Source organism: Triticum aestivum, chromosome 6D (genome assembly GCF_018294505.1).
Source record: "Triticum aestivum cultivar Chinese Spring chromosome 6D, IWGSC CS RefSeq v2.1, whole genome shotgun sequence".
Classification (NCBI taxonomy): domain Eukaryota; kingdom Viridiplantae; phylum Streptophyta; class Magnoliopsida; order Poales; family Poaceae; genus Triticum; species Triticum aestivum.
Genome location: NC_057811.1, coordinates 409,725,035 through 409,869,213, shown reverse-complemented (window position 1 = coordinate 409,869,213; position 144,179 = coordinate 409,725,035). Strand labels below are relative to the sequence as shown.

Below are 144,179 nucleotides of genomic sequence, written 5' to 3'. Positions count from 1 at the left end.
TGGTCTAAGAAATTAGATGATGCACTTTGGGCTTTTATAATAGCATATAAAAATCCTATGGGTATGTCTCCTTATAAAATGGTTTATGGAAAAGCTTGTCACTTGCCTCTTGAATTAGATCATAAAGCATATTGGGCAATCAAAGAACTCAACTATGATTTCAAACTTGCCGGTGAAAAGAGGTTATTTGATATTAGTTCTTTAGATGAATGGAGAACCCAAGCTTATGAAAATGCAAAATTATTCAAAGAAAAAGTTAAAAGATGGCATGACAAAAGAATCCAAAAGCGTGAGTTTAAAATCAGAGAATATGTTCTTTTGTACAACTCTCGTTTCAGATTCTTTGCAGGAAAACTCCTCCCAAAATGGGAAGGCCCATATGTTATCGCGGAGGTTTGTCGGTCTGGAGCCATCAAAATAAATAATGCCGAAGGTACTAACCCGAAGGTTGTCAATGGGCAACGAATAAAACATTATATCTCAGTCACGCCCATTAATGTTGAAAGCAATCTTATCCAAACTTTGACACCGGAAGAACACATAAAAGAGTCCTTCCGGAACACTCCAGAATCGTGAACATAAGGAGGTCCGTGATACGGTAAGTAAACGGACTCCAAAAGATCCGCAAAAATATTTTCTGTTAGTTTTGGAATATTTAGAAAAGTAGGAAAATAAGAAACTTCCAGGAAGCATACCTGGTAGGCACAAGACACCAGGGCGCGCCAGGCTTGACTGGCGCGCCCAGGTGGGTTGTGCCCACGTGGGACACCTTTCAGACTCCGTTTTTCTTCCGTATGCTTGTCCTCCAAGATAAAAAAATCTATATATACTTCCCGAACCTGTTAACCACCGTATCACAGAGAAATTCTCTATTCTCTTTCCTTGTTGTTTTCTGACAGATTCAGCTAGACCAACATTGTGACGCCCCCGATTTGACCGTACATAATCATGCACGCAAATGTGTACGATCAAGATCAAGGTCTCACGAGAAGATATCACAACACAATTCTATAACATAAATAAGTCATACAAGCATCATAATTACAAGCCAGGGGCCTCGAGGGCTCAAATACAAGTGCTCGATCATAGACGAGTCAGCGGAAGCAACAATATCTGAGTACAGACATAAGTTAAACAAGTTTGCCTTAAGAAGGCTAGCACAAAAGTAGCAACGATCGAAAAGGCAAGGCCTCCTGCCTGGGACCTCCTAACTACTCCTCGAAGCCGAACTCCATGTAGAATCATCCTCGGGATCTCTAGCTCCTGGACTCCAGCATCTGGTTGCGACAACCAGGTAGAAGGGAAAGGCGGAAAAGAGGGGGGAAAGCAACCGCGAGTACTCATCCAAAGTACTCGCAACCAAGGAGCTGCACTACATATGCATGGGTATATGTGTAAAGGGCCATATCAGTGGACTGAACTGCAGAATGCCAGAATAAGAGGGGGATAACTAATCCTGTCGAAGACTACGCTTCTGGCCACCTCCATCTTGCAGCATGTAGAAGAGAGTAGATGGTAAGTTCACCAAGTAGCATCGCATAGCATAATCCTACCCGGCGATCCCCTCCTCGTCGCCCTGTTAGAGAGCGATCACCGGGTTGTATCTGGCACTTGGAAGGGTGTAGTTTATTAAGTATCCGGTTCTAATTGTCATAAGGTCAAGGTACAACTCCGGGTCGTCCTTTTACCGAGGGACACGGCTATTCGAATAGATAAACTTCCCTGCAGGGGTGCACCACATAACCCAACACGCTCGATCCCATTTGGCCGGACACACTTTTCTGGGTCATGCCCGGCCGCGGAAGATCAACACGTCGCAGTCCCACCTAGGCTCAACAGAGAGGTCAACACGCCGGTCTAAATCCTATGCGCGCAGGGGTCTGGGCCCATCGCCCATTGCACACCTGCATGTTGCGTACGCGGTCGGAAGCAGACCTAGCCTAGCAGGCGTTCCAGTCCAATCCGGCGCGCGCCGCTCCGTTGGTGACGTCAAGAAGAGCTTCGGCTGGTACCACGATGTCGAGTGCCCATAACTGTTCCCGCGTAGTTGGTTAGTGCGTATAGACCAAATGGCCAGACTTAGATCAAATACCAAGATCTCGTTAAGCGTGTTAAGTATCCGCGAACGCCGACCAGGGCCAGGCCCACCTCTCTCCTAGGTGGTCTCAACCTGCCCTGTCGCTCCGCCATAAAGTAACAATCGGGGGCCGTCAGGAACCCAGGCCCACCTCTACCGGGATGGAGCCACCTGTCCTTTCAGCCCCCTCATCAGAATCACTTGCGGGTACTCAACGAGCCGACCCGACTTTAGTCACCACATGTGTCATGTATATAAAGTATATAGTATATACCCGTGATCACCTCCCGAAGTGATCACGGCCCAGTAGTATAGCATGGCAGACGGACAGGAGTGTAGGGCCACTGATGGAACACTAGCATCCTATACTAAGCAGTAGGATAGCAGGTAAGGGTAACAACTGTAGAAACAATGACAGGCTATGCAGCAGAATAGGATTAACCAAAAGCAGTAACATGCTACACTACTCTAATGCAAGCAGTATAGAGAAGAATAGGCGATATCTGGTGATCAGGGGGGGCTTGCCTGGAAGCTCAGCCGAGAAGGAGGGGTCGTCAACAACGTAGTCGATCGGGCACCAGCAGCGGCGTCAGTCTCGTAGTCTACCGGAGAGAAGAGGGGGAAGAAACAATAAATACGGAGCAAACAAAGCATCACAGAACATAACAAGGTAATACGCGGTGCCAGGGGTGATCTAACGCGGGGATAGGTGATACCGGCGAAGGGGGGAAACATCCGGGAAAGTATTCCCGGTGTTTCACGTTTTCGGACAGATGAACCGGAGGTGAAATGTTGCATGTTCTCTATGCTAGGGACGTGTGGCTGACAAACGGACCGCGTATTCGGGTTCGTCTCGTCATTCTGCGCAACTTTCATATAGAAAACATTTTCATCCGAGTTACGGTTATTTTTCTATTAATTTTCACAGTTTATTAGATTTTCTGGATTATTTTAGTTCGAATTTAAATATCTAAATACTTCTGTCACATGGGGCTGTGCCAGCCAGTTTGTATTACAGGTGGGGCCATGGGGTAGGTTGACCCAGTCAATTTGACTGGTCAAATAGGATGTGTGTGGCCCACATGTCATTGCCACATATGCTAAAAATACACCTAACTAATTTACTCATTTGGGAGGGTCCCACATGCCATAGATTACTAGCTAACCTACCACGAATTACCCCTAACTAACCTTTAATTAGGCGCTAATTAACTTGGCCTGGGCCATGTGCAGTGGCACAAGCCGGCATGATGTGGTTGTGCATCACGCACAAGCACACAGGCACATGCCCATGGCCGTGGCGTGGCCAAGATGCGGCGAGCGCGGCGCGGGGGGACGCGGCCAGCAGGCACGGCCGGCAAGTGGGGAGACAGCAGCAGGCAGTAGCAGTAGCGGCGCAGCAGCAAGTAGGAGCAGCAGCAGTGCGCAGCGCCAGCGGCAAGAGCAGGAGTACAAGCAAAGCGGCAGCACGCAGAGCAGCAGAAGCAGTGCAAGCAGCGGGCAGGGGAGCAGCAAGCAGCTGCGGCTGCGGGCGTGCGCGAGACAAGGCGCCGGGGCACGAGGCCAGGGCGCAGCCCGGAGCGGCCGTGGGCGTGAGGGTACGCGGAGCGCGGGACCTCCGGCCATGGCGGCCGAAGCGCGGAACGTGGACAAACGGCGCGGATTCGAGGCGGGAAAAGGGCGAACAGGTGCGGCTCACTGAGAGGAAGGCGGTGGCGAGCTCGAGGTGGCCGAGGCGGTGCCGGAGCAGCGGTTCGAGGCGGCGGCCGAAACGTAGGGAGGAGCTCGATGGCAACGATGTACTACCAATCCTGTCCGATCCGTTGAAGTAGTCGATGTAGAAGGACGCAGCGCAGCTCCTGGACCTCCATGGGCGACGCGGGGTGGCTCTGGAGCACGGCATCGACGGTGGCGCGACGACGATATTCTCGGGCGACGGCTATAGCGAGTGAAGCGGCGCGGGGGGGGGGAAAGATTGGCGATGCTAGGGTTTGATGGGGCGTGTGGACGGCCATTTAGGTCGCCGGGGCATCGCCCGATGGCCGGCACGTGGCCATCGGTGCCATGGACGTGCCCCCTCTGTCCACGAGGCTACTGTGAACGGGAAGAAGGAGCTAGGGAGGTGGGCTGGGCCGCGTGCCCACTTTAGGCCGAGCCGCAAAGTAGTTTTAGGTCCTTTTTTTCCTTTTCTATGATTTGCAATTAAATTTAATAGCAAATGTCTTTTGTTAATTATGTTATTTGGCCCAAAATTACAATGCAAATTTAGACACTGACGTAAAATGGTTTGGGGGGCATCTGAAAAAGTTTGAATTTTAAATAATTAGAAAGGCATTTTAAATCACCGTTTTGTCCCTGTTTTATAGGTTAAGGTATTTAAATACTTTACAAAATGTTGGTTTCACTATGTGATATTAGTTCTTTAGATGAATGGAGAACCCAAGCTTATGAAAATGCAAAATTATTCAAAGAAAAAGTTAAAAGATGGCATGACAAAAGAATCCAAAAGCGTGAGTTTAAAATCAGAGAATATGTTCTTTTGTACAACTCTCGTTTCAGATTCTTTGCAGGAAAACTCCTCCCAAAATGGGAAGGCCCATATGTTATCGCGGAGGTTTGTCGGTCTGGAGCCATCAAAATAAATAATGCCGAAGGTACTAACCCGAAGGTTGTCAATGGGCAACGAATAAAACATTATATCTCAGGTACGCCCATTAATGTTGAAAGCAATCTTATCCAAACTTTGACACCGGAAGAACACATAAAAGAGTCCTTCCGGAACACTCCAGAATCGTGAACATAAGGAGGTCCGTGATACGGTAAGTAAACGGACTCCAAAAGATCCGCAAAAATATTTTCTGTTAGTTTTGGAATATTTAGAAAAGTAGGAAAATAAGAAACTTCCAGGAAGCATACCTGGTAGGCACAAGACACCAGGGCGCGCCAGGCTTGACTGGCGCGCCCAGGTGGGTTGTGCCCACGTGGGACACCTTTCAGACTCCGTTTTTCTTCCGTATGCTTGTCCTCCAAGATAAAAAAAATCTATATATACTTCCCGAACCTGTTAACCACCGTATCAAAGAGAAATTCTCTATTCTCTTTCCTTGTTGTTTTCTGACAGATTCAGCTAGACCAACATTGTGACGCCCCCGATTTGACCGTACATAATCATGCACGCAAATGTGTACGATCAAGATCAAGGCCTCACGGGAAGATATCACAACACAACTCTACAACATAAATAAGTCATACAAGCATCATAATTACAAGCCAGGGGCCTCGAGGGCTCGAATACAAGTGCTCGATCATAGACGAGTCAACGGAAGCAACAATATCTGAGTACAGACATAAGTTAAACAAGTTTGCCTTAAGAAGGCTAGCACAAAAGTAGCAACGATCGAAAAGGCAAGGCCTCCTGCCTAGGACCTCCTAACTAGTCCTCGAAGCCGAACTCCATGTAGAATCATCCTCGGGATCTCTAGCTCCTGGACTCCAGCATCTGGTTGCGACAACCAGGTAGAAGGGAAAGGCGGAAAAGAGGGGGAAAAGCAACCGCGAGTACTCATCCAAAGTACTCGCAAGCAAGGAGCTGCACTACATATGCATGGGTATATGTGTAAAGGGCCATATCAGTGGACTGAACTGCAGAATGCCAGAATAAGAGGGGGATAACTAATCCTGTCGAAGACTACGCTTCTGGCCACCTCCATCTTGCAGCATGTAGAAGAGAGTAGATGGTAAGTTCACCAAGTAGCATCGCATAGCATAATCCTACCCGGCGATCCCCTCCTCGTCGCCCTGTTAGAGAGCGATCACCGGGTTGTATCTGGCACTTGGAAGGGTGTATTTTATTAAGTATCCGGTTCTAATTGTCATAAGGTCAAGGTACAACTCCGGGTCGTCCTTTTACCGAGGGACACGGCTATTCGAATAGATAAACTTCCCTGCAGGGGTGCACCACATAACCCAACACGCTCGATCCCATTTGGCCGGACACACTTTTCTGGGTCATGCCCGGCCGCGGAAGATCAACACGTCGCAGTCCCACCTAGGCTCAACAGAGAGGTCAACACGCCGGTCTAAATCCTATGCGAGCAGGGGTCTGGGCCCATCGCCCATTGCACACCTGCATGTTGCGTACGCGGTCGGAAGCAGACCAAGCCTAGCAGGCGTTCCAGTCCAATCCGGCGCGCGCCGCTCCGTCACTGACGTCAAGAAGAGCTTCGGCTGGTACCACGATGTCGAGTGCCCATAACTGTTCCCGCGTAGTTGGTTAGTGCGTATAGACCAAATGGCCAGACTTAGATCAAATACCAAGATCTCGTTAAGCGTGTTAAGTATCCGCGAACGCCGACCAGGGCCAGGCCCACCTCTCTCCTAGGTGGTCTCACCCTGCCCTGTCGCTCCGCCATAAAGTAACAGTCGGGGGCCGTCAGGAACCCAGGCCCACCTCTACCGGGATGGAGCCACCTGTCCTTTCAGCCCCCTCATCAGAATCACTTGCGGGTACTCAACGAGCCGACCCGACTTCAGTCACCACATGTGTCATGTATATAAAGTATATAGTATATACCCGTGATCACCTCCCGAAGTGACCACGGCCCAGTAGTATAGCATGGCAGACGGACAGGAGTGTAGGGCCACTGATGGAACACTAGCATCCTATACTAAGCAGTAGGATAGCAGGTAAGGGTAACAACTGTAGCAACAATGACAGGCTATGCAGCAGAATAGGATTAACCGAAAGCAGTAACATGCTACACTACTCTAATGCAAGCAGTATAGAGAAGAATAGGCGATATCTGGTGATCAAGGGGGGGAGGGCTTGCCTGGAAGCTCAGCCGAGAAGGAGGGGTCGTCAACAACGTAGTCGATCGGGCACCAGCAGCGGCGTCAGTCTCGTAGTCTACCGGAGAGAAGAGGGGGAAGAAACAATAAATACGAAGCAAACAAAGCATCACAGAACATAACAAGGTAATACGCGGTGCCAGGGGTGATCTAACGCAGGGATAGGTGATACCGGCGGAGGGGGGAAACATCCGGGAAAGTATTCCCGGTGTTTCACCTTTTTGGACAGATGAACCGGAGGTGAAATGTTGCATGTTCTCTATGCTAGGGACGTGTGGCTGACAAACGGACCGCGTTTTCGGGTTCGTCTCGTCATTCTGCGCAACTTTCATATAGAAAACATTTTCATCCGAGTTACGGTTATTTTTCTATTAATTTTCACAGTTTATTAGATTTTCTGGATTATTTTAGTTCGAAATTAAATATCTAAATACTTCTGTCACATGGGGCTGTGCCAGCCAGTTTGTATTACTGGTGGGGCCATGGGGTAGGTTGACCCAGTCAATTTGACTGGTCAAATAGGATGTGTGTGGCCCACATGTCATTGCCACATGTGCTAAAAATACACCTAACTAATTTACTCATTTGGGAGGGTCCCACATGCCATAGATTACTAGCTAACCTACCACGAATTACCCCTAACTAAGCTTTAATTAGGCGCTAATTAACTTGGCCTGGGCCATGTGCAGTGGCACAAGCCGGCCATGATGTGGTTGTGCATCACGCACAAGCACACAGACACATGCCCATGGCCGTGGCGTGGCCAAGATGCGGCGAGCGCGGCGCGGGGGGCGCGGCCGGCAGGCACGGCCGGCAAGCGGGGAGGCAGCAGCAGGCAGTAGCAGTAGCGGCGCAGCGTAGAGCAGCAGCAAGTAGGAGCAGTAGCAGTGCGCAGCGCCAGCGGCAAGAGCAGCAGTACAAGCAAAGCGGCAGCACGCAGAGCAGCAGAAGCAGTGCAAGCAGCGGGCAGGGGAGCAGCAAGTAGCTGCGGCTGCGGGCGTGCGCGAGACAAGGTGCCGGGGCACGAGGCCAGGGCGCAGCCCGGAGCGGCCGTGGGCGTGAGGGTACGCGGAGCGCGGGACCTCCGACCATGGCGGCCGAAGTGCGGAACATGGACAAACGGTGCGGATTCGAGGCGGGAAAAGGGCGAACAGGTGCGGCTCACTGAGAGGAAGGCGGTGGCGAGCTCGAGGTGGCCGAGGTGGTGCCGGAGCAGCGGTTTGAGGCGGCGGCCGAAACGTGGGGAGGAGCTCGATGGCGACGATGTACTACCAATCCCGTCCGATCCGTTGAAGCAGTCGATGTAGAAGGACGCAGCGCGGCTCCTGGACCTCCATGGGCGACGCGGGGTGGCTCCGGAGCATGGCATCGACGGTGGCGCGACGACGATATTCTCGGGCGACGACTATAGCGAGTGAAGCGGCGCGAGGGGGGAAAGATTGGTGATGCTAGGGTTTGATGGGGCGTGTGGACGGCCATTTAGGTCGCCGGGGCGTCGCCTGATGGCCGGCACGTGGCCATCGGTGCCATGGACGTGCCCCCTCTGTCCACGAGGCTACTGTGAACAGGAAGAAGGAGCTGGGGAGGTGGGCTGGGCCGCGTGGCCACTTTAGGCCCAGCCGCAAAGTAGTTTTAGGTCCCTTTTTTCCTTTTCTATGATTTGCAATTAAAGTAAATAGCAAATGTCTTTTGTTAATTATGTTATTTGGCCCAAAATTACAATGCAAATTTAGACACTGACGTAAAATGGTTTGGGGGGCATTTGAAAAAGTTTGAATTTTAAATAATTAGAAAGGCATTTTAAATCACCGTTTTGTCCCTGTTTTATAGGTTAAGGTATTTAAATACTTTACAAAATGTTGCTTTCACTATGACAAATTGTTAGTGAATTTTTGCAACCCAGCGTACATTTTTGTTTTACCGTTTGGAGAAATAATAATTTGACTTTATTTTATAATGAATTTAAATTCGGTTTGGAATAAAGTGAAGTTTAGAAAATAATTGTGATGACATGGCACCATCAGTGAGTGGTTACTGTAGCTTAACTACCGGGGTGTTACAAATCTCCTTCACTACAAGAAATCTCGTCCCGAGATTTAAGAGGTGGAGTAAGGAGGAAAGTTCTGGGTACGAAATTCTAACGGATCTTTTAGTTCTGGGTTGCTCTTCTCGAAGAGGTTGATCCATTACGTTGATGTCTTCATTTCTCTGCTTCAGGTCATGATGATGAAGTCAGCATCCTTTCTTCGGGAACTCCGTCGTACTTACGAAAGAGAGAAAAAAGGGGGGTATTCTGGGAGAACGGACCTCTGCATCGTTGACTATCTGGTCGATAACAACGGGTAAGGTGGCGGAAAGTAACCCTCGGATTGAAAACCTTAGAAAATATCGAGAGCAAAGTAAGGAGGTATCATGAGAAGTTCGAGCGGGCAGGCAATCGTTCGATGCCTGAAAGAGGGCGTGAAAGGGGTCCACAACAACGGGAATAAGTATTGCGCCTGATACCATAATTGATGATCTCATCGGAAGGTGGGTCGTGAATTACATACAAAGTCAAGCGCGAGGAATAACTTTGACAACAGGGTGTACAAGAGAGTCAGGTTTCGATCCTGTGGAACTATGGGTTATGGGCCCACCATGGGGGCTAAAAGTAGAAGGGCGTTGACATCTTGCACGATCATGTAAGCAAGGCATGTCAGAGGATAGTCTGTCGGTTATGTCGGCAACAACATCGGTACCAAGGGCGAGGGATGTAGAGAACCATTTTCCTGCTCGTTGAACGAGGCGGACCAATAGGTAGAGTTCTCGTCCATCGGCGGTTACCGGAAAGTTTTCAACAATAGTAACAGGGTCTTACTGACAGAGTTGCACACCGAGGTGTTTACATAAGCAGGAAATATTACGCTTAGACCATATAGATCACAAGAAAAGTTAAACAAAACAATGCAAAGGAAAATGAGAATATCATTTTAAACAGAACAATGGAAAGGAAAATGTGTTTAAATACATATATCAGGAGTATAACCTTCCCAAGGACAAGCAGAGCATGATATCCATGACAGGATATAATGTAGAAAACTCTTTAGGTAAGGGGAGAGAAATTTCATGACATTACCCATACAACGGTGTTTGGATAATTGAGCTAGAAAACATTTAGCATTGGGCTTCAAATGTTCTTGTTGAAAATTGGAGTACCACAGACATGCTTCGAGATAGCATTGACATGGTCTTCAAGCAAAAAAAACAGACTTGGAATACACAAGGATTCATCAGGAACAACATATAGAATAAGTCTTACAATTTCCTCATGGAAGAATAGTTAACCTTGCTAAAAAGGAAATTATAACAAAAGGTCCTCTGGCTAGGGGTGCTAAGCAAAGACACCACCTTACCGGGTTATGTAGAGACCAATGTTATAACTCTTGGAAATATGTTCCAACCATCATATCTGACCGAGATTCAAATCTAATTGGTGTCACGATACCTCAGACTTAGGATGCCTGAGAAGAAAAAGGTGCGACACAAATTGACGATAAGACATCGTAAGATTTCTCGGGAAATGAACCATGGAAGCTAGTTCTGAAACAAAAGTTCATCATTAATTCAAGGGGAGGGTTAGGAGGTGGCTGATGGACTCAGCGACAATTCATCGAGATTTCCAGAAGATGGATTTCCACAATTATGTGAACAAGGAGATAGCTTTTGTTAGTTCAAATGATGTAATGAGGTATGCTCGAGGAAACATACACGATTAAACATTGGTTGACGGTGCACCCGAAATACGGACTTAGGTAGCACAAACAATGTTAGAATGGCGATTCGATAACCAATGGTCTAAGATTGAAATGTTGGCCATTAACTTCAAAGCAATAAGGTTGCTAGCAGTTTTAAAATTACTAGTCCATCTGTCGGTATTCCTGTTAGGAACAACACGGGGACCAAGAAAAGAATGGTGATGGTGAAGTATCACTTATATCGAGAATTCTCAAGAGGTGGTGAAATTCTCACGACATTCTTGATATAAAAGAGGGTAATACTCCAAAGTAAAGAGGAACAAATGCTGGATAGCAAGGATCTCAAGGTATAACACAAATCATGAACAAGTTTGTGTGGGGGGGGGGGGCAAGAATGTTGTCGATGATAACACAATTCATCGAGGGGCAAGGATGGTATTTCTCAACATGGATTTGATCGATATCCTTCAAGAGCTCGGAATGTTGATGATGATCATGACACATTTTTCGAGAGGTTTCATAAAGATATAATCGCTCATCGACAACATCAAGCAAAAGAAAGGATGGAGCGAAAAGTTATTTAAAAACCACGGATATGACACAAACTCGGAATCAAGCTAGTTGTTCAAGGAGAAATGATATCATGAGGAAAATCAACATAAGCTTAGCTCATCGTCGAAAATTGTGCTCCGAGAAGGACCATGTAGCACAGTAAAAAGTTTGCACGATAAGGATATAGCTGATCAGGCTAGGAATGGCTTGAAGGATTATTAAATTCATAAGCAACGAAAATTACTTAGAGTTATTGAATCGAAGTGTGGAATCGATTCACTTATCGGTGTTCTCGAGTGAAATAACTCAGAACCCAGGGGAATTCTGAAATCGGTGAGAAGCATTACTAGATGAAGACTCATAGGAAGCAACACAATTCTTTGATATTCTCGAGGTACTGGAGGGTATTACTCGAAGGAAGATCGACGTAGAGGTTGCGAAGATGTATTGATCTGGAGAAGACAAGTGTTTTCACTTGCTTGAGAAATGGAATTCAAGGAGAAAATATGGTCGGAAGCACGATTGCAAACGATCAATTCATAGATACGAGATGATATTATATCAACAAAATAGTTAATATTACAAGAAGCTTCTACGGTAGGATCTACATCGTGTCCATGGGCATGAACACAAAGTTCAAGGTCGACTCCCACTTCTTCAATGTATAACCTTCCATTCACTTCTCATTTTCGAAGAAGTTGTAGTGTTGAAATTTTATCTGGCAAAATAGCAGAAGAGTATGACTCGTGCAAACTTTCAAGTTCACACATATCAAGGAAGGCATAGGTTCAACCCATCGGGGTATTGTAGGGACATATAACACAACCTTCAGGAGTAATAAACACAGGCTCGAAAGTAGAGCATGGTTGAAAAAGCAGAGGATATAATTTACCAAAGGCATTATATATCCGTGGAAAGGCTCACAAGGATATTGAATATGAAGGACATTGTCGGATAAAATTCAACAAAGGATCTGGTAGTCCATAAAGGATCTGATGTGAGTATCGGCACAAAACCAGAGCAAGAAACAATGCAAAGACATTGAATTATAGAAACAACTGACTAACTCAGAGCTCAATTGCAAAGGAATTATGATTTCCAAATCAAGGGATCACAAGCAAACGCTCTGATTAAGGATGGATAAGTTGAATAGCCTTAGGGGTACAATCGACGGCAATTTGATTGGTCGAGAACCAACTCATGTTTAATATGACATCTGAGCCGGAAGGATGAATTCTAGGCTCTGATTGAGGATTGCGAGCATTCGCAACAAACTGAATCAACGGACTCAAAATGATAATGACAAGAGATGCCAATAAGATTACGAGACTTAAGACTAATCATAATGCAAGTAAGCAAGAATTTCAAGAGCAAAAAGGCTCCTGAGGATTTTCGGAAGATCGAATGGTATTTTGAACACTTTTGTGAAATACTTGAATCAACTGGGGATGAGCGGATACTCGGTAAGTGCGAGAATTATCCGTAGGGGTATTCAGGTGACAAAGAACAGCAAGGTAGTAAGCCCAAAGGATTCTCGGAACAACAGAGAGAATTTCGGGGTATCTTGTAATAACAAGATCAACTAGGAAACATTGTATGAATGGCGAGTATACGTGGTTATCCATAGGAGTTTATTGATGAAAGGGAATTGCAAAAGCGATGAACACAAGTTCTCGGGTTATCAGCGGAGAATATCTTCAGGGTCTTCACGTGCAGCAGATGATCATCAGTAATAAGGGGCTCCCCGGGTGAAAGTGATAACGAGATCCTAATGTTAGATTTAGCAAAATTCACTTAACCCGAATAGAAGAGAGATCAGAGTCCCGGAGTATAGACAAGGAGTAAAAGATCCTAATACCACCCAATGGCAACGTGGGCCCGTAAGACACACAGCCATGTTAGTAAAAGTTTTTGCAATGTCTAGACTCGACTTCGGCCAAGGAGTTGGAAAGGGGGATTCCTACAGGCAGTTGGCTCTGATACCAACTTGTGACGCCCCCGATTTGACCGTACACTAATCATGCACGCAAATATGTACGATCAAGATCAGGGTCTCACGGGAAGATATCACAACACAACTCTACAACATAAATAAGTCATACAAGCATCATAATTACAAGCCAGGGGCCTCGAGGGCTCGAATACAAGTGCTCGATCATAGACGAGTCAGCAGAAGCAACAATATCTGAGTACAGACATAAGTTAAACAAGTTTTCCTTAAGAAGGCTAGCACAAAAGTAGCAACGATCGAAAAGGCAAGGCCTCCTGCCTGGGACCTCCTAACTACTCCTCGAAGCCGAACTCCATGTAGAATCATCCTCGGGATCTCTAGCTCCTGGACTCCAGCATCTGGTTGCGACAACCAGGTAGAAGGGAAAGGCGGAAAAGAGGGGGAAAAGCAACCGCGAGTACTCATCCAAAGTACTCGCAACCAAGGAGCTGCACTACATATGCATGGGTATATGTGTAAAGGGCCATATCAGTGGACTGAACTGCAGAATGCCAGAATAAGAGGGGGATAACTAATCCTGTCGAAGACTACGCTTCTGGCCACCTCCATCTTGCAGCATGTAGAAGAGAGTAGATGGTAAGTTCACCAAGTAGCATCGCATAGCATAATCCTACCCGGCGATCCCCTCCTCGTCGCCCTGTTAGAGAGCGATCACCGGGTTGTATCTAGCACTTGGAAGGGTGTATTTTATTAAGTATCCGGTTCTAATTGTCATAAGGTCAAGGTACAACTCTGGGTCGTCCTTTTACCGAGGGACACGGCTATTCGAATAGATAAACTTCCCTGCAGGGGTGCACCACATAACCCAACACGCTCGATCCCATTTGGCCGGACACACTTTTCTGGGTCATGCCCGGCCGCGGAAGATCAACACGTCGCAGTCCCACCTAGGCTCAATAGAGAGGTCAACACGCCGGTCTAAATCCTATGCGCGCAGGGGTCTGGGCCCATCGCCCATTGCACACCTGCATGTTGCGTACGCGGTCGGAAGCAGACCTAGCCTAGCAGGCGTTCCAGTCCAATCCGGCGCGCGCCGCTCCGTCACTAATGTCAAGAAGAGCTTCGGCTGGTACCACGATGTCGAGTGCCCATAACTGTTCCCGCGTAGTTGGTTAGTGCGTATAGACCAAATGGCCAGACTTAGATCAAATACCAAGATCTCGTTAAGCGTGTTAAGTATCCGCGAACGCCGACCAGGGACAGGCCCACCTCTCTCCTAGGTGGTCTCAACCTGCCCTGTCGCTCCGCCATAAAGTAACAGTCGGGGGCCGTCAGGAACCCAGGCCCACCTCTACCGGGATGGAGCCACCTGTCCTTTCAGCCCCCTCATCAGAATCACTTGCGGGTACTCAACGAGCCGACCCGACTTTAGTCACCACATGTGTCATGTATATAAAGTATATAGTATATACCCGTGATCACCTCCCGAAGTGATCACGGCCCAGTAGTATAGCATGGCAGACGGACAGGAGTGTAGGGCCACTGATGGAACACTAGCATCCTATACTAAGCAGTAGGATAGCAGGTAAGGGTAACAACTGTAGCAACAATGACAGGCTATGCAGCAGAATAGGATTAACCAAAAGCAGTAACATGCTACACTACTCTAATGCAAGCAGTATAGAGAAGAATAGGCGATATCTGGTGATCAGGGGGGGCTTGCCTGGAAGCTCAGCCGAGAAGGAGGGGTCGTCAACAACGTAGTCGATCGGGCACCAGCAGCGGCGTCAGTCTCGTAGTCTACCGGAGAGAAGAGGGGGAAGAAACAATAAATACGGAGCAAACAAAGCATCACAGAACATAACAAGGTAATACGCGGTGCCAGGGGTGATCTAACGCAGGGATAGGTGATACCGGCGAAGGGGGGAAACATCCGGGAAAGTATTCCCGGTGTTTCACGTTTTCGGACAGATGAACCGGAGGTAAAATGTTGCATGTTCTCTATGCTAGGGACGTGTGGCTGACAAACGGACCGCGTATTCGGGTTCGTCTCCTCATTCTGCGCAACTTTCATATAGAAAACATTTTCATCCGAGTTACGGTTATTTTTCTATTAATTTTCACAGTTTATTAGATTTTCTGGATTATTTTAGTTCGAAATTAAATATCTAAATACTTCTGTCACATGGGGCTGTGCCAGCCAGTTTGTATTACAGGTGGGGCCATGGGGTAGGTTGACCCAGTCAATTTGACTGGTCAAATAGGATGTGTGTGGCCCACATGTCATTGCCACATATGCTAAAAATACACCTAACTAATTTACTCATTTGGGAGGGTCCCACATGCCATAGATTACTAGCTAACCTACCACTAATTACCCCTAACTAACCTTTAATTAGGCGCTAATTAACTTGGCCTGGGCCATGTGCAGTGGCACAAGCCGGCATGATGTGGTTGTGCATCACGCACAAGCACACAGGCACATGCCCATGGCCATGGCGTGGCCAAGATGCGGCGAGCGTGGCGCGGGGGGGCGCGGCCAGCAGGCACGGCCGGCAAGCGGGGAGACAGCAGCAGGCAGTAGCAGTAGCGGCGCAGCAGCAAGTAGGAGCAGCAGCAGTGCACAGCGCCAGCGGCAAGAGCAGGAGTACAAGCAAAGCGGCAGCATGCAGAGCAGCAGAAGCAGTGCAAGCAGCGGGCAGGGGAGCAGCAAGCAGCTGCGGCTGCGGGCGTGCGCGAGACAAGGCGCCGGGGCGCGAGGCCAGGGCGCAGCCCGGAGCGGCCGTGGGCGTGAGGGTACGCGGAGCGCGGGACCTCCGGCCATGGCGGCCGAAGCGCGGAACGTGGACAAACGGCGCGGATTCGAGGCGGGAAAAAGGCGAACAGGTGCGGCTCACTGAGAGGAAGGCGGTGGCGAGCTCGAGGTGGCCGAGGCGGTGCCGGAGCAGCGGTTCGAGGCGGCGGCCGAAACGTAGGGAGGAGCTCGATGGCGACGATGTACTACCAATCCCGTCCGATCCGTTGAAGTAGTCGATGTAGAAGGACGCAGCGCAGCTCCTAGACCTCCATGGGCGACGCGGGGTGGCTCTGGAGCACGGCATCGACGGTGGCGCGACGACGATATTCTCGGGCGACGGCTATAGCGAGTGAAGCGGCGCGAGGAGGGAAAGATTGGCGATGCTAGGGTTTGATGGGGCGTGTGGACGGCCATTTAGGTCGCCGGGGCATCGCCCGATGGCCACGTGCCATGGACGTGCCCCCTCTGTCCACGAGGCTACTGTGAACAGGAAGAAGGAGCTAGGGAGGTGGGCTGGGCCGCGTGCCCACTTTAGGCCCAGCCGCAAAGTAGTTTTAGGTCCCTTTTTTTCCTTTTCTATGATTTGCAATTAAATTTAATTGCAAATGTCTTTTGTTAATTATGTTATTTGGCCCAAAATTACAATGCAAATTTAGACACTGACGTAAAATGGTTTGGGGGCATCTGAAAAAGTTTGAATTTTAAATAATTAGAAAGGCATTTTAAATCACCGTTTTGTCCCTGTTTTATAGGTTAAGGTATTTAAATACTTTACAAAATGTTGGTTTCACTATGTGATATTAGTTCTTTAGATGAATGGAGAACCCAAGCTTATGAAAATGCAAAATTATTCAAAGAAAAAGTTAAAAGATGGCATGACAAAAGAATCCAAAAGCGTGAGTTTAAAATCAGAGAATATGTTCTTTTGTACAACTCTCGTTTCAGATTCTTTGCAGGAAAACTCCTCCCAAAATGGGAAGGCCCATATGTTATCGCGGAGGTTTGTCGGTCTGGAGCCATCAAAATAAATAATGCCGAAGGTACTAACCTGAAGGTTGTCAATGGGCAACGAATAAAACATTATATCTCAGGTACGCCCATTAATGTTGAAAGCAATCTTATCCAAACTTTGACACCGGAAGAACACATAAAAGAGTCCTTCCGGAACACTCCAGAATCGTGAAAATAAGGAGGTCCGTGATACGGTAAGTAAACGGACTCCAAAAGATCCGCAAAAATATTTTCTGTTAGTTTTGGAATATTTAGAAAAGTAGGAAAATAAGAAACTTCCAGGAAGCCTACCTGGTAGGCACAAGACACCAGGGCGCGCCAGGCTTGACTGGCGCGCCCAGGTGGGTTGTGCCCACGTGGGACACCTTTCCAACTCCGTTTTTCATCCGTATGCTTGTCCTCCAAGATAAAAAAAACTATATATACTTCCCGAACCTGTTAACCACCGTATCACAGAGAAATTCTCTATTCTCTTTCCTTGTTGTTTTCTGACAGATTCAGCTAGACCAACATTGTGACGCCCCCGATTTGACTGTACATAATCATGCACGCAAATGTGTACGATCAAGATCAAGGTCTCACGGGAAGATATCACAACACAACTCTATAACATAAATAAGTCATACAAGCATCATAATTACAAGCCAGGGGCCTCGAGGGCTCAAATACAAGTGCTCGATCATAGACGAGTCTGCGGAAGCAACAATATCTGAGTACAGACATAAGTTAAACAAGTTTGCCTTAAGAAGGCTAGCACAAAAGTAGCAACGATCGAAAAGGCAAGGCCTCCTGCCTGGGACCTCCTAACTACTCCTCGAAGCCGAACTCCATGTAGAATCATCCTCGGGATCTCTAGCTCCTGGACTCCAGCATCTGGTTGCGACAACCAGGTAGAAGGGAAAGGCGGAAAAGAGGGGGAAAAGCAACCGCGAGTACTCATCCAAAGTACTCGCAACCAAGGAGCTGCACTACATATGCATGGGTATATGTGTAAAGGGCCATATCAGTGGATTGAACTGCAGAATGCCAGAATAAGAGGGGGATAACTAATCCTGTCGAAGACTACGCTTCTGGCCACCTCCATCTTGCAGCATGTAGAAGAGAGTAGATGGTAAGTTCACCAAGTAGCATCGCATAGCATAATCCTACCCGGCGATCCCCTCCTCGTCGCCCTGTTAGAGAGCGATCACCGGGTTGTATCTGGCACTTGGAAGGGTGTATTTTATTAAGTATCCGGTTCTAATTGTCATAAGGTCAAGGTACAACTCCGGGTCGTCCTTTTACCGAGGGACACGGCTATTCGAATAGATAAACTTCCCTGCAGGGGTGCACCACATAACCCAACAAGCTCGATCCCATTTGGCCGGACACACTTTTCTGGGTCATGCCCGGCCGCGGAAGATCAACACGTTGCAGTCCCACCTAGGCTCAACAGAGAGGTCAACACGCCGGTCTAAATCCTATGCGCGCAGGGGTCTGGGCCCATCGCCCATTGCACACCTTCATGTTGCGTACGCGGTCGGAAGCAGACCTAGCCTAGCAGTCGTTCCAGTCCAATCCGGCGCGCGTCGCTCCGTCACTGACGTCAAGAAGAGCTTCGGCTGGTACCACGATGTCGAGTGCCCATAACTGTTCCCGCGTAGTTGGTTAGTGCGTATAGACCAAATGGCCAGACTTAGATCAAATACCAAGATCTCGTTAAGCGTGTTATGTATCCGCGAACGCCGACCAGGGCCAGGCCCACCTCTCTCCTAGGTGGTCTCAACCTGCCCTGTCGCTCCGCCATAAAGTAACAGTCGGGGGCCGTCAGGAACCCAGGCCCACCTCTACCGGGATGGAGCCACCTGTCCTTTCAGCCCCCTCATCAGAATCACTTGCGGGTACTCAACGAGCCGACCCGACTTTAGTCACCACATGTGTCATGTATATAAAGTATATAGTATATACCCGTGATCACCTCCCGAAGTGATCACGGCCCAGTAGTATAGCATGGCAGACGGACAGGAGTGTAGGGCCACTGATGGAACACTAGCATCCTATACTAAGCAGTAGGATAGCAGGTAAGGGTAACAACTGTAGCAACAATGACAGGCTATGCAGCAGAATAGGATTAACCAAAAGCAGTAACATGCTACACTACTCTAATGCAAGCAGTATAGAGAAGAATAGGTGATATCTGGTGATCAGGGGGGGCTTGCCTGGAAGCTCAGCCGAGAAGGAGGGGTCGTCAACAACGTAGTCGATCGAGCACCAGCAGCGGCGTCAGTCTCGTAGTCTACCGGAGAGAAGAGGGGGAAGAAACAATAAATACGGAGCAAACAAAGCATCACAGAACATAACAAGGTAATACGCGGTGCCAGGGGTGATCTAACGCAGGGATAGGTGATACCGGCGAAGGGGGGAAACATCCGGGAAAGTATTCCCGGTGTTTCACGTTTTCGGACAGATGAACCGGAGGTAAAATGTTGCATGTTCTCTATGCTAGGGACGTGTGGCTGACAAACGGACCGCGTATTCGGGTTCGTCTCCTCATTCTGCGCAACTTTCATATAGAAAACATTTTCATCCGAGTTACGGTTATTTTTCTATTAATTTTCACAGTTTATTAGATTTTCTGGATTATTTTAGTTCGAAATTAAATATCTAAATACTTCTGTCACATGGGGCTGTGCCAGCCAGTTTGTATTACAGGTGGGGCCATGGGGTAGGTTGACCCAGTCAATTTGACTGGTCAAATAGGATGTGTGTGGCCCACATGTCATTGCCACATATGCTAAAAATACACCTAACTAATTTACTCATTTGGGAGGGTCCCACATGCCATAGATTACTAGCTAACCTACCACTAATTACCCCTAACTAACCTTTAATTAGGCGCTAATTAACTTGGCCTGGGCCATGTGCAGTGGCACAAGCCGGCATGATGTGGTTGTGCATCACGCACAAGCACACAGGCACATGCCCATGGCCGTGGCGTGGCCAAGATGCGGCGAGCGTGGCGCGGGGGGGCGCGGCCAGCAGGCACGGCCGGCAAGCGGGGAGACAGCAGCAGGCAGTAGCGGTAGCGGCGCTGCAGCAAGTAGGAGCAGCAGTGCGCAGCGCCAGCGGCAAGAGCAGGAGTACAAGCAAAGCGGCAGCACGCAGAGCAGCAGAAGCAGTGCAAGCAGCGGGCAGGGGAGCAGCAAGCAGCTGCGGCTGCGGGCGTGCACGAGACAAGGCGCCGGGGCGCGAGGCTAGGGCGCAGCCCGGAGCGGCCGTGGGCGTGAGGGTACGCGGAGCGCGGGACCTCCGGCCATGGCGGCCGAAGCGCGGAACGTGGACAAACGGCGCGGATTCGAGGCGGGAAAAGGGCGAACAGGTGCGGCTCACTGAGAGGAAGGCGGTGGCGAGCTCGAGGTGGCCGAGGCGGTGCCGGAGCAGCGGTTCGAGGCGGCGACCGAAACGTAGGGAGGAGCTCGATGGCGACGATGTACTACCAATCCCGTCCGATCCGTTGAAGTAGTCGATGTAGAAGGACGCAGCGCAGCTCCTGGACCTCCATGGGCGACGCGGGGTGGCTCCGGAGCACGGCATCGACGGTGGCGCGACGACGATATTCTCGGGCGACGGCTATAGCGAGTGAAGCGGCGCGAGGGGGGAAAGATTGGCGATGCTAGGGTTTGATGGGGCGTGTGGACGGCCATTTAGGTCGCCGGGGCATCGCCCCATGGCCGGCACGTGGCCATCGGTACCATGGACGTGCCCCCTCTGTCCACGAGGCTACTGTGAACAGGAAGAAGGAGCTAGGGAGGTGGGCTGGGCCGCGTGCCCACTTTAGGCCCAGCCGCAAAGTTGTTTTAGGTCCCTTTTTTTCCTTTTCTATGATTTGCAATTAAATTTAATAGCAAATGTCTTTTGTTAATTATGTTATTTGGCCCAAAATTACAATGCAAATTTAGACACTGACGTAAAATGGTTTGGGGGGCATCTGAAAAAGTTTGAATTTTAAATAATTAGAAAGGCATTTTAAATCACCGTTTTGTCCCTGTTTTAGAGGTTAAGGTATTTAAATACTTTACAAAATGTTGGTTTCACTATGACAAATTGTTAGTGAATTTTTGCAACCCAGCGTACATTTTTGTTTTACCGTTTAGAGAAATAATAATTTGACTTTATTTTATAATGAATTTGAATTCGGTTTGGAATAAAGTGAAGTTTAGAAAATAATTGTGATGACATGGCACCGTCAGTGAGTGGTTACTATAGCTTAACTACCGGGGTGTTACATTCAGCTAGACCAACATCATGTCTTCCTCACCCTTCAAAAGTGGAGAAGGAGATACAAGGTTGGTTCAGGAGGATCAAAGGAGGGATGAAGCTGAAGAGGTTGTTATGGAGGAAGAAGAGGAAAATCCTTTTGGGGTTCACTCTCCGGCCTCCGAGAGAGGCACATTAGCTGGCATCTCTACTCTCCCTAATCCTCATCAAGTCATGGGATCATCGAACAATCAAGCAAGCCTAGAAGTGCAAGAAGAACTCCCACCGAGGAGGCCCTTACACAGGTTACATTGTAACAATTTCCACAGTTTGATTCACAATTATGGGTTCGAGATCACTCCTCGTAGGCACATACCATCCAACTGGGACATATCTCGGCCAAGAGAAAACAGTGCAGGAACAAAACCGTGGGGCCCGGAAAAACAGTGAATTAATTCATCAAGCCCTTCGGAAGATTCAAAGTTTGAAGGATCTGCTCATGGTTATATTGGAGAATACTACTTCATCACCACCACCATCTTCTTCACCACCAAAGGAGAACTGAGTATCGGGAGGTGCCCCGGTATCGTATCATCCCACTATCTTTTTACCTTTACTTATTTTAGTTCGATCGTTTGCTTTAGATGAATAAAAGTTTAGTTCAATCATTTCTTCTTTGAGAGTTTGCTTAGTGATCTATCCTTGTAATCATGTGCAAGATATATAATAAAGTTAGTTTGAGTTTTTGCTTTCTTTACTTTCATGTTGCAAATAAAAGAAAGGAAATAAGGAAGCAAAAGAGAAAGAAAATAAATAAAAGGAAAGGAAATAAATTAAGAGGATCATATACTAATCTTATGGTAGGTGATGGCACCACATAAGGAAAAGTATATGTAGAAAATTTTATTAGAGATTGACAAACATAGCATTAGTGAGTGATGCAACTAATGAAAGAATTAATAAGGGAAGAGAAAATTCACATATAAATATACTATCCTAGAAATCTTTTGTGATTGTGAGCCCTCATCAAAATATTATATGCCAAAATTGTTGACGTTGGACAAGGAAGACAACTTAATGGTTTATGTTTGTTTATATTCACATAGAAGTCATATTGTCATAGATCCTTCAACATGTGGTGCTTGCCCCTATCTTCGCTAGCCAAAAATTCCGCACTAAGTAGAGATGCTACTTGTGCATCCAAAATCCCTTAAACCCAAATCTTATTTTCAAGTGTCCACCACACCTACCTAGGGATTGAGCAAGACCCCTCAAGTAAGTTGTCATCGGTGCAAAAAGGCAAAAAAATTGCTTCTAAATGTGTGAGATCATTTAGTGTAAGAGAAAATTGAGCCTTGCATGAACTTGTGATGGTGAAGAATAAAAGCGACAGACTGCATAATAAAGGTTGCTATCACAAGAGGCAATGCAACGTGACATTCTTTTGCACTAAGGGGTTGAGCATACAAATAAATAAGCGCATGGAAACCTCTGCTTCCCTCTGCGAAGGGCCTATCTTTTACTTTTATGTATTTACTTTTATGCAAAGAGTCAAAGTTTTCCTTCTATCCATTTTTATTTTTCTCCTTTGGCAAGCATCATGTGGTGAGGAAAGATCTAGGTACATATGTCCAGTTGAATATAGATAGCATGAGTTATTATTGTTGACATCACCCTTGAGGTGAATACGTTTGGAGGCGAAACTATAAGCCCCTATCTTTCTATGTGTCCGGTTGAAATGTTTTGCTCATGTGTACGTGGTGAGTGTTAGCAATCAAAGAAGACTATATGATGGTTGAGTATGTGGACTTGCCTAAAGGCTCTGATACATGACCCTTCCTGAAAAGATGATGAATTGTAGTTGCAAAGTTGACTGAGAACATAGTTTGTTGGTTTTTAATAGAGTTTTTGCTTTATACTTCAATAGTGTGATGAATTGTCACTTATTCATGAGAAGTCTATGATAAGAGCTTTATGATAAGTGTCTTATGTTTAAATTTGTTGTTGTTATAATAAATATACATGATGCTTCTATGTCCGTATTTTTGTTTTTATCGACACCTCTCTCTCTCAAAGCATGTGGACATGTTTTTCGATTTCGGTTTTCGCTTGACGACAAGCGAGGTCTAAGCTTGGGGGAGTTGATATGTCCATTTTGCATCATGTTTTCTTACTGTTATTTATGATGTTTCTATCCATAATAATGCTTTTTGGAGTAATTATAATGTCTTTTCTCTCATAATATGCAAGGTATACACAAAGAGGGAGAATTCTGGCAGCTGGAAATCTGGACCTGGAAAAGCTACGTCAGCCCACCTATTCTGCACAACTCCAAACAAGCTGAAACTTCACGAGGATTTTTTATGCAATATTTAAGGAATATTGGAGCAAATAAGTACCATAGGGGGCCCACCAGGTGGGCATAACCCACCTGCGCGCGCCAGGGAGCCCAGGCGCGCCCTGGTGGGTTGTGCTCACCCAGGTCCACCTCCGCCCATCTTCTAGTAATATAGGTCATTTTGAACTATAAAAAATAAGGGGAGGACTTTCGGGATGGAGCGCCGCCGTCTTGAGGCGGAACTTGGGCAGGAGCACTTTTGCCCTCCGGCGGAGCGATTCCGCCGTGGGAACTTCCCTCCCGGAGGGGGAAATCATCGTCATCATCATCACCAACAACTCTCCCATCTTGGGGAGGGCAATCTCCATCAACATCTTCAACAGCACCATCTCATCTCAAACCCTAGTTCATCTCTTGTGTTCAATCTTCTTATCGGAACTATAGATTGGTGCTTGTGGATGACTAGTAGTGTTGATTACATCTTGTAGTTGATTACTATATGTTTGGTGGAAGATTATATGTTCAGATCCAATATGTTATTTAATACCCCTCTGATCTTGAGCATGATTATCATTTGTGAGTACTTATTTTGTTCTTGAGGTCACGGGAGAAATCATGTTGCAAGTAATCATGTGAACTTGATACGTGTTAGATATTTTGATAGTATGTATGTTGTGATTCCCTTAGTGGTGTCATGTGAACGTCGACTACATGACACTTCACCATATTTGTGCCTAAGGGAATGCATTGTAGAGTAGCAATTAGATGATGGGTTGCGAGAGTGACAGAAGCTTAAACCCCAGTTTATGCGCTATTCCATAAGGGACCGATTGGATCCAAAAGTTTAATGCTATGGTTAGAATTTATTCTTAATACTTTTCTCGTAGTTGCGGATGCTTGCGGGAGGGTTAATCATAAGTAGGAGGTTTGTTCAAGTAAGAACAACACCTAAGCACCGGTCCACCCACATATCAAATTATCAAAGTAGCGAACACAAATCGAACCAACATGGTGAAAGTGACTAGATGAAATTCCCGTGTACCCTCAAGAACACTTTGCTTATCATAAGAGGCCATTTTGGCTTGTCCTTCTCCTCAAAAGGATTGGGCTATCTTGCTGCAATTTTGTTACTCCTATTGTTACTTGCTCGTTACAAATTATCTTGCTATCAAACTACTCCGCTACTTACAATTTCAGCACTTGCAGACATTACCTTGGTGAAAACCACTTGTCATTTGCTTCTGCTCCTCGTTGGGTTCGACACTCTTACTTATCGAAAAGAGCTACAATTGATCCCCTATACTTGTGGGTCATCAGGCTCCACCCACGAAGGGTCCAAAAAGAAGCAACCTTGTCTACCCACCATGGCCATCGCGCATGAAGGCATGGTTCCGATAGGTGGTGCTATCGTACGTCCACGTTGATGGAGACTTCAACCCATGAAGGGTAACGGCTGCGCGAGTCCACGGAGGGCTCCACCCACGAAGGGTCCACGAAGAAGCAACCTTGTCTATCCCACCATGGCCATCACCCATGAAGGACTTGCCTCACTCGGGTAGATCTTCACGAAGTAGGCGATCTCCTTGCCCTTACAAACTTCTTGGTTCAACTCCACAATCTTGTCGGAGGCTCCCAAGCGACACCTAACCAATCCAGGAGACACCACTCTCCAAAAGGTAATAGATGTTGTGTTGATGATGAACTCCTTGCTCTTGTGCTTCAAATGATAGTCTCCCCAACACTCAACTCTCTCTCTCTCTCACACAGATTTGGATATGGTGGAAAGATGACTTGAGTGGAAAGCAACTTGTGGAAGGCTAGAAATCAGGATTCTTGTGGTAGGATTGGAATATCTTGATCTCAACACATGAGTAGGTGGTTCTCTCTTAGAAAAAGTATGTTGGAAGTGTAGGCACGTTCTGATGGCTCTCACATATGGAGAAGGGGGTGGAGGGGTATATATAGCCTCCACACAAAATCCAACCATTACACACATTTGACCCAAATCGGTCAGACCGAATAGAAGAACTCGGTGAGACCGATTTATTTCAAAATGTGAACGTCAGGAATCTTTGTGGGACCGACTGGAACAACTCGGTGGGACCAATGTGCTAGGGCTTAGGGCAAACATCAACTCGGCGGAGCCGATTGCATCAACTCGGTGAGACTGAAGTGAAGCAATAAGAAACAGAGCGAATGTCAAGCCAACAGGTGTGATCGATTGCATAAATCGGTGAGACCGAAATGAATGCAACAAGTCATAGAGCACTGGGAGGGCCATCTCGGTGAGACCGAGATCTGTATCGGTGTGACCAAACTGTTAGAATTTTTGGGAGTGGCTATTTCATATGAACTCAGTGGCTCCGGATAGGATGATTTGGTGGGGCCGAGTTTGACTTTGGATTTTGTACATATTTGGAATGAGAAAGTGGTTGAGCGTATTTGGAGCAATATCAGTAAGCACTTTGAGCAAGCAAGCCATTTAGCAACACCACATCCCCTTTTAATAGTATTGGCTTTCCTATGGACTCAATGTGATCTTGGATCACTAAAATTTAAAAAGAAGAGTCTTGAGCTTTTGCCAATTTGTGTCCTTAGCATTTTAAGGGGTCCACATTCCTAGTCCATGCCATGCCATTCATTGAACTTTCTGAAATAATAAACTTGAATGGATATTAGTTAAATGAGGTATATGTTGTTATGAATCACCAAAACCACCCGGGATTAGTTGCACTTTTAGTTATCACTGACAGGCCTGAGTCACACAATATTTCTGGTGGATATCTTGTTTCTACCAGAAAGTAGAAATTTGCAGATTGTAGGTTTGGCTGCAATCTGTTGGGCGATTTGGAAGCTTAGAAATAGGGCATGTTTTGAATTAAAACTTGTTAGACATCTTGTTTAGTTCATATATTATGTCTACTCCTTCATGAACTATTAGGCAAATGTACAAAATGATGTTGATCGTTCCATCTTGGAGCAAGGACGTGATGCTTTGCAAAGGACAGTGTTGGCGCAACATGGTGTGTCGCTTTAACAATCACTGATGGGGTTGTAGATGTTCGGGCGAATCCCGAAGATGCGATGGAGGAGGATTAAATATCTTAAGCTACCTTTAACATGCTACTGGTGTGAGATGTATGCAGGTGTCCTAGGGAAATGTTGTGATCCCGATGGTTTTCGCTTGAGCTGATTTGGGCTGGGAGGGGGGTTGTCTAAGGACCCCCCATGTAATATTTTAGATCCTGTTGCTTTGGAATTTCTCCTAGTTTTGCTAAATTGCCTTCGGAAGCGACTTCTTAGCTTGTTCTTTCACTCATTTGCACCAGGATGCTTTCTTTTTTACTTTTGTTCCATTATCAATATGATAGTGGAACTCGGTCTTGGTTGTGGAATCATATATATAAGATCATAGTTAAAAGGGATTCTAATTTGGACATCCAACATATATATATATATATACATAAACACTATTCTGATCACGGGATCAGAATAATATTCTGATCACAACCAGAACTTCCTGAGTTACACGCCTGAACTTCTCTCTGTATGAAACCGACCTTCGGGCTATCTTCGCAACCGTGTCTCCCCGCGCGAATTATTATGGTTAGTCGTGTTCTATGTGATGTAAGTGCAATATATAAACGGTTTTTAGCAACTAAATACCCGTTTTAAATAGAAATCTCGCTCGTTGGCGGATTTTGCACTCGGGTCATGATGAAATTACGTTTTTTGCAATTTTACTGCCTGAGTTGTTCGACCTGAACTTCCCCCTGTGCTAGGTTGAACTTTCGCCAACATTGCCCAAATGGGGCTTGCGATATACCATTGGAAAGCTATGGACACCAGTATCATGACCCAAGTGAAAGTTTTGGCAAAATGTAAGCGGTTTAAGAGCAGTTTTGAAAACTGTTTTCTCTTCATAAAAAAACATGAATCGTATTTTCGATCGCATTTCTAAACCATTTATCGGAATGAGGCAAATAATATGGCGTTGAAAAGATGCTACAAAACCGCTCCTCCATATGTAGAAAGTTTTCTCTAATTCCCTATCATTAAAGAGTAATTTGGAAAATTGTAAAATTTCGCAAACCGAACAGCCCCGTTTGCATTTTCTATGACATTTCTAAATGGCTAATCCAATTGAGGAAAATTATATGGCGTTGGAAAGCTTATGAAAATCCGCTACTTTTTCACGTTGATAGTTTTTTCTAATTTTGAACGGCTTAAAAGTAATTTAGAAAACGGTACAAATTCCACCGAGTTCGTATATTCGAGCTAATTTTTTAACCGTATGTACGAATGCAGCAAATGATATGGCGTTGGAAAGCTTGAGGAAATGCGAAACTTTTTTCTATATATTGTTTCTCTCAATTCCTTACTGTTTTAAGTCAATTTTGAAAATGGCTAAAAACGTATTTTTTTCATAATTTCTACAAACTTTATCGGAATGGGGCAATAATATACCATTGAAAAGCTACGGAAAATGCGAAACCTTTTCGTTGATGGGTTTCTCTTATTCCTAGCCGTTTTCAAGTAATTTCGAAAACGGTGAGATCATTCATTCTGCCTTTATCGCGAAACAAATTATTCGAAAATGCACCGCGTGAAGAACTTGAACTTCTCGGCATGCCTACTTGAACTTCGCTCTGTTTTTTCACGTGTTTTTTTCTCGTAGCTCTCCATCCACTCATCGGAATTGAGCAAGTGATATACCGATGGAAAGCTGCTGTAAACACACAACTTTCCCGTGCTGATCATTCTTTCATACTCGCGACTATTTTAAAAGTTTTTCATCTGAAATTCATTCAATGTAGTTGGTGAACTTCCTGCTGTTTTCATTTTGAACTTCTGTGACATTTTTTCGTTTGTAATTTTCTCATCCATTTCGTCAGTGTTACACAAATGATATTCTTTTTGTACAAATCTCTCCCACAATATTTTTTTAACTTTCTCCGACCAAGGACTTGAACTTACATAAATGATATTCCTGCGTTTTGAAATAAATTGGAAAATGACGAGATCATGATTTCTGCCTTCATCGCGAATGGAAATGCACTCGTGAAGTAGTTGAACTTCTTGGGCATGTCGTTTTGAACTTCACTCTGTTTTTTACATGCTATTTTTTGCACTGCATGAAGTAGTTGAACTTCTGGGGTATGTCTGTTTGAACTTCACCCTGTTTCACTTTTTTTGTATTTTTTCTTATATGAAATACACACCATATAGTACGTGAACTTCCGGTTGTTATCACTTTGAACTTCTATCTGGTTTGAGAGAATTATTTTAAAACACAAAAAACAACATATTTTTATGTATTTTGGACAACTAAATACACGGTGAACCTCTCTCACAAGAATTTTTTGAACTTTTCCTCGCCGGGCACTTGAACTTCTAGCAACCATTTTTTTCATTTATGAGTTGTTTTTAAAAGTGCAAAAAATGGCGTTGTGTTTTTATTTTTTGAACAGGTAAATCCTATATTTTTATGTTTTAATCCTATGTTATTTCAATTTTGATTAAAGAATTGTATTCGTTTTTTTACGAAAAAGTCGAACATGGAAATACAAGGTGAACCTCTGTCGCAAGAATTTTTGAACTTCCTCGGAAAGAGCACTTGAACTTCTTTCAACAAACCTTTTAAACTTTTATTTTTCTATACTTTTATTCTCACCTGAAATGCATTCCTTGCAGTACTTGAACTTCTCGTTGTTTTCACTATGAACTTCTTTCCATAGGTAAGAATTTTTTGAATACATCAAAACGTGTTTTAAATGGTATACATGAAAATATTAAACCGTTCATCGAAATGTGGCACATAATATACCCGGTGGAAAGCTTATGAATCGCAGCAAGTTTTTCATGTAGTCATGTGCTACAAATTCGCTGCCATTTGAGAGAAGTTTTTTAAATGGCAAAACAACATTATTTTTTGCTTTTTTAAAACAACATGTAAATGAACGACGGACGTCTCGTAAATATAATTTTTGAACCGTGCAGGGTGGAGCACATGAACTTCTTGCAACAAACCTTTTAAGCTTTTAGTTTTCTATTCTTATATTCTTATCTGAAACGCATTCTGTGTAGTAGTTGAACTTCTCGCTATTTTCACCTTGAACTTTTGTCACGTATTTTTGTTTAACCTCTTTCACAAGAATTTTTGAACTTTCTCGGGCCGAGCACTTGAACTTCTAGCAACAATTTTTTTTAGCATTTTGCTTTTTCATTATTTTTTAATACAGAATGCACACCGTGTAGTACGTGAACTTCTGGCAGTTATCAATCTGAACTTGCCTCAATTACGTGAAATATCCGAGTTTTATATAGACATTGAAGCGCTCTACTTTTTTTATTTGAACTTCATTGTGTATTTTTAGAAATGGAAAATTGGAGTTTTTTAAGAAACATCGAACTTCTTCGTTATTTCGAATTGAACTTATTGGTATTATTCTTTATTAACAGAAAAAATTGATTTTTCGAATAAATATCAAACTGCTCCGCTTTTTCCAATTGAACTTCTTGGTTTTATTCTCTAATATACGAGAAAACCTGAGTTTTTATATACACTGAACTACTCTATTTTTATATTGAACTTCTTGCTTTTAATCTTTAGTATTCGGGCAAATCTGATATTTCTATAAACATCTTCTTCTTTTTATTAGGACTTCTTGGTGTTATTCATTAGTGACTGGAAATGTCCTAGTTATGTAATAAATATCGAACCTCTCAATTATTTAAATTCGAAGTTCTATGCATTTCTTGAGAAGAGGGAAAACCCATTTTTATAAACTTTTTGAACTGTTCGGTTTTTAAAATATGACCTTCTTTTTTGAACATGTAAATCTTAGGTTTTTACAAATTTTGAACTTCTCGCTTATTTTAATTTGAACTTCTTTGTTTTAATTTGCAAAATTAATTTTTTTATTTTTAAAATAACATCACACTACTCCCCTTTTTTCAATTTGAACTTGTTAGATTTATTCTTTAATAACTTGGACAATCGGATTTTTTATAAACATCAAACTCCTCTATTTTTTAGAAGTTGGAATACACATTTTTACAAAAAGAAACACAATACATGGCCACTAAGAAGAAATATTGAACCACTTCGTTACTTAATTTTGAACTTCTCGGGGTCTTGCTAGAAATGGAGAAAGTCTGTTTTTATATTTAAAAAATTGAACTTCTCTATTATTTCAATTTGACCTTCTTGATTTTTATTTTTAGAGACTGGAAAATTCATTTTATAAACATTGAACCATTTTGTTTATTTTAACTTGAACTTCTTGTTTATTCTTTCTTTTTATAAACATTGAATTGAGTTGTCATATTAATTTCAATTATTATGTTTTCTGTAACATCTTTTTTATCGGTGCACTTCTTTTCTCACAATGATTTTTTTTGTCAACGGGCTTATACAAAGTGCATGTTTGTTTATAACTAGAGAGGAAAAAAATTCAACATGTACTTTCCTGAATGATACACTGTATATCCGAAGATTCCAAAAAATAAGTTGCTATGGCACGTGATAACCAACACATAATTTTTGTTTGATAGACAAAATGCATTCATTCACATGAATAAATAATCGAATCATAGCTCTCATTTGTGATCATAATACTGTTCTCTTACACTTTCTACAATTTTTGTTTATGTGCCGCTACTTCTCCCCATTGAATTAATATCATGTATCTCTCTAAACTACTTTCTACAATTTCATCTCTCTGCTCTCTGTTCGTCGTTACATTACAGCCAAGAAGCTTTCTTCAGTGTGACATTTCACTGCATTAATCCATCCAATAGTCATTTTGCATCGCAAACTCTATTGGAGATCACGGGATGTAAAGAACAGCAGGGAGTAAAATGTTCATATACACACAAATGCAGTGAAGCATTTGAGAACAAAAATGTCCCAATTTCGCCCCTGTTCTTGGTTGGCTGCGGGAGCACCTCCTGGCTGCTGGCGCGAACAGTCGAAACACGACGCTTGCAAACTTTGCATTAGAGAGGGACACGGAAGCTCAAATTGTATCCACACTGCAGTTCATATACAATTGCAGAGGAGGGATATATAGAGGATCTAATACATGCTGCAAAGTGGAGAGGAGCGAAAGGAGACGCACTTAACTTTTCTCAGTTTGATCTGCTATCGATGAATGGACTGTTCTCGCGGAAAGAACCTGGCCTCGCTCATCATGGTGACATTGTGATCCGCGCGCTACAGCGGCCAACGTCCTCGGGGCCGAAATACCGAGGCTTACGTCGACGACATAGTGGTGAAGTCTCGGGAGGCGAGAACCCTAATTCAAGACTTGGAGGAGACCTTCGAGAGCCTGCGCCAGGTGAACCTGCGGCTCAACCCGGAGAAGTGTGTGTTCGGTGTCCCTTCCGGCAAGCTGCTGGGATTCCTCGTGTCCCATAGAGGGATCGAGGCGAACCCGGAGAAGATCAAGGCCATCAAAGACATGAGCCCGCCACACACCCTCAAAGAAATGCAGAAGCTGGCGGGGCGGGTGGCTGCGTTGGGGCATTTCATCTCCAAGTTGGGGGAACGCGCCTTACCCTTCTTCAAGCTCATGAAGAAGAAGGGCCCGTTCGAGTGGACCCTGGAGGCCGACTGAGCCTTCCAAGACCTCAAGAAATACCTGACCATCCCTCCGGTGATGGTGGCACCACGACCTCTCGAGCCCCTAGTGCTCTACCTCGCTGCCACCCCGTACTCCGCCAGCGCAGCACTGGTGGCGGTTCGGGAGGAGCGCCAAGCCAAGGGCGTGCTGCGCCAAGCCATAGCTGAAGTAGTGCAGGGTCAGGAAGGCACCTCTAAAGCCTCAGCAGCAGAAGACCAAGCTCGGCAGGACAACGTCGCCGAAACTCCCGAAGGCAGTCAGGTCTCAGGAGCTCCTCCATCTCAGGAGGCGCCCCAACCTCTGCAAGACCCGAGCCTCAACAGTGTGCCAGCCCTCGTCAAACACCCGGTGTACTTCGTCAGCACCGTGTTGCGGGACGCGAGGGCACGATACCCTATGCCCCAAAAGCTCCTGCGCGCGTTCTTAGTAGCCTCACACAAGCCGCGGCACTACTTCCAGGGCCACCCCATCAAGGTCGTCTCGGCCTACCCATTGGAGAGGGTGCTCAGGAGCCCCAACTCAGCTGGAAGGGTCGCCGAGTGGAACATCGAGCTGCAAGCATTCCAGCTGGAGTTCAGCACTACCAGGGTCATCAAAGGGGCCGCGCTCGCTGATTTTTTGGCAGAATGGACAAATGCCCCGACACTTGAAGAAGGCGAAGACCGATCCACCTCGCCAGGAAGTGAGGCACCGGACGGTTGGGTCATGTACTTCGACGGCGCCTTCGCGCACCAGGGCGCGGGGGCTGGAGCAGTGCTCATCTCACCCACTCAGGACAAGCTCTACTATGTCGTGCAGCTCTGCTTTCAGCACAGTGAGAAAGTCTCCAACAACATCGCAGAATACGAAGGCCTCATAGTTGGCCTGAAGGCCGCGACAGCTCTGGGGGTGAAGCGCCTCACCGTTAGAGGCGACTCGCAGCTCCTCGTCAACTTCTCCAACAAAGTATACAAGCCAAAGGACGAGCATATGGAGGCGTACCTCACGGAGGTGCGTAAAAATGGAGAAGCAGTTCTTGGGCCTGGAGTCACAGCACGTGCCCCGGGGCACCAACAAGGAAGCTGACGACATCGCCAGGAGAGCCTCCAAGCGGCAGCCGCAAGAGCCCGGCGTCTTTGAGGAACGGCTCTTCAAGCCATCAGCGACACCACCACTTTCAAGCATGGCTCAGCCTCGGGAGGAGCTCCCACAGCCCCCTGCCACGGGAGCCCCAGCCTGTGGCCCGACCACAGGAGCTCGCCTGCACTTGGCGCTCGAGCCTCAGGAGGAATGCTGGACCAAGGAATTGAAGGAGTACCTGATCCAAGGGACGCTGCCGGAGAAAGAAGAGGACGCAGAGCGCGTGGCTCGGCAGGCCACGGCGTACTGTATTCAAGATAGTGAATTTTACAGGAAGCGACCGAACAACGTCACGCTGCGCTGCATCTCCAGTCACCAAGGGAAGGAGTTGCTGATGGACATACACGGTGGGGACTGCGGGCACCACTCGTCATCACAGACTCTCGTCGGCAAGGTGTTCCGTAGTGGATTCTACTGGCCCACGGCGCCCAACGATGCAGCCGAACCCGAGATCCGACACCGATAAAAAAAGATGTTACAGAAAACATAATAATTGAAATTAATATGACAACTCAATTCAATGTTTATAAAAAGAAATAAAAAAACAAGAAGTTCGAGTTAAAATAAACAAAATGGTTCAATGTTTATAAAATGAATTTTCCAGACTCTAAAAATAAAAATCAAGAAGGTCAAATTGAAATAATAGAGAAGTTCAATTTCTTTTAATATAAAAATAGACTTTCTCCATTTCTAGCAAGACCCCGAGAAGTTCAAAATTAAGTAACGAAGTGGTCCAATATTTCTTCTTAGTGGCCATGTATTGTGTTTCTTTTTGTAAAAATGTGTATTCCAACTTCTAAAAAATAGAGGAGTTTGATGTTTATAAAAAATCTGATTGTCCAAGTTATTAAAGAATAAATCTAACAAGTTCAAATTGAAAAAGGGGAGTAGTGTGATGTTATTTTAAAAATAACAAAAATTAATTTCACAAATTAAAACAAAGAAGTTCAAATTAAAATAAGCGAGAAGTTCAAAATTTGTAAAAACCTAACATTTACATGTTCAAAAAAGGTCATATTTTAAAAACTGAACAGTTCAAAAAGTTTATAAAAATGGATTTTTCCCTGTTCTCAAGAAATGCATAGAACTTCAAATTTAAATAATTGAGCAGTTCGATATTTATTACATAACTAGGACATTTCCAGTCACTAATGAATAACACCAAGAAGTCCTATTAAAAAGAAGAAGATGTTTATAGAAATATCAGATTTGCCCGAATACTAAATATTAAAAGCAAGAAGTTCAATATAAAAAAACAGAGTAGTTCAGTGTATATAAAAACTCAGGTATTCTCGTGTATTAGAGAATAAAACCAAGAAGTTCAATTGGAAAAAGCGGAGCAGTTTGATATTTATTCGAAAAATCAATTTTTTTTGTTAATAAAGAATAAAACCAATAAGTTCAATTCGAAATAACGAAGAAGTTCGATGTTTCTTAAAACACTCCAATTTTCCATTTCTAAAAATACACAATGAAGTTCAAATAAAAAAAGTAGAGCGCTTCAATGTCTATATAAAACTCGGATATTTCACGTAATCGAGGGAAGTTCAGATTGATAACTGCCAGAAGTTCACGTACTACACGGTGTGCATTCTGTATTAAAAAAATAATGAAACAGCAAAATGCTAAAAAAATGTTGCTAGAAGTTCAAGTGCTCGGCCCGAGAAAGTTCAAAAATTCTTGTGAAAGAGGTTGAACAAAAATACGTGACAGAAGTTCAAGGTGAAAATAGCGAGAAGTTCAACTACTACACAGAATGCATTTCAGATAAGAATATAAGAATAGAAAACTAAAAGATTAAAAGGTTTGTTGCAAGAAGTTCACGTGCTCCACCGTGCACGGTTCAAAAATTATATTTACGAGACGTCCGTCGTTCATTTACATGTTGTTTTAAAAAAGCAAAAAATAATGTTGTTGTGCCATTTTAAAAACTGCTCTCAAACGACAACGAATTTGTAACACATGACTAAATGAAAAGCTGCGATTCATAAGCTTTCCACCGGGTATATTATGTGCCACATTTCGATGAACGGTTTAAAATTTTCATGCATACCATTTAAAACACGTTTTGATGTATTCAAAAAATTCTTACCTATGGAAAGAAGTTCATAGTGAAAACAACGAGAAGTTCAAGTACTGCAAGGAATGCATTTCAGGTGAGAATAAAAGTATAGAAAAATAAAAGTTTAAAAGGTTTGTTGAAAGAAGTTCAAGTGCTCTTTCCGGGGAAGTTCAAAAATTCTTGCGACAGAGGTTCACCTTGTATTACCATGTTTGATTTTTTTTGTAAAAAAATCGAATACAATTCTTTAATCAAAATATAAAATGGTGAAGTTCAAATTGAAATAACAGAGAAGTTCGGAGTTTATTAAAACATAGGATTTACCTGTTCAAAAAATAAAAACACAACGACATTTTTTGCACTTTTAAAAACAACTCATAAATGAAAAAAATGGTTGCTAGAAGTTCAAGTGCTCGGCGAGGAAAAGTTCAAAAAGTTCTTGTGAGAGAGGTTCACCGTGTAATTAGATTTATGCCCCTAGTTGTGCCGCACTCGTCTGTTTTACCCCTAATTCCAAAAAGTCAACGGTTCTGTCCCAGTCACTTTGCTCCTCTTATGCTTTTGCCCTTTGACCGTTTGACCGTCAGTTTGAAAACTTCATAACTAATTCATACTAAATCAGAAAAATGCAAATAAGATACCAAAATGTTCGGAAAAACATCACCTATTTGTGAGTGCCATTTGCATTCATGAAAAAATGTTGGAAAGTGCACATCCAAGTTTTAGCTCTTATGCTACCACCATGAATAGTAAAATCTAAAAAAGTTCAAAAAATTAAAAAAATTGGTGGCAAAGAATGACAAATGTTTTAAGTGCCTGCCAAGTTTCATCAGGAAATAACATTCATGGGTGCCGCGGAAAAAAAACAATCAGCACTCCGAAATAGATTATTTTTTGCCACGACTTCCACGAATGTCGTTCCCTGATGAAACTTGGCAAGCACTTAGAACATTTGTCGTTCTTCGTCACCATATTTTTTTTGAATTTTTTTGAATTTTTTTAGATTTTACTATTCATGGTGGTATCAAAAGAGCTTAAACTCGCATGTGCACTTTCCAACACTATTTTCATGAATGCAAATGGCACTGACATATAGGTGATGTTTTTCTGAACATTTTGGTATCTTATTTGCATTTTTCTGATTTAGTGTGAATTAGTTATGAAGTTTTCAAACTGACGGTCAAACGGTCAAAGGGCAAAGGCATAAGAGGAGCAAAGTGACTTGGACAGAACCGGTGACTTTTTGGAATTAGGGGTAAAATAGACGAGTGGGACACAACTAGGGGCATAAATCTAATTATCCCTAAAAAATATGTTGTTTTTTGTGTTTTAAAATAATTCTCTCAAACCAGAGAGAAGTTCAAAGTGATAACAACCGGAAGTTCACGTATTATATGGTGTGTATTTCATATAAGAAAAAATACAAAAAAGTGAAACAGGGTGAAGTTCAAACAGACATGCCCTAGATGTTCAAGTACTTCACGCAGTGCAAAAAATAGCACGTAAAAAATAGAGTGAAGTTCAAACAGACATGCCCGAGAAGTTCAACTACTTCACGCAGTGCATTTCCATTCGCGATGAAGCCAGAAATCATGATCTCGTCATTTTCCAATTTATTTCAAAATGCAGGAATATCATTTATGTAAATTGAAGTCCTCGGTCAGAGAAAGTTAAAAAATATTGTGAGAGAGGTTTGTACAAAAAGAATTTCATTTGTGTAACACCGACGAAATGGATGAGAAAATTACAAACGAAAAAGTGTCATAGAAGTTCAACGAGAAAACAGCAGGAAGTTCACCAACTACATTGAATGAATTTCAGATGAAAAACTTTTCAAATTATCACGAGTATGAAAAAATGATCAACACGGGAAAGTTGTGTGTTTACAGCAGCTTTCCATCGGTATATCACTTGCTCAATTCTGGTGAGTGGATGGAGAGCTACGAGCAAGAAAAAACACGTGAAAAACAGAGTGAAGTCCAAGTAGGCATGCCGAGAAGTTCAAGTTCTTCACACGGTGCATTTTCGAATAATCTGTTTCACGATAAAGGCAGAATGAATGATCTCGCTGTTTTCAAAATTACTTGAAAACGGCTAGGAATTAGAGAAAACCATCAACATGAAATTTTTCGCATTTTCCGTAGCATTTCAACAGTATATTATTTGCCCCATTCCGCTAAAGTTTGTAGAAATTATGACGAAAATACATTTTTAGCCATTTTCAAAATTTACTTAAAACAGTAAGTAATTGGGAGAAATAATATATAGCAAAAGGTTTCGCATTTCCTCAAGCTTTCCAACGCCATATCATTTTCTGCATTCGGACGTACGGTTAAAAAATTAGCTCGAAAATACGAACTCGGTGGAACTTGTACTGTTTTCTAAATTACTTTTAAACCGTTCAAAATTAGAAAAAAACTATCAACATGAAAAAGTAGCGCATTTTCATAAGCTTTCCAACGCCATATCATTTGCCTCAATTGGATTAGCTGTTTAGAAATGTCATCGAAAATACAAACTCGGTTGTTCGGTTTGCGAAATTTTACAATTTTCCAAATTACTCTTTAATCATAGGGAATTAGAGAAAACTTTCTACATATGGAAGGAGCGGTTTTGCAGCATATTTTCAACGCCATATTATTTGCATCATTACGATAAACGATTTAGAAATGTGATCGAAAATACGATTCACGTTTTTTATGAAGAGAAAACGGTTTTCAAAACAGTTCTTAAACCGCTTACATTTTGCCAAAACTTTAACTTGGGTCATGATACTGGTGTCCATAGCTTTCCAACGGTATATCGCAAGCCCCATTGGGCTATGTTGGCGGAAGTTCAAGCTAGCACATGGGAAGTTCAGGTCGAACAACGCAGGCACTAAAATTGCAAAAAACGCAATTTCATCACGACCCGAGTGCAAAATCCGCCAACGAGCGAGATTTCTATTTAAAACGGGTATTTAGTTGCTAAAAACTGTTTATATATTACACTTACATCACATAGACCACGACTAACCAGAATAATTCGCGCGGGGAGACACGGTTGCGAAGATAGCCCGAAGGTCGGGTTCCTACAGAAAGAAGTTCACGCGTGTAACTCAGGAAGTTATGGTTGTGATCAGTATATTATTCTGATCCCGTGATCAGAATAGTGTTTATGTGTGTGTGTGTCTATATACATACATACATACATATATATATATATAATATATCAACACTATTCTAATCCTAGGATTAGAATAACTATTTGGATCACAACGCCCCCAATATAGGGCTTGCGAGGATGTTCCCGAACTCACCCCACCGCCCGTCCCACACATACCGCACCATATCCATAGGACCACCTCTCTGCCCCGATCCCCCTGACCACCCACCGTCGCCCTGGCTCCGGCAAGCCACCCGCCGCCGGCCCCTGGCTTTGGCGCCATCCACGGACGCCTCGACGCGCCACCGGGCACCGCCCTACCTCCGGCGCTCTACCCCGTGCTGCCCCCATGACCTCGACGCGCCAGCCTCCGCCGTCCCCGCGGCCTCGACGCGCCACCCTCTCCTGCCCCCATGGCCTCGACGCACCACCTGCCGCAGACCCCCTGGCTCCGGCTGCGCGCCACCCGTAGACGCCTCCAGTCCCCCACGGCCCGGACGCGTGCATCCCCCGCGGCTCCCCGGACCCGAAGCACCTCCTGCAGCGACCCCCCTTAGCCTCGCTGTCGCTCCCACCCGGACCCGGACGCATCTCCTGCAGCCGTCCCCTCCCCCTGGCCTCGACGAGCCTCCTGCCGCCACTCATCCCCGACGCGCCTCCCACGGTTGGACCTCCAGAAGCAGAGCAGATCCCATCCTCCTGCAGGTCAACTGCGACTCCCGCGGAAGGTCAATCTCCACTAGCGCCCTGGCATCGTCTCTTGCATCGCAAAAAATCCTTCTCCCCCCTTAAACTGCCAGCAATAGCAGTGGTGTCTGGGGCCAGTCCTGCTCGCCTCCTGACCAACCAACGCCTCCCCATCCCTCCGGCCAACCTGCAGCTGGGGGAGGTGTCGAACTGTAGTTGGAGGAGGTCTCGACCTACAGGTACGTATGGCTGAAAAGCTTGAACCTTACTGTGGATACTTGGTGTTCTACAAACAGTTGGGATTAGAAGAATACATGCAGTCACAAATTGGCATCAATGGTGGTGTCTTATTTCAGGGGACGATCTTACTAAAAGATCGATATGAGCTCAAGCACGTTAGCTAGCTAGGCTTTGAGTACCGTCTCCATGGATCGATCGCCCTGACTGAATGACCCAACCACGTTAATCAATAGGAAAAAGGTGAGAGAGAGAGAGAGTCTGGGTTACATACAGTGTGCATTAGCTCTGGCAGAGAAAATATATGTTCAAATTCTTGCATCGTTGTGCTAGCTAACACAGCTTATTATTCAGTGATTTGCACAAACACTTCACATGGAGGTATTAACTTGCAGCTTGTCGCGTCTGCCGCTGCCGCCGAGGTCCACCACATACAGCCGACGCTGTGGCAACCACCCCCACCATTGTCTATTGCCGATGCATGCAACCACGTCTAGCCGCCCACTGGACGTGGACACAGAGGCAGGGCCACGCCGACGGAGCTCGAGCTCCACCACCCGCAGCCGCTTCCCCTGCAGGTTGTACACCCCACCGACCACACCATCTTCTTCTCCTCCTCTATTCTCTTGCATCTTTGCTTCTGTAGTTCAAGATGTTTTAAAAAGGTTGGTATTTTTGCTCTCTGTAATGTTCAAAAGTTTGGTACTGTAATTTTTTCGGATATGCAATGATGTAATCTCAGCAAGGTTGGACTATGTTAAAGTAAGATATTACCAAACAAGAAAAAAGAGAAATTTGGGTCTATGATTTCCCACTATATTTGCCCCAACTTGTGTTCTGAATTCATTTGAAATATCTAGAAGTTCAATGATATAAAATATATAAGTTCTGACTCCACAAGATGTATGTTTGGACAATAAAAACAATAGTTAAATGAACCCACTAGCAGAGTAAAAAGGAACATATAAATTTGCATTATGGAGTTACAAAAATTCAGAGCCAAAAACATATAAAAGTTCATAGAAGGCAGTGCTAAAAACGTTCAAATTTTTCCCTTTGTTTTAGGTTGTAGCGGAAAAACAAAAAGCAGAAGTTCAAAGATGAAATTTGAAGAAGGAAATAGGCAACAATCAAAGAAGTGGCGGTCTCATTACAGAGAAGGAGAACGCCTTGCGATCCAACCGAGTTGACTCCTGCCAGCGACACTGCATAATTATCACTGGATGCCCATGGCCACCGGCGCTGGATAATTAGCACTGAACGACTTGCAATCCGGAAGAAAGTTGCGCCCATAACCCATGGAGATCTATCACGTTGTGCAGTTGGTCGTGATGTCTCCTGGAGCTTCAATTTTATGACCCTGATGCATTTTCTTCTTTTTTGATGTGCCGTTTGATGCATAAATTATCACTGGATGCCCATGGCATGTGCATAGTATGTGTTTCTGTTAGTTCCCATCATGTACTAAATGGTGATGGATAGAGAGATCCATTATTCATTTGTATAGAAGTTCAAATTTAAATAAAATAGAGGTTCATTGTTTGTGAAATCTACTTTAGTAATTCTTTATTAAAAGTGTACTGGCGTTGCAGGTGGCAGCCGTGGCATTTGTGTGTGTGTGTGTGAATAAAATGGAGAAGTTCAAGTTAAAACAATGGAAAACTTGTTCTCTATTCTTTACAGTAAAAAATGTATCATGTATTGGTTGGTTTCCCAAACTAGTTGCTCTTTGACGCACATTATGTTGCTGCTTTCCTTCTCCTTCATGAAACTGTTACAAAAAAATAGAGCATAGAAGTTGAATATTAAAAGCAAAAAACAAGCACGCATTTCTTGAAGACAAAAAAAGGTTGATGAGAAGTTCATATTCTCTTCTGCGGATAGTTTAATATGTTCGCTTGCGGCAAAACACACACATTGGGTATCCAAAAATAAAGAGGCGGACATACAAAAGAATCCGTGAAGTACAAATTTTGGAAAAAGAGAAGTCTGAAGTTTATTAAAATAAGAACAATATTTATTCGTTTCTAAAAAATAAAATAAAACGTTTAGGTTTAAATACTACAACAGTTGGATGTTTATTAAAATACTCCTAGCAAAATAAAAACTAGGAAGTTCAATTTTCAATAATATAATAGTTTGATGTATATTAAAACCTTAGATTTTTCTCGTTATTAAAAGAATAAAACCAAGAAGTTAAACTAAAATAATGGAGTAGTTTAATGTATATAAAAACTCAGATTTTTCTCATTACTAAAACAATAAACCCAAGAAGTTCTATTTATAATTGTAGAGTGGTTTGATGTTTTTTACAATACTCAGATTTCTCCCGTTACTAAAGAATAAACCAAGAAGTTCAATTTATAATAACAGAGTAGTTCAAAATTCAAATAACTCGGTTTTCCATACATAAGCTTTTCCAAGTGGTATTATCATACCCTGGACATCAGACCGTGCGCCACCGGTTGTGGCTCCCATCTCGGCTACACCGCGGCGCCACCTTGCAGCTCAGGGCACCAAATATGGTAAGGTTCCACTAAAAATTTGAAAACAAAAAGTAGAGATAAGTACAAAGTGAAAGCAACCAGCGGTTCAACTACTACATGGAGTGTGTTTCATATAAGAAAATAAAATAAAAAGACAAGGTCTAAAAAGACTTTAGCTAGAAGTTCCCAAGAAGTTCAAATATTCTTGTAAAGGAGGTTCACCGTCTATTTACTTGTGCAAAAACACACACAAAACAGTGTGCAACTCCGACAAATGGGTGAGGAATTACGAACAAAAAATACGTGACCAATGTTCAATGTGAAAACAGCTAGAAGTTCAACAATTATACAGAATGTGTTTTCAGTTGAGAATAAAAGGAATACAAAACTAAAATCCTAAAAAGTTTGTAGCGAGAAGTTCACGTGCTTCTCCCTGCGCAGTTCAAAAATTAAAGTGTGAGACGTCCGACCTTCAATAACATGTAAAAAAAGGAAAACCAATGTTGTTTTCGTCATGTTTAAAACTGCTCCCAAATGGCAAGGAATTTGTAACAAGTGTCTACATGAAAAGGTTGCTCAAGAATAAAACCAAGAAGTTCAATTTTTAAAAGCAGAACAATTTGATATTTATTTGAAAACTCAATTTTTTCGGTTACTAAAGAATATGACCAATAATTTCTATTCAAAATAACAAAGAAGTTCGATATTTCTAACAAAACTCCAATTTTCACATTTCGGAAAAACACACAAAGAAGTTCAAATAAAAAAAGTTAGAGCGGTTCGATGTCTATACAAAACTCAGATTTTTTCTGTTACTAAAGCAAAATAGAGAGAAATTCAAAGTAATAACAGCCAGAAGTTCACGTACTACATGGTGTGTGTTTTCATATGAGAAAATAGAATAAAAAAGTTAAAGTATAAAAAATTAGTTGCAAAGAAGTTCAGGTGCTCGGCACGGGAAAGTTTAGAGCTTCTTGCGAGAGAGGTAATCGACACGGTATATCATTTGTGCAACTCAGATGAACGGGTGAGAAATTACAAACAAAAATATGTGGTAGAAGTTCAAAGTGAAAACATCGAGAAGTTCAACTACTACACGGAATGTATTTCGAATGAGAATAAAATGAATAAAAAAACTAAAAACCTAAAAGGTTTGTTGCAAGAAGTTCACGTGCTCCTCCCGGTGCAGTTCGAGATCTCTAGTGTAAGACGTCCGACCTTCAATTACCTGTTAAAAACAAAAACGATGTTGTTTTGCCATTTTTAATACTGCTCTCAAAAGGCAACGAATTTCTAACGATTGTGTAGATGAAAAATTTGCTCATATTCATAAGTTTTCCAATGGTATATTATATGATACATTCTGATAAATGGTTTAAAAGTTTTATGTATACCATTAAAAACATATTTTTATGCATTCAAAAAATATTTTGAACCGTCGCAAGTATGAAAAAATGATCAACACGAAAAAGTTGTGTGTTTTCAACAGCTTTCCATCGGCATACCATTTGCTCAATTCCAGTAAGTGGTTGGGGAGTTACGGGCAAAAAACAACACATTAAAAACAGAGTGAAGTTCAAACAGACATGCCCCAGAAGTTCAACTACTTCATGCAGTGCATTTCCATTCGCAATGAAGGCACAAATGATGATCTCGTCATTTTCTAATTTACCTCAAAACGGCAGGAATATCATTTGTGTAAATTCAAGTCATCGGTCGAAGAAAGTTAAAAAAAATTATTGTGGGAGAGGCTTGTACAATAGGTATATCATTTGTCTAACACTGACGAATGGATGAGAAAATTACAAACAAAAATACGTCACAAAAGTTCAACGTGAAAATAGCAGGAAGTTCAACTACTATAGTGAATGAATTTCAAATTAAAAACTTTTAAAATCGTCGTGAGTATGAAAAACAATCAAAACGGGAAAGTTGCGTGTTTACAACAGCTTTCCATCGGTATATCACTTGCTCAATTTCGGTGAGTGGATGGAGAGCTACGAGCAGTGGATGGAGATCTACGAGCAAAAAAAGCACGTGAAAAACAGAGTGAAGTTCAAGTAGACATGCCGAGAAGTTCAGGTTCTTCACGTGGTGCATTTTCAAAAAATCTGTTTCGCGATAAAGGCAGAACGAATGATCTCTCCATTTTCTAAATTACTTAAAAACGGCTAGGAATCACAGAAAACCATCAACATGAAAAAGTTTCGCATTTTCCGTAGCTTTTCAGCGGTATATTATTTGCCCCATTCCGATAAAGTTTGTAGAAATTACGGCGAAAATACATTTTTAGCCATTTCTAAAATTGACTTAAGTAAGGAATTGGGGGAAACAATATATACCAAAAAGTTTCGCATTTCCTCAAGCTTTCCAACGCCGTATCATTTGCTGCATTCGGACGTACGGTTAAAAAAATAGATCGAAAATACGAACTCAGTGGAACTTGTACCGTTTTTATAAATTACTCTTAAACCGTTCAAAAATAGAAAAAAAAAGTCTACATGAAAAAGTAGCGCATTTTCATAAGGTTTCCAACGCCATATCATTTGCCTCAATTGGATTAGCCATTTAGAAATGACATCGAAAATACGAACTCAGATGTTCGGTTTGTGAAATTTTATGATTTTTCCAAATTACTCTTTAGCCGTAGGGAATTAGAGAAAACTTTCAACATGTGGAAGGAGCGGTTTTGTAGCAGCTTTACAAGGCCATATTATTTGCCTCATTCCGATAAACGGTTTAGAAATGCGATCGAAAATACAATTCATGTTTTTTGTGTGAAGAAAAAACGGTTTTCAAAACTGCTCTTAAACCGCTTACATTTTGCCAAAACTTTCACTTGGGTCATGATACTGGTGTCCATAGCTTTCCAACGGTATATCGCAAGCCCCATTTGGGCAGTGTTGGCGGAAGTTCAACCTAGCACTGAGAGAAGTTCAGGTCGAACAACTCAGGCAGTAAAATTGCAAAAAAACGCATTTTCATCACGACCCGAGAGCAAAATCTGCCAACGAGCGAGATTCCTATTTAAAACCGGTATTTAGTTGCTAAAAACGTTTCTAGATTACACTAACATCATATAAAACATGACTAACAAGAATAATTCGCGGGGGGAGCCACGGTTGCGAAGATAGCCCGAAGGTCGGGTTCGTATAGAGAGAAGTTCAGGCGCGTTACTCAGGCAGTTCAGGTTGTGATCAGAATATTATTTTGATCCCATATACATACCTGCTAAAGTGAGCCTACGCGTAGATGACCTAATTATGCGCTCCGGCCACCCTAAAACACTGCCGGACCACTTGGATGTGCGCGGCCCCGCCATCCCAATGTAATTACCCACGTCGCCCATCCATCCACCCAACGGAACGGGTAATCCTATTATCATAATTATGGCTTCTCTTTACTATTTGATCAGGAAAGATGGATAAATTTTACTACTCAATGAACATCTCATTACTAATATTACTACCATCCCAGTGTACAATCCCCACGTTGCTCATCCATCCACCCAGCAGAATGAGGGTAATTCTATTACCATAATTATGGCTTCTATGTACTATTTGATCAGAAACGATGGTAAAAATTGGATAAATTTTACTGCTCAATGAACATCGCATTACTAGTATTACTGTCATCCCAGTGTACAATCCCCACGTCGCCCATCGATCCACCAATAGAATGAGGGTAATCCCATTACCATGATTATGGTTTGTACTCCATATCTCATTAGATAAACTTTACTAATTGATTAGGAAAAATGGTAAACATTGGATAAATTTTAATAACCAATCCACATCTCATTACTACTACTACTACTTCTTAGTGTATGATGGATGAAACAAAAAATATACAATTAAATTTACCTAAAAAATAAGTGTCCGGGACATTTACTAGAAGCAGCTTTTTCTTGTTGGTTGATTACTACCTAAATTACTTTACTAGCACGCATACAATAAAGCAAAGAGGTGGCCTGATATAGTTAATCGATGGACCTTTCCATGCATATAAGCATATGGTAACAATGTTGATTATATTACTATGTCTAGCAAGAGTTTTACTAGCATCTGGAAGAAAAAAATGTTTGATTCAGCGAAGCGGGGCCCGTCCCATCCACCCGGTAAGCAATTTAATTATGTTACTATATTTATCAAAAGTTTTACTAGCGGGTGGAAAAAGGTGTGGCTTGATTTTGCAGCGCGGGGAGGTTGCGCTTGCATATGGTAACCAAATTAATTCGGTTATCATATTTATCAAGCGATCTTACTAGCAGGTGGAACAACAAGCGCTGGTTTGCCCACACAACCTGGCCGGAGCGCAGGATTAGCGTTTTACGCTCAAGCTGAGTTTAGCGCTGCCGCGCGCGCGTGTGTGTATATATATATAAGTTTGAAGTGTTTGATTTTATTTTTTGAAACTCGATGGAAATTAACATTCATTATGCTTTGTTTCGATGGAATTTCATCAGAGCCCGAGGAGCTCCCACATCGCATTAAGAAGTAGAGAGTTGTTCAAAATTATAAAGAAAAACATACCCGAAAACCATAGGTAGCAAGGTTTACTAATGTTAAACTAGCGAACACCCGAACTCCCCAGTCACACTACCTAGCTAGACTAAGGTGGTGTTTGGTTCTCTAGTCCTAGGACTTTTTCTAGTCCCAACTAAAAAGTCCCTAGTCCCTAAAAAGTCCCTCCCTGTTTGTTTTCAGAGACTAAAAAGTCCCTAGTCCCTTCCTAGAGGTTATTAAATGATCATGTTGCCCCTAGTATATAGAAAAATAACAATCAAACAACACCATGGGATGGCGGGCCAATAGGTGCATGGAGGGGCATTATTGGAAAAGTCCCAAAAAGTCCCAAAAAGACTCTCCTTGAGAGTCTTCTTCATTTAGTCCCAAATGCCTAGTTTAGTCCCTAAAAAGTCTCTTCCGTTTGGTAAAAAGTCTCTAAGAGGGACATTTTCTAGTCCCTACACAAAAAAGTCCCTGAAAACAAACACCCCCTAAGTTTTTTTGTTAATTTATTATACTTTCAAAAAAATTAACCGAAAATCATTTAGACCAACATTTTTCTACATGAAGTACTGATTAAATATCTGTGAAACACACTGAAAATTTAGACACCCCATTAGAACCAAATGAAACCTCTTTGAAACCATGAATAGTCCCATAAAAAATAGAGACTTCAATAAAAGTGGATCAGCAGGCCTTCATTTTGGAAATTTGAGGTGGAACCACTTGAAAAACTGTTCCCTCATCATCTGCGTGACACGAGTGGCCTGCTGATCCACTTTTCCAACGACCCTCTCCCCAAGTGTCCTCACTTGTCGTTGTTGGCTTGCCCGCGTGGCCGACATTGGGGCCAGGACTTTGTTCCTATTATTGTTCGAAGGCGTGTGGCGATGTATATGCGATGGCTTGATGTGGTATAGGTGGCACTGGTGCAGCAGTAGCATTTCGTGCCTGGTAACATGCGGCAGCACGCCTCCCAATCCTTGAAGCCGTCGGGCTGCAGCGCGTCCAAGAGGTAGAGGAAAGGGAAGGAAGCATCACCGCCATGTACCCCGATCTGGAGAGCCGGCCTTGCTCTAGAGGAAGCCAATGCTCGCACCTCCGGTTGGGATGTGTGGTGGCCATGCACCAGATGTGCGTTGCTGGTCGATGTCAATCGTGCTTGTTTTGCTGGCACTATCTTTGTGGATGTGTCATCGGCTCAACGGCAGGCGCCGGAAGGTCGGCGGGGCTTGGACCTTCCGATTCGGTGAGGTTCGTGATCATCATCGCTAATGACGATGCATGATGGCGGCCATGTCCTCCATGCGGGAGTAATCTGCTGCCACGTATGAGGATGGCGAAGTTAGTGGCGGCGTGTGGTGAACCGGTGATGTTGTCTCATGCAGGTTGGTCATCGATGTCACTTGTGAGGATGGTGCCGGAACATTGGAGTGCCCCAAACTCGGGATATTGGTGGTGCATGTGACCTTGTTCCCTCGTTCAAGTCTACGTCGTGCTGTGCTTCTGGGGTCGTTGAAGATGGAGGAGATAACATATGATGGCTTCTATTAGTTGGTGCTCCTCGAGTACCCGGTCTCGAGCTCCAAGATGAACCTTATGTCAGACACTACTTGGTTATTGTTGGGAATTAACAGACAAACACATTTGTGGTGAACTGAAAACTGCAGCCCAAACAAAGTAATCTGAACACCACATCATATACTAATTCAAGGATAGTTGCTTAGCATGGAATGAAACATTTGCAGTAGCATATATGTAGTAAGTAACTCTCACAACACGTCAAACGCTCCTCAGACAATGTCTGGTTACATGAGAAACTTTTTGGACAGCAACAAAACATCAACACCTAATTTTTTAAACATGTAAACCCCCCAAGTTGGGGTAAAAACCATGGGCCAAAGCCATGGAAATCTTCTTCTACCATAATCATATGTCGGATACAACAAGTTCTTCTCTAGGTAGCAGTAGAGGGTCTCATATATACATCAAGATTATTTCTATATCTTGGATAGTAACAAGATTTGGGTTGTAGGAGGTAGGGATTATAACTATCTCACCATAGGTGGTGGAACCTCAACTTGAAGGAGACAAGGTTGTGGATCTGGAATTCACAACCTTGGGATTGGATCCCTTTGCTTGAGGGCAAGCTTGTTCCTTCATCTTCCTCTCTTTCCACCTCTCTCTTGGTTTTCTCTCTTTTTCTCCAATAGAGGCTCAACTCAGATTTGTCACACTGTTTGTTGTGTGTTGGATGGGAGGGTAAGCATTCCCCTTATCGCACGTGCAAAGTCTAAAAATGACCCTGGGTCATAACCCTAATAGGTAATGGGATCTTGCACACCTTTGGGCTACCTAAAAGGCTTCAAATAGTCATGTCCTCACAACCCACATGCAGAGAATATTCCAACAGTTATACATGGCAATGCCAGCGTTTTTGCTTTGTTACCCTATTGAAGGCATTTCTCGGAGTTTGCTTGAACTTGATCTTCAATATGAAAACACGTGATTTGGCCATCGCTGGTTGGATCCATCGACGGCTACGCTTGTGCATCACTCCCTTTCTGAAGGTATTGCTTTTGAAGAACTCTTCACGTAGTCATTGTGTTGTCAAAAAATGGTATGTGTCGATGGTCGTTGTTGTATATCGTCGATCGTTGTTTTGATCTCTTTGTTTTTCTCTCTCTTTGTTTGGCGTAACTTTGGTCTTATATGACTTACCCCTCTCTCTCTCTCTCTAACGAAATAGGGTTTCCCCCGCTTTATATTATAAAGCAACGAACACCGATCACAAGGTAACTGCTAGGGCGAACAACACATCAAGCCCAAAAGGAAAAAGAAGAAGAAATAAATGCCAACAACGGCTGCTCGACAAGCACGGATGATCCGCCACCGCTGCACCCTCCATCTGCGTCCCACCACGTGTAATGGCACCGGACCGCCGTGTACCAAGCAACACCTCCAAGAAGGAATGTGACGCCAACGACGGTGTTGCCGGACATGTCCTGGGGTTTCCCCCGGCACGTGGAGGGGAGCGGGGGATGGGTAGCACCGACACCCTTCATGAGGGAATGGCGACACCCTCAGGCGTCACCGTGTCGGAGCCGAATGAACCGGCGGGGATTTCTCCCGCACCCCCAAGCACCACCACCCACTCGAACCGGAGCCATCCTACCATCTTGCCACCCGCAAGCATGCGCCACCACAGTCTTGGACTCATCCACGCCGCCCCGCTGCGAACACCACCAGAGGTCAAGAGAACAGAGGCAAGGAGCGCCCAGATGCAAGGGCAGAAGCAGGCTAAGGTACTCCCTCTGTTTTTTTACTCTGCATATAAGATTAGTCTGGAATCAAATTTCGTCAAGTTTGCCGAACTTCATAGAGAAAAATCAACATCCACAGTACGAAATTAATATTATAGGATGCATCATGAAACTATTCTTCATATTGTATAACTTTAGTGTTGTAGATGTTGATATTTTTAATATAAATTTGATCACACTTTATGAAGTTTGACTTGAGACAAAAATTTACATACCGAGTGAAAAATAACGGATGGAGTACAAACGCCCATGTAGCCATCCAAGCCATCCAACCAATTGTTGATTGCTTTGATTCTCGCTTGCTTAATTAGTTGATTGGATGTGCTAATGTTATTCTTCTATGTAATAGCTAGTAGGAGTACTAATTTATTATGCTAAGTGGTAATCATTGAGGTGCAAACTTGAACAAATAAAAATGATAACGCCATTTTCTACATACGCACGCGGACCATCACTGGAATTTACATAGCAGAAAGCCAGAAAGGGACAGGGCAATATTCACAACAAAGTTGCAGGAATCCATTGTCAAACTCAATCACCATATCATATAAATGAAACCGCCAAAAGTCCAATCGATCTGGTAGAGCAAGCAAAGAATGCTCTTATGCGGATTCTTCGCTTCTTCATGTGATTAATTTTATGAGTCTAGTTCTTGACCTGATCGATTAAAGAGTCTAGTTTTTTACCTGATTGACACTGGCGACCAGCTTTGCACAAACTAAATCCCTACTCCTTTTGAGTATCGAGTAAACAAACGATCGACCCATATGTGGCCTCTCCCTCCCTCCCGGGGTGGTTAAACCGTCGCTGCGCTGTGATCAGTCGGCGCTACCAGAGTGACGGTTGGCGCATCTTCGCTGCGCATATGATTATTCGTACTCCAGGTCCTTCAAATTCTGGCATCGACGGCGAGAGCGACTACACCCACGGAAATTATAGTAAACTCCTTATGGCCAAAGACACCTCTCGCAAATATATACTTATATCGCGCGCGGATTAAGAACAAGAAGAGAAATTTGGACGATGCGTCGGCCATTGTTGGATTTAAGAAAGTGCACTGCATCTGCTAGAGAAGATGAAAGTACAGGTGCGCGCGCGGCTATGTATGTGGTGAGATATGATAACGACGCCGCGCGCTAAAGAACGGGATTGTGGTGAGCAAACGAAATCGCAAGTAGCATCACCCATGGATCTGACTGTACTCGACATCAGCCCGTCTCCTTGCCTTTGTCTTTCTCGAGAAGTCGTGGGTCAACTTCGCGTCCGACCTGGCGCCGCATGTGATGTTGAAGCTAATATCTCTAGCGCCCAATCATCGCTCCTCCGAATCTCTTATCCGTCATAGGTTAGCAGCCGAAAATCACCGTGGAAAATGTGGGCCGTTGGTTACGGGTCTATATAGTACCGCTAAATGAAACCATATAAAACGAAGCGGGGTTAGTCAGAAAAAATTATAGAATGAAGCGCATGGAATGTACGGGCAAGGTGTGGTAAGCCGACGAAGAACGTGCATGTGTGTACGTTGGAAGTTGGAACGCTTTTTTCATTCACTTTGCGGTTGGTGCATTGCGACCGGTTTTATTTTAGCAGATTCGTATTTGCTGAAGATTGGATTCGTTGGATCGTATCTGTTGCATACGCACGACTGAGTAGTGATGGTAGTGGGTCTGCGATCAAAATAAAGTGGGTGACGGGCCTTAAGCGAAAGAAGGCTCAAAACTTGGTAGATTTTTTTTTAGGTGACTCAAAACTTGCTAGATGGGACCTCTCTCCGTGAGCGTTCAGAATTTTCTAATATTTTCTAATACGGTGATGGGCCTTATGAATACGCCCTCTCTCAATAGATATGAAATTTACAAATATAAACTTTTACCAATATTTTCAGAAATTTCTAACATTTTTAATTCATGAATACGTTTATAATTTGTTAGATAGATAAATTTGTGAACTTTTTGAAATCAAGATTTCTTTTGTATTCAGGAGCGTTTATAAAGTTTATTAATGTTTTATCTATGAACATTTTTTAATTTTTGAACACCTTTAAAATTCGCAAATATTTTTTGTAAATTTTCAAATAAAAACAATTTATATTCGTGATTTCTTTTACAAATTAGTGTACAATTTTTTTCCTAATTCATGACTTTTACAAATTACTTGATTGTTAAAATTCAATATATATTTTCAAAACTAACAGAAAAACTAATACCAACCAACATTTGGTCGTGTTAGCGAGCGAGCAGCTGAGCAAACAATTGGTGTGGAATTTTTATTGGACCGGCCTATCCGAGCTGCGCTCGAGCGCTCATGCGGCAATCGACACATAAGAACTCCCTTCAACGAACCGCGTGCTCCTAGTCAACCCCGCTGGCGAAAAATTGGATGTCCCAGTAAGAGCATGGTTGTCATGTCATCTATAGCCAAGCTTATAGCCTGCAAGAACAATAGTTAGATGTAATTAAGCACTACTTTATCGATACATGACCCACCTCTCTCTCACACAAAATCTCTAAGCATAGCGAAGGAACCACGGGACATGCTATTCTCTGCTTTCTTTATCAGTTTTTCTCCATAATTTTTTATTTTGGTAAATTTCCTATTAGAATTCTTTAGATCAAATTTAATAAATAGCCATAAATTCAAAAATATTGTGATTCCAAAATATATTCACGATTCAAAATGTGACCATGAATTTGAAAAATGTCTGTGATTTCCAAAAAATGTTCTCGAATTCACAAACTGTCCGCAAATTCATAAAGTGTTGGTGCCTTTAAAAAGTGTTCACGTATTGAAAAAAAGTTCATGTATTCAAACAATGTGGGAGAATTCAAAAAAATGCCGAATAAAATATATTCGTGAATTTAAAAATTGCTCGTAAATACAAAAAAATCATGATTTGAAAATGTTCATGAATTAAAAAATTAATCCATTTCAAAATATATTCATAAATTCATAAAATGCTCAAGAATTTAATATATTTTCATTAATTCGATAAATGTTCGTGATTCCTAAAAAAGTTCATGGCTTAGAAAAATCTTCGATGTTTCAAAGAATGTTTGTGAATAAAAAAAATGTTAGAGAATTCAAAAATGTGCACGATTTGGAAATTGTTCCTCTAATGAAAAGAGAAAAAGGAAAAATATGAAGAAAAAACCAAAAGAGAGAGTATCCGAAGAAGAAAAAAAATTCTAGGAAGGTTCTAGAACCTTCTTAAAATCTCCCCAAAACCGGAATAGGAAGTCTCCCAAAAATGTCTACATGGTCGGGCCTAATTTATGTGCGTAGCGAATCACAGGGCCATGTGTTAAGGGTACCTTGTGGAAAGGTCACTCCCATTTTCACTGGTGGTGAAAAGTGGCGCATTGAATGTGTCACTTATCGCAACCTGAGAGTTTTTCTTTTTTTTTGTAGATTCATTTTTTCAAAAAAATTTAACTCTTGAATACCGCACATCTAAATCACAAGCTACTTTTATCATTACATTTCTCGCGTCGAGATCATTGAAACTAACTTCCATGTTAATAGATTTTGATGAAAAAGAATCATGAGAACCACCCAAAAACAAAAAACAAAAATAGAAGAAAAATCAAAAAGAAGAATCTAGAAGCAAAGATATGTTTTTTTTTCACTTTTCTTGTGCAGCACAACTGTGATTTTCCCTTTTTTGGAGAAGTACATTCTGTGCTTTTCCATTTTCGAGGAAGCACTGGTTGTGCTTTTCCCTTTTCGAGAAACGCAGTTGTGCTTCTCGTAGAAGGACATGTTGTGGTTCTCGCGAAGCACTGCTTCATGGGGGGGAAACCTGCCATAACCTAGGAAAAACCTAGCAAAAGCCGAAAAAATGAAGAACAACAAAAAAAGCCATTACACATGCAAAAAAAGAAAAGAAAAATTGAGGGTGCTCCCAGCATGCAACACATGCTGTCGACTGTGCACACCACTTTGCACGCTTCCCGGCCAAAAAAATAAACCTCTGCAAGGGCCCTTCAAGGGGTACCCCTTGATTAGTTCCTCCATGTGTTTGCTAGCTACCCAGTGGCCCGCGCGACAAATAGAACATACCCTCATCCATGACAGAGCCGAATCCTATTAGGTGCTCAGTGCATCAGATTATTTTTTTAGGGTTGCTGACTGCATCAGATAGTCGGCTATTCGCACATATTGAGGGCGCATCATGGGCCGGCCCCTGTTGCCTATTTCTTAACTTTTTTTCTTCTTCTATGATTTTCACGGATCTCTGTGGCTTTTTTCTCTTGGCATCCCTTTGTTTTTCCTTGATTATCACACGTACTTTCCTTCTTTGCCTTTTAATTTCACTTTTATATTTATTTTCCTTTTTAATTTTCTAGTTCAATACAAACATATGATTGATAATCATTTTAAATATATGGTCAATATTTCTTTTGTTATGCAATGACTATTTTTAAATACACAATGAATATAATAGATACTTTCTAAATACATGTAAAAAAATAAAAGACAAATTGATAAAAAAATAATATACGGTGAACATTTATCAATGTATGCGATAACATTTTAAAATGTCAAGTAAACATTTGATTAATACACAACGATTTTTTTAATACATGTTGAACATTGTTTAAAAATAGAGGAAATCGGTATGTAATGGTACTACTAATTCAGAGAGGATTTAGTTGCAATGCTCTTGTTTTCTTTGGTTCATTCATTTTCTTATCTTGTCAGTCAGCTAAAAATAATAGTTACATTGTTTTAAATTGATACTGAGTATAGCACTACTAATTCAGTAACAAGTTCCCCAAGAAATCATGTAAAAAGAATTGATATGAAAACTCTAGTAATTGGTAGTCATGAAAAATTGAAGCGACGGGTGGGGACAGCACAACCATATAAAAAAGAAGCGGTCTAGTGTGAAAACCTGTAAAATGAAGCATTTGTAAAAGACAATTAACACAGTACAATCGAAGTCACTCATATACACGGACATACAATCACCTCTATGAATGCACGCACGCCCTACCCTATGAGCACCTCTGAGAGAATGAGCCGGCATAGCATCTTGAGATTGACGAAGTCACCACACGCGCCTCGTAGTCGATGGGGACGTCTACTCCCACTGAACGAATATCGCCGAAGAGTCTGAAATAAATCCAGGAAAATGCAAGCACATATGCTAAGTCTAGGATTTGAACTCTGGTGGGTTGGGAATACCATTGTCCTCATAACCATTCAACCATAGGTCGGTTCGCACGGCGGATTTTGTATTAGCGGATTGATATTCGTTGGAGATTGGTTCGTTGGATGATATCTGTTGCGAATGCATGACTTTAGGCAAGAAAAAAAAAGATTTTCGGCATGTGTTTAAAAAGAGTGGGATGGGCCTTAAGCAAAAGAAGGTACAAATATTTTTAGTTATGTTTTCTATTAATAAGCCCAAAACTTGTTTGTTGTAGACCTCTCAAAGCAGTCAATCTAGTTTCCATTATCGAAAGACAACATCTCGCCTTCGGTCTTGTATGAATTTACTATTCACCCACGAATTTATTTGTGTGCATAAGTGTTGGTTGTGTGCATCCTACCAATGTAGAGGTTGGGTGTATTCTCATTGTATTTATATCCACTTGATTCTTCATTTTAAACTAATAAAATCCACCATTTATCGAAGAAAAGACAATGAGCCACTCAGTAAGAATGGGAATCAGCCGTCCCGCTCTGACTCAGACCTGCATCTTGGGACCCTCTGTCCTATTTAGGGACATGAAATTGGCCCAATGATTTCATAGTAACCAGCACTCACTCGTCAGTATGTCATGCCACACATGCGCTATGTCTCGCTTATTGTGTGACGTAGCATCGCCTCTTCTCTAGCGCTAGACACGCGCTCGTTTTAGTGGGTTGACCCATTAAAGGCTTTTTTCATTTCCCGCTTTTCTATATCTCTTTATCAATTTTCATGATTATCTTTTATTTATTTATTTTTTCATCTTATTAAAGTTAACATACATGTCTAATTTTAAATACAAGTTATAATTTTTTTGCATATGTATGAAACAGTTATCAGTTACATAATGAACATTTTTTAAATACATGTCAAGCATTTTTCAAACACAACTTGACCATTTTTGTAAATGGTAAACATTTGTTTACATATACACTTTTTAAATTTTATATTATTCCAAATGTCAAGAGCAGATTTTAGAAACATGTGAACATTTTCTAGAAATGTCATGTACATTTTTTTAAATGGTATGAAACTTCTTCTAACTTGCACACACATTTTTTTACATCGTATAAACATTTCTATGAAAATCTGATAAACATAGTTTTCACAACACATGCACATTTTCTAGAATGCCATGAACATTTTTTTGAATCGTATGAAACATCGTTTTTAATTATGCAAATATTTCTGCTAACTGTGTACACATTTTTTGAAAATTTCAGGAATAATTGTTTTAAACGCGTGAACATTTTTAAAATGTTGAGAAATTTTTTAATGCCATCATTTGTAAAAAAATGCCGGCACATTATTTTACACTGCATGAATATTTTTTATGTGATGAATGATTTAAAAGTTTTCAGAAAATTATTTTTTTGGATATATATATTTAGCATATTTCAAAATTGTAAACAAACAAAAGCCAATGAAAGGAACGAACGAAGCGACTAGGACATCCCACTAGAGCGCCCCTTTTAAAGTTGCATGTGTTTGTCTTAAAAAACTAGAATTTGGTAACTAGGTTTGGCTTCTTTTCCGGGGAGGCGCAGTTTCAGGGTTTCACTCGCGCAAGTGTGTTCTCTTTGGCCTTGAGACTCGTCCCTTTCTAATCAACATCCCAACTTCGCTTGTTATTTGAGGTAAGTATTAAGGAGATCAGATCTATCCTGGGAATCGAGGGCTTGATTTGGCCTAAAGGAATGATGGCAAGAAAGATGCATGTTTTGGCACAGGGTGGAACAAATTTTTTAGGCTGCTTCCAATGGACCGATGCTTAGATGGGGTGCTAAGCATATTAAATAGCTTAGCAACCAAACTCCCCAATGCATAGGTGCTTAGCTTCTTGTAGCTAAGCTCTCTTCATTTAATAAGTCCAAGGATCTTTTGTAGAATATAAACTTTGTGGCATATTTGTGCTACGTATTAAGCAAATAATATCCCTTGAGGAAAACACATGGAAATATAGTTGACTTGAGTCCATACATAAAGTGCCAATAAGTTATGAAAATACATGAAATTACACCTACAATTAAACATGCTTAAAATAAATGATGATAATAATCTATTTTGGCCCAAACTTTTTCCAAATATGCTCTACCAAATCAGTTTTGAGTGCTCTATGAGTCCTACGATCTCGGATTCTTGCATCCCTTTGTAGCACCTGGGCGAATACCGGTATGTCGCCGTGTGTGAATACTGATGGTAGAACAATGGATGTACCTGCCTCCTTGTTCAAATCAAGAATATTAGCTGCCGCTTCTTCTTCATCCTCGACTACCATATTGTGGAGAATGATGCAAGCTATCATGACCTTCTGGATATCATCCCGGTCATACAAACGTGCAAGACGACACAAGATAGAGAATCGACCCTGCAAAACACCAAAAGCACGTTCCACATCCTTCCTTGCTCCTTCCTAATGTGCAGCAAACAACTTGTGCTTCTCTGTTTGTGGCATCGGTATTGTCTTCACAAAAGCTGCCCATTCTAGGTATATCCCATCTACAAAGTAATAACCATGTTGATATTCCTTGTCATTTACAAAAAAAAGTTCACTCGAGGAGCTTGGCCTTTCAGCTGCTTGATAAACAATGGTGATTGATTAGATTTAGCACATTGATGTCATTGTTTGACCCAGCAATACCAAAGTAGGCATGCCATATCCGGAGATCTCGCGAAGCAACTGCCTCCAGAATAAGACTAGGCCACCCTTTATCACCACGAGTAAATTGGCCCTTCTATGCAGTAGGACATTTTTCCCAACGCCAATGCATACAATCCAGGCTTCCTAACATGCCAGGAAACCCACGACCTTCGCCAATGCAAAGTAAGCACTCTGTATCTTCAGTGTTGGGGCTTCGTAAATACTCTGCATCATAGGTATCAATCTGAAGGACATATGCCCTAGAGGCAATAATAAAGTTGTTATTTATATTTCCTTATATTATGATAAATATTTATTATTCATGCTACAGTTGTATTAACCGGAAACTTGATGCATGTGTGAATACATAGACAAAACAATGTGTCCCTAGTATGCCTCTACTTGACTAGCTCGTTAATCAAAGATGGTTAAGTTTCCTAGTCATAGACATGTGTTGTCATTTGATGAACGGGATCACATCATTAGAGAATGATGTGATGGACAAGACCCATCTGTTAGCTTAGCACTATGATCGTTTAAGTTTATTGCTATTGCTTTTTTCATGACTTATACATGTTCCTATGACTATGAGATTATGCAACTCCCGAATACCGGAGGAACACTTAATGTGTTATCAAACGTCACAACGTAACTGGGTGATTATAAATATGCTCTACAGGTGTCTCCGATGGTGCTTGTTGAGTTGGCATAGATCGAGATTACGATTTGTCACTCCGTGTATCGGAGAGGTATCTCTGGGCCCTCTCGGTAATGCACATCACTATAAGCCTTGCAAGCAATGTGACTAATGAGTTAGTTGCGGGATGATGTATTACGGAACGAGTAAAGAGACTTGCTGGTAATGAGATTGAACTAGGTATGATGATACCGACGATCGAATCTCGGGCAAGTAACATATCGATGACAAAGGGAACAACGTATGTTGCTATGCGGTTTGACCGATAAAGATCTTCATAGAATATGTAGGAGCCAATATGAGCATCCAGGTTCCGCTATTGGTTATTGACCAGAGATGTGTCTCGGTCACACGCTTAACGTTCGATGACGATTTGTATTATGAGTTATGTGATTTGATGTACCGAAGTTTGTTCGGAGTCCCGGATGAGATCACGGACATGACGAGGAGTCTCGAAATGGTCGAGAGGTAAAGATTCATATATTGGAAGGTTGCATTCGTAAATCAGAATGGTTCCGAGTGATTCGGGCATTTTTTCGGAGTACCGGGAGGTTGCCGGAACACCCCGAGGAAAGATATGGGCCATAGGAGGGAGGCTAACCAGCCCCCACAAGGGAGGAGGCCGAATTCGACTTGGGTAGGGGGAGCCACCCCCTTTCCTTCTCCTACTCCCTCTCCTTCCCCTTTTCCCCCTCCGGTAGAAGGAAAAAAGGGTGGGGCCGAATCCTACTAGGACCGGAGTCCTAGTAGGACTCCCCTCTCCCTGGCGCGCCCCTTGTTGGCCGGCCTCCTTCTCCCCTCCTTTATATATGGGGGTAGGGGGCACCCCAAAGGACAACAAACAATCTCTTAGCCGTGTACGGTGATCCCCTCCACAGTTTTACACCTCGGTCATATCGTCGTAGTGCTTAGGCGAAGCCCTGCGCCGGTAACTTCATCATCACGTCACCACGCCGTCGTGCTGACGAAACTCTCCCTCGGCCTCAACTGGATCAAGAGTTCGAGGGACGTCACCGAGCTGAACGTGTGCAGATCGCGGAGGTGCCGTGCGTTCGGTACTTGGATCGGTTGGACCGCGAAGACGTTCGACTACATCAACCGTGTTACTAAACGCTTCCGCTTTCGGTCTACGAGGGTACGTGGACACACTCTCCCCGCTCGTTTCTATGCTTCTCCTAGATAGATCTTGTGTGATCGTAGGCAAAGTTTTTGAAATACTACGTTCCCCAACAGTGGCATCCGAGCCAGGTCTATGCGTATATGTTATATGCACGAGTAGAACACAAAGAGTTGTGGGCGATAATAGTCATACTGCTTACCAGCATGTCATACTTTGATTCGGCGGTATGTTGGATGAAGCGGCCCAGACCGACATTACATGACCGTGTTCATAAGACTGGTTCTACCGACGTGCTTCGCACACAGGTGGCTAGTTGGTGTCTGTTTCTCCAACTTTAGTTGAATCGAGTGTGACTACGCCCGGTCCTTGTTGAAGGTTAAAACAGCACACTTGACGAAAAATCATTGTGGTTTTGATGCGTTCCTGGTACGCGTCGGTCCTAAACAAACGGTTTTTAACCCCTTTCCGCGACGGCATTTGGAACCGTCGCCAAGTGAGTGTGTGCGATAGGGTGTCCTTCCCATACGACCCAGAAATCGTCGGGGATAGGCCGTCCTAGGGCCGTGTGCGATCGGGCGAGGCATCGAAACCCAATCATTTCCGTAGGTATGTACATCCCACACGGTAATACGAGAAAATCATTTCCGTAGGTATGTATATCCCACACAGTGAATCCCAGAAAATCATTTCCGTTCGTATGTATATCACACACAATCAATCCAAGGAATATGTTTCCGTTCTTATGTACATCCCACACAGTTTTATGTGTAGGCTCGTGTGTGAAAAGTATAACTATCACACACGGGCTGCCTTGGTTAACTGTTTGCTTTTATCAACTATATCACACACGATTTGATGAAGAAAACTGTGTGGCATTGGGCTACAATCGCAAGCGCTTTTACTGCTAGAACCGTTTGCAAAGGTCCATGACACATTTAGCAGGTTTATTAGTTTACAACTAATAATTTCAGTATTATGCAAATTCACATTTCATATCGAACAGCTGTTTGCCAATTTCATATCAGGCACATAAATATATTATAACATCACAGTTAAACCCGGCAATCCGACCCATGGGCGGCCACGCCCATGGGCACCCGACCCGAATGGGTAGGGTATGGGTCGTCATCTTCACCCATGGGTAAGCCCGATGGGTAACCCAATTAGTCGTGGGTAGGGTACGGGCATAAGGTCTTGCCCGTGGGTCACCCAATGGGTCGCCCGATTGTCTGACATGTGGGCCCTTCGGTGCACACCCTCTTTTCTTTTCCGCACCAAGCCTTCTTGTAAAATCGGGTGTATAGCTCAGTTGGTAGAGCATTGGGCTTTTAACCTAATGGTCGCAGGTTCAAGTCCTGCTATACCCAAAACAAAAAAACCTTATCATCGTCGTAACTTTCCTATCTATTTGTGTATGCTATTAGAAAGGGAAATTCGATACAACCAACGCGCAAAACCTTCCGTCTTTCCTATGAAAACAACTTCCGCCTGGATAGAATAGTTAGCCAACATGAATTCCTGCTTTTTTTTCTTCTTCTTTTTCGAGTTAGAATAAAAAGAAAACAATTTAGCATCTTTGGTACAATCTATATTTTCGCGAAATGGATCATAATAAAATGGATTTTAGGTATCTAGGGAAGATTCTTCTCCAAATCCAGAAGACAGACGGAATTCTAGGATTATCCTTTTGGGCAAAGACTTTTATGCAGACTTCTTTATGTAAAATCCGAACAAGTAATTGCGGAGATTCATGCCGGAACGTCCACTTTACATTTTAAAGAAAGGGTACAAAAGCATATTTATTCTGAATCAGACGGCGAAATGCACTGGAAGGTGGTTAGAAAGATGGCACATCGATCTTCTGTACACCCTGTTCGTGCTGTGGAACGCAGAAAATCCGCCTTCCTTGGAAAAAAATTCCTGACTCCGAAGTATCAAAGGGGTCTGACCCAAATTGAGCGAAGGCGGCCACTTCGCGATATTGTGCCAATTCCAGTTTTGAACTACCGCAGACTTGTTTCTGAGGTAAAAATTCCATGGATCGATCTCATCACTCACATCCAACAACTAGTGAAAGATGTCACGATATCTTTTTCTTCCTCATTCTTATTTTGGTTTTCTTTCAGCTGAAACTCTACCTAATGGTTCAGATTCCCCTGAGATTCATACAGACTCTACCTAATGGTTCAGATTTCCAGCTAAGCTAGGAGTCAGAACGAACTCATGAAGCTATCCTTCTTCTTGGATCTCAAGATTCAAATGGAATTTTATCACCCCGGATTTTGGCTTTAATTTCCACTTTATACTTGAGTTAAGCAAGGCACCAGACAAAGACACTTAGCATAGGAGTAGATCGGAATCAAACTAAGACAAAGAACACCTGACATGAAAACAAATGTCTCCAGACACTTATTGAATTTAAACCAACCTTAGAAAACTAAAAAGAGTCTACTCCAAAACCTGAACTTCACAGATCCGAAGCCTAAACCTTCACTACTTCCATCACTTCACAGAGCAGGTCTTGTTTTCAAACTTGCTTTCGGGTTAAGTGCAGAAAATCAATTCAATATTCCTGTCATTGAGGATCTATTAGATGAGCTACATGGTGCACGACTGTTTTCCAAACTTGATTTGATACAGATTGATGTTTCTGCTTCTCCTCTCTCGGGAATAGTTTACCGACCGGGCCACCTGTAAATTCTTTAGTTAAAACAGGCCTCGGGAGTAGTCATCCGAGTATCGAAAAAACTCTTTCATTTCAAAAAAAAAATCTTCTTCTTAAGAAGCAAATAGCATTTCCTATTGATTTGTCCTGGCCCAGTGAGAGAATTACCAGTGTCTGTCATTAGACTTTATCTTTCCACGGTGAACTCCTTTGTTGTTGAAAATCGGCTGGCTGGATTGACCTTTGGGATTGAGTCACTCGTACATTGAGTTCCTCGTGTTGCATACAATGAAGTGGTGTCATGTGACGCTGGGCATAATCTCTGAAAACTCCTGACTGGTTCGGTGTGGTTTTGTTTATTCAACACCAATTGCCTTAGCTTTCTTTTTCTGAAGGAGACAGAGAAGAGAGTAGCTAGATTTCTTTTTCTATTTTGATTTACAAATGGTCCGGTTTTATTTCAAAATGGTCCGTACTTTTCGATCTTTGGGCTTATTAAGCTTAAGAATCTTACTTAATAGGAGAAAATAGCCTCCTAAACATATGGCTAGCACCTTTGATGTTTGAACTTATTTGCGATTTTGCTTTTAGCAGAGCTTCCTTTTCCAAGTATTATCTCTATGAACCAATTTGGAGTTCACTCAGAAATAGCATATAAAAATGAAATAAATAACTGAAAAAAAAGAGCTGGGTTTCATATCTTTTGACCCGGAAGAGGGATAAGCAGGAATTCAGGTTAGCTTTTCTGTTTTCCGAATCTTACCCACCTGAGAGTCCTAGTCTCGAAAGGGCGCCTTGCCGAAATGTAAGGGGCCATTTTAGGATTCCATTTCTTAATACCATGACCAAAATGAACTCCTGCTTCTATCATCTCTTTCAAATACACTAACCCCTATCATCCAACAGCCATCTATGCTGAAAAAACACTAATAAGAAGCACCACACCACGTCCACAAAGATCACATCCACCGATTTTGAAGTCCATCTCCCCCCGCTCAAGGCCTTTGCTCAATTACTTGTTTGGCCCAAGGCCTCATGCAGCTAAAGGTCCGCTCCCTCAAGTCCATACATTGTGTTAAATTTTCAGCCCAACTTGCAATATGCAGCCCATGCAGCTAAAGGCTGGTGCTCAGGCAAAGGAACAAACTTGTTTAGTCCCACCTCGCGTCGAGAACAAGAAGGAACCAGCTTGCTAGCTATATAAGAAGGTGTGACCTTTCCAGCTCTTCCTCATAGGTCGTACCTGCCAGATGGGTGCACGTACGGCAAGACGTGTACTATTTTTGAAGTATATAAAAATAAAAATAAAAATTTATTTCAAACCTGATGGGCGCCCTAATGGGTCGGGTCACCCATCGGGTTCGGGCGTGGGTCTGCTTGTATACCCATGGGTAGGGTCGTGGGCAAAGGGTTAGACCCATTTACTTATCGGGCATGGGTCTGGTAGAGGTCGACCCGGTGAAACCCGACCCGACTGCCAGAATCACACTACGGTAGCTACATGAAAATAGCATAGTACAACATATAGCTAGTTCAACTTCATAAGAACAATATATTCATTTCCCTGATCGAGATCATCCAGGCTCGTCTTATCCACCGCTGCTTTCAATTCAGTAAGAACCCGTTTTGCATGGGTCAACTGGGAAAGTGCCTCCTCCTTCGCCAACACCATCTTAGCAAAGTCTAATTTAAAAAATCTAAGCTCATTCTCCACCTTCAACTTTTTATCTCGCATCTTGAAATATGCTTCAGTTTTGACAAGACTTTCTCTAAGCCTACGTGTGTTCTCTTCCTCTTCACTAGGCACATCTTCAAAGACTGTGGCCACTCTTGATCAACCCAATCCAAGTAAGAACACTTCCGTTCATCCTATAATATTTAAAACTAGATCAGTAACAATTGTAGGGGAAATGGGTTTATAGCAACATAGAAAATCACCAATGCTTATTTTGAAAAACTGAAGAAACATGTTAATTATGACATATCTTCTCAAAAAGATCAATGTGCAAATGAAATAATTGGTACTGAGACAACAACCAAATTCCGGAACATCAGAAGCTATAATTAACTACAACGACGCTACAAGTTCTTACTCATGTTCAATAAATAACAGATTGAACATTTTATGAGGAAGGTAAATATAACTGTAACAGCATAGCGACAGTGTTTGGATGATATCAAATTGATACTAACAGGTGTGTACATGCACAATTTTAGTAACATAGAACTAATAGCACTAATGCCGTCCACTATGTATGCCAAAACTAGGGTAAAGACAACTGTTGCTACATCTCGCACCGGTGCCCTGCACTGGCGAGCTGATGCAGCGGAAAAAAATCAAGGACCCGGACTCCGGAGCATGTAGTTGCTCCGATGGCCAGTTCCTTCGTGCCATAAAGATTTAGTATTTTACTGCTTGGCTGCTCGGATGTGTGGACCAAAGTTGGCTGCACAAACGGCTGAAGCGGTGCCAAATAATTTTCTAATGGCACCGCTGATGAGATGGCAACAATTTAAGATACTAGGTACAAACTGTGACACTGTCTTAGGATGCGTTTGGTTGAATGTGTGGTATGAATGGGTTGGGACCGTGACAGTGTTTGAATCACATCTAACAAATGATTTGTAACAACGAAAGAGGGTCTAACCTTCTCTGCACATGCCAGAAACTTCCTCCCACTGTCCACAGAATCAAACGCAACTAGCTTCACGCATGGAGATTGATGGTGACAACGAGCAGATAGATCTTCAGCCACCCCGCTCCATTCATTGCCACTGATGGTCCTAGGGAGCTACAAGAGGAAGAAATGACTCAAATCGACCGCCGGGTAATCCTTCATTCCAAGTCATAGCCCGAGAGAGAGAAGAGAGGCATACCCGGGTGGTGAAGGAGTAGTTGCCGGAGGAGGAACCGCTGGAGAGGTCTTTGAAGAAGACCATGGCGACCCCGGCGGTAGGATGCGAGACGGCGAGAGCGAGGAAGCGGCTATAGCTTAGCAAGGAAGGAAGGAAGGAGGAAACAGGGGAGATGTGACTTGTGGTCGGGGAGAAAAGGGGGTGGGGAAGGGGGCGGGGGTAGATATTTTGGCGGTAGGCCAAAATTTTGGAAATGTGGAGGGAAACTTTGTGCGCGGTGCCGCCGGACCATTCACTTTGAATGATTGTGTGCATCGCAAACGATTCTTCTGCTTTACGCGCATGGAAATTTCCCCGGGTACGTCATTGCATAATTTAACATCGCTTGCTAATTTGGGCACACAAAAGAGTGTACAGCAAACAGACCACACTTACTGAATCGAGCAATTTTAGTAATTAAACAAAGCCAGTTGACCTAAACATTGCTCTAACAAAAGACCAGCATTAAAAACAAAGGCTAAGTACGCATAATTTTAACAAATCCGCCGCCGCGCCGGCCTATGCATCGCCGGTGTGAGATGAGATGTCGATGACTTGTCCTGGCGACATGCCGCCGTTGGTGGACTCCGCGTCCCCCTGCTGAAGTCGACCGCGTTCTCGTCCTCGTCCTCGGCGCCGCCCTCAAGCTTGTAGTACTCGTAGTAGTGGTTGCGCTAGAGCTCGCGTTGGTACTCCACCGCCGATTCCTCGACGGACAGACTCTTCTCTACCTCGACCTCGGCCACGCGCAACTCCTCCTCCTGGCGCTCCTCGATCTCCGTCGCCTCCTACATCTCCAGCTCCCGCTCGACGACCTCATGAGGAAGCAGGTGTTCCATGGCCACCGCCGCCTTTTCAGACATGGGTTGCATGCTGGAGTCCAAGGTGGCCTAGCATATCTTGGCATGTGCATCCTCGATCTTGGCATGGATGGCCTCGACCCGGGCCAGGGCGACATCAGCGGCACGGACGGCAGCTCGAGCGCTCTCGGCGTTTGCAGCCGCCGTCGCAGCAGCAGCTGCAGCCGTCTCGGCTGCTGCAGCTGCCCTGTCGGCTGCCGCAGACGCCCTCTCGGCGGAAGCGGCTGCGCTCAATGCGGATGCGGCGGCACTCTCGGCATAGGCGGTCGTGCTCTCGGCGCAGGTGGCGGCGCTCGGGGGGACGCGGCCATCGTACAGGCCTTCACGAAGCGTTTCCACGGCATCATCTTTGCAAGAAGGGGGTGCGGGAATGGGGATCGGGATTCGTGGATTTGGGGGTTGCCGGCACTGGAGCAGACGAGCCGGCGAAGCTTAAGGAGGGAGACTTAAATAGACCCAGATATTTTCATCGCAAACGGTTCCTAGAAAACAATTGTGTGATGTTGTAGATATTTTTTATTAGCTGTGAAAAACGAATTTGGAGTAAAGTGCCAACTGATGGTGTTTTAAATGAACGACAAATTTTGTAGTACTACTACAACTGTCATGTCAAATTTTGGAAAATTTCAGGGGTCATTTGACCTTTTAAGACATTTAAGTGATTTTCTAGCCATTTAATGACCGTAATTGAAATTTGAACTACATGTACATGCAACAGCTAACCATAACGGTTTGAAAACTCATATTTTGTGTACTTGTGTGCGATTTAATTCCATGTGCAGTAAATTGGAAGGAATTTTCAAACATATTGGTCTAACGGCTATGACACAATTAAGCATGGAGTGACATGGCATTTTAATTCTAAAAAATAAAAAAAATCAGAAACACATGAAACCTTGGTTGATGTAATGTCATTCCACCAAGATGATGTGGTAAAAAAATTGGTACATTTGACGAAATTTTGGACACACACCCCTCACAAACCGGAGCAACTCACTAGAAGGCTCATGGTTCCGAGAGGGAACAATGCACCTTTGATGACGAACGGGAGATAGCTTCCTCTTAGGGCCTTCAATTTTTTTTCTACGTCTAACGTGCACTACTACAACTGTAATGTAAATTTTTTTAAAATTCTAGGGGTCATTTGACCTTTTAAAGACATTTAAGTGATTTTCTAGCCATTTAATGACCGTAATTCAAATTTGAACTACATCTACATGCAACGCCTAACCAAAACGGTTTGAAATATCATATTTGTGTACTTGTGTGCGAGTTAATTCCATGTGCAGTAAACTAGAAGGAATTTTCAAACATATTTGTCTCACGACATGGACACATGCATGCATACGTATGCATGGAGTGACATGCCATTTAATTCCAAAAAAATCAGAAACACATGAAACCTTGGTTGATGTAATGTCATGCCACCAAGATGATGTGGTAAAGAAATTGGCATGTTTGACCAAAGTTTGGACACACACCCCTCACAAACCGGAGCAACTCGCTAGAAGGTTCGTGTTCCGAGAGGGAACAATGCATGTTTGATGACGAACGGGAGATAGCTTCCTCTTACGGCCTTAAAAAAATTTCTACGTCTAACATGCACTACTACAACTGTAATGTGAAATTTTGGAAAATTCTAGGGGTCATTTGACCTTTTAAAGACATTTAAGTGATTTTTAACCATTTAATGACTGTAATTCAAATTTGAACTATATCTATATGCAACGCCAGCCAAAACGGTTTGAAAATTCATATTTGTGTACTTGTGTGCGAGTTAATTCCATGTGCAGTAAACTAGAAGGAATTTTCAAACATATTTGTCTCACGACATGGACACATGCGTGCATACGTATGCATGGAGTGACATGACATTTTAATTCCAAAAAAAATTAGAAACACATGAAACCTTGGTTGATGTAATGTCATGCCACCAAGATGATGTGATAAAGAAATTGGCATGTTTGACGAAAGTTTGGACACACGGCGCTAACAAACCGGAGCAACTCGCTAGAAGGTTCGTGTTCTGAGAGGGAACAATGCATGTTTGATGACGAACGGGAGATAGCTTCCTCTTACGGCCTTCAAATTTTTTCTACGTCTAACGTGCACTACTACAACTGTAATGTGAAATTTTGGAAAATTCTAGGGGTCATTTGACCTTTTAAAGACATTCAAGTGATTTTCTAAACATTTAATGACCGTAATTCAAATTTGAACTACATCTACATACAACGCCTAACCAAAATGGTTTGAAAAATCATATCCGTGTACTTGTGTGAGAGTTAATTCCATGTAGTAAATTAGAAGGAATTTTCAAACATATTGGTCTCAAGGCATGGGCACATGCATGGAGTGACATGGCATTTTAATTCCAAAAAATAAAAAAATGATCAGAAAAACATGAAACCTTGGTTGATGTAATGTCATGCCACAAAGATGATGTGGTAAAGAAATTGGCATGTTTGACGAACGGTTGGACACACACCCCTCACAAACCGGAGCAACTCGCTAGAAGGTTCGTGGTTCCGAGAGGGAACAATGCATGTTTGATGACGAACGGGAGATAGCTTCCTCTTACGGCCTTCAAATTTTTTTCCTACGTTTAACGTGCACTAATACAACTGTCATGTGAAAATTTTGAAAAATTTCAGGGGTCATTTGACCTTTTAAGGACATTTAAGTGATTTTCTAACCAACCGTAATTCAAATTTGAACTACATCTACATGCATGCAACGACTAACCATAACGGTTTGAAAAATCATATTTTTGTGTACTTGTGTGTGAGTTAATTCCATGTGCAGTAAATTAGAAGGAATTTTCAAACATATTGGTCTCAAGGCATGGGCACATGCATGGAGTGACATGGCATTTTAATTTCAGAAATAAAAAAATGATCAGAAAAACATGAAACCTTGGTTGATGTAATGTCATGCCACCAAGATGATGTGGTAAAGAAATTGGCATGTTTGACGAGCGTTTGGACACACACCCCTCACGAACCAGAGCAACTCGCTAGAAGGTTTGTGGTTCCGAAAGGGAACAATGCATGTTTGATGACGAACGGGAGATAGCTTCCTCTTTCGGCCTTCAAATTTTTTCCTACGTTTAACGTGCACTAATACAACTGTCATGTGAAAATTTAAAAAAATTCAGGGGTCATTTGACATTTTAAAGACATTTAAGTGATTTTTAACCATTTAATGACCGTAATTCAAATTTGAACTACATCTACATGCAACGGCTAACCATAACGGTTTGAAAAATCATATTTTTCTGTACTTGTGTGCGAGTTAATTCCATGTGCAGTAAATTAGAAGGAACTTTCAAACATATTGGTCTCAAGGCATGGGCACATGCATGGAGTGCATGCCATGGCATTTTAATTCCAAAAAATTAAAAAATGATCAGAAAAACATGAAACCTTGCTTGATTTAATATCATGCCACCAAGATGATGTGGTAAAAAAATTGGCATGTTTGACGAAAGTTTGGACACACACCCCTCACAAACCGGAGCAACTCACTAGAAGGTTCGTGGTTCTGAGAGGGAACAATGCATGTTTGATGACGGACGGGAGATAGCTTCCTCTTACGGTCTTCAATTTTTTTCCTACGTTTAACGTGCACTAATACAACTGTCATGTGAAAATTTGGAAAATTTCAGGGGTCATTTGACCTTTTAAAGACATTTAAGTGATTTTCTAACCATTTAATGACCGTAATTCAAATTTGAACTATATCTACATGCAACGCCAGCCAAAATGGTTTGAAAAATCATATTTCTGCGTACTTGTGTGCGAGTTAGAAAATCATCAGACGATGTAAATATCTGGTGTTCAAAAAATAAAATTTGAAGATCTGGCAAGACAACCGGCCCCCACATGATTGGCACTCTATCTCGCGGCCCGAGGTTTGGTAGGTGATTGGCGGGGATCATTAATCAGACACAGTTCTGTTTTGGAAACCGTCAGCTATTATGTTCACACACGGATTTTGCTGCGGGAATCGTGTGTAATTCAAACTACAGTACTCGTAAATTCCGGTGACCGGCATGTATACTGTCCCCGTCGATCTAGATTCCGGCCGCCAATAAATACTACATTGCTCACGTCGTCCCGCCTGCATTCTCATCTACATCCTCCACTCGCTCGCCCTCTTTCTCTCTCTCTCAAATCTCTGCCATGGCGCCGCCGGTCTGCCCACGCGCCGACGAGGAGTCGCCGCCCCCCGAGGACGCTCACTCGATTAGCAGAGATGAGGACCCCTACGCGCCGCCTGACGATGTTGCGCCAGACCCCCCAACTTTGGATTGGTTTTGGGGCCAGTACAATCTTTGTCTGTGGAAGTCGCTGCCGCCGGCTGAGAAAGCCAGGCAAGTGGCGTTCAAGAAGGAGATGGCGGAGGAGGAAGCCAGGTACCAGGCGGCTTGTGAAGCCCGTGATGCCGCCTGGAAAAAGGAGGCGGCTGAGCTTTGGGGGCGGGCGCGTCGTCATGCCGAGGAGGTGTGCGAAGACGGGTACTTCGCGAGGAAGGACATAGGCGTTGGGCGCCTCGTCGCTGCGTGGAGGTGGGCCGATAAGTTCCAGCGTGCCACCGACGAGGAGCTCCGGTGGGCGCCCAACGAAATGGCAAGATCGGCCGCGCGCGTCCGCCAGCAAGAGGCAGATCGGTACGTCAAGCGCTACGAGGCGGAGGAGTCGGAGTACTGCTTCCGCACTGGGAAGACGCCGCACACCAAGGAGCTCCTGGCGAGGGGCTGCCGGAATACTGGCCCAAGGAGGGATTGTTAGTTTTAGTATTGTTCGTTTTCAATTTTATGCATTGTACCTATTAGTTAAGTATCATCACGTATATGTGATGATATTATATATATATATATATATATTCTGTGATGAACTAATGAACAATTAATATATATATATATATATATATTATGAATTCCATTTTCTATATGTTTTTGTATACTAATTTGAATCTAGCTGTTATCATCCATATATATAGAATGGAAAGCGTATATACACACATTGAAACAGAACATATAAGAATGGAAAACAGAGGCACACATTGAAACAGAGCAATACTATGATTGTTGTGAATACATAGCTATCCACGTCGAACCGACTTTTCAAAAAAACCGCGTCCATGAGACCATGACCAGTAGCTCTTGGCTCTGCCTAAACTCGTGCAGGCGTTCGTCCAAGCGGTCCACACGCTCGCGGTACATATGGAGCGCGATCTCGAGCTCCAAGTTGGATATTTCATCGGAGATCACCAGCTCGAGGATGCGACGGCCATGTTCCTCTACTGCGCCCAGGTGGACACCTGGGCCAAGGAGGCGGTCGAGCCTACGGACCAGCGCGTTGGCATCCAGCGGGCCGCGGACAAGGCGAACGGCGGCACCCATGTGAACGGCACGGCAGGTGTCCGGTGCATGTACGGCGCGGCCGGCCTCTGGTGCAAGTACGACGCTGAGGGCCTCTGCCCACTCCTGGCGAGGAATGGGGGTATTGACGGGACGTGTCCCCAGCTGCGATGCCGTGTCGACAGGAGGCAAGCGCCGATGGATCCGCTCTTGTTGTGCGGCATGTCGCGCCTCTCGCTCTACGGCGCTCCAACGGTCTCGCCGTGCGGCGAGCCGCAGCCTATCTGTTGGGGAACGTAGTATTTCAAAAAAAATCCTACAATCACGCAAGATCTATCTAGGAGAAGCATAGCAACGAGCGGGGACAGTGTGTCCACGTACCCTCGTAGACCGAAAGTGGAAGCGTTTAGTAACGCGGTTGATGTAGTCGAACGTCTTTGCGATCCAACCGATCAAGTACCGAACGCACGGCACCTCCGCGATCTGCACACGTTCAGCTCGGTGACGTCCCTCGAACTCTTGATCCAGCTGAGGCCGAGGGAGAGTTCTATCAGCACGACGGCGTGGTGACGGTGATGATGAAGTTACCGGTGCAGGGCTTCGCCTAAGCACTACGACGATATGACCGAGGTGTAAAACTGTGGAGGGGGGCACCGCACACGGCTAAGAGATTGTCTGTTGTGCCTTTGGGGTGCCCCCTGCCCCCGTATATAAAGGACGGGAGTAGGAGGCCGGCCAACAAGGGGCACGCCAGGGAGAGGGGAGTCCTACTAGGACTCCAGTCCTAGTAGGATTCGGCCCCACCCTTTTTTCCTTCTACCGGAGGGGGGAAAGGGCAAGGAGAGGGAGTAGGAGAAGGAAATGGGGGTGACGCCCACTTCCCAAGTCCAATTCGGCCTCCACCCTTGTGGGGGGCGCATCAGCCCCTTGTGGGCTGGTTAGCCTCCCTCCTATGGCTCATAAGGCCCATATCTTTCCCCGGGGGGTTCTGGTAACCTCCCGGTACTTCGGAAAAATGCCCGAATCACTCGGAAACCATTCCGATGTCCGAATGCAACCTTCCAATATATGAATCTTTACCTCTCGACCATTTCGAGACTCCTCGTCATTTCCGTGATCTCATCCGGGACTCTGAACAAACTTCGGTACATCAAATCACATAACTCATAATACAAATCGTCATCGAACGTTAAGCGTGTGGACCCTACGGGTTCGAGAACTATGTAGACATGACCGAGACACATCTTCGGTCAATAACCAATAGCGGAACCTGGATGCTCATATTGGCTCCTACATATTCTACGAAGATCTTTATCGGTCAAATCGCATAACAACATATGTTGTTCCCTTTGTCATCGGTATGTTACTTGCCCGAGATTCGATCGTCGGTACCATCATACCTAGTTCAATCTCGTTACCGGCAAGTCTCTTTACTCGTTCTGTAATGCATCATCCCGCAACAAACTCATTAGTCACATTGCTTGCAAGGCTTATAGTGATGATCATTACCGAGAGGGCCCAGAGATACCTCTCCGATACTCGAAGTGACAAATCCTAATCTCGATCTATGCCAACTCAACAAACACCATCGGAGACACCTGTAGAGCATCTTTATAATCACCCAGTTACGTTGTAACGTTTGATAGCACACAAGGTGTTCCTCCGGTATTCGGGAGTTACATAATCTCATAGTCAGAGGAACATGTATAAGTCATGAAGAAAGCAATAGCAATAAAACTAAACGATCATTATGCTAAGCTAACGGATGGGTCTTGTCCATCACATCATTCTCTAATGATGTGATCCCGTTCATCAAATGACAACACATGTCTATGGCTAGGAAACTTAACCATCTTTGATTAACGAGCTAGTCAAGTAGAGGCATACTAGGGACACTCTGTTTTGTCTATGTATTCACACATGTATCAAGTTTCCGGTTAATACAATTCTAGCATGAATAATAAACATTTATCATGATATAAGGAAATATAAATAACAACTTTATTATTGCCTCTAGGGCATATTTCCTTCAGTCTTCCACTTGCACTAGAGTCAATAATCTAGTTCACATCGCCATGTGATTTAACACCAATAGTTCACATCGTCATGTGATTTAACACTCTATAGTTCACATCGCCATGTGACCAATACCCAAAGGGTTTACTAGAGTCAATAATCTATTTCACATCGCCATGTGATTAACACCTAAAGTGTACTAAGGTGTGATCATGTTTTGCTTGTGAGAGAAGTTTAGTCAACAGGTCTGCCACACTCAGATCCGTATGTATTTTGCAAATTTCTATGTCTACAATGCTCTGCACGGAGCTACTTTAGCTAATTGCTCCCACTTTCAATATGTATCCGGATTGTGACTTAGAGTCATCCAGATTGGTGTCAAATCTTGCATCGACGTAACTCTTTACGACGAACTCTTTATCACCTCCATAACCAAGAAATATTTCCTTAGTCCTCTAAGGATAATTTTGACCGTTGTCCAGTGATCTACTCCTAGATCAAAATTGTACTCCCTTGCCAAACTCAGGGCAGGGTATACAATAGGTCTGGTACACAGCATGGATACTTTATAGAACCTATGGCTGGGGCATAGGGAATGACTTTCATTCTCTCTCTATCTTCTGCCGTGGTCGGGCTTTGAGTCTTACTCAACTTCACACCTTGCAACACAGGCAAGAACTCTTTGTTTGACTGTTCCATTTTGAACTACTTCAAAAACTTGTCAAGGTATGTACTCATTGAAAAAACTTATCAAGCGTCTTGATCTATCTCTATAGATCTTGATGCTCATTATGTAAGCAGCTTCACAGAGGTCTTTCTTTGAAAAACTCCTTTCAAACACTCCTTTATGCTTTCCAGAAAATTCTACATCATTTCCGATCGACAATATGTCATTCACATATACTTATCAGAAAGGCTGTAGTGCTTCCCACTCACTTTCTTGTAAATACAGGCTTCACCGCAAGTCTGTATAAAACTATATGCTTTGATCAACTCATCAAAGCGTATATTCCAACTCCGAGATGCTTGCACCAGTCCATAGATGGATCGCTGGAGCTTGCACATTTTATTAGCACCTTTAGGATTGACAAAACCTTCTGGTTGCATCATATACAACTCTTCTTTAATAAATCCATTAAGGAGTGCAGTTTTGTTATCCATTTTTCCAGATTTCAAAAAATGCGGCAATTGCTAACATGATTCGGACAGACTTAAGCATCGATACGAGTAAGAAAATCTCATCGTAGTCAACACCTTGAACTTGTCGAAAACCTTTTTTGACAATTCGAGCTTTGTAGATAGTATCACTACCATCAGTGTCCGTCTCCCTCTTGAAGATCCATTTATTATTAATGGCTTGTCGATCATCGGGCAAGTCCACCAAAGTCCACACTTTGTTCTCATACATGGATCCTATCACGGATTTTATGGCCTCAAGCCATTTCGCGGAATCTGGGCTCATCATCGCTTCCTCATAGTTCATAGGTTCATCATGGTCTACTAACATGACTTCCAGTACAGGATTACCGTACCACTCTGGTGCGGATCGTGCTCTGGTTGACCTACAAAATTATGTAGTAACTTGATCCGAAGTTTCATGATCATCATCATTAACTTCCTCACTAATTGGTGTAGGCATCATTGGAACTGATTTCTGTGATGAACTACTTTCCAATTCGGGAGAAGGTACGAAAACCTCATCAAGCTCTACTTTCCTCCCGTTCACTTCTTTCGAGAGAAACTCCTTCTCCAGAAAGGATCCATTCTAAGCAACGAATATCTTGCCTTCGGATCTGTGATAGAAGGTGTACCCAACAGTCTCCTTCGGGTATCCTATGAAGACATATTTCTCCGATTTGGGTTCGAGCTTATCAGGTTGAAGCTTTTTCACATAAGCATCGTAGCCCCCAAACTTTTAAGAAACGACAACTTGGGTTTCTTGCCAAACCACAGTTCATGCGGTGTCGTCTCAACGGATTTAGATGGTGCCCTATTTAACGTGAATGCAACTGTCTCTAATGCATAACCCCAAAACGATAGTGGTAAATCGGTAAGAGATATCATAAATCGCACGATATCTAATAAAGTACGGCTATGATGTTCGGACACACCATTACGCTATGGTGTTCCAGGTGGCGTGAGTTGTGAAACTATTCCACAGTTTTTAATGAAGGCCAAACTCGTAACTCAAATATTTGCCTCCGCGGTCAAATCGTAGAAACTTTATTTTCTTGTTATGATGATTTTCCACTTCACTCTGATATTCTTTGAACTTTTCAAATGTTTCAGACTTGTGTTTCATCAAGTAGATATACCCATATCTGCTCAAATCATCTGTGAAGGTCAGAAAATAATGATACCTGTCGCGAGCCTCAACACTCATTGGACCGCATACATCAGTATGTATTATTTCCAATAAGTCAGTAGCTTGCTCCATTGTTCCGAAAAACGGTGTTCTAGTCATCTTGCCCATGAGGCATGGTTCGCAAGTATCATATGATTCATAATCAAGTGATTCCAAAAGCCCATCAGCATGGAGTTTCTTCATGCGCTTTACACCAATATGACCTAAACAACAGTGCCACAAATATGTTGCACTATCATTATTAACTTTACATCATTTGGCTTCAATATTATGAATATGTGTATCACTACTATCGAGATTCAATAACCCATTTATATTGAGTGTATGACCATAGAAGGTTTTATTCATGTAAATAGAACAACAATTATTCTTTGACTTAAATGAATAACCGTATTGGAATAAACATGATCCAATCATATTCATTCTCAACGCAAACACCAAATAACATTTAGGTTCAATACTAATCCCGAAGGTAAAGGGAGTGTGCGATGGTGATCTTATCAACCTTGGAATCACTTCTAACACACATCGTCACCTTGCCCTCAACTAGTCTTTGTTCATTTTGTAACTCCTGTTTCGAGTTACTAATCATAGCAACTGAACCAGTATCAGATACCTAGGGGCTACTATGAACACTAGTAAAGTACACATCAATAACATGTATATCATATATACTTTGTTCACTTTGCCATCCTTCTTTTCCGCCAAGTATTTGGGGCAGTTCCGCTTCCAGTGACCATTTCCTTCGCAGTAGAAGCACTCAGTTTCAGGATTGGGTCTAGCTTTGGGCTTCTTCACGGGAGTGGCAACTTGCTTGCCATTCTTCTTGAAGTTACCTTTCTTTCCCTTGCCCTTTTACTTGAAACTAGTGGTTTTTGTCAACCATCAACATTTGATGCTTTTCTTGATTTCTACCTTCGTCGATTTCAGCATCACGAAGAGCTCGGGAATCGTTTTCGTCATCCCTTGCATATTATAGTTCATCACGAAGTTCCAGTAACTTGGTGATAGTGACTAGAGAACTCTATCAATCACTATTTTATCTGGAAGATTAACTCCCACTTGATTCAAGCGATTGTAGTACTCAGACAATCTGAGCACATGCTCACTGGTTGAGCTATTCTCCTCCATCTTGTAGGCAAAGTACTTGTCAGAGGTCTCATACCTCTCGACTCGGGCATGAGTCTGAAATACCAATTTCAGCTCTTGGAACATCTTATATGCTCCGTGGCGTTCAAAACATTTTTGAAGTCCCGGTTCTAAGCCATAAAGCATGGTGCACTAAACTATCAAGTAGTTATCATACCGAGCTTGCCAAACGTTCATAACGTCTGCATCTGCTCCTGCAATAGGTCTGTCACCTAGCGGTGCATCAAGGACATAATTCTTCTGTGCAGCAATGAGGACAGTCCTCAGATCACGGACCTGGTCCGCATCATTGCTACTATCATCTTTCAACATAGTTTTTCTCTAGGAACATATAAAAATAAACAGGGAGCTATATCGCGAGCTATTGATCTACAACATAGTTATGCAAATACTATCAGGACTAAGTTCATGATAAATTAAGTTCAATTAATCATATTACTTAAGAACTCCCACTTAGATAGACATCCATCTAATCATCTAAGTGATCACGTGATCCAAATCAACTAAACCATGTCCGATCATCGCGTGAGATGGAGTAGTTTTCAATGGTGAACATCACTATGTTGATCATATCTACTATATGATTCACACTCGACCTTTCGGTCTCAGTGTTCCAAGGCCATATCTGCATATGCTAGGCTCGTCAAGTTTAACCCGAGTATTCTGCGTGTGCGAAGCTGGCTTGCACCCGTTGTATGTGAATGTAGAGCTTATCACACCCGATCATCACGTGGTGCCTCGGCACGACGAACTTTCGGAACAGTGCATACTCGGGGAGAACACTTGTACCTTGAAATTTAGTGAGAGATCGTCTTATAATGCTACCGCCGAACTAAGCAAAATAAGATGCATAAAGGATAAACATCACATGCAATCAATATAAGTGATATGATATGGCCATCATCATCTTGTGCCTTTGATCTCCATCTCAAAAGCACCGTCATGATCACCATCGTCACCGGCGCGACACCTTGATATCCATCGTGGCATCATTGTCGTCTCGCCAACTATTGCTTCTACGACTATCGCTACTGCTTAGTGATAAAGTAAAGCAATTACATGGCAATTGCATTTCATACAATAAAGCGACAACCATATGGCTCCTGCCAGTTGTCGATAACTGTGTTACAAAATATGATCATCTCATCAATAAAATTTAGCATCATGTCTTGACCATATCACATCACAACATGCCCTGCAAAAACAAGTTAGACGTCCTCTACTTTGTTGTTGCAAGTTTTACGTGGTTGCTACGGGCTGAGCAAAAACCGTTCTTACCTACGCATCAAAACCACAACGATTTTTCGTCAAGTGTGTTGTTTTAACCTTCAACAAGGACCGGGCGTAGTCACACTCGATTCAACTAAAGTTGGAGAAACTGACACCCGCCAGCCACCTGTGTGCAAAGCACGTCGGTAGAACCAGTCTCGCGTAAGCATACGCGTAATGTCGGTCCTGGCCGCTTCATCCAACAATACCGCCGAATCAAAGTATGACATGCTGGTAAGCAGTATGACTATTATCACCCACAACTCTTTGTGTTCTACTCGTGCAAATAACTTCTATGCATAGACCTGGCTCTGATATCACTGTTGGAGAACGTAGTATTTCAAGAACATTCCTACGATCACGCAAGATCTATCTAGGAGAAGCATAGCAACGAGCGGGAAGAGTGTGTCCATGTACCCTCGTAGACCAAAAGCGGAAGTGTTTAGTAACGCGGTTGATGTAGTCGAACGTCTTTGCGATCCAACCGATCAAGTACCGAATGCACGGCACCTCCGCGATCTGCACAAGTTCAGCTCGATGACGTCCCTCGAACTCTTGATCCAGCTGAGGCCAAGGGAGAGTTCCGTCAGCACGATGGCGTGGTGATGGTGATGATGAAGTTACCGGTGCAGGGCTTCGCCTAAGCACTACGATGATATGACCGAGGTGTAAAACTGTGCAGGGGGGCACCGCACACGGCCAAGAGATTGTCTGTTGTGCCTTTGGGGTGCCCCCTGCCCCCGTATATAAAGGAGGGGAGGAGGAGGCCGGCCAACAAGGGGCGCGTCAGGGAGAGGGGAGTCCTACTAGGACTCCAGTCCTAGTAGAATTCGGCCCCACCCTTTTTTCCTTCTACCGGAGGGGGAAAAGGGGAAGGAGAGGGAGTAGGAGAAGGAAAGGGGGGTGGCGCCCCCTTCCCAAGTCCAATTCGGCCTCCTCCCTTGTGGGGGGCGTACCAGCCCCTTGTGGGATGGTTAGCCTCCCTCCTATGGCCCATATCTTTCCCCGGGGGTTCCGGTAACCTACCGGTACTCCGAAAAAAATGCCCGAATCACTCGGAACCATTCCGATGTCCGAATGCAACCTTCCAATATATGAATCTTTACCTCTCGACCATTTCAAGACTCCTCGTCATGTCCGTGATCTCATCCGGGACTCCGAACAAACTTTGGTACATCAAATCACATAACTCATAATACAAATCGTTATCGAACGTTAAGCGTGCGGACCCTACGGGTTTGAGAACTATGTAGACATGACCGAGGCACATCTCCGGTCAATAACCAATAGCGGAACCTGGATTCTCATATTGGCTCCTACATATTCTACGAAGATCTTTATCGGTCAAACCGCATAAGAAGATACGTTGTTCCCTTTGTCATCGGTATGTTACTTGCCCGAGATTCGATCGTCGGTATCATCATACTGTGACGCCCGGATAATTAGACTACAGTAATTCCCTGCTATTGATGCCACGTCACCTCTGTCACTGTAGTTAATCCCGCGTAGATTCAAAAACCAATTCAAATTCAAGATTGAATAAAAGGCAAACAATAAAAGTTTTCAAACTTTAAATCTAAAATGTTCGGGTTGTGCCAAATAATGCGTAGGTAATTATGGTGGAGAACCACACTTTTATAAAATGTTCAGATATTCAAATGGTAATAAAACAGTAGCAAAACTATTATTTAAATACTTTAAATACTCAACAATTACAAAATATTTTATTTTAGATGCCAAGTTAATTGTGGCAGTGGACTAATTAGTAATACTAATTTAGGTGCTCATTTGGCATTTTACAAAACTAAAACAAAATGTAACTAAAATAAAACAGAAAAGAAACACACACAAAATGAAAAGAAAACCCCCCCGGCCAATTGGGCTTTGGCCCACCAGGCCGCAACCCACCGGGCCGCCAGGCCGGCCCACCCTGCCGCGCACCTCCTCCCACTCCCCCTTATCCACTCCCTCCCCCAAGCCCTAACCCCACAAACCCACTCCCCCTTATCCACTCCCTCCCCCAAGCCCTAACCCCACAAACCCACTCCCCACTCTCCCTTCCCCCGATCCCCTCCTGGATCGTGGATCGGGATCGAGCCCCGACGCCGCACCGTCGCCGCTCACCACCACCTCGTCGGCGTCGCCTCCCCGCCTCGCCCCGACGTCGCCCCGCGCCCGTCCCCGGCGCCACCCCGACGCCCCACCTCGTCGCTCGCTGGACTGCCCCGCGCCGCCTCTCCATCGCCGGCCGACCCCGGACCTCACCGCCGTCCGCCTCGTCCTCCTCCCCGTCGGCGCCGTCGTGCCTCGCCGCCAAACTCCCCTGCAACGGGGGTGAGAACCCCATTCCCCCTGCTTCCCTTTCCCCGCCGTCCCGCACATCCACCGTCGTGCTCGGCCATCGCCAACCTCGCAGCTCGTGCGCCTCGCTCCCTACGGCCTCGCCCGCGGTTGCTGCCGCCGCGCTCAGCACGCCGGCCACCCCCTGTCCCCTGCCCCGCCCGCCGTTTCGCACCTCCCCTGCCGATGCTCGCCCGTGCGCAGGGCTGCTGCTGTGTCTGGCCGTCGCGCGTCGCTGCCCCCCTGTGCACTCCGCCGGCCACCTGCCAACCATGCTTCGGCCACGGCCGTGCTCGGAGCACTCCCCCCCCACCAGCTCGCCGGGCCGCCGCCCACTCGTCGTGCCGCTTCGGCGCCCGGCTGACGCCGTCGCCGTTTCCCCCTGTTGGCCTGGGTGGGCGCCCATTCCGGCTGGCGCCCGTCGCCCGCACGCCCGATCCGCTAGGCCCTTGTGGGCCTATGACAAGTGGGGCCCCGCCCCTAAGAACGTTTAAAAAATATTTTAAAAATAAAAATACAATAAAAATAATATATTAATTAACTTAATTGTGTTTAATTAATCTAATTAACTAGTTAGTTTTATTAAACAGTAATTAGTTTAGCTAAACCCTAATTAACCTAAACAGAGAATGACAGGTGGGTCCCACTGGACCCACATGTCAGTTTGACTTAGTCAACCCCTGTTGGCTGCTGATGTCAGCATGACATCATGCTGATGTCATAAATCCAATTTCGAATTAAATTAAATGATTAATTAAATTCTAGAAATTAGTAAATCTTTAGAAAATCTTATTTTTTAAACCGTAGCTCAGATGAAAATACTTTCTACATGAAAGTTGCTCAGAACGACGAGACGAATCCGGATACGCAGTCCGTTCGTCCACCACACATCGCTAACCTATCGAACTCGCAACTTTCCCCCTCCGGTCCGTCTGTCCAAAAATGCGAAACATCGGGAATACTTTCCCGAATGTTCCCCCCTTCGCCGGTACCACCTACTGCCACGTTAGGACACACCTAGCACAGCTCATTGTCATGTCACGCATCGTCATGTTTATGTTTGCATTGTATTTACTGTTTCTTCCCCCCTCTTCTCTCCGGTAGACTACGAGACCGACGCTGCTGCTGCCCAGTTCGACTACGGAGTTGACAACCCCTCCTACTTGCCAGAGCAACCAGGCAAGCCCCCCCCTTAATCACCAGATATCGCCTATTCTCCTCTATACTGCTTGCATTAGAGTAATATAGCATGTTACTGCTTTTCGTTAATCCTATACTGATGCATAGCCTGCCCTTGCTTCTACTGTTGTTACCTTTACCTGCAATCCTACATGCTTAGTATAGGATGCTAGTTTTCCATCAGTGGCCCTACATTCTTGTCCGTCTGCTGTGCTATACTATCGGGCCGTGATCACTTGGGCGGTGATCACGGGTATATACTTATATACTATATACATGACACATGTGATGACTAAAGTCGGGTCGGCTCGTAGGAGTACCCGCAAGTGGATCTTTGTGGCGGAGCGACAGGGCAGGTTGAGACCGCCTAGGTGAGAGGTGGGCCTGGCCCTGGACGGCGTCCGCGGTTACTTCGACATAACACGCTTAACGAGTTCTTGGTATTTGATCTGAGTCTGGCCATTTGGTCTGTACGCACTAACCATCTACGCGGGAGTAGTTATGGGTATCCCGGCGTCGTGGTATCAGCCGAAGCTGTTTTTGACGTCAACGAAGGAGCGGCACGCGCCGGATTGGACTGGAATGCCACTAGGCTAGGTCTGCTTCCGGCCGCCCTCGCAACGTGCAGGTATGCAATGGGCGATGGGCCCAGACCCCTGCGCGCATAGGATTTAGACCGGCGTGTTGACCTCTCGGTGGAGCCTAGGTGGGGCTGCAACGTGTTGATCTTTCGAGGCCGGGCATGACCCAGAAAAGTGTGTCCGGCCAAATGAGATCGAGCGTGTTGGGTTATGTGGTGCACCCCTGCAGGGAAGTTTATCTATTCTAATAGCCGTGTCCCTCGGTAAAAGGACGACCCGGAGTTGTACCTTGACCTTATGACAACTAGAACCGGATACTGAATAAAATACACCCTTCCAAGTGCCAGATACAACCCGGTGATCGCTCTCTAACAGGGCGACGAGGAGGGGATCGCCGGGTAGGATTATGCTATGCGATGCTACTTGGAGGACTTCAATCTACTCTCTTCTACATGCTGCAAGATGGAGATGGCCAGAAGCGTAATCTTCGACAAGACTAGCTATCCCCCTTTTATTCTGGCATTCTGCAGTTCAGTCCACTGATATGCCCCTTTACACATATACCCATGCATATGTAGTGTAGCTCCTTGCTTGCGAGTACTTTGGATGAGTACTCACGGTTGCTTCTCTCCCTCTTTTCCCCCTTTCCTTTCTATCTGGTTGTCGCAACCAGATGCTGGAGTCCAGGAGCCAGGCGCCACCGTCGACGACGACACCTACGACACTGGAGGTGCCTACTACTACGTGCAGCCCGCTGACGACGACCAGGAGTAGTTAGGAGGATCCCAGGCAGGAGGCCTGCGCCTCGTTTGACCTGTATCCCAGTTTGTGCTAGCCTTCTTAAGGAAAACTTGTTTAAATTATGTCTGTACTCAGATATTGTTGCTTCCGCTGACTCGTCTGTGATCGAGCACTTGTATTCGAGCCCTCGAGGCCCCTGGCTTGTATTATGATGCTTGTATGACTTATTTATGTTTTAGAGTTGTGTTGTGATATCTTCCCGTGAGTCCCTGATCTTGATCGTACACATTTGCGTGCATGATTAGTGTACGGTCAAATCGGGGGCGTCACAAGTTGGTATCAGAGCCGACTGCCTGTAGGAATCCCCCTTCCACACTCCTTGGCCGAAGTCGAGTCTAGTCAGTGAAAACTGTTTTACTAACATGGCTGTGTGGCTTACGGGCCCACGTCGCCATTGGGTGGTATTAGGATCTTTTACTCCTTGCCTATACTCTGGGACTCTGATCTCTCTTCTATTCGGGTTAAGTGAATTTTACTAAATCTAACATTAGGATCTCGTTATCACTTTCACCCGGAGAGCCCCTTATTACTGATGATCGTCTGCTGCACGTGAAGACCCTGAAGATACTCTCCGCTAATAACCCGAGAACTTGTGTTCATCGCTTTTGCAATTCCCTTTCATCGATAAACTCCTATGGATAACCACGTATAATCGCCATTCATACAATGTTTCCCAGTTGATCTTGTTATTACAAGATACCCCGAAATTCTCTCTGTTGTTCCGAGAATCCTTTGAGCTTACTGCCTTGCTGTTCTTTGTCACCTGAATACCCCTACGGATAATTCTCGCACTTACCGAGTATCCGGTCATCCCCAGTTGATTCAAGTATTCCACAATAGTCTTCAAAATACTATTCGATCTTCCGAAAATCCTCAGGAGCCTATTGCTCTTGAAATTCTTGTTTGCTTGCATTATGGTTAATCCCATAAGTCTCGTAATCTTATTGGCATCTCTTGTCATTATCATTTTGAGTCCGTTGATTCAATTTGTTGCGAATGCTCGCAGTCCTCAATCATACCCTAGAATTCATTCTTCCGGCTCAGACGTCATTTTAAACGTGAGCTGGATCTCGACCTATCAAATTGCCATCGATTGTACCCCTAAGCCTACTCAACTTATCCATCCTTGATCAGAGCGTTGCTTCTGACCCCCTGATTTGGAAATCATAATTCTTTTGCATTTGAACTTTGAGTTAGTCAGTTGTTTCTATAATCAGATCTCCTTGCATTCTTCTTCCTCTGGTTGAGTACCGATGCTCACATCAGATCCCTTGTGGACCATCGGTTCCTTTGTTGGATTTTATCCGACAGTGTCCTTCATATTGAATAACCTTGTGAGCCTTTCCATGGGTATATAATGCCTTTGATAAATTGTATCATCTGTTTTTGAACAATGCTCTTCTTTCGAGCTTGTAATATTTACTCCGAAGTTTGTGGTATATGTTCCTAAGTTGCCTTGATGGGTTGAACCTATGCCTTTCATAATATGTGTGAACTCGAAAGTTTTCATGAGTCATACTCTTCTGGTATTTTGCCAGATAAAAATTTTCAACACTGCAACTTCATCAAACGCGAGAAGTGAATGAAAGGTTATGCATTGAAGAAGTGGGAGTCGACCTTGAACTTTGTGTTCATGCCCTTGGACACGATGTAGATCTTATCACTAAAAGCTTCTCTTAAATTAATTATTCCCTTGGTATAAGTTCATTTTATATCTGGGATCTGGCCTTTTGCAATCGTGGTTCCGACCATGTTCTCCTTTAAATACCATTTCTCGTACAAGTTGAGCACTTGTCTTCTGCAGAGCAATACCCCAGTCCAACCTCTACTTTGATCTACTATCGGGCATTACACTCTGGTATCTCAAGAATACCACGGAACTACATAACTTCTTATGAGTTCTTCGTCAACTATTATTCTCGCCAATTCCAATTTCCCTCGGGTTCTAAGTTATTAGTCACTCGAGAACACCGTTAAGTGAATCGATTCCGCACTCCGATTCAATATCTCTAAGTAATTTTCGTTGCTTATGATTTAATAACCCTTCAAGTCATTCCTAGCCCGATCGGCTATATCGTTATCATGCAACTTTTAACTGTGCTACCTGGTCTTTATTCTCGGAGCACCACTTTCGACGATGAGCTAAGCTTACGTCGATTTTCCTCGTCATATCATTTCGCCTTGAACAGCAAGCTTGATTTCGAGTTTGTGTCATACCCCTGGTTCCAATAACTTTTCGCTTCATCATTCCTTTGACTTGATGTCATCGCCGATCGATTACCTCTTCATAAATTCTCGCTACAAATGTGTCGTGAACATCATCGACATTCTGAGCTCTTCCAAGATATCTATCGAATTCTGGATGAGAAATACCATCCTTTCCCTCGATGATTTGTTTTATCATCGACCATTTTATTACCTTCCATTCAACACAAACTTGTTCGTGTTTTGTGTTGTACCTTGATTTCCTTGCTATCTAGCTTATGATATGTTCTACCTTGGAGTATTACCATCTTTTATGTCAAGAATGTCGTGAGAATTTCACCACCTCTTAAGAATTCTTGATGCAGGTGATACCTTTTGCCATATCCGTTCGTTCCTTGGTCCCCGTGTTATTTCTAACCGGAAAACCGACAATCGAACTATGATGTGCGACTTCAAAACTTCTAGCAACCCTATTGCTTTGAAGTTAATGGTCGATGTTTCATTCTTAGACCATTGGTTATCGGATCACCATTCTAACATTGATCATTCTACCTAAGCCCATATTTCGGGTGCGCCTTTCAACCAATGTTTAACTGTGTATGTTTTTCCTCGAGCATACATCATTAAGTCATTCGATCTAGCTAATGTTATCTCCTTGTTCACATAATTGTGGAAATCCATCTTCTGGAAATCTCGATGAATTGTCGCTGAGTCCATCAGTCACCTCCTCACCTCTCCTTGATTTAATTATGAACCCTTGTTCGGAACTCGCTTCCATAGATCATCTCCCGAGAATCTTCGATGTCGTTTCGACAATTTGTGTTGCACCTTTCTCCTCAGGCATCCTGAGTCTGAGTTATCCTGACACCAATCAGATTTGAATCTCGGTCAAATATGATGGTTGGAACATATTTCCAAGAGTTACAACATTGGTCTATTTATGACCCGATAAGGTAATGTCATGCCTAACCCACCTAGCCGGAGGACCTATTGTTATAAGTTTTCCCTTTTTAGCAAGGTTAGCTATTCTTCCATGAGGAAATTGTAAGACATACTCTATAAGTTGTTCCTGATGGATCCTTTGTGTATCCATAGCCTGATCTTACCTAATGACCATGTCAATGCTATCTCGAAGCATGTCTATGGTACTCCGATTTTCAACGGGAACATTTGAAGCACAATGCTAAATGTTTCCTGCGCAATTATCCAAACACCGCTGTATGGGTAATGTCATGAAATTTCCCTCCCCTTACCTAAAGGATTTTCTACATTATATCCTGTCGTGGATATCATGTTTTGCTTGCCCTTGGGAAGGATATACCCCTGAAAGGCATGTTTAAACACATTTTCCTTTCCATTGTTCTGTTTAATTTGATAATCATAATTTCCTTTCCATTGTTTGGTTTAACCTTTCTGGTGATCTATATGATCTAAGCAGTAATATTCTCCTGCTTATGTAAACACCTCGGTGTACAACTCTGTCAGTAAGACCCTGTTACTATTGTTGGTGACATTTCGGTAACCACCGATGGACGAGAACTTTGCCTAATGGTCCGCCTCGTTTCAACAAGCAGGAAAATGGTTCTCTTCGTCCCTCACCCTTGGTATCGAAGATGTTGCTGACATATAACTGACAGGCTACCCTCTGACATGCCTTGCTATCATGATCGTGCAAGATGTCACCGCCCTTCCTACTATTAACCCACATGGTGGGCCCATAACCCACAGTTCCACAGGATCAAAACCTGACTCTCCTGTGCACCCCCTGTTACCAAATTAATTCATCGCGCGTGGCCTCGTATGTAATTCACGAGCCACCTTCAAGTCTGATATCAGACACAATACTCATTCCCGTTGCCTTGAACCCCTTTCACGCCCTGTAACAGGCATCGAACGATTGCCTACCCGCTCGAAACTTCCCAGGATACCTCCTTACTTTGCTCTCGATATTTCCGTAAGTTTCAATTCGAGAGTTACTTTCCGCCACCTTCCCCGATGTTAGCTACCAGATAGTCAACCTTCAAGAGGTCCGTTCTCCTGGAATATACCCACCCTTTATTCTTTCGTAAGTACGATGGAGTTTCCAAAGAAAGGATGCCAACTTCATCATGATGACCTGAAGCAGAGAAATGAAGACAACAATGTAATGGATCGACCTCTTCGGGAAGAGCAACTATGACCGAGAAGAATCTTTAGAATTTCGTAACCAGATCCCTCCCCCCTTATAACCGCTCCTAAATCTCGGGACGAGATTTCTTGTAGTGGAGAAGAATTGTGACGCCCGGATAATTAGACTACAGTAATTCCCTGCTATTGATGCCACGTCACCTCTGTCACTGTAGTTAATCCCGCGTAGATTCAAAAACCAATTCAAATTCAAGATTGAATAAAAGGCAAACAACAAAAGTTTTCAAACTTTAAATCTAAAATGTTCGGGTTGTGCCAAATAATGCGTAGGTAATTATGGTGGAGAACCACACTTTTATAAAATGTTCAGATATTCAAATGGTAATAAAACAGTAGCAAAACTATTATTTAAATACTTTAAATACTCAACAATTACAAAATATTTTATTTTACGTGCCAAGTTAATTGTGGCAGTGGACTAATTAGTAATACTAATTTAGGTGCTCATTTGGCATTTTACAAAACTAAAACAAAATGTAACTAAAATAAAACAGAAAAGAAACACACAAAAAAAATGAAAAGAAACCCCCCCCGGCCAATTGGGCTTTGGCCCACCAGGCCGCAACCCACCGGGCCGCCAGGCCGGCCCACCCTGCCGCGCACCTCCCCCCACTCCCCCTTATCCACTCCCTCCCCCAAGCCCTAACCCCACAAACCCACTCCCCACTCTCCCTTCCCCCGATCCCCTCCTGGATCGTGGATCGGGATCGAGCCCCGACGCCGCACCGTCGCCGCTCACCACCACCTCGTCGGCGTCGCCTCCCCGCCTCGCCCCGACGTCGCCCCGCGCCCGTCCCCGGCGCCACCCCGACGCCCCACCTCGTCGCTCGCTGGACTGCCCCGCGCCGCCTCTCCATCGCCGGCCGACCCCGGACCTCACCGCCATCTGCCTCGTCCTCCTCCTCGTCGGCGCCGTCGCGCCTCGCTGCCAAACTCCCCTGCAACGGGGGTGAGAACCCCATTCCCCCTGCTTCCCTTTCCCCGCCGTCCCGCACATCCACCGTCGTGCTCAGCCATCGCCAACCTCGCAGCCCGCGCGCCTCGCTCCCTACGGCCTCGCCCGCGGTTATTGCCGCCGCGCTCAGCACGCCGGCCACCCCTGTCCCCTGCCCCGCCCGCTGTTTCGCACCTCCCCTGCCGATGCTCGCCCGTGCGCAGGGCTGCTGCTGTGCCCGGCCGTCGCGCGTCGCTGCCCCCCTGTGCACTCCGCCGGCCACCTGCCAACCACGCTCCGGCCACGGCCGTGCTCGGAGCACCCCCCCACCAGCTCGCCGGGCCGCCGCCCACTCGCCGTGCCGCTTCGGCGCCTAGCTGACGCCGTCGCCGTTTCCCCCTGTTGGCCTGGGCGGGCGCCCGTCGCCCGCACGCCCGATCCGCTAGGCCCCTGTGGGCCTATGACAAGTGGGGCCCCGCCCCTAAGAACGTTTAAAAAAAGATTTTAAAAATAAAAATAATATATTAATTAATTAATTAATTAACTTAATTGTGTTTAATTAATCTAATTAAGTAGTTAGTTTAATTAAACAGTAATTAGTTTAGCTAAACCCTAATTAACCTAAACAGAGAATGACAGGTGGGTCCCACTGGACCCACATGTCAGTTTGACTTAGTCAACCCCTGTTGGCTGCTGATGTCAGCATGACATCATGCTGATGTCATAAATCCAATTTCGAATTAAATTAAATGATTAATTAAATTCTAGAAATTAGTAAATCTTTAGAAAATCTTATTTTTTAAACCGTAGCTCAGATGAAAATACTTTCTACATGAAAGTTGCTCAGAACGACGAGACAAATCCGGTTTCGCAGTCCGTTCGTCCACCACACATCCCTAACCTATCAAACTCGCAACTTTCCCCTCCGGTCCGTCTGTCCGAAAACGCGAAACATCGGGAATACTTTCCCGGATGTTCCCCTCTTCGCCGGTACCACCTACTGCCGCGTTAGGACACACCTAGCGCCGCTCATTGTCATGTCACGCATCGTCATGTTTATGTTTGCATTGTATTTACTGTTTCTTCCCCCCTCTTCTCTCCGGTAGACTATGAGACCGACGCTGTTGCTGCCTAGTTCGACTACGGAGTTGACAACCCCTCCTACTTGCCAGAGCAACCAGGCAAGCCCCCCCCCCCCTTGATCACCAGATATCGCCTATTCTCCTCTATACTGCTTGCATTAGAGTAGTGTAGCATGTTAGTGCTTTCCGTTAATCCTATACTGATTCATAGCCTGCCCTTGCTTCTACTGTTGTTACCTTTACCTGCAATCCTACATGCTTAGTATAGGATGCTAGTTTTCCATTAGTGGCCCTACATTCTTGTCCGTCTGCTGTGCTATACTATCGGGCCGTGATCACTTGGGCGGTGATCACGGGTATATACTTATATACTATATACATGACACATGTGATGACTAAAGTCGGGTCGGCTCATAGGAGTACCCGCAAGTGGATCTTTGTGGCGGAGCGACAGGGCAGGCTGAGACCGCCTAGGTGAGAGGTGGGCCTGGCCCTGGACGGCGTTCGCGGTTACTTCGACATAACACGCTTAACGAGTTCTTGGTATTTGATCTGAGTCTGGCCATTTGGTCTATACGCACTAACCATCTACGCGGGAGTAGTTATGGGTATCCCGGCGTCGTGGTATCAGCCGAAGCTCTTTTTGTCGTCAGCGACAGAGCGGCGCACGCCGGATTGGACTGGAATGCCACTAGGCTAGGTCTGCTTCCGGCCGCCCTCGCAACGTGCAGGTGTGCAATGGGCGATGGGCCCAGACCCCTGCGCGCATAGGATTTAGACCGGCGTGTTGACCTCTCGGTGGAGCCTAGGTGGGGCTGCGACGTGTTGATCTTCCGAGGCCGGGCATGACCCAGAAAAGTGTGTCCGGCCAAATGGGATGGAGCGTGTTGGGTTATGTGGTGCACCCCTGCAGGGAAGTTTATCTATTCTAATAGTTGTGTCCCTCGGTAAAAGGACGACCCGGAGTTGTACCTTGACCTTATGACAACTAGAACTGGATACTGAATAAAATACACCCTTCCAAGTGCCAGATACAACCCGGTGATCGCTCTCTAACAGGGCGACGAGGAGGGGATTGCCGGGTAGGATTATGCTATGCGATGCTACTTGGAGGACTTCAATCTACTCTCTTCTACATGCTGCAAGATGGAGATGGCCAGAAGCGTAATCTTCGACAAGACTAGCTATCCCCCTTTTATTCTGGCATTCTGCAGTTCAGTCCACTGATATGCCCCTTTACACATATACCCATGCATATGTAGTGTAGCTCCTTGCTTGCGAGTACTTTGGATGAGTACTCATGGTTGCTTCTCTCCCTCTTTTCCCCCTTTCCTTTCTATCTGGTTGTCGCAACCAGATGCTGGAGTCCAGGAGCCAGGCGCCACCGTCGACGACGACACCTACGACACTGGAGGTGCCTACTACTACGTGCAGCCCGCTGACGACGACCAGGAGTAGTTAGGAGGATCCCAGGCCGGAGGCCTGCGCCTCGTTCGACCTGTATCCCAGTTTGTGCTAGCCTTCTTAAGGCAAACTTGTTTAACTTATGTTTGTACTCAGATATTGTTGCTTCCGCTGACTCGTCTGTGATCGAGCACTTGTATTCGAGCCCTCGAGGCCCCTGGCTTGTATTATGATGCTTGTATGACTTATTTATGTTTTAGAGTTGTGTTGTGATATCTTCCCGTGAGTCCCTGATCTTGATCGTACACATTTGCGTGCATGATTAGTGTACGGTCAAATCGGGGGCGTCACACATACCTAGTTCAATCTCGTTACCGGCAAGTCTCTTTACTCGTTCCATAACGCATGATCCCGCAACTAACTCATTAGTCACATTGCTTGCAAGGGTTATAGTGATGATCATTACCGAGAGGGCCCAGAGATACCTCTCCGATACTCGGAGTGACAAATCCTAATCTCGATCTATGACAACTCAACAAACACCATCGGAGACACGTATCAAGTTTCCGGTTAATATAATTCTAGCATGAATAATAAACATTTATCATGATATAAGGAAATATAAATAACAACTTTATTATTGCCTCTAGGCATATTTCCTTCACTATCGGTGCGGACGCGCCTAGCTTGCTCTTGAAGGAAATATGCCCTAGAGGCAATAATAAAGTTATTATTTATTTCCTTATATCATGATAAATGTTTATTATTCATGCTCGAATTGTATTAACCGGAAACATAATACATGTATGAATACATAGACAAACAGAGTGTCACTAGTATGCCTCTACTTGACTAGCTCGTTAATTAAAGATGGTTATGTTTCCTAACCATAGACATGAGTTTTCATTTGATTAACAGGATCACATCATTAGGAGAATGATGTGATTGACTTGTCCCATTCCATTAGCTTAGCACTTGATCGTTTAGTATGTTGCTATTGCTTTCTTCATGACTTATACATGTTCCTATGACTATGAGATTATGCAACTCCCGTTTACCGGAGGAACACTTTGTGTGCTACCAAACGTCACAACATAACTGGGTGATTATAAAGGTGCTCTACAGGTGTCTCCGAAGGTACTTGTTGGGTTGGCGTATTTTGAGATTAGGATTTGTCTCTCCGATTGTCGGAGAGGTATCTCTGGGCCCACTCAGTAATGCACATCACTATTAGCCTTGCAAGCATTGTAACTAATGAGTTAGTTGCGGGATGATGTATTACGGAACGAGTAAAGAGACTTGCCGGTAACGAGATTTAAGTAGGTATTGAGATACCGACGATCGAATCTCGGGCAAGTAACATACCGATGACAAAGGGAACAATGTATGTTGTTATGCGGTTTGACCGATAAAGATCTTCGTAGAATATGTGGGAGCCAATATGAGCATCCAGGTTCCGCTATTGGTTATTGACCAGAGACATGTCTCGGTCATGTCTACATAGTTCTCGAACCCTTAGTGTCCGCACGCTTAAAGTTTCGATGACGGTTATATTATGAGTTTATGAGTTTTGATGTACCGAAGGTTGTTCGGAGTCCCGGATGTGATCACGGAGATGACGAGGAGTCTCGAAATGGTTGAGACATGAAGATTGATATATTGGACGACTATATTCGGACACCGGAATGGTTCCGGGGGTTATCGGATATATACCGGAGTACTGGGGGGTTAATTACCGGACCCCCCCCCCCCCGGAGGTTATTGGGCCTCATGGGCCCAATTGGTGGAAGAGGAGAGGAGGCCAAGGGGCAGCTGCGCGCCCCTCCCCCCTCAAGTCCGAATTGGACAAGGAGGGGGCGGCGCCCCCCCTTTTCCTTTCCCCCTCTCTCTCCTTCCCTCTCCTCTCCTAATCCAACAAGGAAGGGAGGGAGTCCTACTCCCGATGGGAGTAGGACTCCTCCTGGCGCGCCCCTCCTGGCCGGCCGCCTCTCCCCCCTTACTCCTGTATATACGGGGGCAGGGGCACCCTAGAGACACAACAATTGATCATTGATCTTTTAGCCGTGTGCGGTGCCCCCCTCCACCTTAGTCCACCTCGATAATGTCGTAGCGGTGCTTAGGCGAAGCCCTGCGTCGGTAGAACATCATCATCGTCACCACGCCGTCGTGCTGACGAAACTCTCCCTCAACACTCGGCTGGATCGGAGTTCGAGGGACGTCATCGGGCTGAACGTGTGCTGAACTCGGAGGTGTCGTGCGTTCGGTACTTGATCGGTCGTATCGTGAAAACGTATGACTACATCAACTGCGTTGTGCTAATGCTTCCGCTTTCGGTCTACGAGGGTACGTGGACAACACTCTCCCCTCTCGTTGCTATGCATCACCATGATCTTGCGTGTGCGTAGGAAATTTTTTAAATTACTACGTTCCCCAATAGTGGCATCAGAGCCAGGTTTTATGCGTAGATGTCATATGCACGAGTAGAACACAAGTGAGTTGTGGGCGATATAAGTCATACTGCTTACCAGCATGTCATACTTTGGTTCAGCGGTATTGTTGGATGAAGCGGCCCGGACCGACATTACGCGTACGCTTACGCGAGACTGGTTCTACCGATGTGCTTTGCACACAGGTGGCTGGCGGGTGTCAGTTTCTCCAACTTTAGTTGAACCGAGTGTGGCTACGCCCAGTCCTTGCGAAGGTTAAAACAGCACCAACTTTACAAACTATCGTTGTGGTTTTGATGCGTAGGTAAGAACGGTTCTTGCTCAGCCCGTAGCAGCCACGTAAAACTTGCAACAACAAAGTAGAGGACGTCTAACTTGTTTTTGCAGGGCATGTTGTGATGTGATATGGTCAAGGCATGATGCTATATTTTATTGTATGAGATGATCATGTTTTGTAACCGAGTTATCAGCAACTGGCAGGAGCCATATGGTTGTCGCTTTATTGTATGCAATGCAATCGCCCTGTAATGCTTTACTTTATCACGCGGTAGCGATAGTCGTAGAAGCATAAGATTGGTGAGACGACAACGATGCAACGATGGAGATCAAGGTGTCGCGTCGGTGACGATGGTGATCATGACGGTGCTTCGGAGATGGAGATCACAAGCACAAGATGATGATGGCCATATCATATCACTTATATTGATTGCATGTGATGTTTATCTTTTATGCATCTTATCTTGCTTTGATTGACGATAGCATTATAAGATGATCTCTCACTAAATTTCAAGATAAAAGTGTTCTCCCTGAGTATGCACCGTTGCCAAAGTTCGTCGTGCCCAGACACCACGTGATGATCGGGTGTGATAAGCTCTACGTCCATCTACAACGGGTACAAGCCAGTTTTGCACACGCAGAATACTCAGGTTAAACTTGACGAGCCTAGCATATGCAGATAAGGCCTCGGAACACTGAGACCGAAAGGTCGAGCGTGAATCATATAGTAGATATGATCAACACAGTGATGTTCACCATTGAAAGCTACTCCATTTCACGTGATGGTCGGTTATGGTTTAGTTGATATGGATCACGTGATCACTTAGAGGATTAGAGGGATGTCTATCTAAGTGGGAGTTCTTAAGTAATATGATTAATTGAACTTTAATTTGTCATGAATTTAGTCCTGGTAGTATTTGCATATCTATGTTGTAGATCAATAGCTCGCGATGTAGCCCCCCGTTTATTTTGATATGATTCCTAGAGAAAACTAAGTTGAAAGATGATAGTAGCAATGATGCGGACTTGTTCCGTGATCTGAGGATTTTCCTCATTGCTGCACAAAAGAATTATGTCCTTGATGCACCGCTAGGTGACAGACCTATTGCAGGAGCAGATGCAGACGTTATAAACGTTTTGACAAAAGCTCGGTATGATGACTACTTGATAGTTTAGTGCACCATGCTTCACGGCTTAGAACCGGGACTTCAAAAATGTTTTGAACGCCACGGAGCATATAAGATATTCCAAGAGTTGAAGTTGGTATTTCATACTCATGCCCGTGTCGAGAGGTATGAGACCTCTAACAGTACTTTGCCTACAAGATGGAGGAGAATAGCTCAACCAGTGAGCATGTGCTCAGATTGTCTGGGTACTACAATTGCTTGAATCAAGTGGGAGTTAATCTTCCAGATAAGATAGTAATTGAAAGAATTCTCTAGTCACTATCACCAAGTTATTAGAACTTCGTGATGAACTATAATATGCAAGGGATGACGAAAGTAATTCCTGAGCTCTTCGCGATGCTGAAATCGACGAAGGTAGAAATCAAGAAAGAGCATCAAGTGTTGATGGCTAACAAGACCACTAGTTTCAAGTAAAGGAACAAAGGGAAGAAAAAGGGAACTTCAAAAAGAACGGCAAGCAAGTTGCTGCTCAAGTGAAAAAACCCAAGTCTGGACCTAAGCCTGAAACTGAGTGCTTATACTGCAAAAGGACTGATCACTGGAAGCGGAACTACCCTAGATAATTGACGGATAAGAAGGGTGGCAAAGTGAACAAAGGTATATTGGATATACATGTTATTGATGTGTACTTTACTAGTGTTTATAGCAACCCCTCGGTATTTGATACTAGTTCAGTTACTAAAATTAGTGACTCGAAACGGGAGTTGCGGATTGAACAGAGACTAGTTAAGGGTGAAGTGACGATGTGAGTTGGAAGTGGTTCCAAGATTGATATGATCATCATCGCACACTCCCTATACTTTCGGGATTAGTGTTGAACCTAAATAAATGTTATTTGGTGTTTGAGTTGAGCATGAATATGATTTGATCATGTTTATTGCAATACGGTTATTCATTTAAGTTAGAGAATAATTGTTGTTCTGTTTACATGAATAAAACCTTCTTTGGTTATACACCCAATGAAAATGGTTCGTTGGATCTGGATCGTAGTGATACACATATTCATAATATTGAAGCCAAAAGATGCAAAGTTAATAATGATAGTACAACTTATTTGTGGCACTGCCGTTTAGGTCAGGTGTAAAGCACATGAAGAAACTCCATGCTGATGGGTTTTTGGAATCACTTGATTATGAATCACTTGATTCTTGCGAACCATGCCTCTTGGGCAAGATGACTAAAACGCCGTTCTCTGGAACAATGGAGCGAGCAACAGATTTGTTGGAAATCATACATACTGATGTATGTGGTCCGATGAATATTGAGGCTCGCAGCGGGTATCGTTATTTTCTGACCTTCACAGATGATTTGAGCACATATGGGTATATCTACTTGATGAAACATAAGTCTGAAATATTTGAAAAGTTCATATAATTTCAGAGTGAAGTGCAAAATCATCGTAACAAGAAAATAGAAGTTTCTACGATCTGATCGTGGAGGAGAATATTTGAGTTACGAGTTTGGTCTTCATTTGAAATAATGCGGAATAGTTTCGCAACTCACGCCACCTGGAACACCACAGCATAATGGTGTGTCCGAACATCATAACCGTACTTTATTGGATATAGTGCAATCTATGATGTCTCTTACCGATTTACCACTATCATTTTGGGGTTATCCATTAGAGACAGCTGCATTCACGTTAAAAAGGGCACCATCTAAATCCGTTGAGACGACACCGTATGAACTGTGGTTTAGCAAGAAACCTAAGCTGTCGTTTCTTAAAAGTTTGGGGTTGCGATGCTTATAAGAAAAGGTTTCATCCTAATAAACTCAAACCCAAATCGAAGAAATGTGTCTTCATAGGATACCCAAAGGAGACAGTTGGGTACACCTTCTATCACAGATCCGAAGGCAAGATATTCATTGCTAAGAATGGATCCTTTCTAGAGAAGGAGTTTCTCTCGAAAGAAGTGGGTGGGAGGAAAGTAGAACTTGATGAGGTAACTGTACCTGCTCCCTTATTGGAAAGTAGTTCATCACAGAAATCTGTTCCTGTGACTACTACACCAATTAGTGAGGAAGCTAATGATGATGATCATGTAACTTCAGATCAAGTTACTACCGAACCTCGTAGGTAAACCAGAGTGAGATTCGCACCAGAGTGGTACGGTAATCATGTTCTGGAGGTCATGTTACTTGACCATGACGAACCTACGAACTATGAGGAAGCGATGATGAGCCCAGATTCCGCGAAATGGCTTGTGGCCATGAAATCTGAGATGAGATCCATGTATGAGAACAAAGTATGGACTTTGATTGACTTGCCCAATGATCGGCGAGCCATTGAGATTAAATGGATCTTCAAGAGGAGACGGACGCTGATAGTAGTGTTACTATCTACAAAGCTAGAATTGTCGCAAAAGGTTTTCGACAAGTTCAAGGTGTTGACTACTATGAGAGTTTCTCACTCGTATCTATGCTTAAGTCTGTCCAAATCATGTTAGCAATTGTCGCATTTTATGAAATCTGGCAAATGGATAAACAAAACTGCATTCCTTAATGGATTTATTAAAGAAGAGTTGTATATGATGCAACCAGAAGGTTTTGTCAATCCTAAAGGTGCTAACAAAATATGCAAGCTCCAGCGATCCATCTATGGACTGGTGCAAGCATCTCGGAGTTGGAATATACGCTTTGATAAGTTGATCAAAGGATATAGTTTTATACAGACTTGCGGTGAAGCCTGTATTTACAAGAAAGTGAGTGGGAGCACTACAGCATTTCTAATAAGTATATGTGAATGACATATTATTGATCAGAAATAATGTAGAATTATTCTGCAAAGCATAAAGGAGTGTTTGAAAGGAGTTTTTCAAAGAAAGACCTCGGTGAAGCTGCTTACATATTGAGCATCAAAATCTATAGAGATAGATCAAGACGCTTGATAAGTTTTTCAATGAATACATACCTTGACAAGATTTTGAAGTAGTTCAAAATGGAACAATCAAAGAAAGAGTTCTTGCCTGTGTTACAACGTGTGAAATTGACTAAGACTCAAAGCCCGACCACGGCAGAAGATAGAAAGAGAATGAAAGTCATTCCCTATGCCTGAGCCATAGGTTCTATAAAGTATGCCATGCTGTGTACCAGATCTATTGTATACCCTACATTGAGTTTGACAAGGGAGTACAATAGTGATCTAGGAGTAGATCACTGGGCAGCGGTCAAAATTATCCTTAGTCGAATAAGGATATGTTTCTCGATTATGGAGGTGACAAAAAGGTTCGTCGTAAAGGGTTACGTCGATACAAGTTTTGACACTGATGCAGATGACTCTAAGTCTCAATCTGGATACATATTGAAAGTGGGAGCAATTAGCTAGAGTAGCTCTGTGCAGAGCATTGTTGACATAGAAATTTGCAAAATACATACGGATCTGAATGTGGCAGACCCGTTGACTAAACTTCTCTCACAAGCAAAACATGATCACACCTTAGTACTCTTTGGGTGTTAATCACATAGCAATGTGAACTAGATTATTGACTCTAGTAAACCCTTTGGGTGTTGGTCACATGACGATGTGAACTATGGGTGTTAATCACATGGTGATGTGAACTATTGGTATTAAATCACATAGTGATGTGAACTAGATTATTGACTCTAGTGCAAGTGGGAGACTGAAGGAAATATGCCCTAGAGGCAATAATAAAGTTATCATTTATTTCCTTATATCATGATAAATGTTTATTATTCATGCTAGAATTGTATTAACCGGAAACATAATACATGTGTGAATACATAGACAAACAGAGTGTCACTAGTATGCCTCTACTTGACTAGCTCGTTAATTAAAGATGGTTATGTTTCCTAACCATAGACATGAGTTGTCATTTGATTAACGGGATCACATCATTAGGAGAATGATGTGATTGACTTGACCCATTCCGTTAGCTTAGCACTTGATCATTTAGTATGTTGCTATTGCGTTCTTCATGACTTATACATGTTCCTATGACTATGAGATTATGCAACTCTCGTTTACCGGAGGAACACTTTGTGTGCTACCAAACATCACAACGTAACTGGGTGATTATAAAGGTGCTCTATAGGTGTCTCCGAAGGTACTTGTTGGGTTGGCGTATTTCGAGATTAGGATTTGTCACTCCGATTGTCGGAGAGGTATCTCTGGGCCCACTCAGTAATGCACATCACTATAAGCCTTGCAAGCATTGTAACTAATGAGTTAGTTGCGGGATGATGTATTACGGAACGAGTAAACAGACTTGTCGGTAACGAGATTTAACTAGGTATTGAGATACCGACGATCGAATCTCGGGCAAGTAACATACCGATGACAAAGGGAACAACGTATGTTGTTATGCGGTTTGACCGATAAAGATCTTCGTAGAATATGTGGGAGCCAATATGAGCATCCAGGTTCCGCTATTGGTTATTGACGGGAGACATGTCTCGGTCATGTCTACATAGTTCTCGAACCCGTAGGGTCCACACGCTTAAAGTTTCGATGACGGTTATATTATGAGTTTATGAGTTTTGATGTACCGATGGTTGTTCGGAGTCCCGGATGTGATCACGGACATGACGAGGAGTCTCGAAATGGTCGAGACATGAAGATTGATATATTGGACGACTATATTCGGACACCGGAATGGTTCCGGGGGTTATCGGATATATATCGGAGTACCGGGGGGTTACCGAAACCCCCCGGAGGTTATTGGGCCTCATGGGCCCAATTGGTGGAAGAGGAGAGGAGGCCAAGGGGCATCCGCGCGCCCCTCCCCCCCAAGTCCGAATTGGACAAGGAGGGGGGCGCCCCCCCCCCTTTTCCTTTCCCCCTCTCTCTCCTTCCCTCTCCTCTCCTAATCCAATAAGGAAGGGAGGGAGTCCTACTCCCGGTGGGAGTAGGACTCCTCCTGGCGCGCCCCTCCTGGCTGGCCGCCTCTCCCCCCTTGCTCCTTTATATACGGGGGCAGGGGGCACCCTAGAGACACAACAATTGATCATTGATCTTTTAGCCGTGTGCGCTGCCCCCCTCCACCATAGTCCACCTCAATAATGTCGTAGCGGTGCTTAGGCGAAGCCCTGCGTCGGTAGAACATCATCATCGTCACCACGCCGTCGTGCGGACGAAACTGTCCCTCAACACTCGGCTGGATGGGAGTTCGAGGGACGTCATCGGGCTGAACGTGTGCTGAACTTGGAGGTGCCGTGCGTTTGGTACTTGATCGGTCGGATCGTGAAGACGTACGACTACATTAACCGTGTTGTGCTAACGCTTCCGCTTTCGGTCTACGAGGGTACGTGGACAACACTCTTCCCTCTCGTTGCTATGCATCACCATGATCTTGCGTGTGCGTAGGAATGTTTTTGAAATTACTACGTTCCCCAACAGCTCTGCATCGCGCCATCGATCATGTTGTGCGGCGCTGACATGCCTATCTTGATCCGCGGCGCTCAAGCGCCATGCGCCAAAGGTCTGCTCAACCCTAGCGATGACGCGCATCACGGCGTCCTCCATCGCGTTGCCGGGGAGCGCCTCGGCCTCGACGGGCCGTGACGCCTGCTCGTTTTCCTTGTCGGCGAGGTTGATGGCAGAGGCGGTGCTTTGGTGGGTTGGCATGCTTGAAAAAGGTGGATGTGCTACAGGCTGCGCTTGTCGCCTCCATGCGTCACGCGTCGCCTATGCGCAATATAGCAGGGTGGCGGGAAACAGGTGAGGAAATGGCTCGAAATGGTGGCGTGTTCATAAAACGCCATCAATTAATGAAAACCTAGCATAGAAGGAACATCGAGCTAGCACTGAAGTAGATGATGATCACATGCACACGGACCACAATAGGGAACCCGTCGGTGATGAATTCATCAATCCCAAACGGTTGAATACTAGCAAGTGTTTGCCCACAACACACACAGCCTATTCCATCACAAACAGGTCGGATGGATCAACTGTATGCCATGTATCACACATTGTCAAAAAGTAATGCGTCAGACCTTCTTTGACATGTGTTAAAAATAAAAAAATAAAAAACAATGACCCCGAGGTTAAATTAGCTGAGGGAATGGGTCATTTCGGTCATTTGACCGAAATGACCCATCATATCAGTTAATTTAACATCAACACAACTTCCCATCCAGTCACCCATCTGATGGCTGCTCCAGCCTGAGCACACTTAACTTGATAGTTTTCTTACATGAGCTACAGGTGGAACAGCTAGTCCTTGCTGATAGGAATGCCTCTTTGCATCCTTATGGCGAATCCGGATGACCGCCCGTCCCACAATGGCCAATAGATGTTGTGTAGACAGAGCATATCACATACATCTTATTAGAAGCAATCGTCTGTGTTATTATCGATCTTCGCACACATTTCTGATTACAGACATGTTTGCCGCGTATCACATACGTCTTATTAGAAGCAATCGTCTGTGTTCTCCCTGAGTATGCACCGTTGCGACAGTTCTTCGTGCTGAGACACCACGTGATGATCGGGTGTGATAAGCTCTATGTTCACATACAATGGGTGCAAGCCAGTTTTGCACACGCAGAATACTCGGGTTAAACTTGACGAGCCTAGCATATGCAGATATGGCCTCGGAACACTGACACCGAAAGGTTGAGCGTGAATCATATAGTAGATATGATCAACATAGAGATGTTCACCATTGAAAACTTCTCCATCTCACGTGATGATCGGACATGGTTTAGTTGATATGGATCACGTGATCATTTAGATGACTAGAGGGGTGTCTATCTAAGTGGGAGTTCTTAAGTAATATGATTACTTGAACTTTAATTTATCATGAACTTAGTCTTGATAGTATTTGCATAACTATGTTGTAGATCAATAGCTCGCAATGTTGCTCCCCGTTTACTTTTGATAAGTTCCTAGGGGAAAACTATGTTGAAAGATGATAGTGGCAATGATGCGGACTAGGTCCATGATCTGAGGATTATCCTCATTGCTGCACAGAAGTATTATGTCCTTGATGCACCGCTAGGTGACGGACCTATTGTAGGAGCAGATAGAGACGTTATGAACGTTTGGCAAGCTCGGTATGATAAGTACTTGATAGTTTAGTGCGCCATGCTTTACGGCTTAGAACCGGGACTTCAAAAACGTTTTCAATGCCACAGAGCATATAAGATGTTCCAAGAGCTGAAATTGGTATTTCAGACTCATGCCCGAGTCAAGATGTATGAGACCTCTGACAAGTACTTTGCCTACAAGATCGAGGAGAATAGCTCAACCAGTGAGCATGTGCTCAGATTGTCTGAGTACTACAATCGCTTGAATCAAGTGGGAATTAATCTTCCAGATAAAATAGTGATTGACAGAATTCTCTAGTCACTATCACCAAGTTACTGGAACTTTGTGATGAACTACAAAGGGATGACGAAAACAATTCCCGATCTCTTCGTGATGCTGTAATCGACGAAGGTAGAAATCAAGAAAAGCATCAAATGTTGATGGTTGACAAGACCACTAGTTTCAAGTAAAGGGCAAGGGAAAGAAAGGGAACTTCAAGAAAATGGCAAGCAAGTTGCCACTCCCATGAAGAATCCCAAAGCTAGACCCAAGCCTGAAACTGAGTGCTTCTACTGCGAAGGAAATGGTCACTGGAAGCGGAACTGCCCCAGATACTTGGCGGATAAGAAGGATGGCAAAGTGAACAAAAGTATATATGATATACATGTTATTGATGTGTACTTTACTAGTGTTCATAGTAGCCCCTGGGTATTTGATACTGGTTCAGTTGCTATGATTAGTAACTTGAAACGGGAGTTACAAAATGAACAGAGACTAGTTGAGGGTAAGGTGACGATGTGTGTTGGAAGTGATTCCAAGGTTGATAAGATCACCATCGCACACTCCCTTTACCTTCGGGATTAGTGTTAAACCTAAAATAAATGTTATTTGGTGTTTGCGTTGAGCATAATATGATTGGATCATGTTTATTGCAATACGGTTATTCATTTAAGTCAACGAATAATTGTTATTCTGTTTACATGAATAAAACCTTCTGTGGTTGTACACCCAAGGTGAATGGTTTACTGAATCTCGATCGTAATGATACACATATTCATAATATTGATGCCAAAAGATGCAAAGTTGATAATGATAGTGCAACATATTTGTGGCACTGTCGTTTAGGCCATATTGGTGTAAAGCGCATGAAGAAACTCCATGCTGATGGGCTTTTGGAATCACTTGATTATGAATCACTTGATGCATGCGAACCATGCCTCATGGGCAAGATGACTAAGACTCCATTCTTCGGAACATTGGAGCGAGCAACTGACTTATTGGAAATAATACATAATGATGTATGCAGTCCGATGAGTGTTGAGGCTCGCGGCGGGTATCGTTATTTTCTGACCTTCACAGATGATTTGAGCAGATATGGGTATATCTACTTGATGAAACATAAGTCTGAAACATTTGAAATGTTCAAAGAATTTCATTGTGAAGTGGAAAATCATCGTAACAAGAAAATAAAGTTTCTGCGATCTGATCGTGGAGGTGAATATTTGAGTTATGAGTTTGGTCTTCATTTGAAACAATGTGGAATAGTTTCACAAACTCACGCCACCTGGAACACCACAGCATAATGGTGTGTCCGAATGTCGTAACCGTACTTCATTAGATATGGTGCGATCTATGATGTCTCTTACCGATTTACCACTATCATTTTGGGGTTATGCATTAGAGACAGCTGCATTCACGTTAAATAGGGCACCATCTAAATCCGTTGAGACGACAGCGTGCGAACTATGGTTTGGCAAGAAACCTAAGCTGTCGTTTCTTAAAGTTTGGAGCTGCGATGCTTATGTGAAAAAGCTTCAACCTGATAAGCTCGAACCCAAATCGGAGAAATGCGTCTTCATAGGATACCCAAAGGAGACTGTTGGGTACACCTTCTATCACAGATCCGAAGGCAAGATATTCGTTGCTAAGAATGAATTCTTTCTAGAGAAGGAGTTTCTCTCGAAAGAAGTGAGTGGGAGGAAAGTAGAACTTGAAGAGGTAATTGTACCTTCTCCCGAATTGGAAAGTAGTTCATCACAGAAATCAGTTCTAGTGATTCCTACACCAATTAGTGAGGAAGCTAATAATGATGATCATGAAACTTCAGATCAAGTTACTATTGAACCTCGTATGTTAACCAGAGTACGGTCCGCACCAAAGTGGTATGGTAATCCTGTTCTGGAAGTCATGTTACTAGACCATGACGAACCTACAAACTATGAGGAAGCGACGATGAGCCCAGATTCCACAAAATGGCTTAAGGCCATGAAATCTGAGATGGGATCCATGTATGAAGAACAAAGTGTGGACTTTGGTTGACTTTCCCGATGATCGGCAAGCCATTGAGAATAAATGGATCTTCAAGAGGAAGACGAACACTGATAGTTGTGTTACTATCTACAAAGCTCGAATTGTTGCAAAAAGGTTTTTTCGACAAGTTCAAGGTGTTGACTACGATGAGATTTTCTCACTCGTAGCGATTCTTAAGTCTGTCCGAATCATGTTAGCAATTGCCACATTTTATGAAATCTGGCAAATGGATGTCAAAACTGCATTCCTTAATGGATTTCTAAAAGAAGAGTTGTATATGATGCAACAAGAAGGTTTTGTCAATCCTAAAAGTGCTAACAAAGTGTGCAAGCTCCAGCGATCCATCTATGGACTGGTGCAAGCCTCTCGGAGTTGGAATATACGCTTTGATGAGTTGATCAAAGCATATAGTTTTATACAGACTTGCGGTGAAGCCTATATTTACAAGAAAGTGAGTGGGAGCACTACAACTTTTCTGATAAGTATATGTGAATGACATATTGTTGATCGGAAATGATGTAGAATTTTCTGGAAAGCATAAAGGAGTGTTTGAAAGGAGTTTTTCAAAGAAAGACCTCGGTGAAGCTGCTTACATATTGAGCATCAAGATCTATAAAGATAGATCAAGACGCTTGATAAGATTTTTCAATGAGTAGATACCTTGATAAGATTTTGAAGGAGTTCAAAATGGATCAGTCAAAGAAGGAGTTCTTGCCTGAGTTGTAAGGTATGAAATTGAGTAAGACTCAAAACCCGACCACGGTAGAAGATAGAGAGAGAATGAAAGTCGTTCCCTATGCCTCAGCCATAGGTTCTATAAAGTATGTTATGTTGTATACCAGACCTATTGTGTACCTCACCGTGAGTTTGGCAAGAGGGTACAATAGTGATCCAGGAGTGGATCACTGGACGGCGGTCAAAATTATCCTTAGTGGAATAATGATATGTTTCTCGATTATGGAGGTGATAAAGAGTTTTGTCGTAAAGAGTTACGTCGATGCAAGCTTTGACACCGATCTGGATGACTCGGAGTCTCGATCTAGATACATATTGAAAGTGGGAGCAAATAGCTAGAGTAGCTCCGCGCAGAGCATTGTAGACATAGAAAATTGCAAAATACATACGGATCTGAATGTGGCAGACCCGTAGACTAAACTTATCTCATAAGCAAAACATGATCACACCTTAATGTTCTTGGGTGTTAATCACATAGCGATGTGAACTAGATTATTGACTCTAGTAAACCCTTTGAGTGTTGGTCACATGGAGATGTGAACTATAGGTGTTAATCACATGGTGATGTGAACTATTGGTGTTAAATCACATGGCGATGTAAACTAGATTATTGACTCTAGTGCAAGTGGGAGACTGAAGGAAATATGCCCTAGAGGCAATAATAAAGTTGTTATTTATATTTCCTTATATCATGATAAATGTTTATTATTCATGCTAGAATTGTATTAACCGGAAACTTGATACATGTGTGAATACATAGACAAAACAGAGTGTCCCTAGTATGCCTCTACTTGACTAGCTCGTTAATCAAAGATGGTTAAGTTTCCTAGCCATAGACATGTGTTGTCATTTGATGAACGGTATCACATCATTAGAGAATGATGTGATGGACAAGACCCATCCATTAGCTTAGCACTATGATCGTTTAAGTTTATTGCTATTGCTCTCTTCATGACTTATACATGTTCCTATGACTATGAGATTATGCAATTCCGAATACCAGAGGAACACTTAGTGTGCTATCAAACGTCACTACGTAACTGGGTGATTATAAAGATGCTCTACAGGTGTCTTCGATGGTGCTTGTTGAGTTGGCATAGATCGAGATTAGGATTTGTCACTCTGTGTATCGGAGAGGTATCTCTGGGCCCTCTCGGTAATGCACATCACTATAAGCCTTGCAAGCAATGTGACTAATGAGTTAGTTGCGGGATGATGTATTACGGAATGAGTAAAGAGACTTGCCAGTAACGAGATTGAACTAGGTATGATGATACCGACGATCAAATCTCGGGCAAGTAACATACCGATGACAAAGGGAACAACGTATGTTCTTATGCGGTTTGATCGACAAAGATCTTCGTAGAATATGTAGGAGCCAATATGAGCATCCAGGTTCCGCTATTGGTTATTGACCGGAGATGTGTCTCGGTCATATCTACATAGTTCTCGAACCCGTAGGGTCCGCACATTTAACGTTCGATAACAATTTGTATTATGAGTTATGTGATTTGATGTACCGAAGTCTGTTCGGAGTCCCGGATGAGATCACGGACATGACGAGGAATCTCGAAATGGTTGAGAGTTAAAGATTCATATATTGGAAGGTTGCATTCGGACATTGGAATGGTTCCGAGTGATTCGAGCATTTTTTCGGAGTACCGGGAGGTTACCGGAACCCCCGGGGGAAAGATATGCGCCATAGGAGGGAGGTTAACCAGCCCACAAGGAGCTGGTGCACCCCCCACAAGGGAGGAGGCCGAATTGGACTTGGGAAGGGGGCGCCACCCCCCTTTCCTTCTCCTACTCCCTCTCATTCCCCTTTTCCCCCTCCGGTAGAAGGAAAAAAGGGTGGGGCCGAATCCTACTAGGACTGGAGTCCTAGTAGGACTCCCATCTCCCTGGCGCGCCCCTTGTTGGCCGGCCTCCTCCTCCCCTCCTTTATATACGGGGGCGGGGGCACCCCAAAGGACAATAAACAATCTCTTAGCCGTGTGCGGTGCTCTCCTCCACAGTCTTACACCTCGGTCATATCGTCGTAGTGCTTAGGCGAAGCCCTGCGCCGGTAACTTCATCATCACCGTCACCACGTTGTCGTGCTGAAGAAACTCCCCATCGGCCTCAACTGGATCAAGAGTTCGAGGGACGTCACCGAGCTGAACGTGTGCAGATCGCGGAGGTGCCGTGTGTTCGGTACTTGGATCGGTTGGATCGCGAAGACGTTCGACTACATCAACCGCGTTACTAAACGCTTCCGCTTTCGGTCTACGAGGGTACGTGGACACACTCTCCCCGCTCATTGCTATACTTCTCCTAGATAGATCTTGCGTGATCGTAGGCAAAAAATTTGAAATACTACGTTCCCCAACACAATCACTCCTTGCACAAAGTTCTTCAGGCAATCAAATGCGGTAGTCTGGCCAATCTTGAGATATTCATCAAGACTATCTGCAGGTGTGCCATAAGCCAATTGGTGTATTTCCGTTGTGCACTTTTGCAGTGGAGAGAGCCCTTCACGGTTACGCGCATCTGTTCTTGTGGTGAAGTATGGAGACCACTCATCTAGCGCATTGACGATGCGAAGAAAGAGAGGTCGTCTCATCCTGAATCTTCTCCGAATTTTTTTGGTGCGGTAGAGAGGATTGTCGCAGAAGTAATCTCGTACAAGTTGTTGATGTGCTTCTTCACGCGGTCTATTCACGTATATCCTCGGACCACTCCTGCTAAGTGATCTTGCTTGAAGAGCCTCAAGTTCCCTTCAACTCCACAGCAATCTCCTCGGCGAAGGAGTCTAGCAGGTCCTCCTCGGCTAGGAATTCATCAAGTGTGTATAACTCTGTTGGATATGTAGTGTTTCTGGCATCACTATCATGTTGTTGATCTGTATCATCAGGATCATCTAGTGGATGGTTATACATAGGCCTGAAACATGTAACAAACAAGACAACAAGTGTACACATCAGAATAAGATCGAGCCAAAAAAACAGGTGGGTGACACTGTTTAGATTCCTGAACCAGAGAACAATGACATGAAAGTTAAGTGACGAACTTCTCATGATAAAAACAGAATTGCGTTTGATTTCTTATTCTGTCTGAACCAATTTCTCATAGAACTTCAAATTGTCCGTGTACAACATCTGAAACTTCAGATATAGATCCTTATGCATTTCCATCAGATCAATAAAACTCAGTTTGGTTCTGCCAAAATGTTGTTGCTTGATAATTTGTATGAGTAGATAGCAATACATTGAAATTACTTGTTGGTTCTAAACTGAACTGAAATCAGTTTGATCCTATATAAAAAGATTGCTACAGACGTATCTAGATGTAGTATAATCAACTACGTTCCTTCCAACTACAAGTAACTCCAAACTAAATTGAACTGAACCATTGTGTATTATGAGCTGAACTAGTACGTTCTGAAATCAATTAGAATGTTCTGAACTGAACAAAAATTATGAATTGAAATCAACTAGGTCTTCTTAGACAATTATCAGTCAAATTTTGGCCACAGCCCAAGTCTGATGCAGAGAAAAATCTGATCTAAGCAAGAATGGGAGGGACAAAGCATGAGGCGCACTAGGATACAGAACAAAAGAGTATTTTGTTCGAAAACACTAACGCCCACACGTGTGGGCGTTAGACAACTCACCCACACGCCTCCATCGTCGTCCAGCGTCCTTTGCACGAATCTCGGCATGAAAAGGCTGATTTTGTGTGCCACGTAGGACAACTCGTGTGTGTGGGTGTGAGGGAGTTCGCCCGCACGCCGGTTTCTCTCCGCGGTCAACGTTTCGCCAGTCAGGGCGTGCGATGAAACTGTTGTCGCGCCCGCACGCCGCGCACCATCTCCTACGACTGCCCATTCTCCCACTCTCCCACACCCAAGCTGTCATTTGCCATGTTTTGGAATGGTACATGGCAACTGCCCTATTTATGAGCATGAGCAGATGGCAACTCTCTTTTTACCCCGAACATGTTATTGTTGCCACGTCTGTTTTGTAGCGCTACATGGCAACTGTCTAGTGTTAGTAGGTGGCAACTCCTAAAGGTACCACCATCGCGCACATGCCCGTCTCCTCTCCCACACACCAAAAGCATCAGTTGCCATGTGTTTTGCAGGGTACATGGCAACTTCCCTATTTGTGAGCATGAGCAGATGGCAACTCTCTTTTTACCCCGAACATGTTATTGTTGCCACGTCTGTTTTGTAGCGCTACATGGCAACTGTCTAGTGTTAGTAGGTGGCAACTCCTAAAGATACCACCATCACCCACATGCCCGTTTCCTCTCCCACACACCAAAAGCTATCAGTTGCCATGTGTTTTGCAGGGTACATGGCAACTGCCCTATTTGTGAGATGAGAAGATGGCAACTCTCTTCTTACCCCGAACATGTTATTGTTGCCACGTCTGTTTTGTAGCGCTACATGGCAACTGTCTAGTGTTAGTAGGTGGCAACTCCTAAAGATACATGCCCGTCTCCTCTCCCACACACCAAAAGCTATCAGTTGCCATGTGTTTTGCAGGGTACATGGCAACTGCCCTAGCGCGCTTGTAAGCAGATGGCAACTCTCTTTTTACCGAAACATGTTTTTTGCCATGTTTTTCAGTGCTACATGGCAACTGTCCAGTGTTAGTAGGTGGCAACTCCTAAAGTTTTTCAAATCATGGTATCTGTAGTAGACCAGACCATACATGGAAACAGCTGCAGTTGCCCAAAAATGGCATCCTACACTTTGACCTAAGATGGCAACTGTAGTTCAGCAATATGGCAACTGTAGTTCAGCAACATGGCAACATGGCAACCGAAGAGGTCCGGACCATGGCAATCGCGGCAGGACGCATGGTTACTGACACGCGGGGCGTGTGGCTCGCAGGCGGGGAGGGGCGACGGCCGAGACGGGTCGTGCGGACCGCGCGCTCGCTCGCCCGAACGTGCTCGTGCGGGGGCGATCGCGCTGCACCGGACGTGCGGGCTGTGGCTGCGCGCGCCCATACGCGGTCGTGCGGGCGGGGTCGTCTCTCCGTGCCACACAGGGCGTGTGGCACAACCACCCGATACACCACACGTGTGGCAGTTATCGGCGTCCATTTTGATTTGTGAAAGGACGATACCATCGAGCAGATTGTGGCCAGCCGGCGGAGCTACCAGTGATGGCGAACTGAACCGAGGGCGCTGGTGTTGTCCTAGATATCTTCTCCCGCGACTGGCCGGAGGAGCTACCGGTGGCGGTGAGCTGAGCCGAGGGCGTCCCTGATACTTTCTGCCGGCGGCGGTCCATGGAGGCAACGCCTGAGAGGCGTGGCAGCGTCGCGGGGCGAGGAAGAGGTGGCTATGCCGGGGGACGGCGCAGGGCGAGCGGGTTGAGGAGGCCAAAGGGGAAGACGGGGAAAGGAGAAGAGGCGAGGCGCTTCGGCGGCGTGCACGGCGCGCGTTCCGCCTAGGTACGAGCGCCTGGAATCGTTTCTTCGTGAGGGTACCGATTCGCTCTCTCTCTCTCTCTCCTCATTAATTAATATGCCACGTCTGACTTTTGCCTATGTGGCAGGCTTAGCACCTGTCTAAGGTGGAGCATTGGGAGAGGCCTTATGCTAGTGGGCTTGCGATTGTGGGCGAGCTAAAGGCCCAACATCTCCATTTTAGGTTGACTTCAGGAAAAAAATTCTAAAAGTCATATCGGAGAGATAAGCCTCTGACAATCCATATTGATTTTTCCTAGTTACTTTAAAGAGAAGCCAGAGCCATTTTGCACTGAGACTCGATATCACTCGTGTTCGTTGTTTCTTTTTTATTTTTTGGTCTATGATTTTTCTTTCTCGGTGGTCTATTCTATTTTTTTCTTTTCTGACTAGTTTTTATTGACTTTATTTCTTTCTAGTTATTAATTTCATTTTAATGTTTTCTTCTGGATTTGGTTTTTCGTCAAGGTTTATTAAGAAAATGTTTGCATTTCGTTTTGGACATTTCACATAATGTTCTGACTTGTAAATTTATTCACAAATTGAACAAAATTTTCAAAAATACTCAATTTTAAAAAATTTCAAAGATATTTATATTTGCAACCAAAATAAGTTTCAAAAAATACTTAGAATTAAAAAAATGGTTTAAAAAAATCAAAATCTCAGAAAGGTTCTTGTTCAAAAAATAAATGTTCGCAATTTTTTTGAAAAATGTTCGAAATTTTTCCTTTTCCTTTTATATTTCAATAAATGATGAACAATATTTAAATACACAGGGAACACATTTTTATATACAATTTGTTTTGTAATATACACTAATTATTTTTGCAATATACATTGAACGATTGTTTAATATACCGAGATAAGTTTTCTAATATATCATGAATTTTTTAGTAGACGATGAACATATTTTTTGCTATACACTAAACATATTTAAACTCCTACTTAACATATTTCTTAAAGTAAACTATTTTCGTTTTTAATATGGTTTTTGAAATTAATGACGATGTTTTGAAATCTAAGGATGTTATTTTAAGTTTGTGGACTTATTTTTAAATTTCGAGTATGTTTTCAAATTTGTGAACCTTTTTCTGGTTTTGAAATAATTTTTTTACATTTGTGAACATCTTTTAAAATAAAATTATTTCTTTAAAATACTTATTTTCACATTTGTGAACATTTATTTTTTTCTTTGTTTTCTTTTTTTATATTTAGTAGTTCTTGTCGTTTTTCTTTGCAATTTTTTCGTATACATGATTAACATTTTTGGATGTCTATTTTTTTGTACACATTGTACATTTTACATATACATCAGGAACATTATATATTCCAATGTTTAATTTGTTAGATGGGACCTCTCCGTGAGGGCAAATTCCTTGATGCCCTCTTTCTCATCCAATGAGCAGTCTCCCTTCCTCTAGGGAAACCCTTGGTCCGACCGGTCCAGGCGGAGGCGGTGGCGTCATGGCAGCGTTCCCTCCTTGGAGACGTTTAGTCCTGGTGCAACGTACACCGTCGCTGATGCACTCATAACGACGCCTTCTCTAGGTATGCTCAAAGCCTGTGGTCCACCTGCCGACTTCCTCTTGGTGCAATGGGTATGGGTACGTTGGTATGTGCTGTCCTCGGGTCTTGGTCATGTTGTAGAGGTCTTCTGCGGTGCTCGTGACGCGGCTTGGTTGTTTTGTGACTTCTTTACTACAATGATACGCATGCTCATACATATTCTAGAAAAATCCCGGCTCGGCGCCTTATGCTCTTGTGGTAGATAACGCACACCTCGCCTAACTTACTTATGGTCAAGTGGGTCGGCCCATGTAGGAGCACCTCATATTGGTTTTGTAAAACTTCTACAAGCTTTCACCTGGGTTTTTTATGTGTTTTTTCTGTTGGGGAGGGGGGGAGGGGTAGGGTTGTTTTGTTTTTTATTTCTCTTTCTTAAGGTTCATGAATGTTTTCAAAACTTCCTAACATTTTGAATTCACGAACACCTTTCGAAATTTGCAAAAATAAATAAATTTGTCAACATTTAAAAATCCAAGATTTCTTTCATATACATGAGCGTACATAAAATTTATTATTTTTTTATCTGGGAACATTGTTAAATATCCTGAAAAAATAAAATTTAAATAGTTTTGGAAATTTCCAAAGTAAAATAAAACTCGCACATAGGGAGGGCGCATCTTGTGCCGGCCCATATTTCCATATTTCTTTTAACTTTTTTCTTCTTCTATGATTTTTACAGATCTGTGTGGCTTTTTTCTCTTGTTATCTCTTCGTATTTTTCTTAATTATCACGTTTACTTTCCTTTTTTACCTTTTAATTTCACTTTTATATTATATTTTACATTATATTTCTATTTTAATATAATTACATAATTTTCTTCAAGTTTTTCGGAATAACTTTGGAGTGCACAACGATCATTTTTAAATATATGATTAATATTTATTTAATTACACAATGACTATTCTTAACTACACAATGAATATTTTAATATATGAATAGATATTTTCTAAATACTTGGGAAAAAATCTGAAAGACAAATTGGAAAAAACTCAATATACGGTGAACATTCATCAAAGTATGCGAAAACATTTTAAATTGTGAAGTAAACATTTGTAGCGATCCGACCTCAGACGGTCAAATCTCTGTGTATAAGTGTCATCCCTGGATCGGTAATGCTGACACACGCAGTACTTGAAGGATTTATAACAGAGTTCAATCACACACTTATTACATCGAATGTCTCAAAAGAGAACTTGTTACAATAATATGGCTTAAGGCCATCTAACTAAAATAATAGCGGAAGCTTCACAGATAAATGAGTCCATCAACTCCAACGGCATAACTGAGTGCACGACAACGACCTAGCGCACCTTACTCTTCGTCTAAAAAGTCTGCAACATAATACGTTGCAGCCCGAAACGGGTCAGCACATGGAATATGCTGGCAAAATAACACCGTAGAGCAATGAACAAGATAATAGCTATCACTACATGCATATATGGCTGGTGGAGGCTCTATGGTTATCATTTTTGGGTAAAGCCAATTTTTCCCTACTACAAAGGAATATATTTTATTTAACTACAACGTTTGTTGAAAATATTAAGAATGGAAACCCCATCTCAATCCCAAAATTAGTGATCAATAACCCACCAAAATTAATTAAGTAAAGTGATGAGATCATCATAATAATTCAAGCACCAGATACTCAAGATGTCCATAACCGGGGACACGGCTAACCATGATTAGTTTGTACACTCTGCAGAGGTTTACGGACTTTTCCCCACAAGACTCGATCTCCTCCATTGGATTTCTCGCACTACATGGTGTTTGAGAAGCGGATGACCGAGACACAGTCTTTCAGAAGCATTAACTCCTTCGATGGGTAAATCGTACCACCTACAATCCCCTACATCTACTAGTTTACCAGTGAAAGAGGTCACACAACATACTCGATTATGCCAGAGCCCATAATGGCTTGTGGCTGTACACGGAAGTTTCTAGCATGAATAATCTTATGATCCCTTTGAGCCTGGGTGGCGAACCATAAGATGATCACACGGATTCCCCGGGATCTCCTTGGACAACACTGGATTCCCGAGGTTCCCACAAACAATCCACCCAGATATGTATTAAAGTAGCCACCTTAAGTTAAACCTTAGTTAACAATAATCTCTCACAACCGTCATGAATCACTCAAACCAAACCACGTCTACGAGCATAGCATAGCAGTATAAGCATAACGTAGAAGTAACTCCCAAGGTTTGAAATAACAGGGCAATAGGTTCTACGTCATCATCTACTTCCCAGAACCCACATGTTAACAAATCCTAACCATGCAATGTTTGAGGGTTGAAACTAATGCATAAAAACTGGGTAATAAAGGAGTATGATCAAAGTGTTACTTGCCTTGCTGACGATCTGAAAACCCTAATGACTCGTAGTAGCACGCTTCGCACTCCGGAAACTGTATCGCAAATAAACAATAGCATACATAAGCACTCAAGCATAAGATGCAAGGGTCAAACTCAACAGAAAAGATCCAAACTGAAAGTTCAAGAGAAGAGCTTCGATTTGCAAAAAGAATCAATCAAATCGGAGCTACAAAACTCAAACTACGATCAAAAGAAGTTCGAAAATAAATCTTCTTGAAACCAAATTTTAAATTTTCAAAACCATGTTCAAGTTGGTTATCTGGAAAGAGGGGTTCAAGACGAAGATTTTGGCATCAGTTTCACTTGATTTGGATAAACGAGCAAAACGTTGCGAGGGTTTGAAGATCAGGGGCTAATCTGCGATAAAAAAATCGCGGATAGGTCCCTGGCCGAAAATAAAATAAAAAAAGAACACTAACGAACGAACGTTCGCTATCAGGGAAAAACGGGCGAATACGTTCGCTAACAATGACGTTCGAGTGAACGTTCGCTAATTAGCGAAGTTGAAAAAAACCGATCTAACGAAAAACCTATAAAACGGGCGGCGGTTTTGACGGTTTTACCGGTTCAACAAAAAAAACCGACGGTCGGCGGCGGCGAGATCTCCGGCGGCAGCGGGCAACGGCGAGGCGGGGCGGCGGCGAGATCTCCGGCGGCAGCGGGCAATGGCGAGGCGGGGCGGCGTCGGGGGCGGCGGCGCGGCGCTAGCGGGCTGCGGCGGTGGTGGCTGCGGCAGGCGGCGGCGCGAGCGGGCGGCGGCAAGCGGCGGCTGCGGCGCTGGTGGGATGGGGTGGAGGCGGCGGCGGGGCGGCGCATTATAAAGGGGCCGGGGGCGCGGCTTGGAGGAGGGGGCACCGCGGGGTGGAGTCCGGCGCAGACTCCCCTCGGCGTCCGGCTGCGGCGCGATGGTGTGGCGCGGGAAGGCGGTGGCGCTAGGTGGGCCGGCCTGCTCGGCTGGGTCTTCGGCCGAGTTGGGCGGGAAACTTTTTTTTAAAAAAAAATTCGCCCGAATAAAAATCCTAATAAATTTTAAAAAATTCTAAAAATGCCAAAAACAATTTTCATCGTCCAAATAAAATATTTAGAACAAAGTGAACATTTTCCTGGCCTAAAAATGCAATTTTCAAAAATGCATATTTTTTTAATACAAATAAAATCTCGAATAAAATCCAAATAATATATATATTTGATTTTAAAAAATTTCCTCCAATATTCCTCTCTTTTGAAGAAGTCATATTATCTTCTCTCTTTTATTTTTAATATTAGAAATATTTGGAGAGAAAAATATTAAAACCAAATTGCCTCTTTTCAAGTTTGAGAAAATTCAAATATGAAAATAAATGAAATCCCCAACTCTCTCCTTGGGTCCTTGAGTTGCTTAGGATTTCCAGGATCACTAACAAAATGCAAATAAAATATGATATGCATATGATGACCTATGTATAACATCCAAATTGAAAATTGGGATGTTACAAACCTACCCCCTTAAGATGAATCTCGCCCTCGAGATTCGGTTGGCCAGAAAATAGGTGTGGGTGGTCTTTCCGTAGGTCTTCTTCTCGCTCCCAGGTGGCTTCATCCTCGATATGGTGGCTCCACTGCACTTTGCAAAACTTAATAACCTTGACTGGTTTCTCCTCGTAGGTTAGATCATTATCCAACTGAATTGCTTCCAGGGGCACTGTATCTCTTAGAGGAATATTGGCCATCTCTGCATGGCACTTCTTCAACTGGGAAACGTGAAACACATCATGAACTCCTGTCAAACCTTCGGGTAACTCCAACTTCTAGGCAACTTCTCCCATACGTTCCAGAACACGATATGGTCCTACAAATCTTGGGGCTAACTTTCCCTTAACTCCAAATCGGTTAACTCCTTGGAGTGGTGACACACGAAGATATGCTCTGTCTCCGATTTCATACACTACCTCCTTGCGTTTAGTATCGGCATAACTCTTCTGCCTGGACTGAGCTACCTCCAGTCTATCTCTAATCAACTTAACCTTCTCTTCAGATTCCTTAATCAAATCTGGTCCAAACAACTGACGGTCTCCAACTTCATCCCACATCAACGGTGTCCTGCACCTTCTTCCATACAAAGCTTCGAAAGGTGCCATCTTCAAACTAGCCTGGTAGTTGTTGTTATAGGAGAACTCTGCGTAAGGTAGATTATCATCCCAACTGGATCCATAATCTAGTGCACAGGCTCTCAACATGTCCTCCAGAATCTGATTGACTTGCTCAGTCTGTCCATCTGTCTGCGGATGAAAAGTTGTGCTAAACTCTAGCCTGGTACCCAGAGTTTCGTGCAACTGATTCCAAAACATCGAAGTAAACTGTGTTCCTCTATCTGATACGACGATCCTCGGAACTCCGTGCAGCCATACGATTCTGGTCATATATATCTTGGCCAACTTCGCACTCGTATAGGTGGTTTTCACTAGAATAAAGTGAGCCATTTTGGTCAAACGATCAACTACTACCCAGATATAATCATATCTCGATCGGGTCCTGGGTAATCCGGTAATGAAATCCATGCCAACCTTATCCCACTTCCATTCGGGTATCGGCATAGGCTGAAGCAATCCTGCCGGCTTCTGATGTTCTGCCTTCACTCGCTGACATACATCACATACGGCTACATACTCGGCAATATCCTTCTTCATACCTGTCCACCAGAAATGCTCCTTCAAGTCCAAATACATCTTGGTGTTTCCGGGGTGTATTGAGTATGGCGTATCGTGGGCCTCCTGAAGTATTAACTTCCTGATCTCTGCATTATTGGTACATATACACGGTCCTCAAACCATAAGGTTTCGTGCTCATCCTCACGAAAACCCTTGGCCTTTCCTTTGCTCATCTTCTCCTTTATCGCAGCAATTTCCTTGTCATCCTTCTAAGCTTCTCAAATCTTTCCCAATAATGTAGACTGAACTTCCATTGCCGCAACAAAACCTCTTGGAACTATCTCCAAACGAAGTTCCTTGAGATCGTCAACTAACTCCTGCGGTAATCCTCCGCTTACGAGGGTATTGACATAACTCTTCCGGCTCAAAGCGTCTGCTACGACATTGGCCTTTCCTGGATGATAATGTAGCTTCATATCATAATCCTTTATAAGCTCCAACCATCTCCTTTACCTGAGATTCAGTTCCTTCTGCATGAAGATGTACTTCAAACTCTTGTGATCCGTGTACACATCACAATGGTTTCCAATAAGAAAATGTCTCCAGGTCTTGAGCGCATGCACTACGGCTGCTAACTCCAAATCATGCGTGGCATAATTCAACTCATGTGGTCGAAGCTGTCGTGAGGCATATGAAACAACTCTTCTGTCTTGCATGAGTACACCTCCAAGTCCTTGGCGAGAAGCATCGTAATATACTTGGAAATCCTTGCGTGTATCTGGAAGAATTAGCACTGGGACTGTAACTAATCGCTTCTTCAACTCCTGGAAACTAGCCTCACATTCTTCGGTCCATTTGAATTTGGTGTCCTTCTTCAACAACTCCGTCATGGGCTTCGCAATCTTGGAAAAATTCTCAATGAATCTCCGGTAATATCCCACGAGTCCAAGAAAACTGCGGATCTCTCCCACTGAGGTGGGTGCCAACCACTCAGTGACAGACTGAACCTTGGTAGGGTCTACTGCTACACCTTCTCCCGATATAACATGTCCAAGAAATCCAACTTCCTTCAACCAAAACTCACACTTGCTGAACTTGGCATATAACTGGTGTTCCCTGAGCTTCTCGAGAACTAAGCGCAAGTGCTCCTTGTGTTCCTCTTCATTCTTCGAGTATACCAAAATATCATCAATGAACACCACAACAAACTTATCCAAGAACTCCATGAGCACCTTGTTCATCATACTCATTGCTCCAGCTGAGACATGTGATGTGCGAAAAGCTTGCTGAAACTGATCCCAAGTGACATTGGCTATGGGAAAAGTGGTGGTGTAATTCTCCCACCATGAGGTTGCGGGTCCATCCAGTTGGTGCGCGGCAAAACGCACTTTCTCAGCATCTGTGCAACCTGTGGTGGTCAGCTCCCTTCCAATCCTGCGGAGCCAATCATCTACAACAATCGGCTCGGTGCTACTGGAAAACACCGGCGGATTCAACCTCAGAAAACGGGCTAAGTTGTCAACTGGAGGTGGTGGCGGTGGGTTGTTGTTGTTGTTGCCTTGGTTCTGAACTAGTAGCTGCATCAAGGCATTCTGCTGTTGGATCAACTGAGTGAGCTCCGGTGGAAAGACAAATCTGGTGTCACGTCTCGGAGGCAACTGATGGGTTTAGAGGGAAGTGAGAATAGAGTGAGGTCTAAAGAGAAATCACTACCCATATGCACATGAGACAAACACAAAATCATATCATATCACTCAATTCAAACAAGGGCATACAATTGATCTAACTACCGCTACAAAATGCTGGGACTATTTCTATATACATATATGGGGGAATACTACTGATAATATGGTGGTCGACTAGAAATTTTGATCGGTGGAAGACTCCATGATATCTGCTCCAGCTTCGTCTTCATAATCATCATCACTATCAGGGTCGGAGTCGGTGTCGTCGATGATGATGTAGTCTTCAGAACGGATGTCCTCCTCAGGTGCGGGATCTCCCATGAATACTCATAGCTTCTTCTCCAGGTCTTCATTCTTCTCCAGTAGTACTGCAATCTCCTCTTCATATCCATCGCGGGTAGACTTGAGTTCTTCTTCTAGCTCCATGTTCTTGGTCATCTCCTTCTTCAGGTCGATCATGTTGGCGCACATCTGGTTCTCCTGGCGGCGAATGTGCTGGTTTAATTCCTGGATGTAGGCTGCAATGGACTTGTCCCTCCTGGTGCAAATCATCTCCCATTGCTCATCTCGGTGCCCACATATCTGGTAGATGGTGTCCTTAAGATCCTTGTTGTATACTTCACCGATGCGTCCCATGGCGATGTGAGTTGCCATGCTCTTTCCTAGACTCCAGGTTGGTGCATCAAAGGAAAACCCTATGGGCTCAGTAACTGGCGCGAATGTCCTTCCTGAAACATGAACTCGAATCATCCAGCGCTCCTCTTCTGGTAAAGTGGCGGTGCAGGTCCCGGTGAAGCTAGGTATTCCGATGTTCAGGTACCTAGTGACTTCCTTCAAGTGTCGTCCAAAAGGTGTGTCTTCATCCGGTTGAGTGAACTTGTTCCTCGAGTCCGCCATCTATAGAGTAGAAAATGGAGAGGAGTCAGAAATAAGTAGAGAAGAGAACCCTATGGCTTTTCTTAGTGGTCGCGTCCTACAGTTAGCGTGTGCTCTGATACCATCTTGTAGCGATCCGACCTCAGACGGTCAAATCTGTGTGTAGAAGTGTCATCCTTGGATCGGTAATGCTGACACACACAGTACTTGAAGGATTTATAACAGAGTTCAATCACACACTTATTACATCGAATGTTTCAAAAGAGAACTTGTTACAATAATATGGCTTAAGGCCATCTAACTAAAATAATAGCGGAAGCTTCGAAGATAAATGATTCCATCAACTCCAACGGCATAGCTGAGTGCACGCCATCTAACTAAAACGGGTCAGCACATGGAATATGCTGGCAAAATAACACTGTAGAGCAATGAACAAGATAATAGCTATCACTACATGCATATATGGCTGGTGGAGGCTCTATGGTTATCATTTTTGCGTAAAACCAATTTTTCCCTACTGCAAAGGAGTATATTTTATTTAACTACAAAGTTTGTTGAAAACATTGAGAATGGAAACCCCATCTCAATCCCAAAATTAGTAATCAATAATCCAACAAAATTAATTAAGTAAAGTGATGAGATCATCATAATAATTCAAGCACCAGATACTCAAGATGTCCATAACCGGGGACACGGCTAACCATGATTAGTTTGTACACTCTGCAGAGGTTTGCGCACTTTTTCCCACAAGACTCGATCTCCTCCGTTGGATTTCTCGCACTACATGGTGTTTGAGAAGCGGATGACCGAGACACAGTCTTTCAGAAGCATTAACTCCTTCGACGGGTAAACCATACCACCTACAATCCCCTACATCTGCTAGTTTACCACTGAAAGAGGTCACACAACATACTCGACTATGCCAGAGCCCATAATGGCTTGTGGCTGCACACGGAAGTTTCTAGCATGAATAATCTTATGATCCCATTTGAGCCTGGGTGGCGAACCATAAGATGATCACATGGATTCCCCAGGATCTCCTTGGACAACACTGGATTCCCCAGGTGCCCACAAACAATCCACCCAGATGTGTATTAAAGTAGCCACCTTAAGTTAAACCTTAGTTAACAATAATCTCTCACAACTGTCATGAATCACTCAAACCAAACCACGTCTACGAGCATAGCATAGAAGTATAAGCATAACGTAGAAGTAACTCCCAAGGTTTGAAATAACAGGGCAATAGGTTCTACCTCATCATCTACTTCCCAGAGCCCACATGTTAACAAATCCTAACCATGCAATGTTTGAGGGTTGAAACTAATGCATAAAAACTGGGTAATAAAGGGGTATGATCAAAGTGTTACTTGCCTTGCTGACGATCTGAAAATCCTAGTGACTCGTAGTAGCACGCTTCGCACTCCGAAAACTCTATCGCAAACAAACAATAGCATACATAAGCACTCAAGCATAAGATGCAAGGGTAAAACTCAACGGAAAATATCCAAACTGAAAGTTCAAGAGAAGAGCTTCGATTTGCAAAAAGATTCAATCAAATCGGAGCTACGAAACTCAAACTACGATCAAAAAAAGTTCGAAAACAAATCTGCTTGAAACCAAATTTTAAATTGTCAAAACCATGTTCAAGTTGGTTATCTGGAAAGAGGGGTTCGAGAAAAATATTTTGGCATCGGTTTCACTGGATTTGGATAAACGAGCAAAAAGTTGCGAGGGTTTGAAGATCAGGGGCTAATCTGCGATAAAAAATAATCGCGGATAGGTCCCTAGCCGAAAATAAAATAAAAAGAAAACACTAACGAACGAACGTTCGCTATCAGGGACAAACGCGCGAATACGTTCGCTAACAGTGACGTTCGAGTGAACGTTCGCTAATTAGCGAACTCGAAAAAAAACCCGATCTAATGAAAAACCTAAAAAAAGGGGCAGCGGTTTTGGCGGTTTTACCGGTTCAATAAAAAAAACCAGGGGTCGGCGGCGGCGAGATCCGACGAGTCCGGCGAGATCTCCGACGACGACGGGCAACGGCGAGGCGAGGTGGCGTCGCGGCGCTAGCGGGCTGCGGCGGTGGTGGCTGCGGCACGCAGCGGCGTGAGCGGGCGGCGATAGGCGGCGGCGCGGGCTTGCGGCTGCGGCGGCGGTGGAGGGACGGGGTGGAGGCGGCGGGGCGACGCATTATAAAGGGGTCGGGGGCGCGGCTTGGAGGAGGGGGCGCCGCGGGGTGGAGTCCGGCTCGGACTCCCCTCGGCGGCACGGCGGCATGGCGCGGGATGGCGGTGGCGCGAGGTGGGCCGGAGTCAGGCAGGAAACTTTTTTTTATAAAATTTCGCGTGAATAAAACTCCTAATAAAATATAAAAGATTCTAAAAATACCGAAAACAATTTTTGCCGTCCAAATAAAATATTTAGAACAAAGTGAACATTTTTCTGGCCTAAAAATGAAATTTTCAAAAATGCATATTTTTTTCTAATACAAATAAAATATATATTTGATTTTAAATTTTTTCCTCCAATATTCCTCTCTTTTGAAGAAGTTATGTTATCTTCTCTCTTTTATTTTTAATATTAGAAATATTTGGAGAGAAAAATATTAAAACCAAATTGATCCTCTTTTCAAATTTGAGAAAATTCAAATATGAAAATAAATGAAATCCCCAACTCTCTCCTTGGATCCTTAAGTTGCTTAGGATTTCCAGGATCACTAACAAAATGCAAATAAAATATGACATGCATATAATGACCCATATATAACATCCAAATTGAAAATTGGGATGTTACAACATTTGCTTAATACAAAATGATTTTATAAATTTATCTTCGACATTGTTTAAAAATATAGAGTAAGTCTGTACGTAATGCCACTAGTAATTCGATGAGGATTTAGTTGCACTGTTCTTGTTTTCTTTGGTTCATTCATTCTCTTATATTGTCAATCGGCTAAATATAACTGTTACATTGTTAATTTATAATTTGTTCGCCCCTCGCTCGGATGAGGACGATGGATCCCCGTTGTATAGTTTTATGGTATTTTTTCTGATGTTTCTACTGTTTTTGTTTTACTTTTCAGTTTTCTTTGTTTCTTCATGATTTTTTATATTTTATGTCTTTCTTTGTTTTTTACTGGTTTCTTCATTTTTCATGGTTTTACTGCCTTTTTTTCTTGACTTCCTTTTTTCTTAGTTTTACTGATTTTTTCTTTTTTCTTTATTCGTTTTTCTTTATTTCTTTGTTTTTGTATTTACTATTTTTGTTTTTTGCAAAAAATTTATATACATTAGGAACTTTTTTATACACACGTTCAACATTTTATAAATTCATGATTAACATTTTGTAAAATATATATGTTCATGTATATTTTTCATAAACATTTTGTATTTTTGTATACTTCGGGAAAAATGTACATGATTTGGAAAATTAAACATTGTGCATTTTTTATACATCAAGAACATTTTTCTATATACATGTTTAACATTCTATAAATAGTGGATTCATATTTTTTAAATATATTGTTTTATATCTATTTTTCATACACATTGTACAATACCAGGAATATGTTTTGTATACATGTTTAATATTTTTTTGAATATATGAATAACAGTTTTGAAAAATTATATTTTTGGATGGGTACTTTTTTCCATACAAATTGTACATTTTCTGTATACGTCGAAGACATTTTATATACACATTTAACTTTTTGAATGCATGATTAAGATTTTTAAAAAAATTGTAAAGAGTTTTTGTATTATATATATTTGAAATATTTGGAAATATTACAGAAGTAGAAAAACAAAAACAAAAATGTAAAAAGAATTATAAAAAACAAAAGCTTTTGAGGCTTGTGGCCTCCTGCTCGCTGGGCTGGCCAAGTGTCGTGCTCGCTTCATGCGGGGCAACCATGTGTCCCGTTTTGTCTAAAAATATTATGTCTCACTGTTGCTAAAAAAACATATGCTATAAGCAAGGGAAGATCCTACTTTATGAAAATGACTACTTAAGAGGTACTCTTTGCAAAGGTCACTCTCACCTTCTCAGGGGCTGACACATGGCAACCTGTGAGTTTTCCTTTTTTTCGTAGATTTGCTTTTCAATACGTTTTATCTCATGAACCGTGTGCCCAAATCCCGAAATGTTTTCATCGTTGGATTTCCCATGTCAAAATCTTTAAAACTACATATCATTTAATATGTTTCAATGATTTTTTATGTGAAAACCCAGTAAAAATCGAACACAGTCTTTTTTCCATTTTCAAGAGGCACAATAGTGCTTCTCGCGGAAGCATATCTGTGTCTCCATGAGAAGAAAATTAGTGCCTCTCGTGAAACAAAAAAACGCGATTGTTTTATTTTCTAAGTGGCATAGTGGTGTCTCACACGAAAGCAAATTTGTGTCTCCGCAAAAAGTATACATGTGCCTCCCATGGAAGCAAAAAAAATGTGTTTTTTCTCGTTCCGAGAGGTACAATCATGCCTCTCATGAATGAATATATATGCTTCTATGCGAAGCAAATCCGTGTCTCTCATGAAAGCCAATAAAATGCATTTTTTTCTTTTCTGAGAGGCACAACTTTGCATTTATTGGAAAAAAAGCATTTTTTTCCTTTGCGAGAGGCACATGGTGGAAGCAAATCTATGTCTCCATGAGAAGCAAATATGTGCTTCTCGTGTAAGAAAAAGCATGTGTTTTGCGCAAAATTTATTTTTCAAAAAAATTATCGAAAATCTAGGAAAAATCAGGTGAAAACTAAAAATCCAAAAAGAACTGAAAAAACAAATAAACCCTGAAAACCCATACACAAAAATAAAATAAAATAAATAAAATCATGAGGGAGCGTGATTTATATTCCAAAACCGCTCCCTCATGATTTTGGAAAAAAATAAACAATGAAGTAAAATAAACAAACCCATACAATAAAATAAACCCATCCAAGAAGTTGAGAAATGTTCACGAGCGACATGTGGCGGTAGCTAGAGTGCGACATGGTCTCAAACCACCAATACCTTAAGGGTTTCCCACAAGGGATACCTTAAGGGTTCCCATAGGTCGACCGATAGCGTCATAACACGTACCCCCGGCGTGACCGCTTCTGCGAGACAGCTCATTCTCGGTTTTTGTCCCCACCGATTTTTGGGAGCTTCCCTCAACCAGTATTTTCATTTTTCTGTTTTCTGTTTTCTGTTTTTTGTTTCTTTTTTCCTTTTTTCAATTACTTATTTTCCCTTTTTCTTCTTGTTTTTTCTTTCCTTTCTTCTTTTCTATTTTCCTTTTTCTTTTTTCTTTTTTGCGAACATATTTCAAATTCCTGAACATTTTTTGAGGTCATTAACATTTTTTAAAATCATAAACATTTCTCAGCTTCGTGATTGTTTTGGAAAATCATGAATTTTTTTCATATTTGTGAATAGTTTTTTCTGAAATTAGGAACATTTTGTGACACACGTGAACATTGTTTTGAATTGGTGAATTGTTTTGATCGACAAACATATTTTCTGAAATTCACGAACATTTTTTGTTTTGATGAACAATTTTTGAATCATTTAACTTTTTTGAAATTTTGGAACAAATTTTGAAATTCTTGTACACTTTTTGAATTGTTTTGAACTTTTTGAATTCACAAAATTTTAAAAATCCACAAACATTTTTGGAATATGAGAACATTTTTTCAAAATCGTGTACATTATTTGATTTCCTGAATATTTTTTAAAATCGTGAAAAACATTTTGAATCTACAGATATTTTTTCGAAATGACAATCATTTTATGATTTCCCGACTATTTTTCAAAATTTTAAGCATTTTTTTACACTTTATGATTTCTGGAACATTTTTTCCAGTTTTATTTTTTAATCACGAGCATTTTTGTAATCCCGAATTATTTGGAAAAATAAAGAACGAAAGTAGTAGAAAAGAAAAAAGGAAAAGAGAAAAACGAAATGTAAAAAACAGGGGCGGCCCGCCCCGCCCGCACATGGGCTGGCCCAAAATTGCGTGCAGAGGGACCTCGCCGCCCCTTCTTTGTTCCGCCGCGCCGTAGAGAGTTTTGCTAGATTTGCGGCCGCTCAAGCCAGGAAAGCCCAAGAACAACGGACACGATGAGCTTAGCGCTTCTAGGGGGCTACTCCTCCGCCGAGGACGACGACCCCGCCGCCGGCGCCGGCGCCGAGCTGAGCGACTCCGGCGACTCATCAGCCGAAGAGGCCGGATCTGACGGAGACGAGAAGTCCGCTCCGTCGAAGCCGGCTGCGAAGCCCCGCCCCCGCGTAAACCCTAGCCCCGGAGATGGGGACTCCTCGCTGCCCTCGGCGCTAGATGTCTTCGCCGAGATCTCCGGGCCCCCGGCTTTCCTCAACCGCAGAGTGGCCCAGCCCGAGGAGGTCGGGGAGGCGCTCGGCGTGCTCGATCGCCGCTCCAACTCCAAGAGGAGAAAGCCGCCACCTCCCGGTGAGACGCTTAAACTACTGCTAATTTTCCAGCAGATTATCGTGCTTTGATCTTCGTGCTGGTTCAGAACTGGCTGTGTTTTGACACTTGCAGTGAGGATTTAGTGGTAGAACCAGAATTCTATAGTTCAAACATGGCACAGTCAGCGTATTATATGAGGAGGTTTGGTTGTTCCTGCTGTAGTGTCGACTTTCTTAGTGGTCTCTGGTTGTGGAATTGCATTGCTATAGGGACATGGGGTTAGTGTTTCGATTGCGAGGCCAGACTGTTATTTGCTAGAGCCCAGAGTTGGTCGATTTGATTCTAGCCTGACTTACAATGCACTGGTTCGTGTCCTACATGAAAATTAGTTTATCTGTAGTCGTCTTGGTGTGCTTATGGTGGCCAGTAGTTTAGAATGACATGTCCGGTCTATTGTCTGTGATAAGTGAGTAAAATCAGGGAACTGGTGTTGTTTTCTGTTGTTATTTTACATGTCCTAGTGATTAATTGCTATACACAAGTATCATGAAGCCAAGATGATGGCATGGCCAGCATATTTAGATAGAAAAGAGAGATGGAACACATTTATACAAATGAAGACAGATGTTTTTCGGTTTAGTTCTGCATTCAACATATTAGCCTTCTATTAGTTTGATGTACACAATGAGGGTTGTGATTACATTATTGTGCTATGCTACTTGTGCACCATGTATGTGCTTGTGCTAGAAATTGCATAATTAAATTGGCATCCATTTCTTAGAGCACAAGATAAGGTGAGAAATATGTAAATGTGTTTATTGCTGTGGCCATTATCCTGTTCTTACTGCGGTGTGTTTGTTAGGAGACTTAGAAGGACTATATATCTGGGTATCTATCTTCTTGCAGGAGGAAATAGGTCACAAAAACCCGCCATCCTCTGCTTGAGTACATCAAATGGATATAATTGGCCTTTTTGAATTGAATCTGTATTTTGATACATAATTTTATAGCTCGTTAATATGTTTGAATATGAGATGCCTAGTAAAGCAGATCTTATCATCTGTGCTGGCTTCTGATAATATCCCTAGTTTTACTAATGGCAATTATTATATTTCAAATCCAAGCTGGCTCCTGGCTAATCTTACTAAAAACTATGTTCAGGTGCGGTTGTGGCGGCGAAGCCACAGATGGTTGCCATCCGTGAACGAGTTAGCAGTGACGTGAAGAATGGTGCCAATCCTCCAGGTTCTGTTGGATGTTCGTCGAATGGATATAACTTTCCCTTTCTAAATAGGATTAGCAAAATTACTTATTGGCGGAATAGCTTGTTAATATGCTTGAGTATGCGATAGATGGTAAAGCAGATATTATCATATGTGCTAACATGTGATAAAAGTCTTAGTTCTGCACTTCTGCTCATGCTAATTATTCTACTTCAAATTCATTATCTCTTGGCTAATCTGACTACAAAACTGTCTCCAGTTGCGGTTGTGTCGGCGAAACCACAGTTGGTTGCTGGTCACGAACGAGTTAGCAGTGACATGAAGAATGGTGCCAACCCTCCAGGTTCTGTTGAAGGAAAGAGGAAAATAGGCGCTGCAAATCCTGGTCCAGAAGATGCTGCCGAGCTTCTAAGGTAACAGATGGCCACTTTGTTTCACTAATACAACTACGAAATAACTGAACAAAAGCACATATATGGCTGAATTGTTTATACGATCTGTTGTCATTCCTGGTATATGCCTTATACAGGACTCCTCACTGTGTTTTTTTCTCTTCGATTTGTAGAATGTGCCTCCAGTGTGGTATACCAAAGACCTATTCACATGCGCAAGGAATGGTATGCCCTGTTTGCAACGACAGACCGGTGCAGGCTAAAGAGCCAGAGAAGAAGAAGGGTTCTGCTGTAAAAGACAAGGAGAAAGTGAAGAGGATGAGAGGGCAATCGTCACATGCATCGTGGAAGAGCGAAACTGAGATGGCCCTGCGCCAACAATTTGACTGATTGGTGTCACCAGGAGTGCTGGTGCACTTAGTCTGTAACTGTACACTAGGTAGAATCCAGTATTGTTGCCTGGGTAAGCTCGTATCACTGCGGCCCGGCTGGTCCCAAGGTTTGTTTCTTGTATTTGCAGTTGTCTGCCACACTCGGATTGGTTTGATAAAATGTTTCCAGCGAAGTCAGGTTTAAGTAAATTACTCGGGCCATCTTTTGCTTCACGGGACATTTTCCTGAATCTACCCGTAACTGAACTGTGTCTTGTGCGAAATCTCGGCATAATTCCCAGGAAGCATCCGAACTACAGAAGCCCTGAATACTGAACTGGTTGTGCTTCATGCTGTAATTAGGGGACATGGAAATCTTAGCTCATAGTCCAAAATTCTCATTGGATTCTTGCTAATCATAGAAGCCTGCAGTGTTGATCCAATTATGCATTTGATCAAGGGGAGGGATAGGTTGTTTTAGCAAATCTGGAGATGTTAAATGCGAGGTGGGTCTAGTAATGTGGCGGCATGTGGCATAACATGGCCAACATGAGAGCAACCCACGCACGGGGAAGAACAGATCCGGTCCTGCCGCGATGGGGATCGTATTATTAGTACCCTGTGCCGTGCCGTTTACCAGGGCCTTGTCTTCTGGGATTCCCTTGGGACACGTTCATGGTCTTCAATGCTCATGTCTTTATTTGGTTTTGTTTGAGAGGTGTCCCTCATATTTGTTACTAGTACTACTATAAGAGCAACTCTAATGGGCGATCCATTTCGTCTTCCGCCATCCGTTTGGGTCGGCGCGGACACAAAAAGCGGTCCAACGCGCCGACTCAAACACGTGTCCGCTTTTCGTCCGTGGGCGACCCATTCCCGGCCCATTTTTAGCCGGATTTGCGTCGGCGCGGACACGAGACGGACGCGCGCGCTCGCCCTCTCCTCTTCCCGGTCCCGCTGGTCGGTGGCACATTGCCCTCTCCCCATCCAACATCGCCCCTCGCCCGCCTCCTTCGTCGCCGACGCCGCCTGCCAATTCAACATAGATAGTACCAAGGATCAACTGTTAAAAGAAAGATGAACTACTCGTTGGGGTGGCCGGATAATTTAAGGATACATAGATAGTTCATAGCATAGACTGTTAAAAGAAAAGATTAACTACTCGTCGTTTTCCGACTCTGACTCGGTAATGTCCTTCTCCGACGTCTGAATGTAGGCATCAGCATACCGCTCGTCCTCGGAGTCCCAGGACGACGCTTCTCCTAGCTCCATTTTCAATTGAGCGGCCTGCTTCCGCGCACGCTTGTTCTCCCGATAGGCGGCTCGCTCCGTCCTCCTTGCCTCGCCCTCCGTCCTCCGTTGCTTGTAGAACTGGCGCTCGTTGACGATGTCCTGCGGGAAGCGTTCGCGCCACACCGCCATGGCTTCCACATCCATCTCGGCGATGGCGAGGCGACGCTGCCGCCTCCGGTTGTCACGACGATCCTCGTCGGTGAAAAGCCGCGGGAGAGGTGCAAGATCCTGCGCCCGCTGGCTCGTCGACGCGTCGGGAAAATTCATCTCCCGACGAGGCCGTCGGAGGCGCCACGCCGCCGCGTCGTACGCGCGGGCCGCCTCCTCTGCGGTGTCGAAGGTGCCGAGACTGAGGCGTTTTTCACCAAACCAGATTTCGAAGGAGAAGGCGCCGAAGCGGCGCTCGCGGACTCTGCGAAAATCCGAAGCGCCCAGGCGGCGCATCGACATGGTGGCGCAGAGGCGGCGAGGCGGCGAAGCGAGTGGGCGGCCGACAGAGTGTGGAGGGAACGCCTTCTTAATAACGCGCGCCGGACGCGGTGCGCCAAAACCAGCGCGCTAGGCCGATTTTTTCCCGCGCGCGATCCTTTCCCGCACGCTGGAGCACCAAAACCAGGGCGACGACATGGCCACTGGCATGATCTATGGCCGTGGGCCTTTTTTCTAAAAAAATTGCGCGCGGACATAAAATGGGCCGGCGCATTGGGTGCCCTGCCGACTCAAATCTAAAAGAGGTCGGACGTCGAACGGGCGGCCGACCCAAACGGACAAAAAACGGACGAAATCGCCGTCCGTTTGGGTCGCCCCATTGAAGTTGCTCTAACTGCTTCAAATTCCACGATGTATAGATCATCTTAAGCTTAGACCTTCTGTCATTGCGATCGGATCCTAGGTTGTTTCATTGCTTGACGATCTTTTCTTTCGAACTCAGTGTTCGTATCGTACTACTAGTATTAGTATGAAGATATTTGGAACGAGCAACTGTGGAGGGAGCGGGGCGGGTGGCGCGGCCCTGTCTGTCCTCTGTCGGCCATGATGCGTCCATTGAATAATGCAGGATTAATTCAGACGAGCAGGGACAAAACTGCACAGTTTTTAAAAGCTTTCCGGATCGGATCGACGCCACGGTGGCACGGTGACAGCCAAGGCCCCACGCGGCCTCATCACCCACTTCCATTTTATACCATCCACTCCCCCCCAGCAATCTCCGCATCTGAAGACACCAAGCTCGATCGCGCTCCGACCCGTCAGCCATGGCTCGGCTCGCCGCCCTCCTCCTCGCCTTCGCCGTCGCCGTCTCCGCCGCCGCGCTGGCGCATGGCCGCGATCTCCCGACCCAGATCAAGGTGACTCACCGTCCTCCCTCTCCTCTCCTCGCGACATGATTATTGCTCTGCTCGTGTACTCATCGCGTTTACCTTGCCGGCTTCGACGGATCCGCAGCTGACCAAGGGCGGTGGCGCGGTGGGCGGCGACAGCCAGGAGTGCGTGTACACGGTGTACGTGCGCACGGGGTCGATCTGGAAGGCCGGGACGGACGCCAACATCACGCTGGAGCTCTACACGGCGGGCAACGCCGACGGCGTGGCGATCGCGGACCTGCCGTCGTGGGGCGGGCTCATGTGGGGGGGCCACTCCTACTTCGAGCGCGGCAACCTGGACATCTTCAGCGGGCGCGGGCCGTGCATGGCCGGCGCGCCCTGCCGCATGAGGGTGTCCTCCGACGGCACCGGCGCGCACCACGGCTGGTACTGCAACTACGTGGAGGTCACCGTCACCGGCCCGCACCGCGGCTGCGCCCAGCAGCTCTTCACCGTCGAGCAGTGGCTCGCCACCGACGCCGCGCCCTACAAGCTCGAGGCCGTCGTCGACCGCTGCCCCGCCGATGGCACCGCCGCCGAGGAGTAAGATCGAGTAAGCTGTACGCCGGCCTCTTCGTCATCGTGTGTGGTTGGTAGCAATAAGCTGCGGGGCCGTTCGTGCCGGCCCCGTGATCCGCGTGCGCCGCGCCGGACGCGGAGATGTACTACTAGATGAGTTCGTGCTGCTGGTGGTGGCGAAATAATCGGGACCTGATTTGTACTGTGTGCCATTAGTGAGAGTTGTGATTAGTTGCGGTGGCTGTTTTGTACGTTGATGATGTCGATATGGCATCTCCATTTGTGTGGATCTTGTCCATGTTTTCATGCACTCCTACATCAGTAACATGTCTTCTCTCTGCTGGCCGGTGCATGACTGTAGATTCAGTTCCAAGCTCTAGCCACCGGCAGACGGCGTCCGTGGTGCAGCAGCGTAGCCTACTCGTGGTGTCCGGCTCCCGCGCGGATAGTAGCTCGAGCTAGAATGTCAATGCACCTGCACACGACGTGCGTGCCACGGTGGTTGATGATTTCTCGACGCTTTCAGGGCGCGCGGCTCATCAAAATTAAAACATTAGAGTGGAATCAGCATTCAGCGAGCAATTTATAAACAACGGGTGATTATAATTTAGAGGAAATATTTCTGGGTATCTGCCGACTAACGCCCACTCAACCTGTTTTTTGTCAAATAAGATTTTTCCCAGAGGATTCTCTGCGAAGATGTTCTATATACGATGAAAAAGGGAGAAATGACTGAGGGCATCTCCAATGCCGTGCCGCAAATCGGACTCACCGTCCGTCCGTAGAGCTAGATGTCGTCGGATCCTATTCCCCGCGCAGGTCGGGGGATAGCGACTAAACGAGCTTTCACGCCTGCAGTACTGGGCTGGCCCATTTCGTATCTTCTCTATTTCTCCAAAACCCTTTTTTTTACTCTTTTCATTATTTTTTTCGGTTTTCTCTTCTTCTTTCCTTTATTTTTTTTGCTCTTTACATTTTCATTAAAATTTTCGGAAATATGGAAATAAAATTTTAAATTCGTGATTTTTTTGAAATATGGGAACAGCTTTAAAGTTCATTAATGTTTTCTAAACTTTGAGAACGTTTTGCAAGTCTGTGAACATTTTTTACCTCAAGGAATATATTTTGAAACCATGAATATTTCTCAAGTTCGTGAACATTTTTCATAAATCCAAGATCATATTTTCAAATTCATGAGCATGTTACAAAAAACAGGATCATTTCTTCAAATTGGTGAAATTTAGGAATATTTTTTGAAATCCTAGACAGTTTTTCAGAAATTTTGAATTTCGAGAACATTTTTAAAAATCATGGAAAAAATTAATTTCATTTTTTGAAATCCCAAACATTTTTTTTAATTTGTGATTTGCAAACATTTTTATTTTCATAAGTTTTTCTGAAATCCTGACTAATTAGTTGAATTTGGAATTTGTAAACATTTTTCGAATTTCATTACTTCTATTGAAATACCAAACTTTTTTTCTGAATTCGGGATTCATGAACATTTTTTATATTAAAAGAGGATAAATAAATAAAAACAATAAGATGAAAAAACGGCCGCCCCGATCCGCACATGGGCCGACCCAAAGAGCTCTGACGAGTAGAGGGGTGCGCAATTGCTCGCTTTCTACCGCGTGACGCGTATAATAGCAAAATCACTACTTAAGGGTTCGTCCTTGCAAAGGCCATTACCCACCTTCTCTGCTCCTGACAAGTGGCATGCAGCATGTGCACCACTTTGTCGCAATATAGGAGTTTTCTCTTTTTTCATAGATTTTTTGTTCAAAATAATTTATATGTTTGAACTATCTTTTTTAAGAGAAATTGGAATAAAAAAACCAGAAAAACGAATAAAAACCACAAGAAAGAAATCATAACCTGAAAGGATGATTCCGGTTTTCACTTCTTTTTGAAAGCACATGCTGTGTTTTTCTTTTTTTTCGGGGAAGCACTAGATGTGCTTTCTGTAGAAGATAGATTGTGCTTTTCCCTTATTTGGAATGCACAATTATGTTTTCCCCTTTTTGAAAAGCACACTCATGAAAGCACAAACTATGTTTTTTTAGAAGCACAACTGTTCTTCGAAAAAAGCTTTCCTTCATTGTTTGGGTGACGAGTGCGTTACCTTCAACCCCGGGCGGAGGAGGAGGGCGCGTCTCAGCAAACGCAGCGGCCCAAGATCTAGGGTTCTCTGCCTCCCGCTGGCACCGGTCCGTCCCGTCTCTGGTGGCCTTAGGGCCATGGAGACGGAGTGGATCTCGGCCCTTGCCGGTGGGAGGGCTCCGCTTTTAGATCTTTTTTTTAGCTTTGTTAGGGTTTATGTCCTACTCAGAAAGGCGAGACGGCGGCGGCTCCCTGAAGATGGAATAAAGGTCTCCCCGCCTAGCCCCGTTCCGGTGATGCGTCTAGCATCATCGGTGGGCGTGTGGAGGTGTGTCTCCGGCGGATCTGTCTTTGGTGGATTTGCTCGGATCTGTTCGTCGTTCGTCTTCGTTCGTGTGTCTTCAAGTTGGATCCTTTTGATCTACACTCTTCATCTACGACGGTTGCTGTTCTGATGCGTTGGTTCTACGGGGCCTTAGCACGACGACTTCCCGACTGTCTACTACAACAACGTTTGCCCGGCTCCGGCAAGGGAGAGGCGATGACAGCGGCGCGCCTTCGGCTCGCTTCAGTGCTTGTAGTCGTCGCTATGTGGTCTACGGATCTGGATGTAATTTTTATTATTTCTAGTGTTTGTTGTACCATGGTTGAAGAGGAATAGATTGAAAGTTTTTCTTGCAAAAAAAAAAACTGTTCTTCGAAAAAAAACAACAAATTTCTCACCAAATTCTAGCAAAGCAAGGTAAAAGACAAAAAAAAGAACACATGCAGAAAACAAAAAACATGCTCCCGCGGGATGCACACAGCGCGACACACGTGGTGGCACACTGGGAGCTGACGAGGGCCCCGCCGATTAGTTGCTCTCTGAGCTCCCCTATACGCCGCCCGTACTAATTCCTATTACAACTCGCCTACATTGCAACAGTCTTTGGGTCGGCCCAATACTGTAGCTACGGACAAGCTTTTTGTTTTTTCTTACCAGTCTGTTCACTAGTTTGCATCGGCTTTCTTTGTCTTTTTTGGCTTTCTTCAGATTTTCCTTTTTTTCTTTCTTCCCTTCGGTTTTTTGTTTCTTATTCTTTATTGCATTTTAAAATTATTTTTCTCTTGTGTCAGCACATGTCTAATTTTTTCATTAGTGCTGTACATATTTTTACATCTTGAATATTTCTCTACACACATTTAACATTTTTAAATACATGATATGTGAGTCAACTAAGCAAGGCTACGCCCACAATGAGGGAAAATGGATCGACTCAGTTCATTGGTTCTGATTATATTTTTTCTCATTCTTGTTGATTTTTTTTTGCTTTCTAGTTCTTTCCTTTTACTGGTTTTTTTGTTCTGATTTTTTTCTTCAAAAAGACAGGCTATTGCCACTCCCTTCCAAGTAGGGTGGTGGAATATTCCAAAAGCCCATTAACTATTAATCCACATAGCTATAACTCGCAGTGGCACACATACGGCGACCCATTTGCTTAAAGTGCACTCGTTATTTGTCACTCTCCCACTTCCCATAGCTTTTCATCTTTATCTTAAAACTTGAATCTGTTGTATCTTCCGAAGTCCAAATCAAGTTTCATTCGCATATTCATGATTGTTATAACGAGTACATTCAAATAATACACAATTTAAATAAATTCCAACACCTTTATTTTTAATTTTTTTTACCAAGTTTAGAATATAAAACTTGATAGTCGTAAGGTTTTACAAAGTTGTACCAAATTTCATTTGCTTTTTAGAAACTTACTAAAGCTTTTAAAACTTTTCAAAACGTTGGAGCCCCACTTGGTTTAAAGTTTGAGTTCCAAAACTTATTGATTTTATCGTTCATTTCAACTAAGTTTCAGCAATGCAAACCTAATAAAATTTACAAAACCGTGTCAAAACATATTCAAAATGGGCCTTATTTCAATACCTTCGTCACAATGAACACAAATATGCAAACAAAATATAAATTGGAATTTTGTGCGAAACATATAATAGATTCAAATTTACAAGTAAAACAAGCATGGGAGGTGGGACGAGTGAGCCATGCACTCTCTTCCAAACGATGTATTTGTGGACCCCTTACGCCTTAAACACATGCGGAAGACCAATCCAATTTGCGAATCATAAGACAATCGAGTGGCCCTAGATATGTGTGCCCCTATCCCATGCGTGCCACAAATCCTCTCCCATACACATAGTGTAAAATAGAGAAACCAACCAGCTATGTGATTGGTCATCATGTTCGGTCTTCCGCCGTTGGCCTTCAGCTCGTCCACTCGGTGCTTGTGGACACCGAGTTACGACGCACACGCCTAGCTTTCGTGCAGACGGCTTATGGTAGGCCGATAGGGGAGACGGTTTCCTCAAACATATTAGTCGTAGTGGGTGTACACATGATAACAATTAGTCTTGATTCCTACCATCATTTTTTGTATTTAATTTTGTTTAGTTGTGTGTCTTAAAAACTACAAAACTATAAACTACAATTATAAAATATTTAAAAAATATTCCAATTTTACTTATGTAGACATGAAGATGAAGAGTTTAGTTGAGAACATTTTCAAGCCAACTGGAACTAGTAGCCAATTTACTTCAGAATAAATTATTGAGACCGTTAATCATGGTGGGTGTAGAGCCAAATTCAGATTAATAGAGATGAAATTTTATTCATATTGTAGAACATCGAACATGTTTTGGGAATCTAGACCACTAGACCTTCCGATAGTTACGATGATATATGAGTGTAATTGTGATCGATACTTCTAGTTCAAGCCCCCCACCCCTATCACCATTTCCTGACTCCGTTCCTGACCACTACCGCCGATGGAGAAGAGGAACCACGCCAACTATGGAGGAGTGGGTATCATCTGATCAAACGCATTAGCAAACTTAGAAGACACACATTAACTTATGGCTCTTATCTTCTAGTCAAACCATCACTACTACCCCCTCAAACCATCCATGGACCTAAGGCAACAATCATCACGACCCCTAATCTATCATTCCTATCACTTTTCTCGTACGACTACTTTTTTTGATAAGTAGCGCATTATTACTTAAAAGGTTTAAGTATTACACCCAGCCACTGCAAAACTAAGATCCACACAACTAAACCAAGTTCAAACCCAGAAAGAAAAGAAAGTGAAATACAAGTAATCATAAGACTGTATGATGCCTAATCCTAAGACCATGTTGCCATGCATGTCGGGCAAAAGTATCCATTGCTGTGTTCTCCAAGCGTGTACACACCTGCGTAAACATGTTTTGATTCTCCACACGTTGTAGAGACGACCACAAACGGAGCGTACTTGTACATCCGTAGATAACCTGCATGAGAGAAGTGTCATGTACATCTGTAAACAGGTCCCATGTCACTGCCAACATACAACCACCAAATTTGTCTAGTTTTAGGCCCAATCATGCAAAAAAAAAAACCGAGCAACTTTCTACACCCAAAACCCTTTTGGCCAATAGGTAGCAAGATCAAGTTGTAGCTTATCGTAATCGGGCGGCTCATCTCATGTTCCTCAATGTCGTGGCTCCATTTGGTGTGCTTAGCAGCCAGCCAGCTCGCAAACGACAACTCTACACAGTCGTTACGAACAGTTTGAGGGGGACATGTGGTTTGGGGACTAGGAGTGAGAATTGCCTAAACCCCTGGGTCGTAAACAAAATATCTACACGGGCAAGCACATATTAATAAGGACCCATTTGACTAATTTCATCCGGCTTCAACACAAAAACAGCCACGGGAGTGTGCCCTTTATGGCATGGCTTGTGTGCGATTCAGACTGTTTTTGTCGAATTGAATCTGCATGGAAAGTTTAGGGACTAGTTCATATCGTTTTGCAAGTTCATAGACTAAAATGATCCCACCAAACAAGTTGGTATTCTCCATTCCTCAACATATACTTGAATTTGTGTCTGTACCTTTTCCTATTTCACATTCTAATTCATAACATGCAACAACACATAAAATACAGATTTGGCCCACACATCCAAAAGAAGCAAAACATATAATATGATGTACTCCCTCCATCCCAAAAGAAGCAAAACACATAATATGTTGAGACACTTATTTTGGGACCGAGGGAGTACACATTAACAAATTCTAGTTGTATTATAATACATCACCTCAACTCCATACACGCTATCACCTCTATTCGGAAATGGATGTCATTTAAGAAAGTGTGCATTGAAATTCTCTATCTCGATGTGTAAGAACTTAGGGTGTCTAGTGGGGAATGGTGCAGGAGATTTTCATGAATTTTATCCATGATATAGTTCTTGTAATTAAGCTTCTACTATTAAACTTGCATGTTAAAGACGGTGGTCATTGTCTAAAATGCTGTGTTTTTACAGATAGAGGGAAATATAACTACCAATAACAGGATTTTATCTTGTTCTTGCATCAAATTTGGATATGGAATTTCACAGTTTGGTTGGTGCAAATTTGGTACCTTTCTACATTTTGGGGGTGCTAAATTAACCCAAGCACTAGGCGCACATGTTCCATTACCAAAACACTGACCAGACTTCCACTACTTTCCTCAGCAAAATATCCACGAAAGCGTGCAACTGATCGCAGGAAGAACCCAAGCAGACACGCAACGACATGGCGAACGAGGACACATGCAGGGACCGGAGGTCGTATGATTGCTAGCGAACCTCGACGGTCGACGCCCTCGGAAGCCTGAAAATGGACACTCCGCCGGAACACTGTAGAAAGCGCCCCCAGAGGATGGCCTCCCGGCTGGCTAGCGATGCGTGCGGGGCAAAGCAAGTTGGCAATCGCAGCGAATCTCCGGCTCCAAATCTTGGCTCGTGGTGGAGGGTCCAGCCAGCCCAGCCCAACCGCTCACCCCCTCCCTCCATCCCCTCTCAACTCCCAATAGTGTGCGTGATACCCCTCAAAAAAAAAAAATAGTGTGCGTGATGCATCCCCCTCCCCATGATGGCACCCGTTTCTCTTAAATGAATTTAACACCTTTAATCCTTTACACATCCATCACTCATGAACACTCACACCAACCTGCTTTCACAAGAAAAAAATCCCTGCTTTCAGAAGAAAAACAATTCACACACACCAACCCTTCTCCCCCCATTCTCCCTTATCATTGCTACGCGGATAAACAACAACTAATCACGGCGACGTCCATCATCAGTAGCGTAGCCGCAGCTCGGTGCTCCGTCAGTGCTAGCTAATGCTCCGAGATACCATCATTATGTGAAGCTCGTCGTATGATTGCAGAGGATTAACAATGCAGTGGTGGCTCATGGAAAGCGCTGTGTTGCTCCGGTCTGCATCAGTGCATGCGTAATGGTTTTCTTTCCTTCATTTTGCTTTGGAGTTTCCATGGGAATCGCTCGTGACAGGCGTGGCAGTAGCGCTAATAATTCGTGCTCTGGAGGAGAGAAATCATGCTCGGCGGTAGATGAATTATTTGGTTAGGCGCCGCGTCGGCCCGGCCGTGTGCCGCCACCGCGCACTCGGAGGGCTCGAGCGTGACCACCAGGAGCTGCTGGAGCTCGGGGTCCAAGCATGGTGATGGACGCCGTTGGACCACCACGGCATGGAGAGGCATGTCTGTTAGATTCTTTTTATGGCAAAAACTTTGTAGATAAGTCTACTGTGTACAACATTGCCACAGTCAGCTGACTGTGAACTGTCCGTACTTGCTTCCTCACTTGATAGCAACAGGTTCATCTGATGAGGATCGATGCATCCATGCTGGTACCTTCAGCTGCATGCATAGGACGTTTGGTTGAAATAGAAAAACTATGAGTAGTAAAATTTACAGAAAAGTGTGTTTTAAATTTGTCTACGGTGTAAACACAATGTCCTCGGCTCGAAAACTGGAAAAACCTGTTCGGTAAAGGTGGAATTTATTATCTTAAAATGAAGTATCAAGGCAATACGAACAAACACAATGATGACGCACCTGGTCTCTTCATGATTAGGACGCATACAACCAACATCAACACACAACACACACACAATCATGCTGGCAAAGAGTAAAGTTATACCAGGCAGAAGTTATGTCTAAGTAGAGGAAATAGAAGAAAAGAATCTCCAAAGTGATCAAAACAGCAACCGTCGAACTACTACAACAACTATCCACACCAATCATTTTTTGACATCACAAGAACAATGAGAAATGTTCTCCGGTAACAACACCTTCAGGAAGTGAACTACGCTCAACCGCTGAGGTACCTTCAGGAAGCTTGTTGCGACTAATGTCAAGCCGATGCTGCGTCAATCGCCTAACAACACAGGACCATGGCGCCACCCACGTTCCCGAGCGGAGGACCACCATGGTAGGGCGCAGATGGCCACTATTGCCCCCTACGTCCCTGCAGACAGGATCGAGATCGTCGCCACCGCCACCTCGCCACCAGATATTATCGACCAGGCCAAAACCACAATTGTCACCATTACGCAGCCATGCCCTTTGCTTCTAGCCTCCACTCATAAATGACATCTCACCACGAAAGGCAATCAGAGCGGCGACTTCCCCGTTGCCACCTAAATCGACCAGTGACGGGGCTTAGCCCGGCCAATAGTCTCTAGAAGCGGCCGGGGAAAGGAAGGACGGGGAGGTAGGAGGTGGTGATTTAGGGTTTGAGTGGTGGTGACTATTTTTTGTTGTTGTGTGAGGGTTCAATTTGTGAGGGGGAGGATAGTGAGGTAGGAGGGGTGTCTCCCTTGCTTGGAAACCGGCAAAACCTAGTCCATTAGCTCGTAAAACAAGAACTATTTGGCCCCACACGGCCTAGTTATAAGTGACACTTAGCACAATGAAACATTGACCTCACCACGCCCATGCTAACTGACAAGCCGCCTCTATTCCTCCACAGAACGTCCCTGCCCTCTTGCCCCGATCTGCATATCAAGTTTGGCGCCATTTTCTAGGCCACCCAGATGAGGACTCTGCCTTTGCCGACCTCGGTGTGTCGATATGGCTCTGTTCTCCTTGCTCGGCCCACCTTTCTCGGATGCGATACACCCATGTTAGCCATAGTGCACCATTCGGTGCCCTGCCTCCTCACCGCGGGTCGTCCGAGAAGAGGTGGTGGAGGTGGCTACCATCTAGTGTTGTGGTGGCTCATTGGACATGGCAATGAGGCCGATGGGTCAATCAGGGGACGCATGTAGGCACCATCATGGTGTGACACGGTCGCAGAGAAGGCCCCGCCATACATCCTCAAACTTTACAAAGGGGTCGATCGACGGTCTAAAACCCTTCCTTCGCTGTGCATCCAGTAGGCATGGCGTAAGTTCAATGACTTCCGATGCATTTCATCGACTTCCTTGAGTGCACACTTTTGAAAGTTTGAGGACTGAATTGCACTGTCTCCACATGTTCAGTGCCTTCCGATGTATTTCATCAACAAATCTAGGTAAGATCATGCCAGTAGGGTGACATTACCACCCAATTTGAAAGCCAGCCTAGCACTGTATCTGCACATCTGTTTGCGGTTTTCTGCAACAGGTAGGTTAAGCCGTTGTTGCACACTTCTCACAAACCTGCGCCCACAACAGTATAATACAGATCGAGCCGACGGAGCACATTAAAAATAAGAAGAATTGTATAGCAGTACTTCCTCAGTTCCAAAATAGATGATCCAATTTTGTATAAAGTTAGTATAAAGTTGGGTCATCTATTTTAGAACAGAGGGAGTACAAAGTTGGGCTCCTCTGGTGATGCTGCACTTACACACAACACATAAATAGATCCTCCGCTATGCAACAGTAGATTACCCGCGCATTCTTTTTGATGGGATCAAGATCGGAAGGTGGTGGAGTGTAGCTTTATGAACACTTCCTTGAAGATACCCAGTAGATAGATTAGATTATGTATCCATAGAAAAGCTCCAAGGTCCACTTCCTTGAAGATACCCGTGATCAACTACCTCAATTAGGCCCCCGATTAAATCCCAATATTTTAGCCCAGACCACTTCGCCAAGCAAGCGCCGGGCACTAATCTTATTACCCCAGGCATATGGCCAAACAGCACGACACGCCATTGCAGCTATCATTTTGGCTCAAGCTTTTCCTGTTACATGTTGCCTTGTCTTGTTTATTTGGGCTTAAGCACTCTTCTTTTAACGCCAGCACCAACCGAAAGCTGGACGTCGTCCGGCCGGGCTTTAAAAACTGCCCACCTAAACGGACAGCTCGGTCACTCATCACAGCCTCAAGCTTCTTCACAACAAGAAGCGGACGCTAGCTAGAGCCTAGGAGCAGAGGAGGAGGAGGACGAGGAAGAAGAAGCTTCACACACAGCGCGGGCGCCATGAGGGGGAGGAGGAGGGGGAGCAGCGGCACGGCCACCGACTTCCTCGTCTGCTTCCCGCCGCGGGCGCACCTGGCGCTGATGCCGCCCAAGACGGCCTGCAGCCCGTCGCGGCCGTCCGCGAGCTCCGAGCGCCGGCACAGCACCAGCGGCGCCCGGCCGTCGTCGTCGTCGTCCAGGGCGGCCACCAACAGGAACCCGAGCCGGCGCCACCACGCCGTGGACGTCGGCGAGGACAACGAGCCGTCGTCGCCCAAGGTGACGTGCGCGGGGCAGATCAAGGTCTCCCGGTCGGCCAAGCCCAAGGCCGCCGGTGCTGGCGGGAAGAAGAAGGCCACGTGGATGCAGGCGCTCGGGATCAAGAAGGACGCCCTGCCCTTCCTCAACGCCCTGCACGGCGCCTTCCGGCTCAACGTCTCCGGCTGCTTCGGCAGGTTCCCCGGAGCCGTCGTGGAGTACACCTCCGGGGAGGAGGACGAGGAGGAGGAGGAGCACGTGGAGCGCGCGGGGAAGGAGACGGATCGGCGCCACGGCGACGCATTGGCCAAGTGGTTCATGGTGCTCGAGGAAGGCAAGAGGGCTCCCAACAAGAACCAGGAGCACGAGCTACCTCACGAGGAGCAGGAGAAAGAAGACGCGGCGCCGCCGGCGAACGCGCTGATGCTGATGCGGTGCCGGTCGGCGCCGGCGAAGGGGCTGGCGAGGAGGCTAGGAGTAGCCGACGCAGGGGAGGACGAGGAGGCCAAGAGCGACAGCAACAAGGCAAGGGAGGAAGAGCCGGAGAAGGAGAACCTGGTGGTGATGAGGTACCCGCCCGACTTCTTCCAGGTGTCCATGGACATCGCCAAGGAGACATGGATCGTCGGCGGCGACGACTCGGTCCTACGCTGCCGGAGCTGGAAGAAATGAACGGCGATCCATCCATCCTCCCCTTCCGCGAACAATGTGTGTGTGTTTTTCAACATTTTGCTACCCGATCCTCTGCCGATTCTCATTCTGAGAGCAGAGTTACCACGATTTGCGTACGGATCGCGTAAAGGATTCGATCAGCATGTGGCAGATTGGTTCCGAGAAGGCCAGCGTGTAGGTCTCTCAGCAAAACAAATTCTGCTCTGTAGATATTGCTGTACTATTAGGGATCCCTTGCCATATTTTTACCTATGATATATACACTATGTACATGGTGAATAGTACCTGTAGTATGTGAGGAGTAATATGAGTGAAGTGTATTATAGCTCCCAGCCAGCGTGCAATTTAACTTTGGGTTTGAGATAAGATTCTCTGGTGCTTTACCTTACTCTTGTTTACACAGTAAGCTGACTGTTAAGGATTTGTTGCTTTCTGTTTGTGTACTTGGAAGAATTAATTTGATGCCATCGTTCACCTCATATTAGCTGTGAGAAAATGAAACGATCTTGTCCTTTTATGAACGCCGGATGTCGGGTTCAGCGACAACTTCTTCGGTTCTGAAAGTACGATTGATAGTTAGAAAAGTCCAGGTTCATAACATGAACTGTACGTTGTGTATGGCCGGCTGCAATCGTTGTCAGTATGTTATCTGATGAATCTGAACAAATATGTTGATTAGGGCATCTCCAACGCAAACCCTCAAACTGTCTGCATACGTCTGGACCATGTGATTTGAACGTGTTGTGCCATCCAACGCAGTCATGCGTCGGTCCGCAAGGCAGTTCGGAGACAAACAGGGAGAAGGGGAGGCGGGGGGGGGGGGGAGCTTTGCGAGCGTGCGAACAACAGGCACGCTTGCTTCTGATCACCCTGGCCCACCCAAAAACGTCCTGCCGTTCCCGCCCGGTGTCAGCTGCTTGCATTCATGCCGCTGTAGAGCGGCCGCTCCCCATTGAAGCCGGCTACAGAGCGGACGCGACCTCTGACTGGCGCCAGCATTGAAGCAGTGCAGCGGCCGAGGGCGCCGCCCACGACGCGTCCCCGGTGTCTGCGCCTGTTCAATGTCGGAGACGCCTTACTGGACGGGACATGACGAATATCTACCATGCCCGTTCAATGCCCCATCCGTCTGTATGCCGCCATTAAGCCAGCTCGCCGAACGAGAAACTCACTCCAGCGCCGCGCATTGACGCATCCGGACGCCTGGCCTCACTGGAATCCGCTATTTAAAGGCGGCCACACCCGGGCTACTTCACGCCACAACACAAGCAGCTCCACATCCTCCTTCCTTCCACCCCATCCGCCATGACTGCAGGCGCCAACGCTCTCTGGAAGAGCCTATCGACGGAGACAAAGCATGAGCTGGCCGCCCTTGCGGACGCGTGGCAGAGCTGCCGTGCAAGGCAGATCCAGGAGGGCATATGCCGGCCAACTCGCCTGAGGTTTTCGACAATGAGGACAACCCCACGATGGAGACGGGCTCTGACGACACCGCACCGGAGTCCGTGCCTATTATTGAACACGGGGTCGGCAGGACCGGCGGGGCCGGGGGCGCAGCTGACGAGGCCAGCGAGGCCGGCGAGGGGGGATCGACCGAGGGCGAAGTTGACGAAGAGCCCATCGGGATCACCGGTGAAGCCGTCGAGGAGCCAGGGTCAGGCGCATGAGAGGCGCTCGCTGACCGGGTTACGGACTCAACGGGAGTCGGGGGCGCCGTGGCTGCCGGCGAGGATGCAGCTGGGCCGGCGGGAGAGCCTGGGGCGGCGAGAGACGGGGCCGGGTCCGACGCCACGGACACAGACCGGGGCCCAGGCGCTGTGGGAGCGCCGAAGCCTGGGGGAAGCCCACGCGCTGCAGGGGGCCCGAAGCCGGGAGGGAGGCCCGAGCGCAAGTGAGCGGCCTCCTCGAGGGGTGCCAGGAGGCGCGGGTGACGATGGCGAGTCGACCGACGGCGGTACCTGGTGAAAGGGAAAAGACCTCTCGTCAAAGTAAACGTGCCGTGAAGTGAAAACTCGGTAGGAAACCGGATCATAGCAACGATAACCTTTGGTGTTTGGTGGGTATCCGAGAAAGATGCATG

General features: G+C 44.2%; 3 protein-coding genes, 1 non-coding gene and 1 pseudogene across 4 annotated transcripts; 4 read left to right on the top strand and 1 right to left on the bottom strand.

Annotated features, from left to right (window-relative positions):
- Window positions 1–56,993: 56,993 nt before the first annotated feature.
- Window positions 56,994–107,237, bottom strand: LOC123141791 (uncharacterized; annotated as a pseudogene).
- On the top strand, window positions 60,687–60,759 carry TRNAK-UUU (transfer RNA lysine (anticodon UUU)). The gene has a single exon. It is a non-coding gene; the product is annotated as a tRNA-Lys (tRNA).
- Window positions 107,238–125,276: 18,039 nt separating the features above from the next.
- On the top strand, window positions 125,277–127,835 carry LOC123145448 (uncharacterized). Its single transcript, XM_044564861.1, has 4 exons — window positions 125,277–125,678; window positions 126,801–126,884; window positions 127,122–127,275; window positions 127,428–127,835. The coding sequence occupies exons 1-4, from the start codon at window positions 125,330–125,332 to the stop codon at window positions 127,642–127,644; spliced, it is 804 nt and encodes a 267-aa protein (XP_044420796.1). The 5' UTR covers window positions 125,277–125,329; the 3' UTR covers window positions 127,645–127,835.
- Window positions 127,836–130,029: 2,194 nt separating this feature from the next.
- LOC123145447 (PLAT domain-containing protein 3) lies at window positions 130,030–131,136 on the top strand. The gene is made up of 2 exons (XM_044564860.1): window positions 130,030–130,264; window positions 130,362–131,136. Exons 1-2 carry the CDS (start codon window positions 130,172–130,174, stop codon window positions 130,824–130,826), a joined length of 558 nt encoding a protein of 185 aa, XP_044420795.1. The 5' UTR covers window positions 130,030–130,171; the 3' UTR covers window positions 130,827–131,136.
- A 9,553-nt stretch (window positions 131,137–140,689) lies between these two features.
- LOC123141790 (uncharacterized) lies at window positions 140,690–142,487 on the top strand. The gene has a single exon (XM_044560866.1). It carries the CDS (start codon window positions 141,191–141,193, stop codon window positions 142,097–142,099), a length of 909 nt encoding a protein of 302 aa, XP_044416801.1. The 5' UTR covers window positions 140,690–141,190; the 3' UTR covers window positions 142,100–142,487.
- The last annotated feature ends 1,692 nt before the right edge of the window (window positions 142,488–144,179 follow it).

Bases quoted from the DNA above. Each gene is read 5' to 3' on its own strand.
- LOC123145448 (XM_044564861.1), top strand. From the start codon at position 125,330: ATGAGCTTAGCGCTTCTAGGGGGCTACTCCTCCGCCGAGGACGACGAC. The intron at 125,679-126,800 runs GTGAGACGCTTA...AACTATGTTCAG, and splicing joins GAGAAAGCCGCCACCTCCCG to GTGCGGTTGTGGCGGCGAAG. The intron at 127,276-127,427 runs GTAACAGATGGC...TTCGATTTGTAG, and splicing joins GATGCTGCCGAGCTTCTAAG to AATGTGCCTCCAGTGTGGTA.
- LOC123145447 (XM_044564860.1), top strand. From the start codon at position 130,172: ATGGCTCGGCTCGCCGCCCTCCTCCTCGCCTTCGCCGTCGCCGTCTCC. The intron at 130,265-130,361 runs GTGACTCACCGT...ACGGATCCGCAG, and splicing joins ATCTCCCGACCCAGATCAAG to CTGACCAAGGGCGGTGGCGC.
- LOC123141790 (XM_044560866.1), top strand. From the start codon at position 141,191: ATGAGGGGGAGGAGGAGGGGGAGCAGCGGCACGGCCACCGACTTCCTC.